Source organism: Myotis myotis, unplaced genomic scaffold (genome assembly GCF_014108235.1).
Source record: "Myotis myotis isolate mMyoMyo1 unplaced genomic scaffold, mMyoMyo1.p scaffold_m19_p_7, whole genome shotgun sequence".
In the NCBI taxonomy this organism is placed as follows: Eukaryota; Metazoa; Chordata; class Mammalia; order Chiroptera; family Vespertilionidae; genus Myotis; species Myotis myotis.
In genome coordinates this window covers 15,024,822-15,169,000 of record NW_023416379.1, presented here as the reverse complement: position 1 = coordinate 15,169,000, position 144,179 = coordinate 15,024,822, and the positions used below count along the sequence as shown (strand labels likewise).

The 144,179-nt window shown below is 38.3% G+C and overlaps 1 protein-coding gene across 1 annotated transcript; it reads right to left on the bottom strand.

Annotated features, from left to right (window-relative positions):
• Positions 1-37,257: 37,257 nt before the first annotated feature.
• On the bottom strand, positions 37,258-98,671 carry CLVS2 (clavesin 2). Its single transcript, XM_036318499.1, has 6 exons — positions 98,102-98,671; positions 96,813-97,706; positions 85,311-85,485; positions 52,256-52,366; positions 46,390-46,610; positions 37,258-39,552 (listed from the first exon to the last, which is right to left on the bottom strand). Exons 2-6 carry the CDS (start codon positions 97,199-97,201, stop codon positions 39,465-39,467), a joined length of 984 nt encoding a protein of 327 aa, XP_036174392.1. The 5' UTR covers positions 97,202-97,706; positions 98,102-98,671; the 3' UTR covers positions 37,258-39,464.
• Between the last annotated feature and the right edge of the window lie 45,508 nt (positions 98,672-144,179).

The window sequence follows — 144,179 nt, the reverse complement described above, 5'->3', positions numbered from 1 at the left end:
TTATAAACACTTTGCTATGACCATTAAGCAATGAAAAAAGTGAGTGGACTAAGTGTTGCTGAGTTAACTCGGGCTCAGCCTCAAACGGCACTAGTCACTCAGTGTAAGGTATGTCACTGAGCTACTAACAATAATAATTAACATCACCACTAGGTATAATAGTTATTGAGGAAGTAAATGTCTAGAGCAGCGGTTCTCAACCTGTGGGTCGCGACCCCTTTGGCGGTTGAACGACCCTTTCACAGGGGTCGCCTAAGACCATCCTGCATATCAGATATTTATATTACGATTCATAACAGTAGCAACATTACAGTTATGAAGTAGCAACGAAAATAATTTTATGGTTGGGTCACAACATGAGGAACTGTATTTAAAGGGCCAGAAGGTTGAGAACCACTGGTCTAGAGCATAGTGCTAAGTATGCTACATATATTATCTCATTGTATCCAAAACTCTGAGAGGAAGCTATTAGCATACCCATTTTAGAGATGAGAAAACTGAGGCCTAGCAAGGTTTTACACTTCCTCAGGGTCCAACGCTTAACGTTTCAAATTTATTTACTTAAGTACAAGTCCTTTGATTTTAAAGTCTCAGTTAATCATTTTTTTCTAGGCCTTAGCTTCCATATTATTAGATAAATAAAAATTAATGGGAGTACACAATCTCTAAGCCCTTCAAGGTTAGAATTTAATTGTTTCCTTTTCATTGTGTCATAAGACAACACAACATCCTTGATCCAAACATTAAATAATATAGAAAATAAATCTCAACCACTTCCTTTTAAGTAATAACACAAAAATGGACTTAAGTTTCCAGGAAGGTTTGATTTTGGATATAGTCAAAATTATGAAGTGTTTCATTCAGTAAACCAGCAGCTTAGACAGATGCTATTTGTAAAAAAGAGCAAGCAATTAATTTAATTTAGAATGTGGAGGGATAAACATTATTTTAATGCATAGACATAGTTAGTACCCTTACAGCTTCCTTGGGGATTGCTTTGAGCTTACTTTGTTTTTAAAATGATGATATTCTCTGTCATTTTTAATTACTTTAGGGGCATATTTTACGGAAAATAAAACAAAGTGTTATACTTTTATTATTCAGCTGGTATTTTTATCCTTGTCTGCCTAAAATATAATGGGATTAATAAGGCTATATATTTTTCCCCACTGTCTATTGTCATTTTATTCAGCTTTACATCTAGAAACTTCCTTACTCTAGAGTTTCATTATTTTACATAGTTTTATGTAGCTTAATTTCTTTATCAAACCTTTGCTCATTGACCACTCTATGCAAGGTACTGTTTTAGATGCTGGGAAACAGCAATCAATAAAACAAAGAAAAAAAATCTGCCTTAATGGAATTTACATTCTCATTCTAAGTAATAAGTGCTCATTTTTAATAATAATAATTAGATATACAATTTATTAACCAGTATTACCTTCTCCATAAAATCTTTCTTGAGAAAACTGGATCATACTTATTTCAATTCTTCTAAACATTCACACATAATTTGAATTGGAATATTTAAATATGCTGGTTTTACATTTTTCTCAGCTATAAGTGTTAACTTCCCAGCCAAATAAACTTCACCGACATCATTAAAGGAATACAAATGTACAGCATTAACGTTCCTGTTATCTATTGTTGCAAAACAAATCACTTCAAGATCAATGACATACAAAACATTCATTTGATTATGGTCAGATCTGTGGGTCAGTGTTTCAGACAGGGTAAGTGAAGTACAGATGGCTGTCCCTGCTCCACAAAGCCATGATCTTCAGCGGCTTTGAGCTAGTAGTGTCTTCATTGTTTGTCTTATACTCGGGATGAACCGACTCAAAGTCTGGGCCTCGCTGAGATTGTTGACTGAGGCACCAAGTTGTTCTCTTTCCGTGTGCTTGGGTCTCTCATAACATGGGAGCCAGGTTCTGAAGGAGAGCACCTGAGTCCTAAGCAAGTGTTCCAAGAGAGACGGGTAGACGCTGCCTTGTCTTTTCTGACCTTGATGCAGAAGCCACAGAGCACGTCTTCCCTTGTACACTGCTGCTCAGACAGCAGCCAGAGCCTGTCCAGATTCCAGAGCAGGAGAAATGTCCTCTCCTACTGAAAGGGAAATGTCAAGTTCACGTTTCACAAAAGCATGTGAGGTGTGCGAATCTGTAGCCATATTTGGAAAATGCAATTTGTCACAATGATATATATTCTCTTTCTTGTCCCAACTATTTCTCACAGATCTTTAGTTGCTCCACCACCATGTTCCTCTTGTAAGAATCTCCTGGGCTCACGCAGTAGGCATGACCTTCCCTTTTTCTTCTAATTGCTTTACTCTTTCTCAGCATCGTACTGTGGAAATCATTTTAACTGCTAAGCCTACGTCATTCTTAGTTTTCTTTACTCTAGAGTTATGAATCCTTTCCCCATGTCTGTTTCAATGTGCAGCATTGAAAACAAACAAAGAACCTAGCTAAAGTAGTGAACATTATCATAGTCACTGATGGGAAAGGAGGAAAGAGGAAGAAGCAGAGTAATCAAAGATCAAATCTTAGACACCAAGAACTTTATGATGGGATTCTATTAGCCAATGGCTGATAAAATCAATGTCTCTCAGTCTTATAGCCTAATAACTTTCATTATCAACAAGAGTTTAAGGACTTCTTGGTGCTACTGAGGTAGTCAGTGCTTATAACTTGCTGACCAAGGAGTGTCCAGACTTTGCCTTAACTGCTTATGAATCTCCAAGTGTCCCTTTCTGACCTTCAGCAGAGGGCTTCTTGAAGCAGAGCATGATCTCTTGGACACTAACCAGGGTCAGGGACTGAACATCTCAGCCAGAGTCACTGACTAACCTGCCATTTGTTAATTCTAAAGCCAGCAACGATGCCTACCTTTCTGCTTTGAATTCCAATAGTAACTTTAAGAGCAGGTACTTACTTGCAAAGTCATACATGGATATTTTTCTGAGCCTATTCATCCTTGCACAAATCAATAATCTGTCATGCCACAGGCCAAATTCAACACTATTATTTATGGAATTCAGTGCAATATTGGTAGTATTTAGCCATTTCCAGTGGTTCTAAAGCCAAATTTTGAATCCCACAGAGAGCAAAGTCCCTGGAGTTGACATTGGCCTGTAAATATGTGTAAAATTCTAAAATTCATCCAAGCAAATCAATATAAACATCCTCTGTTTAATCAGGATTACAGGATTTCAAGGGATGTTGATATTAAGAAGTTGGCTGAATGCAGAAAGGATTAAATTAATTTTTCAACTCATCATGTTAGGAGGAAGTGCTTTGGTCTTATTCAATTTAGTAGACTTACTTACACAGTGCTAGAGAGGTTTGACCCTCCTGATATTACATCTATCCCTCAATAGTGCATTTTCCTGGAACTAACAATTTTCTAGCCTTAGAGTCATTTTCACGATGTCTGAGTCATCATACAAATTTTAGTGTCCATCATTGATCAAATTTAATTAACCTGTGCCCCATTGCACTGATGCTTCCCACTTTCAGGTGTTCATACGAAAATGTGATCTTACCAGAAAAGATAACTTTACTCTGAGGTAAACTGCCTCCTGCATGCCCCACACTGGGGAATGAGCCTGCAACCTGAGCATGGGCCCTGCCAGGAATCGAACAATGACCTCCTGGTTCATAGGTTGTCGCTCAACCAGTGAGCCATGGAATCATTCCTTTTGTGAGAAGTGTGAGTAATAGAGAGCCAAGGAATTGAAGGATAGGAGCTATAACCCATTATGGAAGAAAGGACAGATCCTGCCCTCCATCTCTGCTATGTAAATACAGGAGTGGTGCCCTCTTAGATGTATGATGGTCTTCTCTCCAAAACTGTAGTGTAAAGTTGAAGAATTACAGTGTGTCAATGACAGACTATTTTCAGAGCCAGCCCTAAGCAAAATTGGGAAATAGATCAAGTTATCTTTGCCACTTTCCCCTCCTTGCCCATAATTTAACTCCCTAGCGAGGGCATATTTCTTTCTAGTCCCAGTAGAACAGGTTCTCTTACCTGCAACTAATTGAGAAAGAAGATAGTTCCCCTCAAAATGCCAACTGTTCAATGGTAACATCTCCCAGGAGTATTATATGGATTCTTGCTGACCAAAAGAATCCTCAATTCCCAAAGAAAAACATTTCTAGAAGTGCAAGTTAGCATTATCATGAGTGCTTACATACATATTTTTGAGCAGAGAAACTTTCTTAATATCACTGAACTGATAAAGACAAATCTAACAGTATCATTTTTCATATATTTAGCTTACCTTTCACCCTAAGCAGATAATACACACACACACACACACACACACACACACACACACACACATGTTTTTATGAAACAAAGTAAGAGGCCCATGTCTAGACAAAAAAATACCCTATAAGCAAGCTGCCACTTGCTCTATAAGACCCAGAGATATGTCTGTTTTGCTTCTGAAATGGTGCAAGGTAGCAGATTTGTTTTTCTGGGGATGTCTAGTGTCAAAGGAAGAGGAAACTCTCGGGAGGTTTTCTTGATGTCTTGAGAAGACACGGTGATTGTCCAGGTTTAGATATAAAGGTTATCATCATTATCTTTAACCTACACTTAATTTTTCATCAGAGCTTCTCCTCTGAGTCTTTCTTCTTTTGCTCATGATGCCACATAACTTTTCTCACCTTCAGGAGAAAATAAAAAAAAGTATTTGGGTTTAGTACCTCTAGCTAATTCTTTAGCTAACACTACTTGTTGCATTCACTATTGTCTTCTTCAGAGAAGGCATTCATAGTCATTACAGCCAATTTCAACTTATTCTGAAAACCTTCTTCTACTACCACTCTTCTAAGGTGTTCTTTCAGAAAATTATTAAAAGAGTTTTTCCTGGGGGGTAAACTATGAAACTTACACTATCAGTAGTATCACCTAGAAAGATACACTATAGGAGCAAGAGCATACTAGAAATAGATCAATCTAAAAAAAAAAAAAGCCTAAAACTTAATTAATTTAATCTAAGATTGGGTTAATGATAAATATTTAAAGTTATCAGACACAAACTTTGAAATAAATATGGCTAATATAATTAGGTATCTAGAAGATAAAATGGAAAATTTCATCAGAAACCTGAAATCTATAAAAATATGCAATAAAATTCTAAAAAAATACATATTACATAAAAAGAAGTGAGTACATACATTAAATAGATTGTTAGTCATGGGATAACAAATTGGAAAACAGGACAATTGTAAAATATTCAAACTGAAGCATGCAAAGGAAACAATGAAAATCTGTACAAAAGAGCCTAACAGATATAAGGGATTTCATGAAACTGTCAAAGATACACATTCATGTGTTGGAGAGAGAGAATGGGGCAGATGAATCACTTAAAGAAGTCATGACCTAACGTTTTCCAAAATAGACAGTATTTTTTTAAAAATAAAGGGACCTATACTTGAAAGAATCAGAGTATAACTGCTTAAAAACCAAAGAAAAATATCTTCAATGTAGCCCGAGAAATATCAAATATTTTAAAAAGAAATAATATCAATCACAGTTGCCCTCTCAAGATGAATAATGGGAGACAGGAAATAATGGAAGGAGAAGAGGAAATATATGCAAATCTGGAATTCTAATAAACGCACAAACTAATGAAATTAAGTGAATTTTATATCTGTTTAGAGATGGAAATCGATGAAGAGTTGTAGGTATCCAGCAGGTTTCCTACTTCAATTTTGGAGTGGATGGTGACAGCACTTCTTAAAGTAGAAAGGACAAAAGGAGGGGGGAAATGTAAATAGATCTAAGATGGATCTTGGAACTGTCCATACGCGTGTGGCTATTGAAGTCATGAGACTTGATAGAAAACATGTAAAGTCAAAGGATAACAGGGTCTAGAAATATTTAAAGGGCGAGAGAAGTTCAAAATAATTGGAAAAGAGTAGGTTAAGTAGATGGAACTGATGGCTTTAGTGGAGCAAGGTAGGGACTGTGTTAGGGTTCTCCAGGAAAACAGACACAATAGGATGTGTGTGTGTGTGCATGTGTGTATGCTTACATATACACATACACGTGGGGGGAGAGAGACGAGAGAGAGAGAGAGAGAGAGAGAGAGAGAGAGAGAGAGAGAGAGAGAGAGAGAGAGAGAGAGAGAGAGAGTTTTGATTGATGTAAGGAATTGGCTCATGTAGTTGTGGAGGCTAGCAAGTTAAAAATCCGCCGGGTAAACTGGCAAGCTGGAGATCCAGGAAACAGCTCCAGTTGTGTGTGAAGGCAGTGAGCTTTCAGAATTCCCTTTTTACCCTGGGAGGTCAATCTGTTTTCTATTGAGGCTGTTAACTGATTGGATAAGGCCCACCCATACTATGAAGGATAATTTGCTATATTCAAAGTTTATTGATTTAAATGTTATTCCCATCTAAAAAATATCTTCACAGAAAATAACTAGAATAATATTTTATCATCCATCTGGAAACTATGGCCTATAGCCAAATTGACACATAATATTAACAATCAGAGAGACCAACGTCAGAATGCCTTGGTTTGAGGAATACTGGGGAAGTGAAACCGGAACATTTAAAAGCGTGGCCATGAAAGGAAGGGGAGAGCCAGTCAGAACTAGAGATCCTAAGAGTGGTGTGTTTGCCCTGGCTGGTTGCTCAGTGGTTAGAGCCCCAGGCTGCCAAACAAAGGGTCACGGGTTTGATGCCCAGTCAAGGCCACATACCTGGGTTGCAGGTTTGCTCCTCAGCCCAGATCAGGGCTCGTGTGGGAGGCGACCAATCGATGTGTCTCTCTCAATCAATGTTTCTTTCTCTCTTCCTCCCTTCCACTCTTTCTAAAAATAAATGGAAAAAATATCCTCAGGCGAGGATTGACAACAACCACAAAAAGACTGGAGTGTTCTTAAGGCTAGACATATTTGTAATTTTAGGGGAATATAAAGTAAGGGAAAAGATTAATACTATAGGAGTGAGGGTATGTGTATAGGGGCCAGACCCCTCAGGTAAGGATGAGACACTGAGACTGGCATGAGGATTACTCCATTTTTGAACTGAAAATCCAAACATTTTTTTAATAGCTTAGATTATAGTTTTAATTTTTTTAACATCAACAAAATATATTTAAGTAGTGGCTTGTGCTGGTCTTGTAAATGTTAACTTTGTTGGCTATGTAAGATATTCAAAGATAATCTTATTTTAAAAAAGAATAACAAAGCATAGCACTTTAAGATTACTTTCATACAGGTTATAATCTTGTGTCAGAATTGTATTGAGAAGGTCAGGGTAGGCTTCCTGCAGAAAACATTTCAAATTGTTCTTAAAAAAAAACACAGAGACCTTATCTTAGCAGGGAGAGGGAATGGGAGATATGGAGAAAATGAAATATATCCAGTTCATCAGAATAACAATAATTTTTGAGTCCAGTAAAAGGATTTGCTTCATATATATATATATATATATATATATATATATATATATATATATATTTCAGAGAGGAGAGAGAGATAGAAACATCAATGATGAGAATCATTGATCAGCTGCCTCCTGCATGCCCCCTACTGGGGATCCAGCCTGCAACCCGGGCATGTGCCCCAACCAGGAATGGAACCATGACCTCCTGGTTCATAGGCCGATGCTCTACCACTGAGCCATGCCAGCTGGTCATTTTATTTAACGAAAAACTAGTACCATCAAAATCACAACACAAGTAAATTATTTTCAGAAATAAAGACGTTAAGGTCATGCAGTTGGTATATTTCTCTTCAGAAATAAATTTCAATTCACTTCAGTATAAATATAAGCACATATATTTGTACTACTGCATTATTTAAATCATAAATTTCAAAGACTTTAAATGGAATTTTGTTCAACAATTATTTATTAAGCTTTAATTATGGATATAGAAAATATATTACTTAAAATGTATCTTATATAATGCATAAAGAGTTGAAAGCCCAAGAGAAAAGACAAATCTAAGATGAGACAAAAGACAAATCCTATATAATAAAAGGTTAATATGCAAATTGTCCCCTCAACTGGGAGTTCAACTGGGAGTTTGACCAGGGGCAGGGCCAGCCGGCCAACCACCCACAGCCCCTCCCCCTGGCCGGCCCTGCCCCTGATCGCCCCCCCTCCCCCATCCCGATCAGGGGCAGAGTCAGCCACCCAGACCCCACCCGTACACGAATTCGTGTACTGGGCCTCTAGTATATAAATAATTTTCATACCTGGTAGAGGAGAATAAGAAAATAAAAGCAGTACTAACACAACTCTATGGCATTCAAGGAAAGAAGAAATTATTTCTCAAGGCAAGGGCAGGGGATGGTTTTATAAGAGAGAAAGCAATTTGATATGAACCTCAAGGACTGAGTAGAATATCAGAGGATGGGATGTTGTGGTGAGTGAGGAAGGAATTTCGTCATGCTACCAAGAGCATACAGGATTAGTGAAGGCATGGAGTTAGACAATGTGAACTTAAAAGCTAACACAGAATTGCTCTGGGGCTGAAATTTAGAATCTATATGAAGGAATACTTAGAACTAAAACTGGAAAAAAATAATTTGAACTCATGTTGTCAATAATATCAATATCAAAAAGAGAAAAACTTTTCTTAATTTAGAAAAAAAAATGAGTTAACCTTCAAATAATGTTGATGCCAGGAAGGATGAATTTGAGTAAGAAGAGAGAGAGGCTTATGACTGGCTGGAGGATCTTGTACTAACTAGTTTCAACAGGGAAGAATGTAGTCCTAATTTAGAGTGGTGGAAAAAGAAATAAGAATGACAAAACTGAAAATAATCTACACTAGTGTCTCCAGAATTTGATTTCATAAGCCACTCATAATTATTTTAAAATGGAAGGTTAACATAGGACTATCAACGATCTATTTGTCTAAGAAAGGGCATTTAAAAAGTATATTCTGGCCCGACCAGTGTGGCTCAGTGGTTGAAGATGGACCTATGTGCCAGGAGGTCACAGTTCAATTCCTGGTCAGGGTACATGCCCAGGTTGCTGGCTCAGTCCCCATGGGAGGGCATGCAGGAGGCAGCCGATCACTGATTCTCTCTCATCGATGTTTCCATCCTCTCTCTCCCTCTCTGAACGCAATAAAAATATATTTTTTAAAAAGCATGTTATGATATAACTTCATGACCTGATCTGCAGTTAACATTGTCCACATGTGATATTTAAAAGATCCTTACAGCCAAGGCTAACCTTGAGGTCATTCATTCAGTCCATAAATTGGTATTGTGTATCTACTATGTACACTTCAGTCTTCTAAGCTCCGGAATGCTGCAATAAACAGCATCACTGCTGCTTTGGAGTGTATGTTTTAGCAAAATGAGACAAATACATAAGAAACAAATGTAAAATAGGCTATGGATGAAAGTAAAAGCTTTGGACTTTATTCTGAGTTAGATAGAAAGCCTTTGCATCACTATGGCTAATGTGTACACTTTCCAGCTGAACGAGTAGAAAAAAGAGATGAGCTGAGACAGGTCAGTTATTCTGGGTGAGAGGTAAAGGTGGCACAGGCTGCAGACGTTGCACTGAAACTGGTGAGAAATTTCAGATATATTTTGAAAGCAGAATTGACAAGGTGTACTGAGGAGTTGGATAGGGGACAAGTGGAAGAAAAGGATGAAGGTCGATACTTTAAGCCAGATGATTCTTTGTTGTGGAAGACTGTCCTGAGGATTATAGATGCCAGTAGCATACATCCCCTAGTGGTGACAAGCAAAAATATCTCCAGACATTGTCAAAGATCACCTTAGGGATGAAATTATCCTCAGCTGTAAGCCACTGTTTCAGAATAAAGAGGGAATGCATTTAAAAGGGAATTATTAAGAATTTGTTTTAAGATATGCCAATTTGGGATAATTATTTTATATTCTAAAAATCTGATCCAAAGACCCTGGGGAATTAGTAAATGTCAGATTTTCAAGCCACTGAAACAGCAATGAGGGTCAGATATGAAATCCCATAGAAATAACCTCAGAAACTAGCCGGCTGAGTTTGAGTCCCAAATAGTCAGTTTAGAGCAGCCAAATATATTTTTATTCTATTTTATTATTTTAACTTATCTTTATTGTTGAAAGTATTACAGATATTCCTTTTCCCTCCATGTACCTCCTCCACCTCGCTCCCTTCCCCTCCCTAGGCCAAATATATTTTCTAATCCCCATTGTGAGTGAAGTAGGGCCACTGTAGCTGCTCACTGAGAGCTGGGATGAATAAGACTATACCCCAGGCGATATCATTCAGTTGTAAAAGTTTAACTACCACTTATACTGTATGCATAAATCAGTCCCTATTTGGTTGGCATGAGTATATCATTTTGGAAACCCATTTACCATGTAAAATAATGTCTACCTGTGTTAAAGTCTGCATCTCTTAATTCCAAATCTGCCCTACTTAATGTACTCACTAATATTCTTCGTGGCCTAGTTCTAGTGCAGGATCCCAAGGGGTGAAAATTGAATGGTCATGATCCAGAGAAAAATAAAAAGCAGCAATTTATTTGGTTCTATTTTGCAGTTAGGTTTTTTTTTTTTTTTTGGTGTTTTTTTTTTTGCTTACTTCTACACTTAAAATTTCATTTATAACAGTACACCAGAGAGCAACGTAACAATTTTAATGACTATAAAGATAATGTCTGATGAGGTGATCTGTAAAATAATTTCACAAGTTTTATAATAACACAAATTAGACAACTGTGGAAATAATTTACTCTTCCAGGTTTTAACGGCTTCTGCAGATGAGATCCGCCTTGATGATATTAATACATTTAGAAGGAAGTAATTTACCAAATGCACATTGTTAGCTTGGTTATGCAGTTCAGCTTCATTTGACTGTATTTCTCCCATAAGAATTGTTTATTGAAATGATGCCCTACAGCTATGAAAATTCAGATTATAACATCTTAAAATGCACTTGCTTGTAATCACAAAGTAAAAATTTTCACACTTTTGAACCTTTAGAATACATGCAATGTATAATCTATTGCAATCCTACTCTTGAATTCTTTTGGTGTATTCTTTGCTAAAGGTCAGCAATGTAATACTAATTGGGTCAAATTCCCTTAAGCACATTCTCATCTTCTTCTGATGTCTGACAAAATAAAATAGCTTTCATTCTAGGCACAATAGAAACTCTAAAATGAAGTAAAAACAATACTGGAGATTTATAAAATTCTGGAATAATCTTTCTGCAGGGCTTCTTCTTGTGGCTTTTTTTATTTCTTTGTTCATATGGCTTTATCTGATTATTTAAACTAAGCATTCGTTATATCAAAAGAGGACATAGTCCCAGCCAGTGTGGCTCAGTGGTTGAGCATTGACCCAGGAACCAGGAGGTCATGGTTCCATTTCTGCCTGGATTATAATCTCTATCCTCAGGGGGAGCCATGCAGGAGGCAGTCAGTCAATGTTTCTCTCTCATCAATGATGTTTCAATCTCTCTCTTCTTCATCCTCCCTCTCTGAAATCAATAGAAATATTTTTTCAAAGAGGACATAGGTTTTCCATTTTAAACCTTCATTTTATCATTCTTTAATGAGTTATAAGTTATCTATAATTGTCTGCTTATAAATAACTAGAGGCCCCATGCAGGAAATTCATGCACTAGGCGGGGGGAGGAGGGTGTTCCTTAGCCTGTCCTGTGCCCTCCTGCAGTCTGGGAGCACTTGGGGGATGTCCAAGGGCCTAAGCCGGGAGCCCTTGTGGGAGCGGGCTTAAGCTGGCAGTCGGACATCCTTAGTGCTGCCACAGAGGTGGGAGAGAGTCTCGCCACCACCGCTGCGCTCACCAGCCATGAGCCCGGTTTCTGGCACACTGACCACCAGAGGAGAGCTCCTGCATTGAGTGTTCGCCCCCTGGTGGTCAGTATGCATCATAGCGACTGGTCGTTCTGCCATTTGGTCGATTTGCATATTAGCCTTTTATTATATAGGATGCTAATAACTATTTCTGAAAAAAGTACAATACTAAAATTCAGAACTTAATTTCTCTATCTTGGACATTTGTTTACTAGTGAGCACAAGGTTCTTTAGCCCTTGTGAATATAAAGCAGTTCTTGAAAGCCTGGGGGTGGTAGTGGTGGTGAACTTGGGTTGCAGTAACATGTGAAAGACAACATCCTATATAATAAAAGTCTAATATGTAAATTGACCAAACGGCAGAACGACTGTGGAACAACCGGTCACTATGATGAGCACTGACCACCAGGGGAAGACACTCAATTCAGGAGCTGCCCCCTGGTGATCAGTGCACTCCCACAGGGGGAGTGCCGCTCAGCCAGAAGCTGGGCTCACGGCTGGTGAGCACAGCGGCGGTGGTGGAATCCTTACCTGCCTCCACAGCAGCGCTAAGGAGCAGTGAGCCAAGTGGTAAGGAGCATCAAGCAGGCAGGTGGTAAGGAGCGAGGGCACAGGCCGGGCTGAGGGACCCCCAACTCCAGTGCACAAATTTTGTGCACTGGGCCTCTAGTACAAAATAAACTGGATATGTTTAAAGCGGAGGAGTGGGAGTTTCCATGCACCTACCTGGTGGCTATGTGCCTAGGTAAGCAATGCCAGCCATACTTTTGAATTCTGAGTCTATGGTCCTGTATTATTTTTCTCTCTGAAGATTGGGAATATGTTGGTGACTATGTCAATGAGTCAGTGAGCATTTCCTACATGCCTACTACAGTGTGAGTTCTGAATATGACTCTGAACCCTGATCATTACATGAACTACCAGAAAAGTAAGGCTAACGGCTCACCTCAAATTCTTCTATAAGAAATAAACTGTGTTTATTTCCCCTTGTCTTTGTTTCATCAAAAGGGAAAACTATGCCCCTAACACCAGTTTTAGGCATGGTGGGGTGTGGGTTGAGTGGTTTCTCTGCAGAAACCTTTCAGTAATGAAGCCCTTCTAGCTGGGAACTGCATTCTGTCTGCCTCCCACTTTGAAAACCTTGTTTATCAACTCAGAGATGAATCACTGCAGCATTTATGCTAAGTCGGCAATCCAAGGCTACAGTTATTTTCCACTGCCACAGCTGGCTTTCTCTTCTATTTACATCCAAACCTCAGCCCGCGCCTGTTCAAGAGCAAGCCTGGCCCCCTCCCAGACCTTCCAAACCTGATTATGGAGTCCTCCGAGGGCAGGCCTGATTGGTGTGCACTACCTTGGAGGCCAACTTCAGCCTGGACGGGGCCCTGCTGCTCTCTTCTAATTGGTGTGCTATGGAGAGCTCAGCCACTCTGATCATCGGTAAACGGGACTCGGAATACGAAGTGTCCTGAAAGGATGTGGGGCAAAACAGAGTTGGTCTCCAGCCTCGTTCTCTCTGAGGACTGATAATGTGCAAGGGATTTAGAATATAAAGTTTCACATTGACCTTTATTATGCCTTTTAAAAAAGGCTGTCTTTGTGACACAGCGTGTTGCAATTCTAAAGACCTAGGTTTATGAATTAGAACTGGAATTGCTTCCTCACACATACCAGCTATGCGTCCTTGAGCAAATGATTTGATGTCAAAGTTTCCTCATCTCAGAATTTTGGCTAATATTAGTATTTGCCCTAGAGGGTGGTTTTAAGGATTAAATAAAATCTACACTAATAAAAGACAAAGATACTAATTGACCGTACCATTGCTATGCCCTAAGCCACGCCCACCAGCCAATCAGAGTGACTATATGCAAATTAACCCAACAAAGATGGCAGCTGGAAGCCATGGAGCTGGAGCAAGCAGGAGGCTTGGTTGCCCGGGCGATGGAGGAAGCCAAGCTTCCCACCAGTCCTGAGCTGGCTGTGGCCTCCACTCATGGCAACAAAGTTTCAATTATAGAAGCTAAATAAATCCCAGATACCTGCTTCCAGCCAGCCTCCACTGGGAGCTTGGGTGGCTGGGGCCGTGGCCAGCCTGCAAACAGCCATCAGCCCCTCACCCAGGCTGGCCACACCCTCATGGGGTGAGGGTCCCCGCTGGGGGCTTAGCCAGCCTGCAAACAGCCATCAGCCCCTCACCCAGACTGTCCAGGCACTCCTATATAATAAAAGGGTAATGTGCAAATTGACCCTAACAGCAGAAGGACTGGGAATGACTGGTCACTATGACACACACTGACCACCAGGGGGCAGACACTCAATGCAGGAGCTGCGCCCTGGTGGTCAGTATGCTCCCACAGGGGGAGCTCTGCTCAGCCACAAGCCAGGCTGATGGCTGCCAGTACAGTGGTGGTGGTGGGAGCCTCTCCTGCCTACTCAGCAGCGCTAAGGATGTCCGACTGCAGCTTAGGCCTGCTCCCTGCTGGCAAGTGGACACCCCCCAAGGGCTCCTGGGCTGCCAGAGGAATGTCTGATTGCCAGCAGGTCATCATCCCCCAAGGGGTCCCAGACTGCGAGAGGGCACAGGCCGGGCTGAGGGACACCCCCCTCCCCGAGTGCACAAATTTTTGTGCACTGGTCCTCTAGGACAAGATATAAAAGATAGAACATAGAACCAGGTGCAGGAAAGAGGTTCAAAAATTAGTAGATACTATTTAAGGGTATTATATTCATAGTCTTTTTCCATAATAATCTGATATTCTTTTAGCTGTTGCTACCATTATTCACTTCTCTTTATTTAGTCATTCTCTTGGCTTAAATCTCTTCAGCATCACCCTTTATATCATATCTTTCCTTTCAGCTAAAATAAAAATTCATAAAAAAGAAATAAAGACAAATAATTTATTATGTCTGAGAAAGGGCAGTAATGGATAACACAAATATTACTTTGAAACTCAAACATTAACTTATTTAAAATTAATTGAATCCAAGAGCCTACCTAAAATCTGGTTGTGGTAGTTGCTTGTTCTAGTTTATTCATTTGTATTTTCAATCCTTTGTGATTTCTAAAAATCTGAATAGACTTGAAACTGGGTAGTTGGGCACTGAATCGTAAGAGTATTTATCTGCAGAATTCATAGGGTGTTGTGTTAAAAATAATACAAATACACTGTAAAACTCAGAGCAAAGGAAGCCCTTATTCATACAACAGCTGAAACAAAGTCGATTTCTTCCAGAAGATGGGATTTACACATGGATTTTCAGCCATATTGTCTACTACCTGCTACTTGAATGAGGCCATGGCTTGCTGTGATGCCTCTGAGAGATATCTATCTTAACCAATCCAGCACTGCAACAACTTTTCTGGAGCATCTGTTTGCTGTTCTTTTGGCCACTCGGTTTTATTGATTAAATAACTTTACTACATCTGGTCTTTCAGCTATTTCTGGGCTTTCGATCTCATATCTTCACAGTTGCATTAATTTGGTAGGGCCACCATAACAAAATACCACAGGTTGGATGACTTAAACAACAGAATTTTATTTTCCCACAGTTCTGGAGGCTAGAAGTCTAAGATCAAGATGTTAGTAGGTTTGGCCCTAGCTGGCTTGGCTCAGTAGAGAGAGCATCGACCCAGGGACTGAAGGGCTGAGGGTTTGATTTCAGTCAAGGGCACTTACCTTGGTTGCAGGCTCAATCCCCAGCCCGGTTGGCTGCCTGCAGTAGGCAACCAATTCATGTGCCTCTCTCAGATTGATGTCTCTATCTCTATCTCTCCCCCTCCCTTCCACTGTCTCTAAAAATGAATGGGAAAATATCCTTGGGTGAAAATTGACCAAGAGAAAAAACAGACATTGGTAGATTTAGTTTCTTATAAGGTCTCTCTCCTTGGCTTGCAAACAGCTTCCTTCTCACTGTGTCCTCACGTGGCCTTTTCTCTGGCACTCTTTCCTCTTCTTACAAGGACAACAGTCCTACTGGATCAGGGCCCCAGGCTTACAACTTCACTTATTAACCTCGATTAATTCTTTCAAAGCCCTAGACCCAAATACAGTTATAGTGGAGGTTAAGACTTCAACACAGTGACATTTGGGGAACGCCGTTCAGTCCATTACAGCTTTGCACACTAATCATACGATGAGCATCAATCTCTCTGACCCTGTTTAAGAGAACACTGGGATAGCTACACTTTATTCTACAGGCAGTGTCCAAGGAGTATGATGTTCACCCTAAGGGTGGGGCCTGGGCCAAATGTAATCAAATTACACAGGGCCTGGAAGACACTGAGACCCATTGGCCCTTTGGGCAGGTTAATAAAATACAGCTTTTTCACTGAAATTATTTAATGAACAGACTAATATTTATTTAGTAAATGGGATGAAAAATACTTTTTTTCTTTTTTGCAGTGAACTGTTTCAAACATACAGAAGTTTTTAAATAATAAAATAAATGCATATGTATTTATCCAACTTTATCAAACTTCAAAGAAATTCTTTTAAAATAATTGTTTTAAAAGAAACATAGTTCTTTTTAAAGAAATATAATGCAAGTATACCAGATATATGCAAAGCCCCTGTGAATCCCTGCTTGGTCATATTGCTTTCCTTCCTTCCCCACGGGTAATCATAATTTTTGAATTTTCACTCCCACGTATGATGTTTTTATATTTTGCTTCATATGAATAGGCTATTGTTCTTTTTAATTGTTAAATTTCACATAAGTAGCATTATATTATAGGTAAACCTGGTATTATACAATATTTTTAGTTCTCTCAATTTGTGGGTTATTTAGCATTGTGTTACTTTTAAGTCACATTTCTCTGATCTCTGGAGAGAATCTTTTATGTGTTTATCAACAATTCAGTTTTCTTCCTTTTCTCTTAAATCCATTGTTGAATTTTTTATGGCATTATATGCTTTTTTTTACTGATATTCAGGAGTTATTCATATATTCTATATTCAAGTAATTTGATGAATATATCTTTTCAAATAGGTTTTGCTGGTTCATCATAAATTGGCTTATAGTTTATGGTTAAATAAGTTTATCTTTTGCTATACAGAGAATTTGAATATAATCAAATGTATCTCTCTTTTCTTTAAAATTTTTGAGGGAGGTATTTAAGAAAGCCTTCCCTATCCTGGCATCAAAATCTTCATCTATATTTTCCTCTGAAATTTTAAAGTTGTATTTTCATACCTAACTTCCTAATTCATTTAATGCAAAAAAAAAGTATGTGACTCTAACCATACTGAATAAATAGATTAGTAGGCATGCTTACTTATTTTATAATCTTTATATGATAGTTTTGATATCTGAAATTTTAAGAAAGATGCTATTCTTTCTATCGTTTGTTTTATCTGATGATTTTATCTCATGGCTAACTTGTTCCTTATGGATTTAAAATTTTGTATTATAAACTCACACTCAAGATTGCTGTGCTCGTGGAAGTCCTAGGAAATGTGGATTTGGCATGTTTCTCCAGAATGGCTATGCTTGGGTTCCATCAGGCACTCCAGGCATACTGCTATCTACGACTGCTTTTAGAATGTCATTTCTGAGTATGGTTTTTAGACCTTATAATCCTGACTACACCTACTTAGGAATTCTCAAGACTTACTTTTTTCTACCAGGGTGGGTTTCCCTGATGGTGTAGTTATTCTACTCTTTTTAATGATAGAATAGCCCTTGGGGGATGCCTAGCTTAGTTTAAGATCTTATTTCCAATTCACATTGCTTTCCTGGACCCAAATCCTCATTAAACTTTAAAAGACCAAGCAAAGTCGAATAGCAACCTCCTCCATCAACTTCTCACCACTCCATTCCACAATCCCACCACCCTGTACAATGTAAGTGCTTCAAAACTTTTACACTCTTGTCTTAAATATTTCCCTTATTTTCTTGTTTGCTCAGCTATGCATTAAAAATAATTTAAAATATTGTGAGCATTCTAGTTATTTTTCTGCTTATAAATATGTTATAAATGAATGCCTTGCTTTTCTGTTTATAAATATTATATATCAAATAAAATCGCTTACCGATTCACTTTAATTGGGCAAAGCAGTATTTATAATCTAAAGTATATTAATAAATAACTGTGCTATAGTTTCTATTTCCTTTTCAGCATTTTTTTTCTATTCAGAAATCACTTGGGAAATATAACACACGGTATAAAATTCAGATTAATTTTCCATAAACAGCACTGCATCATAAATTTTTTATTTTCAGAATTTCAACTGACTAACTGGCTGCCAAATTTCTGCTGTCATGTAAATAGAAAAAAGAAAGAAAGAAAGAAAGAAAGAAAGAAAGAAAGAAAGAAAGAAAGAAAGAAAGAAAGAAAGAGAGGAAGAAAGAAAGAAAGAAAGGGAAAAAATGTCCTCAATCTCTCCACTACTTGGAAGAGGAGCAGGATAATTTAAAATTTTCCAATTTGTGCCAATAATGTTTTGGTGTCACATACAGACCATCTCACTTGGCAGTTTCCCAGCTGATCTACTCCTAATATGATCTATCTAGCTGTAGACAGAATTAAATGATTTAGTATATATAATCTCTATGTAATTTTATTTCATTCGAGAGAGAACATCCAGGAAAAAATTAAAAATCAACCAAAATTTATTTTGCATATCTCTATTTTTGCTTCTTTTTCATTTCAAACCCCTCTTTTTATTTGCTGTCGGGAAATTGGTAGATACCATATGGCTAATATATCAGCCAAGTAAAGTTCTGCTTCAATTGTTAGTGTTACCAGAAATATATTCAACATCTTTTTATTTTTTGCTGTGTCATCTCAAAGAATGAGTCATATGGCAGAATCAGACAAATAGAGCCCAGTGTAAGAGAGTTTCTAAAATTAAGGGAGGCTGAGACCGGTTTGGTCAGTGGATGGGGCGTCGGCCTGCGGACTGGGGGGTCCCAGGTTCGATTCCGGTCGGGGGCATGTACCTGGGTTGCGGGCACATCCCCAGTGGGAGATGTGCAGGAGGCAGCTGATCGATGTTTCTCTCTCATCAATGTTTCTAGCTCTCTATCTCTCTCCCTTCCTCTCTGTGAAAAATCAATAAAATATATATTTAAAAAAATAAAATAAAATAAAATTAAGGGAGATAAGAATGAGAGTGAAGCATGTAAGTGCTTCTCAGATTATGCCTTTCTTTTCAGTCAACAGACCTGGCCTGTGAGAGCAAGAGGCCATTCCAGAATCCCTGTTCTCCACTCAGAGGAGTTGATATGTATCTTTTTAAAAATATATATATTTTTATTGACTTCAGAGAGGGAAAGGGAGAGGGAGAGAGATAGAAACATTAGTGATGAGAGAATAGTTGATCAGCTGCCAATTACATGTCCTCCCCACCCACCCACCCCGGAGATTGAACCCACAGCTCCAGAATTGAACCATGACCTCCTGGTTCATAGGTAAACACTCAGCCACTGAGCCATGCTGGCCAGGTGAGTTGATATGTATCTTAGCAAACTCCCTTGTTCATGAAGAGTAACTCATCAGAGAATAGGTTTCCCACATTTTTCATCTTTTAGAAAATGTTTTGCTTCTAAATGAATCTTTAAAAAGCTCTGACATGTGTAACACAATGCTACATTTGTTTTTCAGTTATCAGGAACAGTAGAGCCATTTCTTGATAATCATTTCTAAGAAGCTTGAGATAATATACATGTTTCCAATATGACTACTTTTAAGAATGTCCTTCCTTATTTTCAACCCATATTTTTCACTTAGCTTTGCCTTTGACATAGAAATAGTAATATTTGCTCATCAGAGCTTTCATATCATCAGTCACTAATTGCACTAAGAATATGTCAACATATGCAGATGGTATTGTTTTATGAGGTAGATCTGTGACTTAGATCTTCCTTTTATTGAAACATTTTGCCAATATGTCAATGGTGAAAATCACCTTGCACTAAATAAACGTAACAGAGAAAGTTCTTATTACTATAAAATAACAAGATCAATTTAAATAACAGGTAAACAATTTGTTTGGATCATACAGCACATGTTATATATGACATGCCTGATATGCTGCACATTGTAACACATGTTACACATTTTCTGTTCATTGGAATTATTTGAAAAGCAGAATGTCTTTATTAATTTCTGGTAATGTCAAAATGTCTTTAAGTAGCAGAAAGTGGTAGTAGAAATAACTTTATTGTTAGATAACCACGCTTTAAAATCCTGCTTCTCCCACTTATTACTCTAAAATCATCTTTACAAAATCTTTACTTTCATCAAAATGATGTCTGAGTTAAAAATACCTTCTTTCTGTTAAAAAGTACTGGGCACAAATACAGTCTCTCTTCTTCCATGTTTACTAAGAACATGAAAAAAGTAGAATAAGCTATATATTTAATAATAAGTAAGGTATATAATTCAACTTCTTTAGTGAATTTAATAAGTGATCACTAATCATTTCATCGTTTGTACTGATGATGATAGTGAACATAATGATCAATAGTATTTCAACATTTATCAGTACTTTGAGACTTTCCTGTGTCATTATTTTCAATGTGGCTTAATAACCTTCTCCAAAACTCAAAAGCCTTAGTCTCCTCTGGCTTCTAGTTCAGTTTCATGACACTGCTGTTATTTTCCAGCTCCTCATTTGCCCTTGGTCAGCTTCATTCTCCATTTGTGGGGTGTGAGTCACTTTGCAGTGAGAGCACATAAGGACGGATGGTCTATGAGGCAGAAGTCATTGGTCAAAAGAACTGTAGTACTTTTCCCTTTCTTCAATGAGTACAGAAGGCCCCGAAGAGAGCTACTACACATATAAATATGAAAGATGAAGGAATTTGGAACCAAAGCAGCACCAAGTTTATGACTTCCTGTTATAGATGCTCTTCTTTACTCTAAGATCAATTTATAATGATAATATCCATCAATAAGACATACCAATTATAAACCTTTATGTACATAATATTGGAGTTTCAAAATACATGAGGTAAAAACTGACAGAATTGAAGGAAGAAACAGACAATTCAACAATATTAGTTGAAGTATTTAATATTCCATTTTCAATAATAAAGAGAATAACTAGATAGAAAAATAACAAAATAAAATACATAAATGTTATAAACCTACTACAGTAACACGGAGGAAAGATCATGTGAGAACACAGCAAGAAGGCAGCCATCTGCAAATCAAAGAGAGAGGCTAGCTTCCAGAATGTCAATAAAATAAATTTATGTTATTTAAGCTGCCCGGTCTGTTGTATTTTGTTAAGGCAGCCTTAGCAACCTAATACAAAGGACTTCAACTCAAGAGTCTGGCCAGAGAGGCCACAGTGCTAACCACTAGTCTAAGGTATTGTGGCTTACATGTTTACTCTCATATGTCTTGATTTTTAAATATGTATGAGTCATTCTAATCTATCTATGTGATTAATACCCATTTTCACCCTTTTATTCCAGACAATTATAGACAGCTATTTAGGCATCTAAAACTCACCTTAGGTTCGTTTTGTGTTGGCCCACAAACAATGAATCTCAGCCCACCCCTGGTTCTAGACCACCCATTTTAAAAGGTATAAAATAATTCTGTGAAGAAACTGTTTCAGAGACAACCTGAAGGTTCTGAACACTAAAAAAAAATTAGAGATAGAAAATACCCCACTGGAGTAGTTTGGTTAGCATAATATTTCCTCCATTCATCCCACCAGGATTTCATCTCTGCTATGTGATTACTTAAAGAAACTAGAGGAAATGACAGCCTCCTTATTGAATATGCTGTATATCCATGACCTCAGAAGATCCGGCCCAACATTTTAGAAGAGTGCATAGGCAGCAGGTGAAATCTGAGAGCTTTTTGCCTAGACCAATACAGAAATTAACTGTAAGAGAAAAATAAATGACTAAGCAATTGTGATTTCAAAAAAAAATTCAATTATCAATTCCAACCAATATGAAATATCTTCTTAATGTGCAACAAAAATGTTGAGAGCATTTATTCTTAAGTCAGTAGGTATTTAGCTTCCTACACTCATAAGATTTTCTTTTATTTCTTTTAATTTGCAATAACTGGGACACATTGCATTGAGTCATATGTCGAAAGTGTTGGTGATAAAAAAAACACATCACAGTAGCAAAATTCCTACAATATACATTTCTTAAAAACTAAATTGGGCTTATGATTTCCATGCTTATATTCTGTCAAAGTTCAAAGTGCCTATAATGTCAATCAACTGGAAAGACTTCTGGTACTATTGATATGTCAATCAATTGAAAAGACTTCTGGTAGTATTGACAACTTATGCATCTATAAAGCAAGTAGAAATGTTATATTTAAAAATAATAATAATAATACCAACCTGGCAAGAAAATAAAGGAAATACTTAAATGATAAGTACAAGACAGGTATAAAAAATCCAAAAAAGGATATCAAATATTGATGACAGACATTACTCTGAGTTCTTTTGCTACTCCTGTTTCACCTAAAGATTTGGTTAAAATAGTTACTAAAAGTACAGGAGACAAAGCAGGGCTCTGAAACACAGAGCAGTGAATAAATTCGGGACTACCTAAAACCCAGGTTAGACACTTGGTTGATGGGGGAGGGCAATATTTAATCTCCATCATTCACTACTGCAAACATCAATTCTAGTAGGTCAAGGATTAAATGTCAGAAGCAAAACTGTTAAGTACTTTGGAAAATAAAGGAAAAACGCATTTCCTAAAGAAAAATATTCATAAATTTCACAAATTTTAATGTTGAAAAATAGGAAAGACTTAAAATTAATAGGTTGGAACACAAATTAGGAATTTATATTAATAAAACAAAATCCACAAAATTTAACATGAAGAAAGAGACAAATAAAAAAAAATGAAATTAGTGAAATAGGAAACAAAGGTACAATAGAGTTTCAACTAAGCAATCTATAGAAGGCCTATAGCAATTCTAATAAAAGACATATTAATAATGAGTAGTAGAGAGGAAAGATAACTATGAATTCAACATATGTATTTCAAAAAGTAAAGATTATTATAAAATGTAGGCAAATGAATTTGAAAACTTTATAGAAAATGGTTAATTTTCTAGAAATACATACAATAATAAAACTGATTCAACTAGAAACTGAAAATTGCAATAGACCTCAAATCATTGAGGAATGGAATTAAGAGTTTAAATATTTGCATAAGGAAAATACCAGTCTCAGATAATTTTAATTGAGTTCTACCAAACATTCAAAGAAGAAATAATCTAACCTTACCTGAACTCTTTGGAAGGCTAAACTTTTTTAGAAATATACAGATAAATGATAAATAAAATAAAATATAGATAAAATAAAATTAATAACATATTTTGGATAATTATTTGTAAGCAGGAACCAGAAGGCATTATGTAGAGACATGAATGAGGATTTAATACTATTGATAATGGCTTTTCTTTCCCCTCTCACCATATATCCCCCCTGTACTCTCTTCTACCTCCACTCTTCCTCCCCCCTGCAATCATCACACTGTTGTCCCATCCATGAGTTCTCTCTCTCTCTCTCTCTCTCTCTCTCTCTCTCTCTCTCTCTCTCTCTCTCTCTCCTCAATAATGGTTTTAAATCCTTTTTATCTTAGGCTGAATAGTGAATATATGGGTACTTCTGTTATTCTCTATATATACTCAAAATTCTTAACTATTAGCAATTTCAAAATAGTTTAAGACCAAAATGCTTAACTTTTTTATTTGATTTTTCAATAAATTATACATTAGCACAGTTCAACAATAAAAAAATGTAGAAAGATGAGAAGAGAAAATTTCTTTCCCATCCTTGTTTCAATCCACTCAATTTCTAACTCTCCCAACAACCAATGTATTAATCCCTTTACATTCTTCTGCATGTCCTTATTATACAAGCAAATGTGAACATTTATTTTTAGTTCCTTCCCCATGTTTTTACATTAAGTATAACAATATAACATATTCTGTACAATATTCTATACCTTTTTTCTTTCTGAATATATCTTAGAGATCTTATTATTTCAGTATATAAGTGTTCCCTCATTTTTTTTTAGATTTGTATAGTATTCTAGTTTAAGCAGATTATATCAGATCTTTATAGTATCTTTTCCATGTATATGTCATATTTCATATTTTTTTACATTTTTTTTCCAACTTTTGTTCATGCAATTATCCTTTGAATACCCTTGGAAGTATATTTAAATATATCCTAGGAAATATTTCTCATGTGTGGAAGTACACTTGAAGGATAAGTTTTCAAAAGTGAAGTGACTAGGCTAGGTCAAAGTCCACTTCCTTTTGTAGTTTTGATAGAGTATTATTCTTTGTAGCATTTATATTCTCAGTATGGGTCTAATACAGTGTTTTCACACATTATTTTAAAACCATGAAAAAGCAGTTAAAAAATCAGGTCAAATGATAATGGCTAAGTAACTTCAAAGCCACCCTTGCCCAAATTCAACAAAGTGTCATCTATCTTAAAAGCAATTAAAGGAGCACTATTTCCCTTTTGCATCTTTTCATATTTTTAAAGACACTATATTTTCTTTTCTATGAACCATTTGTTTATATCAGCTGCTCATTTTTCTATTGTTTTTTTCTTTTTCTGTTCAATTTCTAGGAACCTTTTAATGTATTAGAAAATTTGGCTCTAAGTCTGTGATATGAATTTAAAAATTTTCCCTAATTTTTCACTTGTCTTTTGACTTGGCTTATAATTTTTTCCATGCAGAAATTTTTGAATTTTATTTATTCAAATGTAGCTTTTTTTTTCTTTTTTGAATTTAAATCATAGGTATAAAAGCCTCTGCTTCAAAATTATCAAGGCATTCTTTCGTGCTTTCTACTGATGCTTCAATGGTTTACTGATTTTTATTTGAATTTTTAATACATTTGAAATTTATCATAATATATAGTATGATATATGGAGCTATGCTGTTTTTAATCCTAATTTATTTTCTCATAGAGAAATAATATTTAAAGTAGATTACTCTCAATTTAGAATACAATAATACTATTGTTTTAAGACAGTGTGCATTATTTTAAGAGAGTATTATTCTTTGTAACATTTATATTCTCAGTTGGGTCTAATACAGTGTTTTCACACATTATTTTAAAAGCCATGAAAAAGCAGTTAAAAAATCAGGTCAAATGATAATGGCTAAGTAACTTCAAAGCCACCCTTGCCCAAATTCAACAATAGCCATGCTGAGATAGCCTCAGGCATAATCTGAAGCAGTCGGCCCTTTTACTCCCTTCTGGGCTGAATCAAATACTTTTGTTTGCTTAGATTAACTGATTAATATCCATAGTTCTCTACAATATTTTTTTTAAGATTTGAGAAAATTCAATCTGTTAAAGATTCCAGCCCATAACATTCCTATGGTAAATCCTATGAGAAAAGCACGCCATAAGGTAATGCAGTAGGAGAAACACCTGAATGAATGAATGAATGAATGAATTTGTGGGGAAGCTCTCTCCAAAACAGAAGCATAGCACTCCTATTTACCTAGTTGCTTGCCAGCCATTATGATAGCAAAAGTCTCCAATAACCTGGCCTTCTACTTGCCTTCAATCATGGACAAATGTAGGGAAGATAATCAAGAGATAAATTGAGTGGCTATAATGAGCTGCATCCCATCCCATTTTCTGGAAGTCAGGAACATATGCTTCTAAGCACAGATAGTCAACATCACTGAGTGACTATTGTTTTATTTAGACACTAGAGACCCGGTGCACGAATTCATGCACGGGTGGGGTTCCTCAGCCTGGCTGGTGATTGGGGCCTATCAGGGCCATCTCGCCCAGTCCTGATCAGGGCTGATTGGGGCCAGTGGCTGGAAGGAGGGACTGCAGGAGGTTGGCTGGCCGGGGGAGGTTGGCTGTGGGAGCACACTGACCACCAGGGGGCAGCTCCTGCATTAAGTGTCTGCCCCCTGGTGGTCAGTGTGCGTCATAGTGGCCGGTCGTTTGGTTGTTCGGTCACTTAGGCTTTTATATATATAGATAGGCTTGATAAAGTTTCATCTTCCTGCAAGACTGGGCTCATCCATATCTACTGACTGCTAAGATGCTGAAAGAATTGGAATAGTGGATGTGTTCAATCTGTTCCTAATTTGAATGTCCCTGAGTATTGCCCTCTTTGTGTTAGCAGATGTTTACCTAGTATAATACTGGTGGAGAATTCCAACCACAGAAAATGGTGTGGGGAAAATGAAATGGTGTCACATGCAAGTAGAATAGAATTTAAAAGGGTTGGAGAGCAAGGGAGAAGTTATTCAACGCAACAACAAATCACCAGATTGGTTGAACCTTGGTTCTAGTACCAGCATTTCCCTTAATTGGTTGTGTGACTTCTAAGAAGACAGACCTGATGGGTGTCCATTTATATACAAATGAAATGAGCTATTTGGATTACTTAACCTTTAAAGGATATTCTAGCAATAGCATTTATCATTCTCAAGGAAAGAAAAAAAGAGAAGTAGTTTTTTTATTGTGATGAGCGGACCATGCCTGAGGGACAAGAAAACTTTTGGTTTATTTTTACTTATGTGTTATTAATTATCTTTTTGTTAGTTTCCTTTAATCAAATATATTAAATTGCCAAAAATCCTCATAATGATTCCAAGTTAAAATATGTATATTTACATATTTCTAGAATTTTTTTTAAGTCTTAAAGTTTTTCTATAGTTTGTTTTATCATTCTTGAGAAAATTTTGTTAAAACATTTTTACAATTCCCTAATATTAAATGACAAAAGAGCAACTGTGGCAAAATAAGGTTTAAAATCCTTTGCTCCTAAAAATGCTTTCAATACCTTTCCTGAATAAGTTGTGTAAAAATCACTATTTTTTTCCTAGAGACTGGTTAAAATCTTCACTATGTAACCATGGGGGAAATAAATTTATAAGGACTTCATAAACAAAGAATTCACACACAAAAAGGCAATCTGAAGGGCATCTATACTTTCTTGCATCCAGAAACAAGATGCTTTATTATGACTATAATAGATTAGCTATTTTTCTTCATAAATATAATGTATCAATTGGTAGTGGTCTGAAATATTCCTTTATTAAAGTCAGTATGTGAAATTAGAGTTAACTTTTCTGTTCATTACTTAACATGACATCCAATCGGCCCTAAAATAGACACTCTCCTTTTATATGAATAGACATAGGGAAAAATTCATGTTTCCTTTAGATGAAAGTCATTTGCTGGTTGTTGGTGTGTTGTTATTGTTTTTTAATTTCATTAAAGGAACACTTACTGACTCATGGCTTCTTCTAAAGGAGTTATAATCAATAGTTACGGCGTCCTCTACTCTGCCCATACTTTCAGATTTTCCCATGATAAGTTTCTCAAGGTGTTTTTTTTATAATATGATCACTTTTCTAACTTCTCATTAAATTATACATACCAGCAAGAAGTAATCCTTTCAATACTACCTAAATTAGCGCCTCTGGAATCATAATGGTTCAGATATACCAAAACCTCTTCAGGAAAACCATGGTTTTGTGGTTCTGACTGTAGATAAGGGAAAATAACAGATTAAATAGAAAGATTAAATTTTCTATCAGAATTTGTTTATCTTTGGTTCTTCTTTTCTGATGAAAATCAGTGTATATTTTTCAGTTTTAATGAATTAAAGCAGTATAGAATTTACCTTAAAAGGGACAAAATTGGACAGGAGCTGGCCTATTATGAGATTCATTTCCCCTGAGCATCTGCAACCCTGGCAGCCACTGAGCAGAAAGGAAGGAACCAAAGAAGCCTGATAGCCATCCCCATGACAGCACTGATATGAGATTGTATTGCATTTTTCTAAGAAAAGAAAAAGACCAGATTATTAACATCTAGCTCATACTGCTGACACAATCACTGCCCCATTGCACAGACGAGGAAACAGTGCCAGCAGTCATACAAATTAAACTAGTAAGTCTTCATTACACTTAAAACGCCCCCTGGCAGTGTATAACTTTAACTGCTTTTTTTAAATTTTTTTATTTTTTTTGAATTTTATTTTATTTAAAGTATTGCAGATAGTAGTACATATGTCTCCTTTCCCCCCACCCCCATTGACCTTCCCCCGGCCTCCCCTACCCGCCTTCCCTGCACATGCCATCACACGCCCGCCCCCCACCCAGTGTCTTGTGTCCACTGATTATGCTTATGTGCATGCATACAAGTCCTTCAGTTGATCTCTTACCTCCCCTCCCCCGCAACATTCCCCAGCCTTCCCACTGTAATTTGACAGTCTGTTCAATTCAACAAAAGGAAAATAAACAATCCAATCAAAAAATGGGCAAAGGACCTAAATAGAATCTTTTCGAAAGAGGACATTTAACTGCTTTTTGTATGCCTTCTCCACTAGAGTGTGACTTTCAGAAGGGCAGGGGCGTTTACTGCTGTATCCCTCTAGAACGGGCCTGAGGCACAGTAAGTGCTCAATAAATGTTTGTAAATGTTAAAAATGAAATAAATTGAAGTCATCATTGAATCTGCTCCACTGCTTCAAGGGGAAGACTTTATAACTGCATCTCCATTCTACCATTCTATAAGTGAAGAAGTGGCTTTCTCGTGATTTGAACTTATACCAATTTTATCAAATATATTTGATTGAACCAACAATAAATTCCAAATAATATTGCACTATAGACACATGTTTGAAGTCCATTTAAATGCCTTTTATACTTCCAAATACTAACACCAATTTCATATATCTCCATATTTTAATGACACATTTATTCATAGCTACTTGATATGGTATGTCTTCTAATTTTATAGGGATTTGGTTTATATTGAAAAAATTGAAAGGGTATATATGCACATTCACATTTCTGAATTTGAATTTTCATTTAGTGACATTTTATTTAACAGAATTCTATCCATCCTCAGAAATAAAAAAGACATGAAATAATCTTTACTTGAAATGAAACATTAATACTAGTTTTAAGAATATAATAGTGACCTGTAAATTTTCAAAATCCACTTAAAAGGTGAGATCATTAAATTTACCAAGAAACATATTCCTAGAATTCAATCATAACAATAACTTGTGAAAAAAACACAACTCAGTAGAAGAGAACATGCACTATCCTCCGCCCATTGTGTATATTTGATCTTGAACCCTTTTTTTAAAGTGATGCTAAACACAGTCTTGAAGGTTGGTGGAGGCAAATGGCTTCCCCTGTACAGACTGCTGAGGCTCAAATAGTAAGAAACGCAAGAAAAGTCTACCTTTTTCCTGAATAAGAACCATTTAGTCTCACCTCAATAGGTCTTCCAAATTCCTCATTAACCCTGATTGCCATATATGTATATAACTGAAAAGACACAGGAACCATACTGATTACAAATATGCTGCAGAGGACCCATCACAAAGCCACTACAAGACTGGATGTCTTCTGAAAACATTTTCAAACATCTATCCTTATTCTTCTGGTTATAGTTCCTTCTTCAATATCACTGGCCAATATTTTATTTTCAGTGTCCTCAAAATAGAAGGCCTGTTAGATTATAAAACAGAGGCTTGAAATTACAGTGTAGAGAAAGGCACAACAGTGTCTTGGAGAAAAAGGAATAACATAGGTTTTTGTCAAAATGAAAGGATAAATTGCAAACGATAAAAATAAGAAATCCATCACATCAAGAGCCAATATCTAAGATATTTGTTTACTAAAATTATGAAGTCAGTCCAAATAGTAGAGAATATAAGCATAGAGATAGTTAAGGATGATAAATTATGATTGCAAGGTTCATAAAATGATAGCTGCAATTAAAATATAGAAAAGAGGGAGAAAGTTGGAAAACCAGTTAAAATAATGAGTCTGAGCAATCACTGTCATGTGGGGTCAGAACTATAAATTTTAAAAATAAAAAACATGTAAAGATATAAAATATAATATCTTATATCTTAAGGTAAGGTTGATATAGGTTTCTCTTATGGGGTTTTATAGACTAATTGGTTTCAATATCTAGATTTCTAGATCATGGAGAGATCTTAGAAACACCTAAAGGCTTTCTCATTCATCTTCTAATCAAAGAAGATTATAATTTCTTTCCTCATCCTCTTCTTTTCCTTTGCTTTTCCAGTAAAAACAACTATACAGGCATTTTCTCTTAATCTGACTTCCAGTATTGGAAAAATAATGATCTTTTAACTTCCTGCAATTTTTTAGCATTGGCATTAACTAGGGTAATCAATGAAAAACAATTTACTGCCCTAGCTGGTTTGGCTCAGTGGATAGAGCATCAGTCTGCAGACTGAAGGATCTCAGGTTCGATTCCAGTCAAAGGCACATGCCCGGGTTGCGGGCTCAATCCCCAGTGCAGGGTGTGCAGGAGGCAGTCAATCAATGATTCTCTTTCATCATTGATGTTTCTCTCTCTCTTTCTCTCTCTCTCTCTCTCTCATCAATAAAAATACATATTTTTTTAAAAAAAGAAAAACAATTGACTATGGTTTCAAGCTCAAACTAACTTTTCATCGGAAGAATCTTATAGTCTCTCCAAAAGTAAGTATAAACCATGTGTATGATATAGGGTCTAATAATCTTAGAGAAACTTCCAAAGATAAAAAGCATTAATAAGGCCAAAACCGGTTTGGCTCAGTGGATAGAGCATCGGCCTGCGGACTGAAGGGTCCCAGGTTCGGTTCCGGTCAAGGGCATGTACCTGGGTTGCGGGCACATCCCCAGTGGGAGGTGTGCAGGAGGCAGCTGATCAATGCTTCTCTCTCATCGATGTTTCTAACTCTCATCTCTCTCCCTTCCTCTCTGTAAAAAATCAATAAAATATATATTTTTTTAAAAAGGCATTAATAAAAAACTTAGGTTTGGAGGTAGAGATCCAATTTGGGGAAGAGGAGGATATAATTCTTGACTCATGATTATATCATCATCATCGAGAGAGAGAGAAAAATTCCCCCTTTGAAGATAAATAACAAAATGAAGTTCCTTATTAAGAAAAAAATATCTCCTGTAATGCCTAGTACTGGCTACTATATAACTTGCTGAAATAAATTAAGATCTTCGTGCAATCTTTTAGGCTATGCTACTAAATTCCAGGCACTGTTCAAGGCACCGATAACACAATAGTAAACAAGACAAAGATCCCTGCCTGTGTAAAGTTCACGTTCTATTAGGGGAAAATGTATAAAATAAACAAAATAAATAAGTTATGTGGTGTATTAGAAGGTGATAAAAGCTATGGAGGAAAAATAGGACAGAAAAGGAAAATATAAAAACCGATATAGCCATGTATTTTAAATAGGGAAATCTAGAGAGTTCTAAGAAGGTGATATTTGAGCAAAGATCTGAAGGAGATGAAGAAATAAGTCAAGAGGATATCGGGGAAAGAAACAGAAGGAGCAAAAGTTCAAGTTCTGATGTGGAGGGCTGCTCAGTGAGTTCTGGGAATAGCAAGGACGACAGTTTGGCAAGAGAATAAAGGGAAACGTTTTTTAAGAGGTTATCTAAATAGGGTGGTGAAGGCCTGGGGCAGAGGTGGCCTAGAAGGGGTCAAGGAGGGGGAAAGGGGACATATGTAATACTTCCAACAATAAAGATTTTTAAAAAGTGAGATGATTTAAGTAGAGTCAGGGGTGAGAAGGTATATTATTTAGGACTTTAGAAGCAAGACATTAAAGTATTTAATAATTACGTTTGCATTGTACAGGCAAAAGGGCCAACTCGATAAAAAATATGCTATTCTGCTATACTGGTGCTTACTAACTTCCTATCAGCCCTCCTTGTACTCCATTATAAGGGCTCTGGTTGGTACTCTGGCTGCAGGTTTTGAGGAGTGAAATCACCTAAGTTCACTCTTGCTAACATGTTGTAACTTGACTCTAGGGGCCAAGGGCCAAAGCAAGGAGACTAGTTTTCAAATTAAAATATTCCAGATAGAGAATGTTAATGTTGGTCCAGAAGATAGTGTGAAAGAAGTGGTCAGAGTATGAATATACATACTTTGAAGAAGAGCCAACAGGATCAGCTAGTTGATTGGATGTGATTTTGAGATTAGAGAGAAAGAAAGATGACTCCAAAGGTTTAAGCTCTAGACCAGGGGTGGGCAACCCCTGGCACACGTGCCAAACATGGCACGCCAGTAACTTTTGCTGGCACACGAAACCCTCTCTTATAATCTTCCATTTACAATTTTTTTCTTAATATCGACTTTTTTATTTTTCAGATATATTCAGTGTAGGTGCATCTCAGATAAATAAATAATTTTACATAGCAAGTTATCTTAAAGACCATAGACATGGATTGATGAGAGAGGGGAAGAGCAATTTCTATGCCTCTGCCTTAACTCTCCCTGCCTTCCTAGATCCGGCCAGTGTTTTGGTTTCATCCACATACGCTTGTGAATCTTTGTTCTCAGTGATGAATTTTGTTAAGTCTCATAATTGGAGTAGCCTGACAGACGAGCGTAGTAGCTCGTGCATATCTCTGAGGGTCACAAAATATAAACCTGATGTAAAATCTCTGTCATCAGTGATGCAGCAGCAAAAGTCCCACTGATAATATCAAACGAAGTCATAAAGTTTTCTGTCGGACTATCAGTGTACATGTATACATTAAAAAATAAATGTATTTTTCATCACCATATACTGTGTTTTTGTCGCTCGAATGAATTTTATTATTTCTTCAAGGTTCTTCACATACGTACACCTTAACAGATATCAGGTAGGCGTAACATGTTCTCAAAAAATTAGGGTTGGCACACAGAAGAATTTTGAGTCAGAGATTTTGCTGGTTTTGGCACGCACTCACAAAAAGGTTCCCCACCCCAGCCTAGACACTTGAAGGTTAGAGTTGACAGTGAGATGAGATAGCTAAAGAGGAGGGGAAGGAAGAAAAGTTTGGTTTTGTAAGTGTTGAATGTAAAATGTCTATTAGACATCAAAATAAAAATGTTTAGATATATGAATTCAAATAAAAAGGTATTACCAGTGTTTTCTATGACTCCCATATGCACAAAACATTTAATAACTTTCTGGAACCAAATCCTGTCATTATGTATTTTTTTAATTTTTAGGTTAGAATTTATAAATCAGCATGCAAGTATTTTAATACTATTCAACAGAGTGAATTGTGTTTATATGCATATATGATAGTATTTTTTTCTTAAAAGGCAACAAAGTGTTTATGGTTTCTGTCTGGTACCTTTATGATTCCAATTAGAAAAAAAAGGGAAGAAGAGAGCAGGCTTATTTTTATTTTTAGAGAGGCGATGCTCTGAGACAAGGATTTTTCATGATGTTGCTGTGTGAAGACAGACCATCACATCCTCATGGCCTCTTTTCATTGGCCAAGTATTTAACTCTTGATAACAGAAACCCATGGTTTTTAAAAATAATTTTCTATATTTATAATTAATAATACTATTTCAGAGGGGAAGGGTGGAAAGAGATTAACCAAAGAATGTGTACTCATATATGCATAACCCTTGGACACAGACAATAGTGCAGTGAAGTACTGGGAAGGAGGCAGGAGCTGGGTGTAGGGGGTCAATGGAGGAAAAGGGGAATACTTGTAATAAATAAAATAAATTAAAAATATAATACACTCTAATGTCCTTTTTAGTGACAAGAAGTGAAGACCATCTCTCTGGCTTTTCATGCATGCTCTGGTTGTCCTGGGTTTATTTCCCCTCAGGATGCTTATGTAGTCGCTGCTAGAAATGTGGGCTCCTCCTGACATGGCCTTAAGGAAGAGGTGGCAATAACGATTCTTGTTTACTTCAAAAACTTTGTATGGGAAAACCATCTGCGTCTGAGCCAAAGAAAGTGTATTGTAGAGGGTTCCAGTTAAGTGACTCTTTACCCTCGTTAGATTTTATTTTTTCATCCATAGGTAAGATAAATGAGAAAAACAGTAGATATAATTCATACTTATTGAGTGAGCAATTTTTTCTTCCAGTCAGGTGAATATTTTTATTTTACTTAATATTTTGAACTGGGATTATTTTAAATAAGATTTACTGAAACCAATGCTTTCATGTAATTCAAATTTCTGAATGTAGTCACTTGTCTAATCCAATAATTTTATGTGAAGTGTTGAAATAATATTTTGTTTACTGATCATTCTCATTGCTATATGCAACTTAAAAGTTAATTTACTTCCTTTGTCAAATGAGCTTTGAAAGCTTGTCTAGAATACTGAAAATATCATCTTGATAAAATGAACTGTGCTTTCCCCTTTAAGCCCCACGCATTCAAATATTGGAAAATGTAGTGTATCCTCACCTAAAAAGCTATCTACAATTTCTCTCATAACAAAGTTATTGTTGTCCATTTTAGAAATATCCATTTCACAGATGCAGCAGAGCCAGTACTACCAAATTGAGCATTCACCATATGCAAAATAAATGCTTTTTTAAAGCAGATGTGTACTTCTTTAAAACTTATATTACACTAGTTATGATAATGTGTGGAAATAAACATGTTCCTCAAAAGTCAAACATATTTGAGCTAAATAGTACTGTGCTCAGTATTCTTATCTAAGACTTATATAATTACTTCTTAGACATCTTATTTTTTCTGAAAGTTTTAAAAACAAAAACTACTTGATCTTTGGAATTTTGCTTATCTTTTAAACAAATATAAAAATTGAAAAACTGGATTAGAAACAAAGTGCTTTGCACCTCTGTTATTTGTAAACCCATTTTATATAGTTTATTGCAATTTTTCAAAGTAGTTGAGGATTGATTCACTCTTAAAAGTTTTAAAATTTATGTCACTATTCATCTATGTCCCTCTCATTTACCACAAGAAATAATTTTGACAGAATAAATGAATTGAAATCATTAAGGACAAAAATATTTGAATTGAAACTAAGTCAAATACTGACCAAACACCTTCCAAATGTCCTTTATGTACTAGGAAAGTGCATTTTAAGTCCGATACTTATATGGTTCCTAAATATTTTTTTAAATTTCAAAAGTACCACTTGCATTCCTCCTTCTATGAAAAATAGCACAAGTTGGGTGTTTAAATCCACACAACTGCTATTTTGCATTGTTTCCTACAGTCCAGGAGAATAAATTTCTACACTGAACACAGAAGACACTTCATAGTATTATCTCCACATGTGGGATTAATCTATGGATGTTTACAAAATAACTTGATTGCATGAAAGAAAATTATATTTTCTACGTCATTAAGATCATAATATAATAATGTTTCAAGGCCAAACATCCTTTTGTATTTTTACTGATTCACCCGATTTCAAAAAGCAAGTAGTGCTGAATCATTTCAATAACAGATTAGAAAGCAGATTTTTCAACCAAAACCAAATACTTTTCATGAAGATAATTATACACCATGAATATTTAGTCAATTGCCTACTTTTGTTCCAATATATTACCTGCTATTCTTACATGGTCTAATGGTCTCATAAATTTAAAATACACCACCATTTTTAGGCTATATCTCTATTTAGTACATATAACATGGAATATATGCCTATTCTCTTATTGATGTAAACAAATATAAATACCATATCCTAAAGTACAAATACATGCCAGAGCTCTGCTCATTTTATTTTGTGTGTTGAAAATCATTCCGAAGTATCCTCATGTATGATGGCAATTTTTCAAGTAATTACATTAATACACACAAAATAAGAAGCAAAGAGATAAATTATTAACCAGACCAATTAGACATTTAAATCAAACATCAGAAGATTGCATAGTCTCTCAGCAGGTTTTCCTGATTTAACTTTTCTAAAGGCCCATGGACATGTCCATAAACCTTTATGTTGTTTCTAGAAGAAAATGCAGTCTGTCCCTGAAGTCACACTGCCATGAGTCTAAGGGTTTCTTTTTGTGAAGAGAAATATGTTCCCAGATGTCTGAAACAACTTTCCATTTTCTTGATGCATGAGAGACATTTCTGTTCCCTCGGGAATATTACAGATACTTCAAATGTTTAATTTAACAATGTGACCTAGTTTACAATATTGAGAACCTAGATGTTTGGTTTTCCTGCTTATGAATATATGAATTTTCAGTACTGTAAATTAAACAAGCACTTTATATGAAAAGACTTAAGGAATGTCTTTGCCTACAGTTATGCAAACTATGACTGAAATAGAAGAACTAGTGCATGCCCACTTCAAAAACTTGCTTGCAAACTCTATTTAATACTTGTATATTGTTTTAGCATAGTGCCAGGATCGTCAGTAACATGTATTCAAGTTACCATATTGGACTTACACTGTACGGGAATGCTCCCAGCAAGGCCTTAAATATTCTTCTTCAAATGATATCTACGTTTTGCCCTTACCATATTTACTTTTCGGAAGAGAGTACAAATAGAACTCATATTCTAGTATCACTGCTTTATTCCATTTTTAAAGAGGCACTTATTCATATTTCTTAGAGTATCTTTTCATGGTAATTTCTTCCTTTTAAAATGTCAGTCAAAAATGTGTGCAACTATCACTGACAACACAGTGATATTTATTTAAAGGAGCTTTGAAAGTAGCTGCTCCTGAAACATCAGGAGAAAAAAATAAGAGAGATATACAAGAATACAAGATAGAGCAGGTGGGGTAGGAGAAATGAACAACTGGCCTATCCAAATCAAATGTGATAATTCTTTGATGTCTACATATTTTTAGGAAGAAGATACCTAAAAAAGAAAAAAAAAAAGCATAGCTCTCAAAATAGAGACAAATTCATTAGGGCAAATAGTCTAGTGTTTGTGTGTGAGTGGGAGCATAGTACTACCACAATTAAATTGAAATATAGGGTTGCTTCTTTGCTAAGTTATGTAACAACAGACACAACTACAAGACAGAAAATCACATGGCAGGAGAGGGAAAATCCTAAACAATGCTAGTAAGCTGAGGGAAAATTTTATAAAGTTGGCCAAATATCCCATAACTATGCAGCTTCTAACACATTCCTGGAAAATGAGTTACAGACTGAACTAGATCTAGCTAGTTCAAAAGGCATCATTGTTGTAATTTTGTTCATTCATTTAAAAATATACAATCCAGCGAATCCTCAATTGCTCATTTGAAGAAGAGCAGATGAGCAGCCATGCCTCTGCAGAATTTCCAAACATAGGGCAGGGAGACAGTGTGAATGATACTTATAATTAGATAGGTATATACCTAAAAAATATACCTTCTGACTTATTTTCATATGATACCAGTCCAATGATAGGGGAAAGAAGCTGGCTATGCCGATTGACACCCAAAGCTGGTAGAATTCTGCAAATTGGCAATAAGTGAAAAGAGAAATGAATGGGAATGAAAAGTTCACTGCCTTCTGTACTTAGTTTCTACTTTATTCCAATGCATCATGTTGCCTAACCCTTGCTTATCCTATATAATAAAAGGCAAATATGCAAATCAACCAAGTGGCAGAACCACTGGTCACTATGATGTGAATTGACCAGCAGGGGGCAGACACTCCATGCAGGAGCTGCCCCTGGTAGTCAGTGCACTCACTCCCACAGGGGGAGTGCTGCTCAGCCAGAAGCCGGGCTCATGGCTGGCAAGTGCAGTGGCAGTGGCAGGAGCTTCTCCCACCTCCACAGCAGTGCTAAGGATGTCCAACAGACCGACTTGGCCTGCTCCCACGGGGCTAAAGCCATCAGTCAGATATCCCCCGAGGGCTCCCAGACTGTGAGAGGGCACAGGCTGGGCTGAGGGACACCCCCTCCCTAAGTGTATGAATTTCATGCACCGGGCCTCTAGTATAGTATATAAAGTTCAAGGCTGTAAAATGTATGTCAGGTTAGAAAACAGTAAGAACACCAACGTCAGGGTTCTCATAAAGATAAGAGTTGCTGTGGCTTTCATCCCCAGTTCATTCCCATCTCTATGTTATTTATCGGTGGAACAGAGTACCTACTAGTCATTATCCTTCCACACTTGGCTGGAGGTTGGCATTTTTAAGTGATCTTTTGTTTATGTATATTTATGTATGTTTACAAATATTAGACTGTCCACTGGTGATACTGCAGATTGATGTACTGATCTTGATTTTAAGATTATTGACTGTAGAATTATAACTGAAAAATTTTAAGTTCTTAGTGAAAAAGTATGTAAAGGCTGCTACATGACTATATTTCTGTTAGTTTCCAAGAGTTCCTTGAAATATTTTTCTTTCAAAAGGGTATTTTAATGGTGAGTTCTCAATCTCAAAAATTACCACTCTGAAGAGGTGGTAAAATTTTTGCTTTTTTCACACTGGAATTTGAAATTTAAAGTAAGATTTTTAAAATGTGCTATAATTGCAGAATTTTTATGAAATAAAAACGTTCGGTAACATAAGGATTCCAAATCTATATTTAAAGTATAATATGCTATCTCAGATGCCCTCAGATGCTTCCATTATGTCTCCTGGATGCAATGTGTTCTTTCAATCTTTTCTGAAAAGAAAATGTGTACTTATAGGATCATTAGGATAATTAACTTGAAATTGAGAAAAACTGCATGTAGCACTGTTGATCACTTGATACTGCCTACACTAAGTTGAGACCTATTGTTTTGAAAAATACATTTCACTAAAATGGCACAGATTGAAGAGTACATTATAAATCAAGTTAGAATTCCCTTAAATAGGTTCACTGAAAGTCTGTTTCACTAACCTCATTTTCATTAACTTTAGGAGAAGTCGTTTTCCAGAGTTAGCATCTCATGTAATATCTATACCATCTCTAAGACCATTGAGTATAGATGATTTATTTCATAAGCCTGTCACATCAAGGATTTATTAGAGCTCAGTAAAAATATATATATGTATATATGTTTGTGAATATACATTTTTGACCCAGTGCAAAATAATTGAAAATTAGCCCCTTTTCTGTATGTAGGAACTTTTATGTTCAAAATTACCAGTCAAAACACTATGTATGAGTTCTCTTTCTCTTTGTCAAAGAATTTTGAGGAGAAAATGTTCTTAAAATAAATCAGGCAGGGATTCAATGGGGTGGGGTGTGTCTTGAATCAAGGATACATTGTGAAGACAGCATTTTTTTTAAAAGATCCACTCTCAGAATCCCACATCTTACTTTGGGGAACATATTATTTTACAAGACTCCAGGAATTAAACAATATGTAAGAGTTTAAGTGTTCAATTTACCAGATTATCCGCCATTCCTTGTCTCCAAAATGCAAGGCCAGTGATAGTCACTAGAACACATTTTCTGGAAACCGAAAATCACTAGACAGGAAATACATTTTTCATAATAATTTCCTATAGTCATCTAGTTCCTTGTGCCCATTAAAAGTACATTTGAATATGACAGAGTTTCAGATAAAAACAATGAAACATCACGATGAGAGCTGAAATATGGCTTCATAGGAATCAGGGCTTCATTTAATTAGCTTTGATTATGTATGTGTCTTTTATTTTTGTAATAGTTCACATCACTGGCATGAACTCATGGGCCAAACTTTTCCAATTTTAGTTATTACCAAAATTTACAAACTTGACATAAAGATTATATTGTATTTACAAAGAACTTGGCACTTACAGAATAAGTTATTCACTTTTTAATCCAGACTAGGGCCCCCATGGTTCAGGCAAAAGCGAAAGCCTGATGCCTTATCATATAGTATGCTACATAGACAAGAATAAGTTTCCAGCTGGTAATTCCTCCACAGTGCTGTCCCTGTTGCTGAAAACAAGTACCTTTCATTTCTAATCCATGGAGAGTGTAGAGCAGGTATCAGTCCAGAGAGAGCAAAGGCTGCATGTTTTCTTCCTCATTTTTATCCATGCGTTTTAGGACTGTAGGATCCACTACTGATTGGGATCTGGAAATGATAAAGCCAATGTTAGTGAGCTATCACCAAATAATCACCTTCTCTTGTCTGTCTTTTCTCCATGATTGCTGCTCTCACTGAATCAGATTATCTCCCTTTTCATCAAGGGATTTATAAGCTGAGAATGCTGCACATGCAGAGAGAGAGAAAGTTTCTGTGGGGTTTTTGCTTCCGAGGAAACAATCCCCTCTGGTCTCTAAATGGAATATTCAACAGCAAAGGATCCTAAATACACAATAATAGGCTTAAGTTCTTTTTAAAAATATATATTTTTATTGATTTCAGAGAGGAAGGGAGAGGGAGAGAGAGAGACAGAGAGAGAGAGAGAGAGAGAGAGAGAGAGAGAGAGAGAGAGAGAAATATCAATGATAAGACAGAATTATTATTCAGCTGCCTCCTGTATTCTCCTCACTGGGGATTGAGCCCGCAACCCAGGCATGTGCCCTGACCAGGAATCAAACTGGACCTCCTGGTTCATAGGTCAATGCTCAACCTCTGAGCCACACTGGCTGGCCGAGCAATAAGGTTAAGTTCTTTGAGACTGGGACTTTCTACTGTAAGAAAGATGTACTAATATTCCAAATGGGAAATCATTACAGTAAAATTATTGTTATGAGACCTAAACTAAAAATGATAGGAGCCTTGAGTCCTGTCTTAAAGAGTTCTTCGAAACACATTCAACTTAAATGTGCATGTTTGAACCAACACGTTTTATTTTTCATGATCACATTAGGAAAAAAGTCAAAATTTGAATGTGAGTTTTGTTCAGTTTCCCACTAGACTATTTGAATAAAATCAATCTTATTCTTGAAATTTTGTGAAATGTTTTAAGACTTTTAAAAAGTTAAAACCCCGGAGGCTTGGTGAAAATGACGAAGGGATTAGGAAGTACAAACTGGCAGTTAGAACAGAGTCACAGGGATGGGGTGTAAAGTACAGCATTGAAAATATAGTCAATATATAGTCAATAATAGTCAATATATAGTCAATATATGTGGTGTCAGGTGGGTGCAACACTTATCGGGGGGATTGCTTTGTAAGTTATACAAGTGTCTAACTTGCTTATATAGTACATAAAGCATTTAAATTTTTTAAAATTTAAGTTAAAACTCCTCTTGTCTCGGCAGCAGCTCTTTATGGCTAGCAAAGCAAATACTTTGAAAACCCCTTCCACAGGCCTTTGATAGCAGGTGGGAATTATATATTAGGAAACAACATAAAACGGGCAAGGAGGAGAGTTAATGAGACATGCTACTGTTGGGGCAGGAAGCTGCCATAGTAATAGCTCCAGCATTAAGGAAGCAGCTGCCCTTTTACAATTCTCCGCGGTAATGAATTTTCCCCCTGCTGCTGCATTCCAGCCAATTGGCTATTGCCATGCCTCTTGGCAGACCTCATTAACTTTCAAACAGAACGACTATAAGCTAAACTACAACTGCACATGCTAATGAAAAAGAAAAGCAATGGAACTAATTATCAAAGCAAAAATAATTATAGGATTAACTGATAAAGTCAGTCCTTCACTTAAATAAACTTAAATTCCTTTCTAAAGAGAGAATGAAAGGAAGGTGGGAATAGTAACACAGGGAGGTTTTAGTTCATTATTCATTTGTACCGTTTTATCTCAATGCTAGGCATTAGATGCCTAGGTCAGAAAGGAAACTGGCCAAAGTTGAATGTGTGTCTATGGTGAGAGCAGGATAGAAGGGGACCCAGAGAGAGGGAGGGTAACAATAATAATTTATCTTGGAAAAAGTACAATGAAATACATTTTAATATTTAGCAATCAGACCTTTTATACTCTTTTTCTTAGACAACTAAACAATTGGTTTCCCAAGATTACTGCACTAAAGTATTAGCTTGATACTGGTACCCATTGCACTATATATTCCATGAGCAGGGACCTTATCAGTGTCTCTCCTGATGCAAACACAATGTGTTCCACAGGCTGTTACACAGTAGGATCTCAAGGTTTTAACTTCTCAATAAATAGTTTCCATACTGAAAAAATTCAGTATTAAGCATTCAAAATGAATAGCAATTTATCCTGTGGAGAAATTCTTAACAGAAAATGTATTTTTAAATTCTCATAAACTGAAGTCTATTGTTTAAATGTTGAGGTCTAGCTAATAACATTCAAGGAGTACACACCAAAGCTCTTCAGACAGTGCAAAGGACACAACTTAAGCATTTGCCAAAATGTTTTGTGAAAACACACATCACACACACACACACACAATCTTTTAAATCTTTATGGTCGTTGCCTATTTTTTAAAAATATTAGAGGATATGGTGACTTTAATAACATTTGAAATTACAGTGGGCTATACCATCTGGGATTAAGCTCCTAGCTTCCTTTCATCATGCACTACAGATGTAAGAATGGCCCCACGTGTGCAACTATTCCTTAATAAAACAAGCCAGGCAGAAACCATTTCCGATTCAGATGATTAAGATTTTGGGAGTGTTTAATTGCCACAAATGTACTGTTATTTTAATCCAACAAAATTGCTATTGTTATTGTAGTTCTTTTATACAAAACAAAGGGTTATTTGTGCAGGATCATCACAGTTAATGAATTGGTCTGTTTCAGCTGCAATAGAGGGCGTTGTCCATCATGAAGTCATAGGACATCTCAACAGTCTCAACACAGCCTCTACTGTCTTTGCCATAACTTTTATTTTTCACTAAAACAAATAATTTAAATTTAATTATCCAGGTATCACTCATTCATTTATTATGCATCTACTATAGCAATATTATATTATACCTTAGTGTTTAAGAGGCTAGATTTTGAACAGAAGGGATTCCAGTTCTGCTATTTGCTATCTCTGTGACTGTGGGAAAGCTACTTAAACTTCTTAAAAGTTTGTTCTCTTACCTATAAAATGGGGGACATAGCACCTACATCATACAGATGTATTGAGGATCAAATGCAATAATTCAGGCGTAAACCCCAGCACAAATACTGGCAGACAGCACATGGTAGCAGTCAAGGAAATGACGTATGGAATACTATTGCCTGTGTTCCCATATTAGCATCACTACTTTGTAGCTATGTGACATGGGGAAGTTACTTACCTTCTCTGTATTGGGTCTCCTCATTAATAAGTTTGGACTACTACTACCTATTTGTTTAGAGAAGCAAAGGAGTCAATATATATATTAAAAAAAAATTAGTTAGGTTTTGGCATGTAATAGCAATAGATGTTAAATATTATTCAATAAAACTGAAAGTCATATTAGCATAACAGTATTGTTGCTCACTGAAATTGTTATGTGCCAGCCACTATCCTAGGTATTAGAGATATGAGGTCAAAGACACTTGCCCAGTTTAAGGCACCCACAATCTACTGAACTTTGTGTCTTTTCACATGACTATACTATTCCTCCACAATTTTACACAGGGGGACAAGTCTTCTTCCTACACACCTAGCTAAATTCACCCCACGGAAGAATTATCTACAACTCTTTGGTGAAGGAATGATTTTTCTTTCCCTCTCTGAGTATGACATAAATCTGAAAAAGAAAATAGAGAAGTGTGGAATTGCCATTTCCTGAGATGGAGGAGATGAGTCAGTAAAATAACTTTCTTAATCTCATTCTTTCAGAAGTTTTCAAATAGAACAATAAGAGCTTCCTATGATACAAAGCCTATACCAAACAAAGCATGTCTAAAAAACATAAGCAGCCCACTTCAGAAGCAAGAAACTCCAGGGCTGGGAGGTCGATGTGCTGTGAGCCAAGTGTGCAGGGAACAAAATGGCCTAATTAATTGGAGAAAAAAAATCAGGATCCATAGACTTCAAAAGGTGGATAGACTGAGCCAAATCTAACAAGATGGTATAATCGATTAAAGTAATGTGCTTGGAGGAAAAAGCTATACTTAGAAATAGAGAATTATGAGAATTTGGAAAGAGACTTACTAGTTTTGGGCAGTACAATATGAGTCAGCAATGTGCTCTGGCTTCCTGAACAAAGCAACAACAGAAACAGAGGAGGCCAATGAAGTCCACACTGCAAAGCCAGAATTCTGAAACCCCAGTGCAAGTAGTAACAGTGTCAGATGCTACCTGTTCAGTTCTCAACATGGCACTTAAAAGGGGCCACTGACAGACAGTAGAGGACTCCTTCATTTATCAGCCTGTACCTAGTGAGCACCCGTGTGCCATCTATTGCTACTACTCCAGGTACTGGGGATGCAGAAGAGAACAGGGTAGACAAAAACACTGAAGTCTCCATGAAACTTACACTGGGGGGTTGGGTATAAAATAAGGCACTTCACGGACTGGTAAATGCTATGGAAAAAAAAATAAAGGAGGTGACTAGAATGAGAAAGAAGTAGAACTGATTAGGACCTGGTGATTGAGAAAGATCAAAAGACCTCTTCAGCAGATGACCTTTGACTGGGCCAGCCATTGGACAATGTAGGAAAAGAGCATTCCAACCAGAGGTGACAAGTATAAAGACCCTTCGATAGGAACAAGATGCAGAGGCTGAAGGAGGATAAAAAAAGGACGTTGTGTCTGAAAGGTAGGAGAGGAAAGAAAAGGTAAACAAACAGAAAAGAGAGGTAGGCAGGATCAGATCATGTAGCACCATGTCAGCCCCAATATGGAGTTGATTTTATATTGTATAATCAGCAGACATTAAAAAGTTAAAGCAGAGAAGTGAAATGCTCTGATTTTGAGCAGAGTACAGCTAAGGTCTTGGATGTTATCGAGAGAAATGTGCTCAGAGGAGAGGATTACGTTAGTTAATATTTCTTTAAGTCATGGAAGGAAAAGCTTAAAGAAATGAGCATTGCTAGTTGGCCAAAGAAACGACCTATGTCAGTTGTCTTTGAATCTTTATATAGCTCAGTTCTACAGTGAGGGTTCTCTGTGTCATGCTGTCATGGGAGGGAAGACAAAGTTCATGTCAACAACATAGAGGACTTTACACCTCATGGATTGGAACCCCTGTTTCACTGCATATAGACTATGTAACTTTGGAGATACAATTACAATATGTGTTTGACAGGGTTGCAGTGAGGATCAAACGAATGTTACCAAAAAAAAAAAAAGCACCTAGTAAGGGCCTAATTCATGAGAAGTATATAGAAAACAGTAGATTGCAACAACTAATAAGATTATTATTTTAGCCCGGCCAGCGTGGTTCAGTGGTTGAGTGTCGACCTATGAACCAAGAGGTCATTATTTGATTTCCGGTCAGGGCACATGTCCAGGTTGTGGGCTCGATCCCCAGTAGGGGGCGTGTAGGAGGCAGTCAATCAGTGATTCTCCCTCGTCACTGATGTTTCTCTCTCTCCCTTTCTCTCTGAAATTAATAAAAATGTATATTTAAAAAAGATTATCTTATAAGAAGAAACCAGACATTTTGAGGCAATGGCTTTTAAATATTTTTATTTTAGAAAGCTTTTTGGAGAATTTGATGAAATATATACCTTAAAAATGTACTATGTACATATTCACACCTTTTCATACACAGCTTTGAAGACAACTTTTAGTACTTAAACCCCTTCAAGAGCCCATCTGTGAACCCCATTGGTTAGGAGCACATAGAACTCAAATTAAGAAGTCCTGTTTTGAGAAAAGGGAGTTGAGAAGCCTACACTTGGTTTAAACGTAAGCTTTATGCTTAGTGGAGAAATTAAAGCAGGAGATGTCATTGGCCTTTTCATTCTCTCCAAGGAGGGGTAGAGCAGCCTAGGGAGAGGAAGACGTCACACACACACACCCCTACAGTAGTAACAGCGAAAAAAGAGACCAGCTCAGAGAACAGAAATGTCACTGCATGAGTCAGAGCAATGGCAGAAGGACCATAAGGCTTTCATCAGGGAAGGATGCAAGACAGTGTTTGGGATGACATGTAAGATGCTCTTGGGTCCTGCCTGAGCTAGGTGAGGAGAGACTTGTAAGAGCTGTGGTTCCTTTTTTTCTATGATGGGAAATGAACTAATAATCAATAATACTTGTTACATTTTTCACATGAACCCTGGGCTGGTGTGGCCTGGGGAAACCTGGGAATTAGATACCTTCTATGTGCTACAGAATGCAAACTCAGTTATACATCTGTGCATGTCTGGCAACTCCCCCACCCTCCATTGCTAGATGTACATTTTATCCACATTGGATCCAAAACACCTAGGAACATGCCTATTACAGATCATTTGTTCAATATATATGTATTGATTGAAAGAAAATAGTCATGGGAATACTGTGAGAGTCACAGCAGGGAGTCTGATTCAACAGTGAATTTTATAAAGATTAAAGCTGTAAGGAAGTAGAATGTTTTGCCCCAGGAACGGCTAGACCTTTGAACAGAAACCTGACATAAATATTGTAAAGAGAACATAGCTTTGAATATTAGTGTTTGAAGGGTGTGTGTGTGTGTGTGTGTGTGTGTGTGTGTGTGTGTGTGTGTTTGCTATGGATCCCTTTCTTCAAATGAAATCTTACACAGAAGTCTAATAAACTGCTTAGAAAGAAGGAGTCATTTTCATTGCAGTGGAGATGGGCACCATCCCCTCCCCACCTGCCTGGCCTGAGAAACCCAACCAGAACCCTGAAGTGCAATTTGAAAAAAATCACTGGATTTGGTGACTTCTTAGGGCCTTGCTAGGTTATCTGTGAATCTTCAACAACACTGAGTTCAGGTTAGCTCAAACGACTATCTTTGACTCAAAATTCCTAGACATCCAATCATGGGGGCATAAAATGCTTTAAAATCTCACCAAATATTGCCTTCAAAAATATAAAACCTGGAGTTAGACCTGGGCTGACTCTGCCCTGACCCTAGCCAACTTCCCAGGTACCTCCCGCATACCTCTTCATGGACTTGGGGGAGAGCTCCTTTTCTACTTCTTTCACAGGCATGCTGTAGGAATCCACGTTGTATTCACTGTCATCGTCATACTCGTGGTCAAGCAGTGTTCTTGCCCATGTTCCCATGTCATATGGGGGCAGCATTCCTCCAAACTCAGAGGGCAGGATCTCAGGATGAATTAGTTGGTGTAGACTATTTAGGTTGTTACCATGCAAAAATATCTACAAATACAAGAAGAGAGGTGGCGAAAACACACAGAGGAGAATCAATATTACCCAAATGCTATGGGGAGGGAGTTACAATAGCAAGAGCAGAAGCAAGAGTTTTCTATGCCCATTAAAATATTTAAGCCCCTTACCCACTCTGTGAAACAGGCAGGCTGATACTGTCATCCTCATATTTCATATAAAAATTCTGAGGTTAGGGAACTTTAAGTAGCTTCTAGAAGGTCTGCTAGTTATTGGCTGGAACCAGAATTTGGTTTTCTGCTTCATAGCAGGTTCATTAGAAGAATCTAATGTGCATGTTGATCTGTATATCATTCTGATGTTAGTTGTGCAAAGCTGATGATGTGCATAATGAATGCTATTAAAACAGATTCTTCTCAGAAGGGACTCATCAACTGCAAAGCCCATCCAAGTTATTGAGCCCCAAAGCTGTCACTGGTATGGCCTTCTCTTTATCATCCGTAAAATGAGAACACTGTAACCACTAAATTACCACTTTGTAATGCAAAGTATGTGATGTAAATAAAAGTAGATTAGCATCATCATAATGAAAGGTTAAGCGAAGGTTCATGTCCCAAAGGACTTATGTTCTATAGTGTTTTCACCATCTTCTCTACTCAAGATTTCCATGTTTACTGTTCAAATAGAAAATGAAGTAATGGATTCAAAATGTAAAGCTGTATGCATATATTAATTATGGATAATATTGTCTACATAGAGCTTTTTTTGGTTAAACTGAAAAATTATTCAAGCTACAGACTCAAGATCTGTTTCCCCATAAATTGCTACCTCTTTTCTTTCATTCCATCTCAAAACTGCAAATCAGTCTTCTCAGATAAAGCATTGTCATCTCATATAAAGTTATATAATATTTATTTAAGAAGTATAATTTATAAATGACAGAAATGATTTCATACTTCAGGTTCAAGATGAATAGACTAACACATTTGTCTTTGTTTTTCATACTTTTAGAATCTATTGAAGTTAATATGTAGGAAAACAAAGAAAGACTAGTCTATAATATCAACTAAAATAAAAGGATGGGTGTCACCAATCAACAAGTGATTTCAATAGTGAAAGCAGATGAGAGCAAGTCACTGGCCAAAATAGGCAGAAAAAACAGCTGCCTGGAATATGTGATGCGGGACCTACAGAGGTGGAAGATGTCATCTGTCCCAAAGTACATCAAATTAATTGCAAACTTTATACTTTCCCACTCCTATTTGCAGAGCACAACAGCCCAGGAAACACACACACACACACACACACACACACACACACACACACACACACACTGCTAGGTTCTCATAAGAAATTGAAGGAATTTTTCCTTGGAAAGTTAAGCTCTAGCATCTGAAACCCTTATTTTATTAGGTATATAACCTTTAGTTTATCAGATGCATTACTTCATGTAAGAAACCTTCTCTTTCAAGTCATGCAAGATATACGGTAAGAAATCCTTGGGGAAATCAATGTAATCCAGCACACGACTTCCTCCCTTTTCGCTGACACTCTGTTACCTCCTCTCTCAACACTACTTTCAGCTTTGGCCCTGTTTCCTCTTTCACTGAAAAAATAGGGCAACCAGATGATACCCACCCACCAGCATCTGTGCCCATATGCTTTGCTGTTGTTCCTAGTACAATGAAGGATAAACTTTACAAAGGCCAACTTCTCCACCTGTGAACTAGAATTCATCCTTTCTCTTCTACTCAATTATACTTCCTAAGCAATTCTGTCTCTCTCGCATCATCAAATTTCCTCACTCTACTGGCTCTTTCCCATCAGAGAACAAGCATGCCAACTCTTCTATTCCCCTATCTATACAGATACATAAAACTCTCTTGGACCTACTTCAGCCTCCAGTTATTATCCTATTTCTCTCCTTCGTTTATTGCAAAACATATAAAAAAATTGTCTATATTTATTGTTCAAATATTCTCTCATTTTCCCTGAATCCAATGAAAATAGATTTTGCCTTCCAACACAGTAAATTGCTCTTGTCAAGATTCTTTTCACTGCGAAATTCACTGTCCAATTCTCAGGCCTTATTTTTCTTGAACTCTCAGCACTGGGTATAGTAGATGACGCTCCTCATGAAAACATTTGTACTCAGGATCTTTTGATTTTCTCCTACATCGATCGATGTTTTTTTCAGTCTCTTTTGCTGATTCTTCCTCAATTACCCCAACATCTTAATGCCAGAGAGCCCCAGGGTTCCATTCTTGAATTTATTCTCTTCTCTAACTATACTCACTCCTTGGTGATTTTATTCACTCTCATGGCTTTAAATATTGTCCACACACGGAAAGTCCATATATTAAATCCAGACCTCCAACTTTTATTTTACTTTCTTAACCTGTGGCATTAAAGAAAATGTGCTAGGTGACTGAAGTGGAAAGGAGGGTGGAATACTTTTGAAATTTAACAAGGAAGAGAAGAGTGAGTCCACCATATATTTGTCAGAACTAGAAGTGAAACCTGTCTGCTGTCAGCTCTTGGGGAGGGGCAAGACCACAGCCATGGACTAGCTGAAGAGTGCACTCAGGTAGTGGGGCTGAAGCCTAACCATTGGCTGCCAGCTCCAGCAAAGATGCTCTTTTTTTCCGGGAGCATCTTGAGAGCAGAAGGAGGCCTTCATTCAAGAAACTAATACTGGCTCAAACAATGAAGATGTCCGAAGTTGTCATGACAGCTAAGAAGTTTGGTTCTGCATGAAACATTCCTGGTATTGCTGAGAGTTTGAAAAGGGACCCCCTATAACACCTAAGGTGGGTGGTTATTCCTTCCCATCAATAGAGTATGTTGGAGACTCAAAGTCACTTAATTTAATTCAAGAAAATGAAGAACCAGGTGTTTGTGCACTGGTGGGGGGCATCTGAAGTATAAGGTGTTTCGATAATATTGTGATGTTGAATTAGTTGGAGCACTAGCAAGGAATTATAATCATTTTGCATTGTACATTGATGACACAAATAAAAATCAAAGGTGCTTGAACCTATAATTACTTTCTCATATGAAAAATTCCAAGTCATGGACAGTTTTAATTAAAATGCTGAAGTTCAGATATTTCACTTCCATGTGGAATAATGCTAGAAATGCATCTGTACAGGCATTGTTGGAATTGTCAGATTCAATCTAATAACCTCAAAACCTGAAGCTTTCTTGGTTTTCTAGACATGATCCTCTTCAGTCCTTTTCAACAGAACAGAGTCATGTTAAGATCATATCAGAACAACCACCCCTATATTCAAACTCTTCCAAATCCTTCTCATTTCACTCTGACTGAAAGTCTGGATCATTATAGCAGTGTCCAAGGCCCGATATGACCCAGCACACCATAATCCCTCCTACCCAGTCCTCCGCTTCCCTTTCCTCCCAAAATAGTTCATTATGCTCCAGCCCTCCTGGCCTCCTCGCTGTTATATACACCAGGAGTATCTCTACCTAAGGACCTTTGTATTCGCTATTCCCTCTACCTAGAACAGCATTCTGGGCAAACCCACATATTCAACTCTACTACATCCTAGCAGTGATTTAGAGCAACTTGCTTACCCATCTAGCCTAGTTTTTTTCTCTATAAAAGGAGAAAACAATAAGCCTTGCTTTGAAAATTAAATGAGTTAATATATATAAGGAATTTAGAGCAACCTGTGGCAGAGTGACTGCCACAAAAGCCTTCACTAGTATCATTTGCACTGAAAGCTCCAGCAGGTGTTTGGGATCACTGATTATCCTTTCATAACATTTGCAAGTGTTATTTGTGAGACCCATCACTCCATTTTTCTAAATTCTAAAATGTAAATTAATCTGAGACTCAGTGGTAGAAACAATTCCCGATATGCATTATAATTGTTTACTGAATTCCTCCTCCTAAACTACTGAGATATTTTCAACAAATTCATAAACAGAAAATACTCTATCACTGATGTTTGATCCAAACATATATTTAACAACTTTTTCTCATCCCCACTCCTATGACACTGAAGTCACTGAAGTGCCTTTTCGTTCACCAAGGAACATGGAAAATTATCTTCCCAGTGGATTTAGAGCTATATTTTATTATGGAACTAATCATCTGAAAGTTGGTCACAGCACAATGGTAAAAATAGCTCTGACTATGGAGCTATTTTGATTCAAATATTGCTGTACCACTTCACAGCTGTATAAATGACTAAGCTAGTTACTTATCCATCCTAAGACTTACTTTCCTCTGCTCTGAAATAGGACATAATGCTTACTAAGCTTACTTTCAGAGGTGTTTGGAGGATAAAATAAAATAATGTCCATTAAAATGCATTTTTAAAATCAACATTATTAATTAATTAGAGGCCCAGTACATGGATTTGTGCACTGGTGGGGGGCGTGGCCTGCGGGTGTCGGCCCTCTGTGGGAGTGCCACTCATCCCAGTCAGCCAAGTGGTGCACTGACCACCGGGGGGCAGCTCCTGCATTGAGCGCTTGCCCACTGGTGGTCAGTGTGCATCATAACGACTGGTCAACCAGTCGTTCTGGTCATTCCGCTGTTGGGTCGCTGGGCTTTTATATGTATAGAAGACTAGAGGCCCAGTGCATGAATTCATGCAGGGGGGGGCAGGGGAGGGGCAGGGCCAGCTGGGGGAGGGGCCGTGGGCAGTTGGCCGGCCCTGTCCCCTGGTCAAGCTCCTGGTCAAGGGGACAATTTGCATATTAGCCTTTTATTATATAGGATAATAAAATGTGTTCAGCGTTTACCATGTGCCATGCACCGTGCTAAATGCTTTCTATAATTATCTCATTCTCAGAAAAATAATTTTGTTGTATGTACTTTCAATATCCTCATTATTAGATGAAACCAAATCTAAGAACTCAAGTAACTTGTAATTTAAAGGGATATTAGAAATTTGTAGAAATATTCTTTCTGAAGTGTGTGATTGATCGTGACAATTACTGCAAAATCATATTAACTACCACAAAATTCACTATATGCAATGCAATATATATTGTGAAATAACTAACTCCACTTATCAATTTATAAAATTATAGCTTTTTTCTAGGCCTACTTGATATTAACTATACCAATAACTATATAGTAACATGGATTTTTTTTCTTTACTTTTAAACTGAGGCATTAATATATAATGAATGTGCTAAAATGCTCTCCAAATTTGTGGAAAAATAGGAGAGCTGGTTTGAAATATTTCTCTCACAGATAAACTGTTCAGAATTAATCACATGACTTTGAGAATTATAAAATGTCTTGTACAGTGGGGCCTTGACTTACGAGTTTAATTCGTTCCGTGACGGAGCAGATAACTCAAATTACTCACATGTCAAATCAAAAAGTGAACGAGTGAGACACGTGATGCTGGGCTGATGTTGTGGCGTTCACTGTGACGTTCGCTGCGCCAACTAGCGGTGGTGATCGGAAGCTGGCTCGTAACCCAAATTTTAGCTCGCAACTCAAAGCAAAAAATCAGCCGAGAGACGGCTGTTATCTCAAAAAACTCGTTAGTCGGGACACTCGTAAGTCAAGGCCCCACTGTATATTGAAGTTATATGCAATATACAAGCACATTTACGATACTATTATGTACACAGTGTGCAACATAACTCATTAAATGGAGCAGGTGAAATGATATAAAGACAGAAACAAATACCCTTTTCCGCGTCTTCTCCTTCAGGAAAGGCCGGATTACAGTATACAGGGCATGGATATACCACGGCTGGTTGACAAAATGAATTCCTCCGAATCGGGCTGGGAAACTGTCCTACAGGAACATGAGGGAAAGAAAATCCAACATGCTTTAATATCTGGCGAAGGTTTGGGGAAGGTCATATGATAGACAAATTTTTTACTCCACACACTTAAATGAGATTATCTGTAGTTAAGAGAAGAAGGGAAGATATTTGTCGCATTAAACACTAACTTTCATACAAAAACAGAAACAATTTGTAATAAAGCAAATTCTTTGCAAGAATAGATTATTGATAAGAACTTCAGCATGTTTAAGAATGTCATATATTAAGCCTGAAAACTGCCAACAGCCATTATAGGTCAAGAAACATAAATAAAAGACATTAGAAATTTGTCAAATAATGAACCTATGATAGATAAGTGTTTCAATTAAATTATTATATTTATATTAAAGTGTATTTAAATTAAAATGGTTTATTACATTTCACTGCAGTCATCTATAATGTGAACACTGTCAGATATCAAAACTCATTTTATTCTCTTTCTCTTATCAACTTTATAATACACATTCTCCTTTCCTTATTTCAACCGTTAACAAAAGGAAATGCACTTAAGCAAAATAAACACCTAGAATTGTAGTGTAAGGAATTTGGAGATGGATTCTGCCAGATTAAATAAAAGTCAAAACCCTCTGAGCTCGCCTCACAGGTGGAAATGGGGCTCTCATAAGGCCAGCCTCTGCTTTGGCAAGAACTCACCCGGGTAAGGTTTGCACCTGAAGTCCCAAAGCCATTCCACAACAGGAAGGGATAAGTGAATTAACTGCAATATTTGACAGTGCTATGGATTCCACATAAACAGACCTGATTCTTGCTACTAGTTCAGAACGCCACTCTGAATTGACTATTGATGTCTATTTTTAATAAAACTATACCACTACAAATGTCTCTCAAGTGACATCATCGTAATTGGCATTCTTCTGGATTCTCCTTATAGCATTAACAGAAACAAAAGTAAAGAAACTGAAACAATTGAACATGTATTTTGTAAAATTAAATGCTCCTTGAACAAGATTCAAAAGATTAAAAAACATGCATAATATAACCCCATTAATATATGTTGTTTGAGGGGACACTTATGAGCATTAGTAATTAATTAGTGTTTTGCATACTGATTTTTCAGAGCCCATGAGCATTTTTGCAAACTAATCTCTGTCTCTGAGAATAACACACTATAAAAAACCCACATTATTTCAAACAATAAATAAATTAGAATAGCTAAAGGTAGAATGTGATTCCTTTTATGTCAATGTCATTACTTCTTTCATAAATATGTAGTTTCATTCATCAAGAGGTGATTATAATGGAAATGAATGAATCAGGAAGAAATGCAGACAAGTATGTTTCAAACTTATGACACTTTTATATATAAGAAGATAACTACTGTATGTAAAATAAAAAGAATGCCAAGATAAACACCCATGTGCCCTCCGCTCAGCAAATCATTGGTAACCCTGAAGTTCACTGTGTTTAGTCTTTCACCCTCCCCCACATTTTTAAATTCCCCATTAGATTTCAAATATAAGAATTTCCCTGGCTTACATTTTATAAATATTATAAAAACATAAATATTATATTTATTCTATATTTTATGTATTTTAATATTTTCCTACATATATATGTACTCCTAAAACGTACTAAGTACTTAGACTTCATAAAATCATCATCATAGTGGGTGTATTCTTCTGTTGTCATATCACATTGTTTTTGAGGTTCATTGTATTGATGTTTATACATGTTGTGCATAGCTAGAGTTCATTGTCACTGTTGTATAGCATACCATTATATGATACAACGCAGTTCACTTATTTTCTTCTCTCCACGAAAAGAAAATTCTTTTCCAAATGTCTGCCATTACCGGAAATGCTGCCCTGCAGATTCCCTTCAGACTGTCCACCCCACTTCGATCCCTAAAGCAGTATGCTTCTAACACATACTCCTGAACGGGCATCTGATCTCTAGAGCAGAACTGAATGAACACCAGCTCTCAAGTTATTAAGCCAAAAGTCTTAGCTCAGTGGCTTTTAAACTTTGATAATCATGCCCAGGTCATTTTTCTTCTATCCTGAAAAGATGAATATGCGCACATATACACATAATTCACATAAGATGTCATGGGGTCTCCTGACTACATCTTTAGATACAGAACAACATGATCAGATCATATTTGAGATAGGGTGAAAGAGAAGGAAAAACACTGATTTGAAAACAACTACATCTTGGTTAAAATTCGGACTTAATACCACCTCTCAGGCATCAGAGGCCAAAACAAGGACATAATCCTTATTTCCTTCCCCTCACTGTGATACTTCTCATTTCCTTTCTCTCTCTTCTCCTGTGGTATCGCCACATATTTATATTATACCTTTTATAGTTGTCCCACAGCCCTTGGATACTTTCTTCTGAGTTTTTTGTTTGTTTGTTGTTGTTGTGGTTTTTTTTGCATTTTCAGCTTTTATTATCTTTGCTTTTCAGTGTGGGGACGGAGAGAGGTTCCATTGATATACGCTCAAGCTTAGAGAGCCTTTCCTCAGCCATGTCTAGTCGATTAATAAGGCCATCAAAGGCATTCCTCATTTCTGTTACAGTGTTTGTGGTCTCTGGCATTTCTTTTTAGGATTTTCATCTTTGCTTACATTTTCCATCTGTTCTTGCATGCTGTCTTCTTTAGCCAGCAGAGCCCTTGGCATAGTCATCAAGGTTGTTTTGAATTCCTGGCCTGAGAGTTCCAACAGCCCTGCCATGTCTGGTTCTGACATTTTCACTATCTCTTCCAATTGTGTTATTTTGCCTGTTTTTTAGTATGCCTTACAATTTTTTCCTCATTAGCTGGGCATGATGTACCCGGCCTAAAGGAACTGTTGTAAAGAGGCCTTTAGTAAGGTGGTGGGAAGGTGTGGGAAGAAGGGAAAGCATTTGATAGTCTAAGATAGGTCTTACTCTGTTAGTGAACCTGTGCCTCTAGACTTTGAACACACAAGTGTTTCAGATCTTTCTCTCCCCTTAGGTGGAGCAGGTAGCCTGGAGTGAGTATTTCCCTGCCCCCAGATCAGTAAAGCTCTCAAATACCCCGGCAGGTTGGGCTCTGTTAACCAGCTTCTCCTGAGGGCAAACATTAAGAACAGAGTGCGCTAGCGTATTTCAAAATGTTTCCTTTGACTCTTTCCCTGACAGAAATGCGGCAAGATTTGTTTCCTCCGCTATTTACTGTCAGACCATTGTTGGCTCCTGGAGGTGCAGAGGACTCCCCCCCACCCCCCACCCCACTCCTCCATGACCAAGCGCCACCTGGAGCTTTTATCCATCAGCCTCGTTCACAGTGACCCTCCAGCATTGTCAGCTACAGTGCAGGTTGTCCTACCCCAGCACTGGCTCCCACGGATTCCCCTCCTGTATTAGCTTCTCTCTTCCATCTTGATGGCAGTGGTTTGCCCTGCATGCTTACCTCTCTTATGGATCTAGAAAGAGTGGTTGATTTTTCAGTTTGTTCGGTTTTTCACTCATTGTTCGGACAGAGGGGCAGCTTCCAAGCTTCTCACAAGTGGAACTGGAAACTTGAGGCTAATCCCCTCATTTTGATCACATCCAAACTCCTGAAATATTTATGCCCCCACCTCCTAGTGGCTACATATTTTCATATCTACTCTCCATGGTGCCAATGTGACCACAGAAAAACTGCTCTCTTGGTTTGGAGGATGCAACCCTGCAGATGTGACCCAGAGGTCAAGACCCTGCAGCCTCCACCCTATTACTGCTGCTGTCCTAGAGGCCTCTCACCCTCTGGAGTGGCACCGAGACAGTGGAAGATGGGTGCAGACACTGACGCAAACCCCTCCAGAGCTTGCAGCAGGAAGGTGACTGCTGGTGCCCTTTGTCCTTTAAATCTTACTCAAAGGCATCTCATTGACATAACCCTCCTCTTCAGAATCCCAGCTGTAAGATTTGTTTAGTCCTTCATCTTCTGCCCTATTGGGTCATGCATGAGGTGGGTGGAAATGAAGACCAAGGAGCTCAAAGTCTAATAGTGGAGGCTGACAAATAAAGAGATGATTTCAGGGTACTATGGCAACGAGAGTGATGGACTTGGGCACTGTGCTGGGGACGGCAGGCTTTTATGGGAGAGCAGTGGGTTAAAAAGTAGAGAACAGAACAAAAAGAGCTTCCTAGAGATGATACTGCCTGAATAGGTCTTAAGGAATTAGCAAGAGTAGATCAGACAAAAAAAGGAGGGAAGGCCATGATAGGCCTATGGGAGAGAACAAAGCCAACAAACTCTAAGACAGCACAGCACGTGAACATGAGTAAAAGAGAAAGGATGGAGGGAGGTGAGACGGTGCTAAGCAAGGGAATGGAGGTCGTCAGAGTCCTCTCATAACTTTCATTTCTGCCACTCTTACAATAAGGTTTTTAAGCACTCACTCTCTGTGGTAAATCCATTTTTTCTTGAACCAACCATCTTGTGCACCAGATTGTGCCTGACTCGTCTTTACATTCACAGCATTTCAAAAATGTGTGTGTGTGTGTGCATGTGTGTGTACCATGATGAAACTAGATGAGTTTTTATTGACTGGAATGGATTCTGATATTTACTTTTTTAGTAAACTGTTTTCTGCAAGACAATTTCCTTATCTGAAAAGTGGGAACAACATTTAATAGAACTGCTAGAGGTTAACTATAGGGGCTATCATTGAACACACCTCCTAGATACTAGGCTACCATATGAACTATCAACCCCCACTTTACACACCTGGAAATGACCATAGAGGTAAACGTACAATGTGGAGGAATATATTTATATGTATCATATATACATAAGTAAATTATTCATATATATTTCTAACAGAAATATGTTTGCTTCAAAGGTGCAGCTATTCAAGAAGAAAAATTTGAGAATCTTAGTTATTTACACATTATTCAAATGCTTAATTGATTTTGATGAAATATAAAAATTGTGTGTTAAGATAATTGAGATATTGAGAACAAATCAATATAATTTCTGGTGTAATTAGGGCACAGTTTGCAGTCAGAAATGTGAGCAAAGTCGATTTTTCTCTGAGAAGTAAACCCATAACTTTGTCTTATGTCACAGGTTGTCTATAGTTCCTAAACCTATCAATTGTGTTGAGAAGTGTCCTCAGTATGGATATCAGCAATAATTGTGTATAACTAACCCATTCAGATTTAAGTCTATTAGGCTTTTTTTATGTGTTTGTTTTGCTTTGCTCCCTTTTTTGTACTTGTCTTTTGAAGCACCTAGTTTCAACCATTATATGCACTACAGAAAAGTGCATATCTATAATAATAAAAGTGTAATATGCTAATTAGACCAGACAGCCAAATGACCTTCCAGACGTCCTTCTGGACAACCTTCCAGATGAAGCCGGGGCTGTGAGGGCTGAGGCAAGCTGCCACGGCTGCAAGGGCTGAGCCCTGTGCATGAATTTCATGCATTGGGCCTCTGGTAGTAAGAAATTTGGAATTGTAGAAATTATACCTTTAATTCCATAACTCTATCCCTAAAGTTATACTAGTATCAAAATATTGCACCATTCTTTTGATGCTTTTACTATAAATATAAAATATGCTTATTATACAAATCATTGAGTAAGTTATAAAAACTCACTCATAACCTTACCAGCAGAGAAAAAATACTACTCTAAGCATCTTGGAGAGTGCTTCCTTTTTTTCAATTAAATTTTATGTACATGACATGAAAATCTAACAGTCTGGAATTATGATAATGTTTTCTATAATGGCTCATAGCTATACAACATAGTATTGCTTACTCTAAAAGTGTGCGTATGTATAGAAAGTATAAGGTGATTACTGTAACAATTAGTACTACTGGTTCCTTAAATAGCATCAATATTAGTTTCTTTCACATATAAACTTACTAAGATTGGTCTGCTTTGGCATACTAGCCACGCAATGTTTTTCTAAATATGTCTTTTGACAGTATCCTTTCTAGATGGTATAATATTATTTGTATGCCTCATATCCATGTTTATAATGTATTAACTATCTTTATACACCTCCTACTCATCTTCTAAAAGGCTAAGATTCCTAAGGAAGTCATGTTTATCCTGGTTCCAACGCCCTGCTCCCATTCCCGACCACTAACATCCTGTGCAGTTTCTAGTACTGAAAAGAATAAAATTATCATTGTGATCCCATATATTTAGTTTTATCAACAGTGGGCAGGCAGATCCAGGAAAGTCATTCAATCGCTTTCATGAGGGAAACAAAGATTTTACCAACACATTCTAACTGGTGTCCTCTGCCAAATTGAGAGGAAACAGCCAGAAAACTGTTTAATCACCAGCTAATTGGGATGTCTTTTCTGTCCCTGTCTCATAACTGGTAATGAACCATATGTAAATAAATGCAAATAACAGATTGAAAACAAAGGATCTTATTCCTGCTGCAGAGATTTAAATTGGGATTCTACACATGCAGGGAGATGTTTGACCTCCATCCTCTTAACTTCTAACTGCCCATTAAAATGACATGCTGTCCAGGTAGGCCTACAATAAAGAAACTTGGTTCAATGCAAAGAATTGTATAGAAGTAAATTTCATCAAATAAGTAATTGCTCTTTCTTGGCCAGGGCTCAGTTAGTTAAAGCATTATTCCATACATCAACAGGTTGCAGGTTTGATTCCTGGTTAGGGCACATACCTAGGTTGTGGGTTCCATCCTGGTCAGGGCTCATATGGGAGACAACCAATCAATGTTTCTCTCTTTTCTCTCTCTCTCTCTCTCTCTCTCTCTCTCTCTCTCTCTCTCTCTCTCTCTCTCTCTCTCTCTCTCTCTCTCCCCCTTCCTTTCTCACTAAAAAATCAATAAAAACATATACTCCAGTGAAGATTAAAAAAAAGTAATTGCTCTGATATGTAGGAAAATAATAATGATTAACATTTTCTACATCAGTTTGTTTAACACTTGGAAATTTTTTCATCAGAAAAAAAATAGAAAAAAATTAATTATATGATTAAAAATATAGTCAGCCAGTTACTGTTACAGAAAAGAAGTCAGCCTTCAAAGACATATCACATTGTATTTCAAAACATGAATATAGCAAATCTTTCTATTTGATGAGCAATTTCTGAAACAAAATGCATTAAATTACAGATTTAAATTATCATTTTTTCCCACAGAAAACAGTGTCTTAATTTTAATAAGTGTTTAAGAAACCTGGATTAACCACAATAAATCATTTAAAAGAGTGATTATAGAATACATTAATTTCCCATTACTATGCGGCATAGGTAAAATTCTTTATAAAATTTAAAATTTGGAGGACATGAATATATTTTGAAATAATTTTACCCTCCCAAAAGTTAAACTCCTAAATCCAAATATGCACTAAAATATGCATAACTTTTTAGGTTGACTTTTAAAATTTGAAAATTGATTGGCTTAGATTTACATTTGCATATTTTCCAGTGTCTGTTTGTTTTAAGACCTTTAGCAAAATGTCAGCTATTGTTTAAATTCTCTATCATGAACACAAGTGTGTCAACATGTATTTCTCTTAAGGGTGGTCAACAAAATACATTCTACCCAAAGGCAAATGCATATCAGTTCTATTTTTAAAAAACAGCTAGTTTCCTCATTCTATATGCATTAATTAAGGGCTAAGGAAAACTTCATGACACTGTGACTGCTAATAAATCTCTCTTTGCCCTTCACTCTCCATTGGTGAAATCCAGTTCCCGTTACAGGGCTGTGCTAACTTTGCTCTTTTTCCGTTTTTTTTCTGAGGGTGGTCTCTGGTTTTATTTGTTTATGTTAATTGGAAATGATGCCCAAGTACAATGATGTTACCTGATACTCTGTTTAGAGTCCAAAAAAGAAAGCTTAGAGGGGCTTACTGGAGAGCTGTATCTTCTCACGGCAAATTACTAGAAAACTAAGGTATTGCATAATCATGTCCTTTAAATTGCGAATGGACATGTGCAGTAGGGAGAGCAAGTCTCAAACCAACACTTTGAAGGCAGAGGGGTTTGTCTACATTGCTTCTGTGACTCTATCATTAGCATGTAGTGTTTGGATTGACAACTGCCATTCAGAAGACTGGGCGGCATCTTCTTGGGTAACTCAGAACACAGTGGTGGCCAAGGGCTGTCCCAGTGTGCCAAGCTCCAGGCCCAGAGGAAGGCAAGGAGTTACCCACTCCTCCTCCAAGATGGCACGTGACTATCATCTACTCATATGAAAATGAGCGCTTTGTGATGTTATCATTGTCGCAATCTTAATGTAGACCATTTCCAAATTTTTAATTTTGTTTTTAAACCCTAAATAACAGTAGAGTTGGCTTGCTTAAATCTATAAAATGTAATCTAATTTCCTCTTTCACCAAGATTTTATCACTTGTAAATAACACTTATGTACTGATTTAACGGGGGGGGGGGGGGGGGGGTTAGAGGGGAAACATTGTGATTCCTCTTTTCTTTTCCTGCTTTGTTTTGAACACAGGTATTGAAGTAGTCCATAACACTCTTGGCTTCAAGGTTCCCATGATAAATTCACTTATGTATTATGAAGTATCTCTATGCCTCCTCCCAGCCACACACTCAAAATTAATAAGTAGATTTGAGGGTTTATTATGGAGAGCAGGCCTACTAGAGTAGCTATGGCTACATGATAAGGGCTGCTGAAATTTGTGGGTGAGAACTGAGCAATCTATCTCAAAATCTCAGGTATACACTAATTCCAGCCAAATTATGTCCTCATTGGTTTTTGTGAATGCGCCTATGTTGATCACGTGGTGCTGGCTAACTTTGCTTCAAATAAAACCCCCCTATCCTGTGAAGGATCCAGAAACACGATGTTGGTGTGTTAATATGGACAAATCTCCATACCTGGATAAACCAAACCTCTCCAATATTACTGGCGACTCAACTGCATCAACCTTGCGTAGGTAGGGGAATGTCTGAATCTTGAACACAGTAAAATATAGACAACTTAAAGAGGGTTATTACATAAAATATTCCTCCTCAAAAGAGCTCTGCCTAGCTAAAAATATTTCTTCAAATAAAACCAACACTGAAAACTAATACAGGGTGGGGCAAAAGTAGGTTTAGAGTGGTGAGTATGTGAAACACAGACTTTGTTCTTATACTATTTTTTTAATTATTGCATTTTTTCCATGAGAAAAACTGTAAACCTTCTTTTGCCCCACCCTGTATATAATATGTTTAGTCATCATATAACTGGATAGGCAAGAAAATCTCTTCATGAGAAAAATAAGTGTGGTATTCTCCTGGGCTTCTTTTTCTGTCAGGTAAGATTGATAGCAAATCACAGCCAAAGAGCCTCAACGTGAAGGCACAGGCTTATTTAAGTTAGTCGCTGCTGGTGTGTGCCCGGTGCCTATGGGGGGGTGAGAACACAAACCAATCACACAGAGAACATGACACAAAGCTATTCTCACAGCTCTTCACAAGCCATGGAGGACCCATTTCAATCAAGTATATCAGCAGGAGAAAAATCCAAAGTAAAACCTACTATCTTATCAAAATGTTACTTATGCTTCTAAGGCAGGCTCTTTTCTTAAACCTGGATGCATAGCAAGGGTAAAAAATAATGGTGCCATTTCACAGCAAAAGAGAATGTGTACTAATTGTCTATGACTAGTATCTGGAGGCTTATAGCGCCAATCTATATGCCAGCTACATCAGGAAGGCCTGACTGTTAACCCAGCCATTATATCAATAATGGATTAGGTCTCTCACTTGACTTTTAAATGACTTTAGTAACACACATTCAAAAGTGCTGATGTTCTCATGTTCAAAATAGCCAAAGGGGAGTTAAGCAGCAGAACTTCTGCTAGAGGAATTGAGAAAATCAAATTATAAAAAGAATTAGGCAGAAGTTAAGTGGATATTTAAGGACACTCCTGCCTACATCAGGCATGTGAAACTACCTAAGAATGTATTTAATGAAGAAACTCAATGCTGCTAGGCTTTAGCAAGACAGGACCCATCATATGCTATTAAGAAAATATAAGTTGTAAAACATACCTGAAAAGAAACCACTTCTTATGTTCCCTAACACTAATTCTAGAAATCAATTATAAAGAAATTGTCACCCAGCCAGAGTGGCTCAGTGGTTGAGCGTTGACCTATGAACCAGGAGGTCACAGTTCAATTCCCAGTCAGGGCACACGCTGGAGGTTGTGGGCTTGATCCCCAGGGTAGGGCATGCAGGAGGCAGCTGATAAATGATTCTCTCTCATCAATCTCTCTCTCTCCCTCTCCCTTGCTCTCTGAAATCAATAAAAATATACTTTGAAAAATATAAATAAAATAACACAGAGACAACAATATAGCACTGTAAGCGTTGATTAAGTTTAGCAAATATTTACTGAACCTTGGGAAATGTAAGGGGGATGTGAATGACGAAGGAATTTATAATCTGTTAAAAAGAATCATAGCCGAAACCGGTTTGGCTCGGTGGATAGAGCGTCAGCCTGTGGACTGAAAGGTCCCAGGTTCGATTCCGGTCAAGGGCATGTACCTGGGTTGCGGGCATATCCCCAGTGGGAGATGTGCAGGAGGCAACTGATCGATGTTTCTCTCTCATCGATGTTTCTAACTCTCTATCTCTCTCCCTTCCTCTCTGTAAAATATCAAAAAAATATATTTAAAAAAAAAAAAAGAATCATAACATAAAACAAGGAAAGATCATTTCCAAAGGTGTTATGAGGTTTAAAGGAAAGAATAAAAGACTGGAGAGGTTGTAATGATGAGGAAAGAACTCCCAAGCAAGGTAGTATTTAGAGTTAAAACTTGGGGTGTCAATGAGACTCTGGTCGTTGTGGAAGAAGCAAGGAGGTGAGTAGAAGAAAGTGTCCCAGAGAGAACGTGCAATAGGAGCAGAGATGGGAAAACTGGGCCACCTCTAGGATACAATTGCCAAGCCTGTTTGTCCAGAGTTGAAGCTAGGGGTGAGAAAATGCTGGCAGCATGGCTGAGAAGATGATTTGGGAGTCTACCTAGACCATCCACGTCATCTTGTAGAAGAGTCTGTGTGTTCTTAGTACTGGGCATTCTTGAGAAGAGAGTGGCATATTGCAGTTAATCTGGCAGGGTATGTAGTTTATTACAGAAATTTGACATTTTAATATGGGTTTCAGTGCAACCCCTTTAAGGCAGAGACATTTTATTAAAAATAAAAAACAACTAGAGTTTTAGCTTAGTTTTGTTTTTTTAATAACCAGGTAATGTGTGACACAGGTCCTATCATTCTGACCACCCACCACTGGCCAACAGGTCTGAGGTAGTGAAGGTTAAGGATGGGGCAGGATTGAAATCATACTTGGGAATGGATGGAGATAGGATGAAATAAGGATCATAAGTATCTCTGGTGCACATTTCTTGGAGAAAAAACAAGTGATTTTATGTTTTGACCTTACAAAAAGCCTTACAAAATAAAGTGCTACTTTATTTGATTTCAAGTAGGGAGAAAGCAAAGATGGACACATGTGGTTAAAGTTATGAGCACTATGCAGGTAATTAGAGCCTGACTTTGAGTCATATCAAGGTGTTAACTAAAAATGGGAAAAAGCAAACATTTTAGAAATATGAGGAAGATAGAGGCTATATAATTTAATAAATGATTGGATGCAGTGGAGACTTATAAGAAAATAGCAGAAAACAGGGCATTTCACTCATCTTAGTTAGTTGAGAGACCACAAATTATACTAGAAACTGAAATAAGAACGTGAGGGGAAGTATAATATCTCAAATTTCAAGTGTCAGGAGGCTGTGTGGAAATGTCCGCATGTTCAGAAAGCTCAGACTGGAGTAGCTCAGATACAGAAAACAGAAATAGCAAAAATTAAGATTCTTGAATACTTGGAAAGGGCTTTTAAAATGCCTGTACATTTAAAACTAATAATAATACACAGATTTCTCCTTAATTTAAGTTCTTAACCAGGAAGGAGTTGAAGAGAAGATCTGGCTTCAGTGGGAAGTTGGAGATAAGAGATCACTGAAGCCAGAGTGATGTTTTGCAGCCATTTGCCAGAACCCTTTTAGCTCTCCCAACTCCTTCCAAGACTGTGTGGTGTCCATATGGATTGTGGGGCAGCGGATCGTAAAGATAGCTTGAGAAGATCTAAAGATGCCCAGGCACGTGTCCTTTAAAGGAGCACACATGAAGAAAAACACAACTTCAGCTCAGGGTGCAGGCAGCCTCCACCTGACACAGCTAATGAGGGACTCCCGTTCCGTCTCTGAACGTCTCCTGCAAGACGGGGTAAGAAGGCGGATGCCTTGGGTCAGCTAATCTGGGCATATTTACTTTCTCTTGCTTGTTAGTTTGACAACAGGAAGGGAGCAGAGATTCAGCTAGGGATCATCACCCTTCTCCAAAATCTGAAAACACTTAATGTACCTCTGACCACAAACAGAACTTCTAAGTCAATGCTTCAAAGACTTGACTGTGCTTTTCTGATGCTCATTATAAAATCTTATAGCTATTTATTAATTTTGGTTAACGTGGGAAGATTTTAATTAAACCACCAGGAAATTCATGTGGCCTATGTAGGATTCTTCTTCTTTTTTTCTTTATGCCTTGTCACTTTATTGGCAAGAATTAATCACCCGAAGCTATTCCCTAGAAGTTTCCCTTCACGTGGCTGCAAAGTCCTCCTACAAATAAGGCTACTTAGGAAGTCACAGTCAACAAACTGCTGGACCATGATGCCCTTCACTGGAGTAGGGATGTCAATGAGAGCACTTACTGTCTCTCCATGGCATTACTATGCATGCAAGTTCTCTATTCATTCTTAATCTTGCAGTGGAATTGGGGAGTTCATATTAGTCTTTGGTCTGCCAATTTGCATGAGCAAGATATGCAAGCATCCCTATTTTCCAAGAATTCAAATCAGAGCAACCACACACATCTGCAGTCTTTCTTTCCATTATCTCAACCTTGATGTATCAATCAGTAAGTAGAAAATTTCCAGCTCAGCTACATAAAGTTGCATAAAATCCTTAAGGAAGTACAGATTTCCTGAATAAAGAAATACTGTTTTCATCTACTGATGTATGTAAGGATGTGTGATTGTGTGGTTAAGAGAGCTCCCTAGCTTCACCCTCTTCCTTGCAATTGGATATTCCATTCCTCACCCTTCACCTGCCCTTGAAATCTTAGTGAATGCAATTCTGAACCAGTGGCAAAACTGGTAAATATCTGTTTTACATAACATGCATGTCATTTTAAACATTGAAGTATATGAAATATATGTATCTATATAAATTTTTAAACACTCTCAATTCTTTAGACTGTGGCTTAACTGTGAGTTACAATTTAGGTAGATTCGAAAGATTTTGGAGATAAAACACGAGAGCTTTACCTTTTCTCCAAAATCTTTATCTTCAATGCTCTTCCCACTTTCCAGGTGGTGTGCCATTGAATCGGTCTTGACGATCCTCCTTTTGTTCTACCATCCACTTCCCTTTCCTTCATCATGGGTCTTATCTGTGCTTATGTTTATATATGTAAACATGAGTGTGAATGGATGTACTTCTACACCATTGTATCATTTTTGTAGCTTTGTGTAACCATCACCAGATTCAAGACACAGAAATGTTCTATCACCACAGGGCTCCCTCACACTACCCCTTCAGAGTCACACCCAACCCATCTGACCCCAACCCCTAACCTCTGGTTAACCATTAATCTGTTCTCCATCTCTATCATTTTGTTATTTTGAGAATTTAATATAAGGAGACTCACATATTATATAACCTTTTGAGACCAGGTTTTCTATTTAGTGTAATGTCCTTGATATACAGAAAAGTGTTGCATGTATCAACAGTTCGCCCCCCCCCCACCCCCCGTTTAATTGCTAAGTAATATGTCATGGTATGAATGCACCACAATTTTAACCATTCACCTGTTTTAGGACATCGGAGTTGTTTCCAGTTTAGGGGTATTATGCTAAGGATATTCATATATAGGTTTTTGTGTGAACGTATGTTTTCCTTCCTCTGTGAGAACAATTACTGCATTACCTGGCTGCATGTCTCATTTTACAGAAAACTGCCAGAGTGCCTATACCATTTTACATTTCCTTCGGCAAGAGAGATCCAGTTTCTCCTTATATTTGCATCCTTTAGTATTTTCACTTTTTTTATTTTTATTTTAGCCATCCTGTTAGGTATGTGGTGATACTGATTTCACATTGTGGCTTTATTAGCATCTGCCGAATGGCAAAGATGTTGAATGCCTTTTCATTTGCTTATGTATCATCTGAATATCCTTCTTAGTGAAATACCTGTTCAGGAATTTTGTTCATTCTACTATTGAATTTCTTTTCATTATTGAGTTTTTGTTTTTTTATATTTTCCAGATAAAAGTGCTTTCTCAGGTACATGATTTCCAAATATTTTATATCCCACTTTGTAGCTTGTCTTTTCATTCTTTAAAAGGGATGTCTCACAGAGCATTTGGCTTTGTATTTTTATTTTGATGACATTCCATTTATTTATTATATATTTTTTCTTTTATACATTGCACTTTTGGCCCTCGACCCTAAAGATTTTCTTCCTTTTTTTTTTTTTTAAATGTTATAGTTTTGTGTTGGAAATTTAATTCCATAATCCATATTGAGTAAGGTCTAAGCTTTAAGTCAGAGTTCATTTTCTTTTTTGGCCTATTTGTTAAAAAAACAAAAGCAAAACCCATGCTTTCTCCATTGACACACTTTTGTACTTTTTGTCAAAAATAATTTGGGCATATTTGTGTAAGTCTATTTCTGGGTTTTCTGTTCTGTTCCATTGATCTATGTGTCTGTCTATTAGTTCAACATTCTAATATTTATCTCTCTAATGTTGTTGTTTCTAAATAGATTTGACACAAAAAGAAACAAAATGTATTTCTTTTAAGAATACAAATGTAAAATGTTTTTCAGATATAACCCTATGTTACTCTTTGAAAGATAAATAAAAGTTGCTTTTTAAGGAAACAATTTCTTCCCCAGAAAAAAGTTGAGCGATTAACTGTCATTTTAAATCTTTCAATTTCATGAGCCAAATGTCAGTTTAAAGTGTTTCCTTCAAAACAAAACAAAACAAATGATTATTATGTCACCATGAAAAAGATAAAGCACAATCATGAGTCAAAGATACATGTCTGAAAATTGAGAAAAATTAGTAAGAAAAAATACCACTAAGAAATAATTTTTAAACACTCTGACATAAATAAAGAAACAATACACAACAAATAGATGTTTGGTGTTTATAATTTACAGAATTCCCATAACCTCTTGGACAAGCCTGTTAGTACATGATCATAATTTTATAACTAAGAAAATTAAAGCACAGGAAATTTAAAGATTTTTTTTTAAAGTGTTTTTTTTTTAATATATTTTATTGATTTTTTACAGAGAGGAAGGGAGAGAGATAGAGAGTTAGAAACATCGATGAGAGAGAAACATCGATCAGCCGCCTCCTGCACACCTCCTACTGGGGATGTGCCCGCAACCCAGGTACATGCCCTTGACCGGAATCGAAACTGGGACCTTTCAGTCCGCAGGCCGACGCTCTATCCACTGAGCCAAACCGGTTTCGGCGAAATTTAAAGACTTAAACTATTAAAGCTCAGTTCAAGCTATTGTTAGTCAAGCTGAATATGGACTCTACTATAGTTTCAAAGCTACCTCTCAGTCCACTTTGGTGTAACTTTTTTATTCATTACTAAGTGATAAAGAGATCAAATTTTGTATATTAGACAAGAGCTAAGTATCACACTAAGAAAATACTACAATACTCCTACTGCAGTGACACTGCTTCAATCCCTCTACAACCAACATACACCGTGATCACTTTCTTAGTTTTTTAGACACACACAAAATCACATTTCATTGTTGATATATTTACTTAAAAAACATTTGTTAAGCCCCATTTTTTGCCACCCCCTTGGGTGAGTAAAACAACATCCCTGCCTCCCATGGGTTTTGCTAATTAGTTGAAATAAAATTTTTATACTCTGTATTTTACCAGCGAGCACTTCGGTGCCTTACAATGATATGTAAAATTATCTATAAGCAGATGAGTATTTTCTGACTTAAAATGACAGACTGAGCAAATGCAGTTGTCTCCCTTACCCCTCAAGGCTTCATTAAAAATAGTGGGAAATGAATATTTTTTAAAGGAAATGAAATCTAAATAGTAAAAGAAGTGGAGAAAAAAACACCTTCACAGGAGTTATTTTAAAGCATTTTTAGACTAGGCGGAGATAAAAGTCTAATGGATCAAACAGAAGCAATAGATCATGAAAAACAGGGGCAAGAAGTAGAAATATTAAACAAGAGACTAGCAGCGGTTCTCAACCTGTGGGTCGCGAACAATGAAAAAACATCCTGCATCTCAGATATTTACATTATGATTCATAACAGTAGCAAAATTACAGTTATGAAGTAGCAACGAAAATAATTTTATGGTTGGGGATCACCACAACATGAGGAACTGTATTAAAGGGTCACTGCATTAGGAAAGTTGAGAACCACTGGACTATAGATTTAAAATAATCCAGGATGATAGCCATGTTGCAAGACTAGAAAGCAGTTAAACAAATTAAAAAAGAAAGTACTGGGCTAAAGAAAAATGAGCTTCATTTTTTTAATAGAATTAATATCACGAGTAAATACTATAGAAAGATAACTATAAGATACTAACAGTAATTAGTCGGTCTTTTGCTTTCTTTAATATATTTTTATTTATTTCAGAGAGGAAGAAAGAGGGAAAGATAGAAACATCAATGATGAGAGAGAATCATTGATTGGCTGCCTCCCACATGCCCTTCATCAGGAATCGAGCCCATGGGCATGTGCCCTGACCGGGAATCAAACCATGACCTCCTGGGCATGTGCCCTGACCGGGAATCAAACCATGACCTCCTGGTTCATAGATTGACACTCAACCACTGAACCACACTGACCATGCAAGGTCTTTTACTTTTAATTTTAAGCCCTTATATTTTTTTTGAAGAGATAAAAATCTTACTTGATATAATATTTACAAATGGAGCTATAAATAAGGAAAAATAAGACCAAGAGACTCAATAATGAGATTAATACAATAAAAACATGTACTACTAGTGGACTGCAAATAGATCCTTGGGTGTTTTAGCAAAATTTGAAGTTGTACCCTCTGACACTTTCCTGGAAATAGTCACTTAAAAGTTCATCAGATTCTTTAGCAGATATGAGAGCTGGAGTTAGAATTGCCATTCGCTTGTGAAAACAGAGGTGGCCTCATAGAGACACCCAACACAGCATACATTCATATTTCCTCGGCTCTGTGAACTGAACAATAAACCTTTCTGGCAAGATTAAGATGCTCCTTACAAAAGCATTCAACCCCATCCTAATGTGTAGCAAGTAAAATAAGATTTAAGTCCCTAGGACTTACTCCAGGTAGCTTCGCGGAGCAAGTTTTAATCTCCGATATTAAAGAAGAAATAACGGACTGTTATTGGGATCTGCATATCTTGACTCCCCTCCAACATTTATTACCTGGACAACAAAGTCCAGTTTTGAGCTATGAAAAGAGACAAAGGGAAGCAGAGCTGGAGAAAATGTTACTGAAGAGAGGCCTGACCTTTATGCTTAGCCAACAGGGAGTGAGCAATTATCAAGCATTTGTAAAGGAATCTGAACAACACATAGTTTTAGGCGGCAAAAAGCTTGATTTTAAAATGACTCATTCCTGCTTCTGGCTGCTAGATAGCACTGAGAACATTAAAACAGAATATGAGGTAAGGATTTTGGATAACTGAGACTCCCCAGATTAAACATTACACAGTGAATTCAAGAATCCAGTCTCTTATCTGTCTCTTATAATAGCTCCATAGGATTTGAGATAAGATCAAAGATCAGGAAGATAGAACTGAACTACAAAACAACTAAACTTGCACACTTTTTTATTAACAGCCTATTTGGAAGCCTATGTCAAAGAAATAAGGAGAAAATGACATAAAAGGAGACACAGGGATATTATAAGGCAACACTGTGATGGGGATTAACTGTAACTTCCTGCCTTTATGACAGTTGGCATTTGCAAAGTCTGGCAGAGCTTCGACTCTGCTCTCTCTGTAACGGCTTGCTAAACGTCCAGTGTGCAGAGGTCATGAGCATCTCACTAAGCAAGAGCAATGCATCTTCAAGCCTAACAACAGTCTCCATGTGAGATGATTCATGAAAAGTAGTCTCAGAGTGCTTTTGACGAGAGCCACCGCATCAATCTGTGTTTCATTACACAGCTTCCTTGCTACCTATGAATACCATCATCAGGCAGAGGGAAGGAGTGGGTGAAGAGGGGGGAAAATGATGATGGAAGGAGACTTGAATTAAGGTGGTAAACACACAATACAATATACAGATGATGTACTGTAGAATTGTATACCTTAAACCTATATAATCCTATTAAGCAACTAAAGGCCCAGTGCACAAAATTTGTGCACTGGGGGTGGGAGGGAGGTGTCCCTCAGCCCGCCCTGAGCCCCTTCACAGTCCAGGACCCTCACTCCTTACCACTGCTCCTTACCACTTGGCTCGCTGCTTCTTAGCGCTTCTGGCTGAGTGGCACTCCCCCTGTGGGAGCATACTGACCACCAGGGGGCATCTCCTGCATTGAGCATCTGCCCCCTGGTGGTCAGTGTGCATCATAGCGACTGGTCGTTCTGGTCATTCCCCCGTAACAGTCACTCAAGCTTTTATTATATAGCTGTCACCCCAATAAATTCAATTTAAAAAAAAAGAATTATAGTTAATGACATGCTTAAAGTAAACAAACGGCATGTTGCAAGTGTTGCCATGTTTGCCTCTGTCTGATCCATTCTTTGTCACAGAACCACTAGATTCATCTATTAAAATACACTTATCCCGAAAACTTGACTGACCACCTACAGCAAAAACTCCGTTAGAGTGACATCATGGCCTTCTACTATTAGATAACAACTAACTTTTGCAACCTTACTTCCTACTTTATTTCTTTATGAATGTTAAGTATAACTAAATTAATCTATTTGCCAACTCCCAAATGCATCATGTTCATATTCATCTCTGTTTATTTCCCCAAGTATTCCTCAACCTATAATGCTTTTAACAATGCATTTTCCTTCTTTCAAAATCCGCCTATGGTCTTCTATGAATATTTTTTCTTCATCCTTTCCCTAGGTAACATATAATTGCTCTCTCCTTTCTTCTGCTTTGGTATGTTATTTACACTTTTACAGAGCATTTGTAATTTTTAATTAACATCACCTTTGGCTATTTAATAATATCCTTTTCTTATAGTAGGGCATATTTGCCACACTAATAAAACATGCGGAGTATTTTTTTTTAACTTGGGGATAAACTTACAAAATGTTTTGAATTTAGAAGAAGATATCCAAAATGACACACTATTTAGAGAAAGGGATGGGGGGGGGGGCAGCCCATAGGTATTTGGAAAAGAAAGCTATAAAATGAAAAATATCAGAGTGCTTCAATTGTTCAGAGAAACAGATACTCTATGTTTCTGAAATGCTGTTATGTGAAAGACAGTATATTTGGTGGAGTGTCATTAGTCCTATGTTCAACAGTTGGTATAAGGACCAATGGGTGCAAGGGTCATATTTTAGCTGAATTTAAGCAAGATCTTTGCGGCCAAACTCTTAGAGATAATTGGGCTGCCTGATAAAGCATTGCACTGGGAGGCTCTGAATGAGTACGGACAGAAGCTACATAATCATCTCTAAAAACTACCATAGTAATAGTCTTACGTAGGATGTCTTGTATGACTTCTAAGTATCCTTCAAATGCTACAGTTCTGAGTCCAGACATGTATACACTAAGCTTTGCATTACAGCATGTGACATAACATGTGTTCCTGTATTGTGCAGCTGCTAAAACTGATTTAGATCTGTTTGGGGCCAATAACTCAATACAGAATCACATAAAATACCAAGAAATAGCCTCTCTGTTATATTAGAAAGTTCACATTAAGATGCTGTCTGATATTTTAATATACAGTTTTCCATTCGCTTGGACTTGGTTAATAGTCTAAAATCTACAGGAGAAAAAAACAATCAGATATCTGTAACCCTTAAATATTTATAGTATACAAATAATCATTTGTAACTTACCAACATTTGACCATATTTTAGAATAAAATTAATTTCATTAAAACAGAATGGTATGGACCATTCTATCATTTTAGTCCATACACCATAAAACCCTTCTCTGAACTTCTGAATTTCTGTATGTAAAATTTATTTTGTCATTTATTGAATTGATTTTAATAATATAAGGATATAACTGGCAGGTAAAACTAACATGTATTGTTTAAAAACATAATTGTCTTTACAAGATACCAATTTTTGTCCACTTTTTTGTCTTTTACTTAATTCATCCAGGCTGTTTTATTCAGATTTGCATAACAATGTGTTTTTAAATAGGGCTTATTGATGGCTGCCTGGCTGAATTTAACTTCCTTCCGCCTACCAAAAACTGTTTAGTACATGCCAAATATATTAGCATAATATTTTGGATTACATACTTTATTACTGCAAAGCATATTTACATTTCAACTGACTCCGCTTTCCTGTGTCTTGCTGTAAATTTCCTTTGTGGTCCCCAAATGTGACCCATCACAGCAATATGTGTTAGCACTGCATAATTTTCTTAAGATGAGCAGCTGCAGCTGTCAGATTCTATTAATTTTCTCATCAAACTATGTTAATATTATTTTAAAATAGACACTAACATTTATAATGTGGCACATTGTATATTTACTTGTCAAATAATTGGCTTTATGATCTACAGTATAGTATGAATGTTTTAAATAAAGTTTTTTATTATAAAATCTAGAGCTCCAGTGCACAAAATTCGTGCACTCAGGGGGTCCCTCAGCCCACCCAGTCTGGGAGCCCCCAGGTGATGTCTGACTGATGCAGAGGCAGGAGAGGCTCCCGCCACCGCCACTGCACTCGCCAGCCATGAGCCCAGCTTCTGGGCTTCTGGCTGAGCAGTGCTCGCCCTGTGGGAATGCACTGACCACCAAGGGGCAGCTCCTGCATTGAGCGTCTGCCCCCTGGTGGTCAGTGCACGTCATAGCAACCGGTCATTCCACCGTTTGGTCAATTTGCATATTAGCCTTTTATTATATAGGATACCATGTTTCCAAAGGTAAAATGCATACACTGCAAAAAGTAGAAAAAAGAAAATTTCACCATAGTCCAACTGCTCTCATATAATCACTGTTTATATTCCAATGCATCTTCTTCTCATGTTTAACATGTTTTAATGTAAGTGTGGTTATATTTACATTCTTTATATCACACATATTTCACTTAACATTATACATAACCATTGTCCATATTATTACAAACTCTTTGCAAACATTATTCCTAACATTTGAAAGATCATCCATCATAGAAACGATGTGGTGTTGCAGATTCTTCTTCATGGAGATCTATATTTTCCAACAGTTCACGGATTCCGAGGCTGAGAACTGGCCCAGGTCAGGAAACCAAGAATGGTAGTCTAACAGTACTGGGATAGCTGCCTTCATTCCTTTTCATTTTTTTAGGTTGAATACTTGAAGCAATACTTATTGTTTCCCTATCCATCTTCCCCATAGAAACACCATTTAATTATGACATCCATAGCTCCCTGGAAATCAGGTCCATATAACTGTCACTCCTACCTTGCCACTCATTATAATAATTATATTCAACATATTTCTTACCTTTAAATGCCATCATCTGGCCATTATTTCTGAATCATATCATACCCATTGCTCAGGAAGTCTTTTCACTGACTTTTTCTAATGTATCCTCTCTTTCCCATAATCCTTTTTGTAAATTTTATCTTTATCATTGAAAGTATTACATGTGTCCCCCCTTTCCCCCTTTGACCTCCTCCACCACACATCCACACACCCCCAGGCCTACCCCACTATTGTCTGTGTCCATAGGCTATGCATATTTGCATATAAATTCTTTAGTTAATCTGCTCCTATACCCCTTACCCGCTTCCCTCTGAGATCCATCAGTCTATTCCATGCTCCCATGTCTCTGGATCTACTTTGTTCATCAGTTTATTTTGTTCATTAGATTCCACATAAGAGTGAGATCATGTGATACTTGTTTTTCTCCAACTGGCTGTTCCCCTTGAATCTCTCAAGTACCTGAGACACTGCACCCTCCAGTGTATGCTCTCCCAAGAGTACCCATCCTATTTCACCACAGGTGAGAGTTATAAGAATTGCAGTTTTATGATATGCCTATAGTCCACCCAGAACCAATGATAGGATCCTCCTTGCCAGCCAGCTGGTGACTTACTTAGCGGAAGTGAATTGTCCTTGCCATTGAGGAGCTTATTATCTAGTTGAGAACAGTGAGGAGAGATATGTATCTGAATCATGTCATTACAAATCCAGTTTCAACAGAAAATATTTGTGATATTCCAAAGAGTGAAAATCCCAAGCGTCTTATATTCTAGGAATAAACCAATGACTTCTGTATGTTATATAGAACCAATACTTGTTATAACCATATTTAATCACTATCTTACAACCTGGAAGAACAAAGGCAGGGACTACAAACTTCAAGGAGAAAATTGCCTACAGTTTCTCATAATTTACAAAAATTGTGGCGGTAGGTTTTCATCCCACATAACTTCAGTTAGTCAGTTTTGTATGAGCTGCCAAGCTAGGCTGATTAATTACAGTGCATTGTATAATAATCATATTTTTGTCTAAAAGAACTACCTTATTTTGTAAGTTTACTTAGATCCTATTCTTGATCACAGGGCAGGAAAGAAGTGTATGGGAAGGGCTGACTTTAACCAAGTGCTTTCTCTATGTATCATGCCAATCTCTTTCATGTATGTTATCTTGTTTAATCCTCATAATAATGCCAGGTGGAAGGTGTTAATCCCAGTTTTTAGATGTGATGACAAAGAATGGGATCGATTAAGTAATTTATCTAAAATTGAAATCTGGATCTGGCAGATGCAAGCTTCAAGCCCAGGAATGCTTGATTCTAAAATTTGACCTAATCTAGCAATTGTCAAGAGGAAAGATCATTTTTCTTTCAACTATATCCTTTATAATTGTTCTCCATACAACTCTCGATGAAGAAAACAGGTCATCAAGACATTTCTTTCCCAGAAGTTTGCTTGGGCAAAGAAGATGATCTCCTTCCTTACATGGCCTCAAGATACAAATCAATGCCACTTCACTCACCTTAAGAATGTTTTGTGTTTTTAAAATTAGATTATAAGTATCATTTGAAGAAGCTTCCAAGAGGAAAGAAAGGGGAGAAGATAGTTTTAATTCCAATACATGAGCTGCCAGCAAACAATTCCAAAGCAGAAGCTAATAATAGAGAAAAAAAGAAGTCCCAAAAAGAGAACCTTGGGCCACGTGAAAAATGCAACCTTGAGTTAAACACATAAGCTATGGGACTCAGAGATAATGAAGGAAACCTGGACTTCTGTGAGGATAGCGGCCTATTTTAAGAAGTAGAGGGGCTTACTTTAGAGGCTAGAGAAAACCCAAGCTGCAAAGGAGAAAAGACAAACCACTACAATGGAATTTCCGGAGCTCTCCATGGTGCTGCTCAAGTCAGCCAAAGCCTCCTTTGGTAGTTACCACAGCACTGAAGTCATGTTAGCTCTCCTTTGAGTTAAGGTCCTTTCAGATCTAACCACTTATGAAACTAGAAAACAGCCTCTTATTATTTATGAAGGAATGTTTTTTATTCTCCTTACAATGACTAAATTATATCTCTAAGTTCAGCATGTAGCAGTATCCCACTACAATGCTGACCATCTACCCCAGGTTGAAAAAGCAGGCTTCAGTCACCACGGAATGTCTACCAGTTGTAGGAAGCCATTATTGTCCCAGTGGAGTAAAATGTGCTTTCCTTAGCCACCTTAGGAAAGACAATGGGCTGACCAGAGGCATCTCTTTGAGGTCTTCTGAAACCAGGCAATAAAGGTGACCGGATTACTACCCTTTTGCAAATAAACCTGGTTTTCTAATACTTATAGACTTAGGTTATGTCTTCCTACATTGATTTGCAAGAATACTCCCCCTCCTGCACTGTCTTGCTTTGTTGTGTAAAATTTAGCCAGGGTTCTCGTTCTTTCCATGTCTGCTGAAAACAGCTCGATTTGACCTGGAAATATGGCCTCAGTATTTTCCAATAGTGTTTCCGTCAGTATGCAAAGGATATAGGCTTCATTAAGTTGGCCTAAGTGAACGTCCTTAAGTGGGTCATTACCACAGAAACAATGCTAGCTCTCTGTACACTGCAATTATGAGTGTTTTAATGTAAATGAGATAGTGATGTAATTATAGAAATATCCTTATAAAAATTACTATTATATTCTCAGTGAATTCATCTTTAAAATTTGTGGCTTATTTTCCCCCAGGTAGGTAAAAGTATTCATGCTGAATCTATTAAAAAAAAAAAAAAAAAAGACTTATGAGTATATCCAGTAGAACAGCGGTTCTTAACCTGTGGGTCGCGACCCCTTCGGGGGTCAAATGACCCTTTCACAGGGGTCGCCTAAGACCATCGGAAAATACATATATAATTACATATTTTGTGATTAATCACTATGCTTTAATTATGTTCAATTTGTAACAATGAAATTGGGGGTCACCACAACATGAGGAACTGTATTAAAGGGTCATGGCATTAGGAAGGTTGAGAACCACTACATTAGAATTTTGATTGTTGGAAATACATTTTTTCCATATTTCACTCCAGAAAAAAAAATCTCTGGAGATTTAGATTAAAGAACATAATAACAAAGAACTATTACCATATAGGAGCATAAGAATTACTTTCTAGAGTCTCATGTAAAAGTAAAATGATGACTCATGACTTAATTTCTATCTTCATTTCTATTATCCTGTTATCATAAAGTAGATAATGATTGGCTTTAAAATGTTAAGGAGCTTCCAAGTCAATATGGTGGACTGAAAAGGCACAATATCCTCACCTTTCTGCACAAATTTAAGTGACAGTAAACAGTAAAACAATAATAAATTTACAACAGCATTGAAAACTAAATGAGGCAGAGTAACATTACGTCAGATATTTGATAAAATGTTGGGAGATGAAAAATGCATGTGCTTTTGATTTCCACTTCCAACAGGATGACATAGTCTTACTTTCCCCCGTTTTTCTCATTAAGTAGACCTTAAAAACCTGGGCATTATAGTATATAAAACAGACACAAGAAGACTATGAAAGATGAAGAGAAGACAGACCAGGTAAGGACCTTTGAACCCAAAGAATAACATGATGATAAGTTGCCTGAGTTTCATTTTGCCTCATATATCCCAGATTTAGAACTCAGGAAACTGGCAAATGAAAACTCCAATGAGCACAGACCCCAAAAAAGCCTCTACAGAATTCTCTCCTGGGCAAAGAATCAGGAAAGGTGCGTACTAGCAACATACAAAAAGTCTAGGCAATAACTACTACTCTCTGGCTAAATATCACAAGAAAAATAAAAATGTGACTTCAACATCTACCCACACCAGCAAAGAGCAAGAAGTGAGCTGAGAGCCCTAGCCGGTTTGCCTCAGTGGATAGATAGAGCTTTGGCCTGAGGACTGAAGAGTTCTGGGTTTGATTCCTGACAAGGGCATATACCTCAGTTGCAGGCTCTTCCCCAGCCCTGGCCCTGGTCAGGGTGCATGCAGGAGGCAACCAATCGATGTCTCTCTCTCACATTAATGTTTCCCTCTGTGGTCTTTCCCTCTGTCTTCCACTCTCTCTAAAAATCAATGGAAAAACATCCTTGGGTGAGGATTTTTTTTAAAAAAGAAGTGAGCTGAGAGTACCACTCTTACCAGGCTGTAATGTGTGGTGTCAGAGAAGGCCGAGTTGGCAGTCAAGGCTTTTATCATGGTTATAGTAATGTTAACATTATGGTTATAAGATTGTACAATATTTTTACAAAATGTTACCATTGAAGAAAACATATGAGATATCTGTGTTTCATTTCTTACAACTGCATATGAATGTACAATAATCTCAAAGTAAAAATAAAAAGTTTAATGAAAAGTACTTGTGGCCATACAACTTTATGATACACAGAGAATTAAGACCACAAATTACAGAGACCGTGATGTTCTGCTGTGAACAAATGATATATCAAAATGCATTTACATTGTTACTAAAAAGAATGAGAGAGAACTTGAAGTTATTCATCTTTATTTTGTTCTCTAGTTAAGGACATGTCTAAACATAGCCAATAAAATGAAATGCAGAATAGCTCATATTATTCATCAGTTTTTCATTATGGATAATTATTTTCTATCCATTTATCATTATCTCAATGACTATAACCAAAAGATTTTATTTACTTCTTTCCATTTGTTGCTTCAATTACTTAGATACTGGAAGCAAATTGATAACTAGTCTCTTTTTCAGTGGTTGAAAGTGTAGCGGTATGTCATTTTATTGCTAATTACTGATATTCTCTAATTGAGTAAGTATGTGTTAAATAACTCTAGAGCACTCATCTCTTTGTTTACTCAAGGCTGACACCTACTTCCGATAACTAGACATTTTAAACAAATTTAGCATCTAATCAAAGGAAATAAACAGCAATTCTAACATAAGAAAAATAGTGGCATAAACATATATATGTTTCTATATCATACATACATACATACTAGTGTAACCTGTTATCAAAGGTCATATGCCATCTTTAACCTGCTTGGTAAACTGAATATTATAAATAGTTTTTACATACCTATTGTCAGCTTTTAAAACGACTCCCAAATTGCCCTAGCCAGTTTGGCTCAGTGAATAGAGTGTCAGCCTGCAGACCAAAGAGTCCCGGATTCAATCCCAGTCAAGGACACATACCTCAGTTGCAGGCTCCTCCCCTGCCTGGGCCCTGGTCTAGGCTCATGCAGGAGGCAACCAATTGATGTGTTTCTTTCACCCGATGTTTCTCTCTGTCTTTCCCTCTCTCTTCCACTCTCCCTAAAGATCAATGGGAAAAATATCCTTGGGTGAGGATTAACAAAAAGAAATTTTTTTAAAAAGGACTTCCAAAATACCACATTCTCACATTATGAAATAAAGCAATACTCTAGTCTTCACTCATTTTGTTTTAGGTTAAGTAGCAACAGAAAGGAAGCACACTTAACTCAGACAGCTATGCATGTGATGAACAAAATGTCACTTTTTTTACACACTGTCTTTGTCACTGTTTCTCAATATGGTTCTGCCTGTGCACACAAAATGTGGGACTAAAATGCTCCCACTTCCAGGCTGTCTGACTGACTATAGTTCCTGAGTCTGTGTGTTCATTTTCAAAAAGATAGGCTTTGTTTCAACCTTCTCCCACCAGTGCACCATAACGCTGCCCTAAGTTTACCAGGTAGCTTGCATGCAAAACTTTCTACTGTGTACTGTCTAGAGCAATGGTTCTCAACCTGTGGGTCGCGACCCCTTTGAGGGTTGAACTACCCTTTCACAGGGGTCACCTAAGACCATCGGAAAACACATATATAATTACATATTGTTTTTGTGATTAATCACTATGCTTTAATTATGTTCAATTTGTAACAATGAAAATACATCCTGCATATCAGATATTTACATGACGATTCATAACAGTAGCAGCATTACAGTTATGAAGTAGCAACGAAAATAATTTTATGGTTGGGGGTCACCACAACATGAGGAACTGTATGAAAGGGTCATGCTCTAGACCTTGAGAACCACTGGTCTAGAGCATTTTTAAGTCTGGAAACTTGTGGCAGGTTAACGACCATTGCAAAGAACACTGCTGCAGAGCACAGAGTCCTTCTGTTTTATTATGAATCCCTCATTTACTCAATATCTCACACTGTTCTTTTTTAGTATTCTCCCTTAGCCATCCTACACACACACACACACACACACACACGTGCAATTTCAAAGCTGCCAGAGATTATGAGTAGGATTTGGAGGACTGAATGAGCTAATGCTACAGAAGTTAATGAAGCTCCTCACCCGCTAGCCTTGGAGAGTGACGTTCCAAGTCATTAGTCTGTTCTCTGTTTTTGGCAAGATCCCCTAGGCACGACTGAGCTTCCGAACAGTCAGAGCCAGGATTTGTAGCGGCAGCACTTTCTGCCTTCCACATGAATGACCAGAGCGCTCAGATCTAGCAGATTGGGGGCTGCTTGTAACACTGAACCCTTGAGTCAAAGAAAGGACCCCATTAAGTACTGTGAATTAATTACATGTTCTTTGTCCTCTCACAAGTCCTGGTGTTATGAAGGGCCCTTACAGTATCTGGCACAGATTTAGGCAGTTTGTGATGGCCCTACATCTGAGTCTCAATGCAGCAATTCAGAGAGCTATTCAAATCTGTTTCAGCCGAACCCCTTGCCAACAGGCCCACATCTTGACGACATTATGTACCTTTCAGCACATAGAGTTTGGAGATTCCGGTGAGATTGTGAAAGCAAAAGCACAGACAGGCAGGACAGAGCTAAGGGAGAATAACAGTACATATACATATATAGGGCTTGGATAAATTTTTTTTAATTTACAAATAAGAGATCCTGGATTCATAAGAGAGTTCGAGTTTTTCATTATTAAAGGGTTTTAAGGATGGTAATATTTTACAAGAAAAAAAATAAACATAGAGCAACTGTGATCAAAACATATTAAAAGCATATCACTTCTCTGTAAATCCAAAAAGTCTAAGCCTTTCCAGATATTTCCAAACATTTTATGTTTTAATTGGCTTCCCAGGCAAATATCTTAGAGTCCACGAGTTACATCCATTTAATCTTGTATTGATTTTCTAAGATGCTTCCTGTTACTATAACTACCCTAATCAATTAACTTTTTGTAATTAGTGGGACAATTTTCTCTTTCTCTTTTCTTTCCGATGAAGCCTGAATATTTTATTCCACAAAAATGAAGAGGGGAAATGGTTCTGCCACTTAGTGTCAAAAAAAAGTGCAAGGCCAGTTAGCATTGCTTTGTTTATCCCAATAAACAAATTTCACCTGTATTAGAGTTTTGGTGGAGGAAAGTTACTCTAAACCAACCATGTGAAACTCAAAGGCTAACATGGACCAAATAAACAAGTCATGCGGCTTGGGGGCCATGAGTTTGACATGCTTGCTCTAAACTGAGCTTATCACCCAGCCATGGTGGCTCAGTGGTTGAGCGTTGATCTATGAATCAGGAGGCCAGGGTTCAATTCCAGGTCAGGGCATATGCCCGGGTTGCAGGCTCCATCCCCAGTGGGGTGCTTGCAAGCGGCAGCCAATCAATGATTCTCATCATTCTAGCTCTCTCTCCCTCTCCCTTTCTCTCTGAAATCAACAGAAAATATATATTATAAAAATAAACTGAGCTTATCTACTTTTTCTTAAGCACAGCCCTGGAAACAATTGAAACAAGATTCAGGAAAGGCATTGGTCTTTGGATTCAGCCAACCTGGACTCAAGCCTTGATGTCAGTTAAGAAAATTTGGGTGTCAAACTCTCTGAAGTTTCATTTCCTGACCTACAAAATGGAATCCATATAATTACCACCAGGACAGTATGGGAGTTCTCAAATGAGATCTAACCCCTCCCTCTTTTGATACAAGCCCATTCTTCTACCCAAAAGATCTTCCTAAAGCAGAGGAGTGAGCAAGTCACTTTCTTGTCCAAAATCTCCTCGTGTCTGAGAGCACGGGCCAATCCACGTAGCATGCCATCCTCTATCCATGGAGCCAAGGCTCGTGTGCTTTTCCCAGTCATTTCTGGTCATTCACCTCAATTTATTCCTCACTCTAACCAGATCAAAACAGATTTATCATGTACTTTCAATCCCTTGTAGCTGTGTGTTCCTTCAAAAGCACTTCCCAAAAGTTTCCCTGCCCAAAATGCTTTTCCTATCCTAGTCAACTTAGCAAACTCTAGCTCAACTCTCAAGGCCAAGGATATCTTCACAGTCATCACCTTTTCAACTGTGTCTGGAGCTTCTCTGAAAAGAAAGATTAATTTTCACTAGATGAAACCATTTCAATTTTACTTGGCTTTCAACATGAAAAATTATTTTACTTGGCATCTAACATGAACATATCTAGACGCTATTTAACCACACAGTGAAGTAATTTTTTAAAATGCAATCTGTGTATCTACAATCTGAGCATTACAAGCAAAATATGAGATCATTCAGATTCCCAAAGTCAATTAACTTTAGGTCTTCACAGTCTAGGTAGTCACTGAATTGTGAGAAAAGCAGCACATATGCAGAATAATATGGCACCTAAAAAAATTATCTCATGCACAATGATTACTTTGCTCATTGATATCACTTATTGGGTGCAAGATGTATGATTTCTAATATAATACTTTAAATTTGCTATAAATGAATAGACGAAGATTCAAACAAGTTTAGGAATTTACCAAATATTTGATATGTGGCAGGGTTGTCATCCAAACCCAGGTCTGTCTGCCCCTAAAGCCCATTTTATTTTCACCCTTCCACATTGCCTCTGTTGACCTTGTACTGTGATGACAGGTGGATCTTCTAGCAATGGTCTATGTGTCCATATCCAAGGTATCAGGTGCTATCGCTAGCCAAGTCACTCAAAATACTCTTTCACTTAAGGAAAAGGGAATTTGTGTGTGCAGACAGAGAGGTTATGCAGTAACCTCAAGAGAAAGAGAGATGGGACCTCTTCAAAACACAATTACATCCCATTCATAATGCACTTCATTCAAGTAAGTTTCCTCTCTGGCACTAACATCTTTAGCCTTTCTTATTTTGGGTTCAACTTCCTAGAATATATTTTATGTGTGCCTAAGTAAAAGTAACATATTATAGTAGAATTATGACATGGCATAAACCATCACTGAGTTAAGAAAAATATTCTCACATCAAAAAAAGGAAAAATAAATAAAAATATTATCACCTCTCAATTTCCCTGACTGGGTTAATTGGAGGTTATTTATTGTTGTGGTGGTGTTGGTTGTCTTGATGATGGTATTAGTCTTGTTTAGTGACCAAAAATTGTGTATATATATATTTAATTCAAATGTTTTATGGTCTTATGTCAATCTCAAAAATAGTTTATCCATGCTCTGCATGAAGTATATATCAATGGACAATAAAATTTCTCACATGGTAAATGCAAAAAAAACAGACTTGATTAGAAAAGTCAGAAAATGTAACTTCTGTATAAAACTAAGTATGAAATCATGCATGTTACAATGGAACATTTTTAACACATCTTATAATCCTGCTCAGAATTACCACTATAATTTTAGATATAGTACAGAGACAGAGACGCATATAGACATAGAGATAGAGCATTTAAAAAAATCCATTTGAACTGAAGAAAACATTGAGTTTAAAGGTTAATAACATGTCACATTTATTCACAGGAAGAGTTCACTTATTGTAAGTGGCTTCCCAACCAACAACCAGAAAGCACGAGCCCTGTTCCCTCAATCTCAGTCCTGGGAGAAAGAAAAGGAGATGGAAACGTTTATGGGGAACAGAGAGGAGGCAGCCAGCCCAGGCCCTGCAGGCCGAGACCATCTCCCTCTCCAGCACATGCACAGAGGTTCCATCTGACTATAGCTCCTGTCATGCTGACTCTTTGCACTTAAAGAAGTTCTGATAGTGGCCATGGCCAATAGGAAGCTCCCGAACATGTCTGAACTTCCCGTTTTTCTCCTGCAAGGACTTCTCGCCTTACTACTAACTGGCTCCATACAGTGTGTGAGTTGGCAAATAGCAAAGCACTGAGGCTATCTCTGAAGTGGTTTTTTTAAGTTTCATGGGAATGATAGGAGTTCCCCAGTCCCTCATGCAGCGGAAGGCCTACTCTACCTCTAGTGCAAAGAGAAGACGCAGGTTAAACAGTGATAACAAGTCTAAAAAGCTAGGTTGCCATCCTGTGTTAAGTAACATGGTTGGTGGTAACCGATTTTCTTTACAAGATAAAAACCACTTTATACACTGCAGGCAACAGGGCACATTCCACATGTGCCTTAGGGCACATTCTACACATTTCCGAATAGGCATTATCCTGTGCCCTCTCCCAACCTTATTCATTGTCTCTGTGGAGTTTTAAAAAAGAAAAGTACTGTTCAAGGTAAGACAGGAGCAAGGGTGACTCACCAAAAACAAGTCAGGAAACGTGTACCAGAAAAGGCCTATGCAGAGGAAAGGGGCCAGTTTGTCTTATTCACTCCAGACGCAAAACTCAAACTGTGAATTCAAACAGGTTAAGGCTTAAGCTGTTCTGCTGCCTGGAGGAGTGGCTCATTTTTAGGGAGCAATCAGCCATCAGCAAATTATCATATACCACTAAATAATCATTGATTTTTCCATTTCATAATTCCCAATCAGTTAAATGTCATTTACTGGAAGAGGCACCATTCCTATGTAAATTCTATGTGATAGCCCTTGCACACACACAAAAACCCCAATTAAGTCTAGAAAAGTAATTCAAAACAGTGGTTCCATAGCTTAGAGATCAAAAACATGTTGGTTGGCTTTCCAACAGTTTTTAGGCAGCATGCCATCATATTCCAAATTCACCAGCTTAAATGAAATAAGGAAGCAAACCTTTAACTAATTAACTAATATACACAGAAAAGAAAAAAGAAACAAAACAAGCCTAAAGAGTTAATAATTAAAATCCAAAAGATGTTGTTAGTTCTGATTATCAAGTTATCATATTTATGTTTAGGCATAGTGAGGGCTTATGCCAAGTATTACAAATTCTCATCTATTAAAAGGCCCACATCCTTTTTCTTCTAAAATCCTATGTCCAGTTAGTGTTTTAATGTCTGTGCTTGAAAACTATCTAAAAATTGCTTTTATTCCTTACGTAAGACATTTTGCTATTCTAACAAATTAGGTAAGTCAAACATGGGAGACCAAGAAAGGGGAGCATTTGTCAGCCTTTACCTGGAGGCCTTCGATAGCCAATCGCAGCATGCTGGGTGTCAGTTTAGAGGCTTGCTTGAAGGTGAAGTTACTCCAGTCTATGATCAAAACAAATCCATTTACTTGAAGCTCAGGATCTTCAATCATGGCTTCTAAAGACAGCAAGATGGCACGTAAAATGTCCACCAGTGTGTACCTAGAAGCAACAGGAGAGTCCTCATTACATCTGATAACCACTGTGGAAAGATCTCAGCACACTAAAAACTACTCTGAAAATACCTAAGAAATATTAGGGAGATGATTTTGTTCAAAAGTATTATTTTAAGAGCAACTTGTTTTGCGGCACTCAGGTGACATGTTCGAATTTAGCATGTATTCTACCAAAACAAACTATCATATTTTGGGAAATACTACAGTTCTCTTCATGTTCACAGCCATTTACTTTACCTCTAGGCCTTCCTATCATTTTCTAAAGTGGCATTTTAACTACTCTGAGAATTGGGCATGATACCTTTTGAAATAGCTCAGGAATGCTCTCAGTAATACTGACATTTCATATGTGCGTATTTGAAAATTTTCTGAATGAGATTTGAGGAGTCTCAACAATAAACAAGAATAGTATATTTGAACAACTATGGGTAAAATTGTCAGCATATTTTAATTACTTGTATTGAGTTTGCTTCATAAAAATAAAAGAAAGGCCCTGACCGCTTTGGCTCAGTGGATAGAGCGTCAGCCTGCGGACTTAAGGGTCCCAGGTTCGATTCCGGCTAAGGGCATATACCTTGGTTGCGGGCACATCCCCAGTAGGGGGTGTGCAAGAGGCAGCTGATCGATGTTTCTCTCTCTTCGATGTTTCTAACTATCTCTCTCCCTTCCTCTCTGTAAAAAATCAATAAGATATATTTTTTAAAAAAGAAAAGAAAGAGGAAGAGATATATGGACAGAAAGAAAGGAACATCAATGAGTACAAAGGGGGAAATTTAACTGTCTATGATAATACAAGCCTTCTGAATTAGGGGTTGGATCTCTAACTTTTTCTGACTTGCACCTTAGTACTGTGTCTGGCACATTGTAAAAATCCAATAAATGCTCTTTACGTTCCCGTAAAATGGACAAGATTAGAGTGCAAAGACACTACTAGTACTGTGGACTGACGTACGCAGTTGGAGGTAAGGATGGAGATTAGAAGCCAAATTTGAGAAGTATTTTAGAAGTAAACTTGTAAAAATTTGACACTTAATTAAATATGGAGACTAAGATGATGGAAAAGTAAAGGATGACCCACAGATCCTAGCTTCAGAGCCTGAATAAACAATATAATGCAAAAAGAAGATGCAGTTGGGGTTGGCTGAAAATGAAGAGTTTGGAATGGAACCTGTAGTACACTCATCTAATAGCAATTAAGTACCTGAAGAGTAGATTCTAAACTCGAGAGCTCCAGGTTGAAGATCCCAGAAACAAAAACATACAGATCCCTAAACTCAAGAAAGCGAAGGAGGTAATGCAACCAGAGCTGAGAAAAAAAAATGAGATACGGTAATTATTCTAAAAAAAGAATTCTAGCACTTTAAGAGGAAGCAACAAAATTATGGAATTTTGAGCACCCTGCATCTCAAGTTTTGTGTGTGTGTGTATTTCTCTTCAGACATTCAGGTGTTCAATAAAAGTTACAGGAAGAAATCTTGACCTCAGAAGGAGGGGGATGGATTAGAAGTGAAATCACAGGCATTGAGTGGAAGTGATAGGCTGACTTCCACTAAATGTTCCCTCACAGTATGGGACAGTGAGTGCATATGAGGGAATAGTTCCATTTTTACTTCTAAAACATTTGGAGGAGAATGGAGAAAGCATAGTATTGCAGAAAGGAAGGAATAATTGACAACAAAAGATCAGATGGCTTCTCACTTTCTCTGGGCCTCATTCTTTATCTGAAAAATTAGTACCGCAGAATGGAATAGGATCTCTCTGGAAGCCCAGCTTTAAGCCAGCATAGAGCATGGTGTCAGGAGATTTCAAGATGAATTTCTTCCCATTCCCTCATTAGCTGGTGAGCCCGGACGTACTTGGCAGAGTATAATCAGAACTGAAGAATATTTGTTTTAATCTTTTACTTTAAAATTTAATGATGATCTTTAGATAGCTTATTACTATTGTAAAAGGCAAAGATCAACAGGTTTTTTTTAAGTCTCTGGATAGTATATAGGCTATTTATAGTCCTAAGGATATGGCATCCTAAAATACTTTCTAAACATATAAGATAATAATTTTTTGTAGAGTTCTATTACTTATTTGTCTTTAAAACTGTGAAATACGGCCCTAGCCAGTTTGGCTCAGTAGATAAAGCATCAGCCTGTGGACTGAAGGGTCCCGGGTTCGATTCCAATCAAGGGCACATGCCCGGGGTTACAGGCTCAATCCCCAGTGCGGGGCGTGCAGGAGTTAGCCAATCAACAATTCTCTCTCATCATTGATGTTTCTGTCTCTCTCCCCCTCTCCCTTCCTCTCTGAAATCAATAAAAAATATTTTTTAAACTGAAACATGTATGGCTGAATACCTTATCTGTCACTTCATGGTTGGCCTATCTCCTTTTTAAATATAATGACCTAACACAATGTTATAACCAAAAGCCTATGGGAAGTTGGAGCAAGAAAGCTATATTTCTGGTTAAAATGTAGACCCTCCTTTAAACAATATTCATTTTAATTCCTGACATTTATAATAATATCACAGCAATAAAAATTAGAAATTAGAAAAGTTCAACTTAGAAATTTTCTCTCATTGTATTCATTCTTGTGTCACCTATAAAAATACCAAATAGCATTAATACCAAAGTAGCATTAAGTAAAATTTGAATCTAAAGTAAGTTTTGGAAGGATGATGCATTGTACATGGAAAAGAATAAATCATGGCACCAGGAAGGGCTGAAAATAAGAGGCAATTTGTTTTAAGTAACCCACTCTAAATAGGTTCTATAGAACGGTGTCTAAGCCAAGAGAAATTTATATGCATATTATTATTCCAACAGAACTAAAATAAGACAGATCTCAGGATCAGCAATGGAATCAAAGCAGGTTGGCAACGTTTTCAAGAGTAAATCTCACCAAGTTTTAAAATTTGATATCCTGCTCCAAAAAAAAGAATTAAATGGTATTTATATAAATAATATTAATGTATAAGTTTAAGAATCACAAAAAGCATCCTAGCTGACTGCATTCAAAGGGCAGGTCAAAACCCCTCTTGACACTCCAGTCCTCTGTTGTCAGACATGTCACATTGCTGCCATTAGCAGCCCAGCAGGCTATTCCTAAGCAGAGCATTATTAAAAGAGATCTTGCTATAAAGTCTGTAAAAAATTTCCAAAGAAATGGAGCATGTTATGTATTTTATCTCTTCAGGAATCCCACCATAATTCTACTCTTTGAAATTATTTTTTACTGTTACAATTTATACAGTGTCAGTGCAGTAAATAGTCCACATGTTCCTGCGTGGGGTTAACACCCCAATTTGTAGGAGCTGCACCATGGCTATTCTTCCCTTGAATGCTGGGAAAAGGCCATAGATAACAGACTAGCACAGCTACACAGCTCTTGACTCCTGACTGTGCTTCCTAAAACAGCATTAGGGAAAGCCTGAATCTGAAATCAACTCGGAGAGGAAGATGAGTAGCATGGAGTAAGAAATAATGCCACCAGTTGAAGGATTTTACAGGTGGCACACCAGTCTAGGCGGACCATGCTCTTGAAATAGATCAAAGTTGCTATAATATAGAAACATGAGATGGGGACTTGGCCACCCGCTTTTCCTATTTACTACCAGTGCAATCAAGAGCAGGGGGGCTTCTTCTCCTGCCTCCAGCCCTGAAAGGCTTTGGGTGCCTACTGGTCCTGTGCTTCTCTCCTGGGGTTCACAGTGCCTCATCCTCTACCACAGTTTACAATCAGGGCAAAGGGCAACCTAAATCACAAACAGGTCATTTCCTTCCTCCTTCCCAACCCTTTCTTTCAGCCTGACAGGGGGAACTGGCATCTTGGCATCACAACACCAAGCAATTTTCCCTTTGTTACTGAATCAATCAGCCATTATTAAATTCTTCATGAAGGCTGCCCTGCCCATCAGTGTTCATTAAGCCAGATCTGAAGCATTTCCTGTTATAAAGGTGCTAGGGGAGAGACAAAGGAGAAGAATTACCTTTATTAATGCCTCGAGGTGTCATTAGTGCTAAAGTTGAGCCCATCTACATGTTTTATATTACTGAGGGGAAATAATAATAATACCTCTATCCATGTAATAGTTTCAGATTTCCAAAGGAATTTCAAATGTATTATCTTAATCTCAAAATGAGCCCAAAGTCTCAGTACTGGCTTTGATGCTATTATTTTGGAGATGAGGACATAGATGAGGTCTCAGCAAATTATAGAGATGAAAACACAAGTCTCAGAGAATGGAAATAGTTTGCCCAGAATCCCCATGGGAGTAAAACAGCAGCCCAGGTGTGAAGCCAGCTCTTTCTGACACCACAGTTCTCTCCACTCCCTGTGGTGTCTCATGCTAGAACAGAGTGTGATGAATAGCTGTTCTGCTTTTTCATGTGTCAGTGGCATAATGTGTAGGAAAATAGATCAGAAAGTCAATACCATCATGGTGCCATGCCAGGTACCAGGACACATTCCAGCCCGGCCCCAACAGGGGACTTTGGTGGAGGAAGAGCAACCAGACATTCAAAAGAATTGGGATGGGAAGAGGCTAAGTCTACCAACCCTGGAGAAAATATGAACTCTGAAATATTCATGTGTCTGGTTTGTATCACTAAGCAAGAAGATTATCTGTGTGGGCCTTGCTGCTATGGGAATGTAGGTGAGTGAGAACAAAAGATGTTTTGTTGGAAATAAAACATCTAGAGAAAAAATGTCTTTCCTTGAAAAAAGGTTTGAAAAGTATACACTGCTGCCACCAAAATAAAATAAAACAGAATTGTGCTGGAAATATACAAACACATCAGGAAGGCAACTCTCCTTGTCAGGGCAGGACACTCTAGCCAGTGCCTGCTTAGTGCAGTCTTTCCCTCAGAATATTCATTGCAGCAACTTAACTTTCTGTGTCAAGTCACCAATATTATGATAGTTAATCCAGACTTTCTAAACCATAGACGATTTTTAAATGATCAGAGCTGGCCTTTTTGATATAATTGTATCAAATTCTGTGTGTTTATCTAGATTTATGTGGCTGTCTTTACATGCAAAAAAAGTTTGACCAATTCACTGATTATGGGTGAAATACTTAACTGCTCTATGCCTCAGTTTCCTCATCTACAAAATATAAATATTAACAGGACCTACCTTGTATGATTCTATTAAAGATTTTATAAGTAAATGTTTAACTGCTTAAAAGAGTGCCTGATACATGCTATAAAAGTGATTTAAAATGAACAAATAAGTTAATTAATTAATTAATTAAAATGAAATGCTAAAAGGTTGAATTTAGTTAACCAAGTAGGCAATGCTGTCTCTAGAAAACACTCAGTAGCTCACAGCTGCCCCTCTGCCCTGAACTTCTCCACTGGCAGAGTCCCCTCATTAAGCACTTACAACTCTCTGGTGGTTATTTAGCTTTTCATGTATTTTCTTCCCACAGATGTTGTATGTCCCTTGTTAGTACAAATAATGTGTTATGTGTGTTTATTTGCCTCCAGCAACTGCTAAATTTCTGTGTGTAACAAACATTAGACTAAAGTGTTCTTTTTTAAAAATTGATTTGAGTACCATTCGCTCGGTTTGATGTTATGAGGACCCGACATACAAGGACATCCTTTCCCTCGTGTCAGTCGTGTCACTTACTAGGTTAATGAAATATACACCTGTCCTCAGTGATGTAAAAGCACTCAAACTTTTTCCCAGAATGGAGGAAATGTATTCATTTACAAAGGATAACTTATTAATTTCCTAACTTGGCTCACGGTTTAAAATAGCTTTAAACATTTCGAGGCACACTTTCAGTGCACTGTAGTAACCTCAAGTCCTTTGCTTCTCTCCAACTTTGTTTAAAGTTTCATATTTGAAACACGCCTGGCTCAGTCCAGACCCGATCAACTTCCTACTGAAGTTACCCTCGGTCTTTGCTGTTATTTCAGAATTGTTTTACTAAATACTTCATAATTGCTCAGTTTTTGGAGACTGTCCTATTTTTTTTTAGAGAGAGAGATTTGTTCCAACTAACATTTGGAATTCTACTAACATTTTTCAGGACAATTTTTCTCTTTCGCATTTTCCATGCTATGGACCAAGGGCATAGTTTGGAATGAGCTGTCGTTTCCAGAGCTTTGTTAAAAGAGCATCCTTATAAGAAAGCAATGCGGAAACTCTGCTGGAGCAGAAACCCCGCGGAATCCACACCTGCCACTTCTAGCTTTGACCTAATCTCCAAGTCCACCCAGAATAGAGCACAGCGGTGCTCCCAGGATCTTGAAGGTAAACATTCCTGATCCTGTCATGATATATAACACCGTGAAGTAAAAGTAGAGAAATATTTTAAGATTTTAATAAATTGAGCCAAGGTCTTGAAAAATCAAGCCAAAAAAATTATCTTGTGTAGTCCATGGTTACTTTTTAAATTTTAATCCGTCGTCATCATAAATCTTTCAATTTGGAGATTGGTCACATTATTTTAATAAATGGAAGCATAATCATAATTCAGTCTGAAACTGCAAATAGCTAGTCATTTGTATAATATTTTCTTTTGTATGAAAAGCCATACAAAGTAAACAAGCTGACAATAATATGGTTTTTAGGCAAACTCCAGGATCAGTTTCAGGATCATAGCAGTGTCTAACCAGTCAGGCTTCTACCCCTTCCAGAGCTTCAATACTCTAAGTGATTATCAATATCCATTATGACAAGCCAAACAGAGTGCAAGATGGTCAGTGCTTTCGGAATTGCCACTATGTTAAGAATTATTTTCATTTAACTGTATTTAATGGTTTTCCTATCATTATTAACCAGATTCCAGATAAATTATTGTTTGCTGTACTAAAGTATAGAGAACTACTTTATAAGTAATGAGGTAAAGTACAACTTGATGGCTAAAAATTACAGGTCAACTATCAGAATATGTGTCATCATTATATTTCAGGTGACACAATTCACTCATGAATATTCCCAATATATATGACTACTCAGATACCTGCTCTCATGTCCTAGGGCAGTGGTTGGCAAACTGCGGCTCACGAGCCACATGCGGCTCTTTGGCCCCTTGAGTATGGCTCTTCCACAAAATACCATGTGCGGTCGCGCGTACAGTGCGATTGAAACTTCGTGGCCCATGCGCAGAAGTCGGTTTTTGGCCTGGGCGAGTCTATTTTGAAGAAGTACTGTTGATATTTGGCTCTGTTGACTAATGAGTTTGCCAACCATTGTCCTAGGGTGTAGATCATGATCTAGTTTTATTCCAAACTTCCTTTTCTAGCATCCTTTGCAATCTCTTCTAGCTTCATGGTACATCATCCTCACATTCTGTTGTTGAAATCAGGTGGAAATTTGAAGGATCTGTTGAGTCCTAAGCAGGGCACTATCTCTCATGAAAGACATACAGAATGTAATGTATGGAGGGCTACTGCATCTTAGTGATGCAGTGAAATAACCCAATTGTTTTTAAATGTGTAGAATTTACTCTCACTTTCAGAAATTATGTTAGATGATCTGAAAGAAAGGAGATTACATTTTATGAATATTTTCCAAGGACATCCTGCTCAATAAATGTAATAAATCATCTAAGCCTATTCTGTTCTTTTTCAAAAGAACCACAAATCAAACTGAAAGTCACTTTGACATTTCAGTATTTCATTTTTTTAAGATTTATTAGAAGGTGGGTACACTGTAAATATTATTTTACCTCAGTCTTCCTGAAAATTTCATGTCTCTTGTAAAGACTTTGGAAGTGGTCCAAATCAATATGCTGAAACTGACCTGCATTATATTGCAGTAGAAAGAGACACTGTTTTATTTATAGTCATCATCTCACACCTATTTACTATTTCCAGTCTCCTGGGAAGCACAGGAAACTGTCCTACAAATTTAATATAGGAGAAAGTATGTATTAGGTAACTTTCTACTTAGGATTATTTTTTAGATGTATAACCGAATTCAACTAAAGAAATATTTATTGAGCATTAACTCTAGCTCAGGTGCTCTTATAAAATAATAGCATAAGGCTTAGTCTTTTTTATATACAGATTAATTATTTCAGAGGTCTTTACAAAGCTCTTCAAAACTTATTTTAAAAAATCTTCTGTTTCCCTTTGGGAAGTTGAAAATAACCTGTTTTCCAAATAAAAGGGGGGCATTATTTCTAACTGACTTCTGGAATTTCCCTCTGTAACTGTAGACATTCCCACCTATTGTTTCTTTAAAACAATGCTCCTTTCTGTGTAAGGTGTTGAAAGCCAGGTGAATCACTGATCAGCTCAAGGAAGGGGGTCCGAATTGTGTTCAGATGAGCAGTCAGTCTTCTCCAGAGACCCAAGTTGTTTGGGCTGCAGGATCAGAGCAGAAAGGTGAGAACACCAGACATGGCTATCCACCTAACACAGCAACAGTGAGGTAAATATCTAGGGAAGGTGGTAGAAATTTCCATAGGAGCCAAGGCAGATAAGACTTGAGGCTGCAGCACGGAAAAAGAAAGGGGGATCGGGCCAAAGGTAGGAGAAGGGCTGGTGCTGTGCTGGTGCTGCCAGAAATGCAGCTGTCCCGCAGGTTTCTGGGCAGTTATGCACATGTACCAATGATAGTGGTTTACAGAGGATGCCAAGAGAATGGACCTGTTTATCCACTAGTCCTTGTTATTGGGTATATGTAGGTTTGGGAAGGAGGGCAGGTAGGGAGAGGGAAGGAATAACTTTTTTTTTAGAATGTAGAAGGAGGAAACTCAACTGAATTTTGGTGAAACTCTAAATAATTTGTATACCTTTTGACTTTGATGTACTATAACTTCATGATTATGTCTACGCATTTACATCCATAGAAGCAGAATTCACAATTATTAGTCTAGAACCTGATAGGGTATTTTCATAAGACACAGCTTCTCATTTTTAATTTCACATGTACAAATTTTTTAATATTTAAAGTTTTTATGTAGACTTAATAAAAATAGTTTTATATACCAATTAACAAATCTTCTCCCATTGTAGATTTCCAGGGAGATAGATTTTGATTGCTCATAACCTATCCTTTATAGAAAAGTATAAAATAGACAACAAAAATATAGTCTCTTTAGTAATCTGGAATAATCAACTTCCCATATACATAAGAACTGTTAAGTGATGTTCATCTTAATTAGGTTTATACATAAGTGTGAATATTAGCTCACTTATAGATATAAATTAAAATGGGTCTAATGTAAATGCATGTCTCATGCTAAGTGAAATAAGCCAGCCAGAGAAAGACAGATACCATATGACCTCATTTATCTGTGGAATCTAATGAACAAATAATTTAATAAACAAAATAGAAACAGAAGGATAGATACATAGAACAGACCGACAGCTGTCAGAGGGAAGGGAGATTAGGAGGCAGGGTGAAAAAAGGTGGAAGTGGGCAAAGGGGAGGATAAATGGGGATGGAAAGAGACTTTACTTTGGTCAATGAGTGAATAATGCAGGATGCAGATGTTTTATTGAGTTGTACACTTGAAACCTGTATAGTTTTATTTACCAATGTAACCCCAATAAAGTCAATAAAAATTAATATACATTGAATAATAAGAAAGAAAGAAAGAAAGAAAGAAAGAAAGAAAGAAAGAAAGAAAGAAAGAAAGAAAGAAAGAAAGAAAGAAATGCATGTCTCCCTAAATGTGGTCTGCCTAATATCTTTCAGACTTTGAAACATATTTAAATATAAAATTTCCACAACTCCCATTTAACTGTAGCTTAATAAACAAAGTTCTAATCTAATTGACAAAAGGAAGAGTAGGTTTCTTTCTTGAATAAAAGTTTTCCATTTTGATATATACAATCACTGGTTTGCATGACCCTACAATGTACTTGTCAGATTTTTTTTAAATGTTAAAGAAAAATTGTGGTCAAAGAATGGTATTTCATGGTCCTTTAAATTTTGCTACCAATAAAAAGTAAAATATGATCTCTATAACTAACCAAAGTAAGTAACAGGACTCCATTCTCCCTCAATGGCTAACTCTATTAGTTTCTTAGTTTTATGATTTTAAGATTCCTCAGGTAGTAGGTTGTCTTTATATTTGCCTAAAAAATGATTGTAGTAGTTCTCAACCTAGAATTACAGAGAAAAGGTAACCAATTAATGGGTAAAAACCTGTTAAAAGTATTAATTTACATTCTAAGATCCCAAGACTCTGAAAGGCCTATCTAGAAATCTATAAGATATCCCAGCCACTGAAAAAAAGTCTTTGACAATTGAACCAGAGATGGTTTAAACTAACTTGATGCATCAAAAGTCCCCATTCACAGAACTAAAAAAACACACCAATATTTTAACAACCAGCTTCTTATAATTCATGGTTCTGATAACATGTTTAAGTTCCATGAAATACATTTACCTTTGAACTTCATTGAAACTACCTTACACAGGAGTGTTTATAATTTCTTCTATCTGTTAGTCTGAGGAAATAGTTCTGATTGAGGAAGTAGAGGAGTCACTCTCTCCCTTTTTCTATCATCTGTAGATACAATAAAAATATGTCTTCTCCATTGAAAAGCAAGAGAGCTCAAAAAGTCTACCAACTGACATATCTAAACATTTTCCACTTCCTTCCAAGAGATGAAAAATCACATCAGACAGGAAACATCTTTAGATGAGTGACAGGTGTGGAGCGGCACACCAGCCAGCCTTGATTTCAGCGTCCGTAGGCATGCTCAGCACCAGAGGATACAACTCTGCCTTTTCATTGAAGTGACACATCATATTATCCCTTCATCTGCACATCACCAAGCAGAAAAGTTCCCAAGCAATAAAACTACTTGATCTCGGTTGAATGCCAGGCTACCCTTAAAAGATAATGTACTAGAGACAGATGATGATGATGATGATGATGATGATGATGATGATAATGAAGATGGTGATCATGAAAATGATGATGATGAGTCTAGTTTAAGAATTTATTTAGAAAGAAAAATGTATTTAGAAGGAAGGAGAAAAAGTTGTCTCTATCCTCACTAATTTCTCCAGAGAACAGTGAACTTATTTAGGAGGTGAAAAAAAATTAACACATTTATTTAGAAGTTCAATTATTTTGATTGCAGCACAAGAATAGGGTGTGGGAAGCACTTTAAGCTGCAGTAGAAGCTGGTGCTAGAGAAGAGTTACAAAGGTTTCAAACAAGCCCCTCCCACATCCCCAGGGTGCCCACCAAAAACTCATTTTTTAGTTCCATTTTCTCTTTTTTCCCAACCAAATAAACAAAAGCATGAAAGCTGTAAAGTAATGGCTACTCGGGGTAAATTCTGGAAAATGGGAGAATAAAAGAGTCCCTCGTATGAGTTGGGATTTGGGATTTACCTGCTCTGATCCCAGTTGGCAGCAAAAAGGACTAGAATCTTCCTGCCATAGTGGTCCAGATTGGCCAGGCCCCCGGGAAAGCCATCCTTCAGTGCCTGCTTGATGCCAGGGTCCGTGGCCTTGAAGCTTTTGAACATGTCCAGGTTCTGCTGCCGGTACTCAAAGTACTGGGCCAGGAGGCGGAAGGCCTCGAAGTGATGAAACTTCCTGGCCCGCAAGAAGCGTAAGATGAAGGCATCATCTGTGCGCAGAAAGCCGATGTCCGGCCTGGTGATGACCATGTCCCTCACCTCCTGGATGTCCTGGTGGAGGGTGTCCGGGTTCTCATTGAGCTCCAGGCGAGCTTTCTCCAGGGTCTCCGGGGACAGCCCGGCTTGTAAATGAGTCATTGTTTTGCTGGTCCCGAGCCTCCCTGCAGCACACCTGGCCCTGGCCTCCACCACACTCTGGCCTCCAGACCTCGAAGCCGCCTGCTTCCTCTTCTTCACAGGAAATGATTTGTCTTGGTGTCCAATCAAGTACCCTGTTGCTCCCGCCTTCCCGCCGCTTGTCAATGCAGGATATAAACTTCTCTCCCCGCTCGCCTATCAAAGCGCCTCCACTTCGGTCCCCTCTTCCCTTTCCTTTAAAGAGATGCGGACCTCACTCCTCGTCTTGTCCTTTCTCTCACGGAAGACAACACCCCTAAGCGCACCGGCACGGGCGGCGCTGATCTCGGTCCTGCCCTCTGCTCCCCCAAGAGGTGACAAAAACAGCCCCCACGCGCATCGCAGCCTCCGCGCTCCCTGCCTCTGCGGTCCCTGCGAAGGATGCTCCCGCCGGGGATGCCGACGGGGAGGCTGATGGATAAGGAGCTGGCTCTTCCGCGCGGAGCTCCAGGCGGGGGAAGAGCGTCTTTACCAGAAAGAAAAGGAGAGAAAGCGAGAGGAGAGGGGCTTATTTCCCTGTCTGCTTTTCAACGAATCTATTTTTAAAGAGATGTTGGTGGGATTTTTATTTTAACTGATTACGATCCCAATAGGTGGAGACTCTGCAGAGAGCTCACCGTCCCTCCGCCCCCCTCAGAGACACCCGTGATCTCATGAGGCACCAGGAGGGTTTTGGTGGCGTTGGTCCCAGCGGGGGCTCCCCCAACCCCACCCCCAACTTCTGCCTCTTTCTCTGGCCCTTTATGGCAACGGACTTGCCGCGGGGGCCTGGGGGAGCTCTCTGGGAACGTACATTGCAAAGGCTGGGTGGGGTGAGAGGGTGGAGAAGAGGAGCGGAGAATAACAGCAAAATGTCTCTACCTTTCCTATGAAACCCCGGAGCAAGAGAGGAGAGCGAGCAGCCGGCTCCTACCGGCGCACCCGGAGGCCGGCGGGGACGTGGCAATGCGGCACTCCCTGGCACCCAGCAGCCGCGGCTCCGGCGGCGGCCAGAGCAGCATCAACTCCTCGGGGTGGGGTGCATCCAGCAGAGAAGAGGGGCGCGAGCGGGGACCCGGGCCGAAGACGCACAGGGGAGCCGCCGTGGACACATGGCCCGCGAGCCACCCGCCGTCTCTCCCGGCAGGAGGGGGGGTGGGGGTGCGGAGCTCAGGGTCCCCGCTGTCCCGGGCCCTCGCCCGGCCCTGCCATTCCCATTTGCAGACGCGAAGGAGGGGAGCGGGCAGGGATGGCCGGGGGAGAGCAGGCCACGCGGGCGGCCGCCGCCTTTGTGCGTCCGGAGCCGCCTGGGCGGCGGGCGCGGCGGGGCGGCTGCCAGAGGCGCGGGCCTCTCCCCGGGCGCCCCGGGCCGGCGGCGGGAGTCGGGCGCGCCCCTCCGGCCGCTGCTGCGGTGGCTCCAGCTGCCGCTGCTCAAAGGGGGACCTGGTGCAGCCCAACTCCTCTCCAAGGATCCCAGCGCCGATCTCGCGGCGACGTCAGCATTCACTCGGCTCGCGCACGCCCTCCCCGCCTCTGCCTGACTCGTTTGGGTAGGACGGCGATTTTTGTGTTATTCCTACATCCCGAGCCCCAAGTTTAGCCCGTTCCCGGCCCCCGCTCCCCAGCCCGCGACTCCGGCAGGCATCGCCCGGCCAGGCGGGGGGTTGTCCCCTTGCAGCCTCCCCACGCCCCCTCCCACCCTTTGTGTGCAAGACCCTGGAGTGGCCAGGCGGGTAGCTGTTGTAGATGGTAATTCACATGGACACACACATCTGCTCGCTTGTTCCTGTAGGAGGTAATTTTGAGGTGGAAAGAGAACGGAAACATTCTGTACTTTCTGCATTCGTTGTTGCAATGTTTAATTTAGAAAAGAAGACCGGTGTTCCCAAAGCATTGTCAGCCTCCGGTGGAACTTACATGAATAGTGTATTTCAACAGTCAACTCTGGCTGCTGCATTCCCATTGAAGGGGATGAAAATGAGCCGCGGGCGGGGCCGGGGGGGGGGGGCGCGTTGGGCGAGGAGACAGTTCTTAGAGGAAGAGAAAAAAAAATAGACACTCTTTGACTCATTTCTTCTCTCTTAATAAAACTAATATTCCTGGAGACATATCCAATTCTTCACTCAGTTTTATGCGCCTACACACTAGAACCATCATAAAGAACAGGAATCTTTAAGCTTGAAATTATTGTCTACTGCTTTGAGGAAAAGGAAATGTTTTCTATTTTCAAAGCACATGTGTTCCTGAGCGAGAGCAGCTTTTGGCTGACGACATGTATAGAACCGGCTCCTGAGTTCAAGTCCACGCAATGCAAAAATATACACTGACTTCTACTAGGTGCGGGGCACTGTCCTGCATCCTATGGATAAATGATCTTGAAGATAAGAAAATATTGTCATTTTTATGGCAATTGGAACCCTCAGATTACAGGAACACACTTTTTGTTGTTGTTCTCATGGCAATGTGGAAAAAAAATAAGTGGGAAGGCAGACCTACATAATTTTATTAATTAAGTTTACGCAAAGTAATGTAGGAACCAGAATAAGAGAATAAATACACACACACAAATATATACATACGCATATATATATACATATATATGCGTATGTATATATAGTCATTATTCTAAAAAATTTACATTTTAATTGGGGAGGTAAAAATAAGCTTTATAGATATGTGTGTGTGTTATATGCACTATATATATTTAAGTTCCTCCTGGAACTATATGATTATGACTCTCCAACACATTCTGAATGCAGCTGTCAAATAATTTGGTTCCCATTTCAATGTTTTTAAATTCCTTTGGGGCCATATTCTAAACATGAAGAAAATTTGTCTCATGTCTACTGTTTATATAAAGGGGTGTCAGCCATCACCGATGCTGAGAGACAGTTCTCCATGGATCTCTTGTGTTCCCGAGGCACTAGCCGGTCCTTTTCCCAGACTCCTTTCAAGCCTGCGTAGTGAGCAGCCGTGGAAAAGCCTGGGAAGCTAGAGAGAGCATTTCCCTCTGAACAGAGGGAAGGGTAGCGCTTTGGAAGACAGAGCTAGTGTCTCTCTCTCTTGAGAAGGGGCAAGCAGGCTTATTTGAGTTCCCTCAGCTCAGAGCCACGCTCCTGTAACAACACCCACTGCATGGGCAAACATTACCTGGCCCTCTTCGCTTAGGCTTGTGGGAACTGGAGCCCAGGAAACCAGCACAGAATAAGCTGATGCTCATACTGCTTGTTGCACCTGAGTGACATAACTCTAACCCAGGAGTTTTGTATCTTCTACCAGCATCTATGAAACTGGCCTTGTTAGCTTGCAAGTAGGGCCAAATATCTAATTTTTCAAGGTGCTTAAAAACCAACTGCTTAAATTTGGCCTCTGAGATCGACATATTAGGCTATATTTTTAGAAAGAAACAAAATTAAATTAAATTTGTTGTTTCATGGTATGGTGTTACCTATATTTAGTGATGATATTTTTGTTATTAAATTTATTGGATCAGATGGGTTTCAAGTCTACATTTCTATGATACAAGATCTATAGATTGCACTGTGTGCCCGCCACCCAAAGTGAAATCATCTTTCATCCACATATGCTCCCTTCACCCTCAGCCCCTTCCCTCACCCCCTTCCCTCCTCTGGCAACCACCACACTGCTGTTCGTGTCCACTAGTTTCAGTTTTATATCCCACATATGAGTGAAATCATATGGCTCTTACCTTTTTCTGACTGACTAATTCCACTTAGCATAGTAATCTCAAGGTCCATCCATGTTGTTACAATGGCATTATTTCATCTTTTTTTTATGGTTGGGTGGGATTCCATTGCATATATGTACCACATCTTCTTTATCCAATCCTCTATGGAAGGTCACTTTGGTTGTCTCCATGTCTTAGCCACAGTAAAAAATGCTGCAATGAACATAGTGGTGCATATATCATTGGGAATACATGTTTTCGAGCTTTTCAGGTATATACCCAGGAGAAGGATTGCTGAGTCATATAGTACCGCTATTCTCAATGTTTTGAGGAATCACCAGACTGTTTTCCATAGTGACTGTACCAGTTTACATTCCCAACAGCAATGAATGAAACCCTTTTCTCCACACCCTCTCCCATACTTGTTATTACTTGTCTTGTTGATAATAGCCATTCTAACAGGTGTGAGGTGGTATCTCATTGTAGTTTTGATTTGCATTTCCTTAATTCAGGGGTGGGAACGTCCGGCCCTGCAGGCCATATTTTTTGGTCTGGCCCTGCCAAGGAAATTGCAGGCGGGACTCGAAATTCAATAAATCTAGGAGCTTTTTTCATAGCAACATAATATTTAAGTTGATAATTTTATATGGCCCATGAATGATGTTATAAATATCAAATTGGCCCTTGGCAGAAAAATGGCTCCCCACCCCTGCCCGAATTGCTAGTGAGGTTGAACATATTTTCATATATCTGTTGGCCATTGTATGTCTTCTTGGGAGAGGTGTCTGTTTAGGTCCTCTGCCCATTTTTAAATTGGGTTGTTTGTTCGTTTAGTGTTCAGTTTTATGAGTTCTTTATATATTTAGATATTTAACCTTTGTCGGAGCTATTGTTTGCAAATATCACCCATTCAGTCAGCTGCCTCTTTGTTGTTGGTTTCTTTTGCTGTGCAGAAGCTTTATAGTTTGATATAGTCCCATTCATTTATGTTTGCCTTTACTTCCCTTGCCTTTGGGAAGTAAAATGTTCTCTACAACCAAGATCCGTAAGTTTGGTAGCTATAGTTTCTTCTATGTAATTTATTGTTTAAGATCTTATATTTAGGTCTTTAGCCAATTTTGAATTAATTTTTGTACATGGGGACCAACTATAATCTAGTTTCATTCTTTTGCAAGTGGCTTTCCAATTTTCCCAGAACTATTTCTTGAAGAGGCTTGCTTTTCTCCATTGTGTGTTTCTGGCTCCTTTGCCTAAAATTATCTGCCCGTATTCATACGGTTTTATATTTGGGTTCTCAATTCTGTTTCATTGATCTGTGTGTCTGTTTTTCTGCCAATACCATGCTGTTTTGATTATCACAGCTCTGTAGTATAATTTAAAGTCAGGAAGTGTGATACCTCTGGCTTCACTCTTTTTTCTCAGAATTGCTTGGCTATTCAGGGTCTTTCGTGGTTCCATACAAATCTAATGAAATTTCTTTAATCAGATTTCCTAAAATCTGATTCTATTTCTTTAAAAGTGACATTGAGTTTTTTTATGTGAATTGCTTTAAATCTGTATGTTGCTTTGGGTAATATGGCCATTTTAATTATGTTGATTCTTCCAATCAATGAACACAGAATATTTTTCTATTTTATGTCTTTTATGATCTCTTTTAATGATGTTTTGTAGCCTGGCTAGTGTGGCTCAGTTGGTTGAGTGTTTTCCAATGCACCAAGAGGTCACTGGTTCAATTCCAGTCAGGGCACATGCCTCAGTTTCGGGCTCAATCCCCAGTAGAGGATGTGCAGGAGATTTATTTTGGTGGTTTTTTTTCCTCCTTTTTAATTTCTGTATCTAGGTAGTACTACAGATAAGTTAAAAGTTAAAACTAAGGCATTGCCTTTAAAAACATTGTGTTGGCTAGGTGTTACAGATGTGGTTGACAAATTCTCATTTCATCTTAGTCTTGTGATATCACACCTTCACAGACACCAGTAATAGAAAATTGATTCAGTTATTCCCCTGATGATACAAACACTTCCCAGAGACCCTATTAAATATAGTGGAGGTGATTGCATTGTTCTTCTTTCTTTCCGAAAAATAAATGCAATCCTGAAGGTGATTCTATTACATCTTATTAGTCTAACAAGTTTCATTTAAAATCTGAACACATATTATATATAACTTTTTAACATTAAATCATGTCAAAGATCTATATTAATTTTTATTTATTTTATATTACTTTGTTTAATTTTCACAGTTGCATTATACTTTTAATAAAGGCTAAAATTCTTTCCTAAAATGACATAATTTACTATGCTGCCTAATTCCATGTCTCAGTAATTCCAATATAGTTGTGCAGGTGAAACCAGATTAAAATAATCAATAGCCACCCTAAGGAAAAAACACCCCATAAAAGATCTGAGTGTGTGTGTGTGTGTGTGTGTGTGTGTGTGTGTGTGTGTAGGTTAAAAGAGTGATGAAGGTCTGGGTGGATGGATATGAGCCCTAGCTATTTCTAACACAATCAGAAGCCATGCACTCACTCCCTGGGTGGCAGTTTGGTATAAGCAACACTAACTCCTCTAAAATACATCCACAGATTTCTCATAGTAAAGAGTCTATGAGGTTGAAGATATTTTAATAAGTAAATATGTGGGAAACTACTTTCCCTGAATTTCCCCTAGTTGTCATTCCTTAAGTGAGTGCAGTTGTAGCCAGGCTTGTCCATGGCAGTGAACAAGCCTGTGACTAAATGTCACCCTGTTGATGATGTCTCGTCAGTAGATAAGAACAAGTTCAGTTCTGCCTCATTGCTCTTGTGGCGAGGCATATAATTTCCGTCGTAACTTTTTTTCATACCAACCACTTGAACTTGAATCTCTTTCATTTTCTCAAGAGTGATTTTGTTCTCAGAAGTATTGACAATCCTGTTATTGCCTTGTATCTGTTAATAACCATCTAACAGGGACTGGGTTTGTTTTAATGGAGCATAATTGGATCAACTTCACAATAGAAGTACATTTTCTACATCATGAAAACCAAATGCATGTTTGCCTTGCCTTATAGGCCCAGTGCTCAGCACACACATTAAGCACTCAAAAGGCCACTAGTAAAAAGTGGTAGAAAAGTATAACTTGTGAAGTTAAAAAAAAAATCCTGATGTGTCCCATCTATAGGCCAATATTTTAAGTTGAAATAGTCTACATAATATACAAATGGAATATTGTAGATTGTTGGAAGCAGTTGTCTTTGCCATTTTACTCAATGTGTTATGAATTGGTTTTCTATGATAACTTTCACGGGTCAGCTAAGTCACTTTTTGAAAGTGTTTCCCCTATGTTTTCATTGGTTTGCTTTCTCTCAGGCTACCATTACAGACACACATGTGCCTTTCCCAAACTGGTTACCCTCTGACTTACTAAAAATGCCTTGAATCTGCCCAGCTGGTTATGAGGTGATGGATTATTAAGATGGCATTCTTGGTGCTACAAAGAGTGCTTTAAAAATCATTCTAGCAACTCATAGATTGATCCTCACATGAAGTTTGAAGAAAATGTTGTCTAAACATGCAAATGGAGTTTCAGCCCTTTACTAATTCAATTGTTCGCTCACCAAATATTTATTGAGAACCAATTATGATGTAATCCTGTATTAGCCAACTCTCCTGATTGCTTCATTTTTAGCTCACCCCTGCAAAATACACTGTAGATAAATGATCTGAACTGTTAGAATAATTTTGCAAATGCCTCATTTTTAGGGTTATATTGTCAAGGTCACATTTTTTTAGTTTAAGAAGGGAACAGATCTATAAATGTTTAAAAATATATTTGGGATAATAACCGATACCAGTGATACTGTGGCTTTTCATATTGACACTGTAACTAAAAAAGCATTATTTTAGCATCCATTTAGGAGCAGTTCAGTTTTTCTCAACCACCCAAAACAAGTTTCTAAACCAATTTTAGATACTGCCCCATGACCCATAGATAAGACAGGCCTTTGAGTTCTGGGCATTCCCTGGAAAGCTTGCCTTCTCCGATATGCGTCCATTTAAGAAAGAGTGTCAGAAAGGTAGAGTGAGTTATAAGAATGCAACCTGGAATCCTACTCTCAGATATATTTGTGAAGGTAAACAATTCCCCAACATCAGTGCATCAGTGGTAGCAATGAGCTGTAACACACCCACACCTGACTATTACAAAGTGTCTGCTGGCTCTCTGTCATTAAGGGCTCCCAGTCTGGGCTTCATCAATTGAAGTGAAGCCTTGTTGGTTTCTCTGTCTGATGACAGTTTTCTCTCTAGCAATGTCAGCAGCTACCTTACTTTGTCTGCCTCTAATTGACCCAGCTCCTCTCAACGATCCGAAGTAGGCTGCTTCTGAAGATTCCGGCCCTTCTCAGCTCCCCAGATCAATCAAAGTAAAAGGAACATGTCAACCAGAGCTTCCAAATTCAATGTCATCAGGGACCCAGCAGCATGATGTCTTAAAATGGGAAGCAACCTGCCGTGGCCAGGTGGCTCACTTAGTTAGAGCAATGTCCCCTACACCAAAAGGTTGCAGGTTTAATTCCCTATCAGGGCACATACCTACCTAGGTTGTGGGCTCAATCCCTAGTCAGGGTGCATATGGGAAGCAACCTATCGATGATTCTCTCTCACGCCGATATTTCTTTATCTCACTCTCCCTTTCTCTAAAATCAATAAAAACATATCCTCAGGTGAGGATTTTTGAAGCAACTTGTATAAGGCCACAGGGAGTGTTATAACTGTGGCAAACTGGAGATTATACTCAGCAATGTGAAGGCCATCAGAGTATCTGCTGGGCTGCCAGTGTGCGGCCTTTGACGTTGACTAATACTGTATGTTCTGTCCACGCTATTCCTTTATCATGCTGCAAATCTGAGATTTATTTTGGATCCCTACAGCTTCTTGATGCCCAGGCTGTGCTATCCCACTGACCTCCCCTGACCTGTCACTTTGGCTGCCATACTCAATGGAACATGGTGTGCTCAAAGCTGCATCTGTACACTCCCTAAGTCACAGCCTCTCAGGACTCCTTACATTTGACCCACAGCAGACCCAGTCCATAGGACTGAGCTACGAAGCCTGACCCAGGCCCTTACGTGCTTACTGGCCACCTGGCACTCTGCTTTGCTGGTTCTAGCTGCTCTCCTTGTAGCTATAACGTTGCCTGTATTTGTAACCAGGCACCAGACCTCAATAGCAATTTCTCCAGAAGATGACCATGAACACTCTGACTTCACAATGTTCTCCCACCAAGGTGAGGGCGAGAGGCTGCACCTTGACTCCCTGAACGTGCAGCCAGGCCTCAAAACCTACGTACTGCTTCCATAAGATCCTTCAGATTAGCACCCAGAGCCCAACACCATCTCAGAGAGTAGATTTTCTGGCTCCATCTTTCTTACTTTATCCAACAGACATTGTTTCTGAGTCCATCAAAATTACAGTTTAATGGAGAATAAACCTTAAAGAATCCTATAGGCCTTCACTTGGCCACTCATCAGATTATGCCAGTTTCCCTCACATTTTAAAAAATGATGGAGAGTCCTGGCCAATGTTTCCCAGTGGTTAGAGCATTGGACCCGAGTACCTAAGGATCACCTGTTTGATTCCAGGTCAAGGACAAGTACCTGGGTTGCAGGTCTGATCCCCACCCCAGTTGGCTGTGTGAGGGAGGCAACCAATTGATGTGTCTCTCTTACATCCGATGTTCTCTCTCTCTCTCTCTCTCTCTCTCTCTCTCTCTCTCTCTCCCTTTCTCCCTCCCTCCCTCCTTTCTCTCTCTCTAAAAATCAATGAGAAAAATATCCTTGGGTGAGGATTAACAACAACAAAAATGATGGAGAGCTTGGTGTTGGCCGCAAGCTGGAAAAACATCCATAAAATATAGACCAGGATATTCTGCTAAGCTGTCCATTTTTGCACTACTTGATTGTAAAGGTTAAGAAACATACTATAAATATTTTTTACACCTCAGCAACTTTGCAGCATATATCTATCAAATTACTTGGGGAAAATATTAGAACAGCTGTCACAATGAGGCAAAATATAATAAGACAACAACATCATGATAAGAAAAACCTGTTAGTAGCAATTTTCTCCAATTAGAGTTTTCAAATTCTCTATCGCTAGAACACTAATCACTGAAAATAATATCCCACTTCTGCCTTCTGATCCTCTAATCCCCTAAAGCCACAAAACAGGATTCCAAAAATAGTTTCAAGTTTTCTGGAAGTCAAGCTGCAAGTGAATATCAAAAGAATTTGATATGTGTTCATTGTGGAGCAGGAGAAATAAAAAGCTGGTGTTATGATTTCAAAATTAATCAAAGCAAAAAAATTAAAGAATAAGTGACTTCATAAGGTTGTAAAAATTCCTAAAATATAGAAAAAAACTGAGGTAAAAAACCAATTCCCAGCCGAAATCTTCAAAATACCCCCTGCTTTATGCAAATAGGTTCACTCACCACACCCTATAATCATTGTACATGTTTTTCCCATGGCACCCATTACTCCCCTGCCCGCAGCCTCCGAGTGGAGCTCAAGTCCAAGATGTGGTCAGACTTCCCAGCAGAGGGAGCTACAAACTTGCTAGAGCTTTCACATCCAAGGCCCCAAAACAGTAACACAGTGGTCACTTGGGGCTTGGCCAGATGAATGTAGGGTTGCCTAATTAGGGGGGATTGGGGGAGAACCTCCAATAAATTTGAATTTCAGATCAACAACAAATAAAAATGTTGTAGCATAAGTATGTTTCGTGAAATACTTGAGACATACCACAGTTTTTTAAATGCAAATCTAACTAGGCATCCTATATTTTATCTGGCAGGCCTAGTTGAAAAGTCATTGCTCACAGAGGGTAAGAAAGAACTGTGAACAGTAAAAGAAACAGAACCCATTTTATCAATACCAGGGTGGAAGCTGGGAAGAAATAGGGGAAGGAGCTGGAGAGTGAGACCAGCCTCACAGGGTGATGGCACCACCCCGTCAGGTCAGGTGATCAAATGTCTGCCAGGGGGAGCTGGGCTGTGGCGTGGTGGGGACGGGGAATATGAGCAGGGGATTCGGGAAGGACTGCCCTAGAACCCCCAAGGGTGTCGCAGCCTGGGGAGCCCTATCATTTGGTTTATCTGTTCTATCTTATGTGATGGCCTTGACCCTCAGAGGTAGAGCAAAGGCTCCAGAACATTCCTCTGTCTTGCTCAAGGGAACAGGGTGTCCGAGAGTTGAAGTCCAGAGAAACTCAGTGGATGTTTGAGGTACAGGTATCTTCTAGGGAAGCCCCATCTTTGAAACAGAGCAGGTCTGATGCTGATTGCATCTGCAAGTAGAGCCTGGCGGTTCTTGAAGAAAAGGGCTGAGTTTGACTTCCCAACACCTGAGACAAGCCTGTCTCAAAGCAGCTACATGCGTGTGTTGATTTGAAGTTTTGTGGTTATGAGGCTAAAATACTTTTTTCCAAAAGAAAATATGGGGGCCTTTCTGAGCCTCCTAAACTATATTTTTGTTTCAAAAATGGTTAATAAATCAAAATGTAATTCAGTTAATTTTAAAAAGTGGGGAAGTAATCTTGTAAAAATAATGACATCTTTTAATAATATAAAGTTGAAATATTTTACTTTGAACACTGAAAGCCATCTCTGTGAAAGACCAAACATTCCTGGCTTACAGAACATGTCTAGCTATACTCCGTGACATTTTAATGTGGCCACAGTTATAGGAGTGGATGAGAGGAATACCAGGTGAAGGTGCACTGGGTCATGTGTCGCTAGAATAATGCCCCACCTTTTCCTCCTCTCATCTCATGCCTCTAGCCCAGAGCCTTGGCTGGGACTGCCGTGAGACTCACTTTTATAAACAGCACACCCTTCCCACCAAAGGGACACCATAAGCCACAAGGAAGACTGGTGCTTCTGACTAAGAGGATTAACCCCAAACATCATGCTTAGCACAAGATATTCTGAGAATAAGAAATAGCATGAAATTAGGGGCATTAGTCAAAGCAAAAGCTTTAGCTTATTTCATAAGCTTTATCTTTTACTATAATGCCCAGACTGTCTAGGTTACATGAAAATTAACTTAGCTGATGGAGCTTAAATTATCTTCTCAAATTTATTTTACTACACTTGTATGAGAATATATTTTAAATTGTTTTAAAATTGAGCATTTCTTATAGTGTCAAATAATAGATCAACATTATACTAATCCCTGTTAGTTGTCATCTTCCTTGAAAATGACAAAATGGGACTATATTCTTAGAAGAAACATTATCTCTTGCAGGGGACTCACCAAATGTATAGCATTGGGAAGTATTCAGGTGAAAACAGAGAGATACATCAGAGGGATATCATGGAGTTTTTAGGAAATTCGACACAATCTTATTTTTTAGTATGTATGGTAGATATAATGGGTTCCTCATAATATTCTATCTGACTCTATGTCTTAAATGTTTCATAATAGACTTTTAAGAAAGAAGAAGAAATCATGTTGCTTCGATCACATGCATACTTTGATGACCTTTACATATAGGTCAAAGTATGTGATACATATTGTCTTTAGTTATACAATCACTACCTTCTCTGATGTTTCTATATTCATTCAATTACAAATCAAAGAAAAATATTTTGATGTTATCAAAATGGCTTTGGATTTTTAAAATGGTATCACTTGTAGGGTTCTTCAACCTCATAAATCTTTCTACCACCCTCTTTTTTCTTCTCTCCTTTAAATTTTTTGGAAAAGCTGTTTAAAATCACCAACTCTGTCAAAAAGGTACTAGCCTTATTGAGGTGATCACTTTGTAAGATATAAAAATGTGTAATCACTATGCTGTATACCTGAAATTAATACAACATTATATGTCAACTATAATTGAAAAATAAATAATTTTTAATTAAAAATAAAATGTTTACTCCCTGGCCAGAGTGGCTCAGTGGTCAAAGCATCGATCCATGCACTAAAGGGTGATGGGTTTGCCGCCCAGTCAAGGGCATGTACCTGGGTTGCAGGTTTGATCCTGGCCCTGGTCAGGCAGCCAGTTGATGTGACTCTCTCACATCAATGTTTCTCTCTCTCTCAACTCTGTCTCTTCCCCCTCCCTCCCTCCTTCCTTTCCATTCCCTTAAAATACCCTCAGGTGAGGATTAACCAAAAATAAAATAAACTTTTAAAAAATAAATAAGTAGAATCACTATCTTCTCTTAGTCATCCTTCATTCACCCTCTACCACGCTCTCTGACTTGCTCCATTAGAGTTAAAGTTAATATCCCCATCATTTTTGTCTTATTATCCAGTTATCTTTAAGTTTCCGTGACCTGATGTTTGTTGGGCTTCTCTCTTTTGAGCCCACTTTTGAGCCATTTTCCCTTGATGTTTCACTCTAGCCTATTTTCACCCATGTCTAAGATCTTTATGTAGAGATTACTCATTGCAGCAGTACTTGGACTGCTGATTGTATCCGTACAATGGAACACCAGGCAGCTATTTTAAAATATAAAGTAAATCAGTTGCAATCATCTGGAAATATTAAGTTGCACAAAAGTAACCCAATCTTTTTTAAAAAAAGAATTATCAATAGCAATAAATATGCAGAGAGTAGGAAAAGATAGAGGAATATGCACTAATCTTTGCCAAAGGTTGTTTCATGGAATGGATTATATAGCACAGTTAGCTTCTAAATTGTGTATTTATATCACTGTAAATTTTATACAAATGTACATTACTTTGATGGCTGTAAAACATGAAAGAGAAAGTGAGATATAGGAAAATAGACTTCGTTGTGTTGTCAGATTGATTAAATGATATAGCATTTGGCATTGTCTGTGGCAAGCCTACAACAAATGTTAGCTATTGTTATTACCTCACTGCACCTGAGTAGCTTCATTATTCTTCTCCCAATTCCAAAATGGTTGTGTTTCTCAAGGTTGTGGGGCAGGTCTTTCTTATCACTTTATACACCTCCCGCCCCCTCCCATGCCGGTGACTCATGCCTCTCTAGCCAATTACCCTGAGGAGCTCCAGACCCCCTTCCACAGTCTCTAGCATATTTTTACTTGTAGAACCTTCAGGCCAAGAAATGCAACATGAATAAAACTGAAGTCATCATCTTGAGCTTCTATAAGAACTCTGCCTTTGGGCTCCCTATCTCAGGGAGTGGTACCATCATCAAGCCATTGCACAAGCCAGAAACCTGAAGGTCAACCACTGTTATATCACTATTCTTCACTACCGATCTCTGGCCCAGTCATTTCTCCCCCTTTATCTCCTTCATCCCTATCCTTCTAGAGCCCATCCACATCCATCCAACTCCATGCCATTCCCTTGGTCAGGCCCTTTATTACATCTATAACCACCTCGTATTGGTCTCATGGCCCCAGCTTTAGAGCATTCTAACCCATTTATTCAAGAAGCATTTATGGAGAAAGTTTATTACCAGTGGGGAGAAAAATGAGTAAATTTGGAATCACAGCTCTGTTTCCACCATTAACAGCTTTATTATTCTTATTTCATATAATATCATACAAAAGTTATTCACATTCCATTTTTAAGAACATAAGCTTTTTTATGCAATGATGTTATCAGATGATGATGATGATGATATGATAGTGACAGTATAGGGGAGGGGTGGGTCTTGAAGACACATAGTAAATGAAAACCAGCTTAAGTGGGAATGGGTGAGTTTGGGAAGGTTTCCTGGAGAAAGTGACATTTGCGCTTAAAGTATGACTAGGTATTGATTGGACAAAGAGGAAAAGGAGAGGTGTCCTAGGCAGAAAGCACTATTTTTAATGTCCTGGAGACCAGTCTTCTTAGCATGAAACATTCTGCTGCAATGTGGCTGAAATTTGGTATCAGGGTTAAAGAAACAACGGCAGATCTCTGGAAACTGTTTTAAGGTGATCAGACTCTGTACTAAGGAGAATGGAAGCCATTGCATGATTTAAAGCAAGAAAATCACCTAAGATGATTGTCCTGTCCAGTGATGTCAGTCCCTGTCTTTCAATCAGAGTGAACTTTGTATCTCCTTCTTAAGATCTTTCACTAGATCTCTATCTCCCTCAGTTTAAAGTCCAGGTACTATCTGGCACTGGCTTACTTCTCTATTTACTTCTCATATCATTCACTCAGCTTCAGAAAAGTAAATCTCTTAACACATCCTTAAAAGCAAGGATATCATGTAATCTTCTTACTAAGGCTTAGCACCCTCTGTTCCACACTCTGTTCCCTAACCCTGGTAGATTCTTATTCTATCCCTCTTCACTGTAGTGGTAATCACTGCCAATCATTCTGGACTCATCTTGAAATCAACTTCATTATACAACCCACCCACCTCTGTCCAAGACTGATCCATGCTCTGTACTAAAAACACTACATAATAACTTATTGTATTATATATCATATCCCAGTGTAATTTTCTGCTTTCTCCTTTTTTATCTTGCTTCCTAGTGTGCCTAAGTTGTGTAAAGTTAGGGCTTTATCTTGTAGGAATGTGATAAATATATGTTGAATTAATGAATAACAGCATTTAGTTTTCTTGATTAGAGAGTATACCAGGTTTCTCAAGGAATCCAAAAGCTCAAATAAATATATCAAAAAATATTATAATAGCGGCAATCTATAACATGTAAGAAATCACTTTATGAATTACATATTAGAAATTCCATTTGTAGGAGTCAAGAGACAGGATATTAGTCATGTCTTTCTTACATGCTATGCTATTAGGTTAGGCTGTTTTAAATCTTTTAACCATTTTTTCTTTACTTGTAAATATTGTTCAATGATTTCTGATATTTTTTTTAAATTCAACATTCTCTGTTCAGATAATAACATTAAATGTAAATCAAATCTATGTAAAGTACAAATGTTCCCTACACTATTTAACTAGCAATATGGTTTGTTTACTTCTATTCAGTTGTGTAAAATGGAGTAAAGGAAAAAATATATATCTCTATAAGGCATCAGGACTTGACTAAATATCTTTCATACTCTTCTGATAAATTGGTTTGTTTTTGTGATTTTTGCTACCGAATGGAAAATGTAATTCTTAAATAAAATTGAAGTGAAAGACAATTTGTCTTGACTGTAAACTGTGTCTTGCAATTCCCTCAATCTACTCCTTCAATCTACTGTTAGTGATTCAATTCTAATCACTATGATTCAACCTGAGATAGAAATTCACTTATCAATTGAATGGTCTTTTTCTCCGGCTCTGTATGTCTTATTAGTACCATTTCATGCATTACCTTCTTTGTTTAGAACAGTGTGAAAGCTGGCATGGAGGATTTAAAACGTTACTTTTATACTTCTTCCAATGAGTATGATTTAATGTCAGTGCATTGCCATCTGGCTGTAGATCTAAAATTCCCAGTTTCAGATGAACAAGGTACTATCGCCTTTGAGAATCTATCCACAAACTGTCAGGGCCAAATGAAAAGCAATTCATCACCTGAGCATACTGACTGCCTTAGAATGGGCATTGAGTAGGTACCAATTAAAGCAAACATGACTCACACTGAATGGAAATCGATTGACTCTGTCTGTAGAGTAAGCATGATCCTCCCCTTGCCCTCTGGAGAAATGGAGCTATGAGCATGGCTGGGGGGAGTGACGTGCTCCATGTGTCTGACAGCGCTCTATTAGAATTCCGGAAAACTGAGGATGGTCCCAAAGAATGTGTGGCCAAGGAAACTCCAGACACAGGCCTGCGTGCATGTCCCACCCTCCCTCCCCCCTTAGCTAGCAGCTCTCCTGGAGAGGGACCTGGAGAGGGAACACTGCGGTGAGGACCCCAGGGAGTTCCAGGGCTTTTCTGAGGAGGAGGAAGTCGGCCCGAAGGGGAGCACCTGGGTGAGGGGCAGAAAGGCCCCCTCTCCCACTATCGCAAGATGGTGTGTGTTCCTCAGGTAAAGGATTGAACTCCACGCTTTTAAAGTGCTGCGTGTTGGTGTATTCCTCACCATCCCTTCACAACAGTGGGAATTTCACAGCGGGTCCTCCCAACGCTGTTATGATCCACTCAAAGATTCCCCAATAGCATTTTTAAAACAGAAAAAAATAAATGATCAGGTTCTACATGGTGTGTTTCATAGCATTAGAATGATGACAGCAAAGGCCTTACGTCTCGTCAGCTCCATTTATTAGATGCTGTAAAACCTTTTATGGTTTACACAGACAATTGAGTCTTGCAGTGTGATGAAATGAGCAACCACCATGGTGCCTGACAAAGCTCTCTGGGGCATGTGAATTCAGTAAACTTTATCCCAATCATGAAATGGCTGCTTTGACAAAAAGGCTGATTATAATTCTATGCCATTTCCCCACAAAAATTATTGAAGGTATTAAACATAGTACATTTAGAAAAACTGCCAACTATAACCTTATTTTCTCTTATTTTTATTTGTAATTTTTTTCTATTATCAATAATATTACACATATTATCAATCTTCCTTTGAGCTTACTGATAAATAAAAGGGAAAATCTATGTTGATTGTTTTAGACTTGATACTTGTTTCTTTTTTATATTCTTCAGGCTCTTGACACAAATGACAGCCCACTAGTTCAATATTTTGGTTTCTTTCCCACTCATTTTTTCCTCTGTCCTCACTTATTTATCCCTCAAAGTAGCTGTTTTATTCTAAACGCGCCCATTTTAGCATGTTTTTACCTATGACAGGATTGCAAGCTCTTGAAGGGCAGTGCCCATGGCATTTTCATCTTTGCATTCCTCACAGCAACAACAACAACAAAAACTGGTACTCTCCAAAAGACAAAACAATATTTTGTTTCTAATTGAACTGAGTTTAACTTAACCAGTCTAAAATAATCATTTAGGGAAAAACATGATTGTAGTCAATCACTGTGGTTACCATGAATAACCAACCGTCAGCAGGAGTCCATGGAGAAGATCCATGTAGTCTCTGTCGGGCAGCAATGTGTCTTCAACACACAGGCTGTAAACTAGATGCAAAGATCTGACCTTTAACTTAAGCAGTAGTGTGCAAAGCATAGCACTTTTCTTACTATTACTACAAAGTAAAACTATCTGTCAATTATGTGGTGCTCTACTGACAAAAGACTAAAATGTCAAGTGATCTAAAGGTATATTTATAGTCACTACTAGTGGCCCGGTGCACAGATTTGTGCACATTGAAAGGAAATTAACCTCTCTGGTTCTGGGGTGCATCACCCGAGAACCGCTGCTGCCAAGTCACCGCAACTCGGCAGCTCCTGTATTGAGCATCTGCCCCCTGGTGGTCAGTGTGTGTCATATGTACCAGCTGGTCAGACGGTTGGACTATCACTTAGCCTTTCATGTATATAGAGACTAGTGCCCCAATGCACGGATTTGTACCCATTGAAAGGGAATTAATTAGAAGGTGGCCAGCGGGGCAGGACTGGGCAAGATGGGCCAGACACTCCTTGGAGCCACTCTCCATGGTCCCTCCTCAACCAGCCACACCTGGGGCAGCACCGTGGCTCAGAGGGTATCTGCAGAGTGAGCGGGGTCCCTCTGACAGGTGGGGTCCCTCCGCCTGGCCTGTGGGGATCAGGCCAAAACCAGCTCCCCGACATCCCCCGAGGGGTCCCGGATTGGGAGAAGGCAGGTCTTGGGTGACGCACCCCAGAATCAGGCTCCCTCCTCACTGGTCCCTGGGTGCGTCACTCAAGAACCACTGCTGCCAAGTCACCACAACTCAGCAGTTTGGGCATTGAACGTCTGCCCCCTGGTGGTCAGTGCACATCATACCTACCAGCCGGTAGGATGGTCAGATGGTCACTTAGCCTTTTATATATATAGCTAATCCTATTGTTGTTTCTCAATAGCTACTTGCTAATTGCTCAATGTCAGTTGAGCAAAATATTTGGTAAAGTGACTCAAGTTTATATTTGTTACACAATCTTGTACAGATGTCTAAATTCATTTTTTACATGCTTGTCTTTCCATTTAACACATTTATTTGGTGCTTACCATGCTGAAGTCTCAATAAAAGATGCTTTAATACTTTCTATTTGAGGTTTATGAAGGCAATTTGCATTCTTTATATATTGCATCCTTATAGCAACCCAGTGTCACATAATTTAGTTCTCAATAAGTTTTAGTTCCCTCTCTATCCTTGTATACTGAGACCCAGAATTTCTTGCTCCACATACCCTTAAACTTACCAAGGAAAGTTCTTGCTGTTTCTTATGTCTTAAGGTAAAAACAAATAAATTTCACATAGTTCTCAGGAGGAAAAAATATAATTTCCCCACCAGGAAATTTTCTCTTTTGTTCCCAGTAACAAGACTAGTCTAAATCCCTTATTAATTCCCACCCTCACACCCAGTTCCAATTTTTCTATAAAATTTTAAATTTACATGCTTAAATGAACTATTGTTAATGTGTTGTTTAAAAAATGGGGTCTCAAAACACAGGATCCAGAGCTCACAGTTCATGTTTAAAACCAGGAAGAGTGTTCCTCCAGCAAACGCTACAGACTATATATTTTGGCAGTAGTTTTTACATAAAAAAAAACAAAAACAAAAACAAAAAACAAAAAGCAAAAACAAAGGAGAAAGGTACTCACAGAGTAAGCTCTGGACCAGACCACTGGGTTTAAGTCAGCCAAACATTTATAACTGTGTATGAAAAAAACAGTGGGAGACTTGAGGTCCTGCAGATGACCATTTGTAGTTCAAGGAATCAATTGACGCAGTAACTTCTCCCTTGCAAATTGTGATTTAGACCTCCATCTTTTTTTCATATACACCTTGGAGTATCAATCAGATGGACACTAGGTAATAAGCTAGATCAGACTTAAGCTGATACAAGTTTAGTGGTTGATGTCCCCTTGAGAAAGATTTGTGAATTTATGAACTATATCATTTATGTAGTTTGTGGTGTCATTGGATAAATGACACCAATACAAACAGTGTCCATTGTGTAACATAGAGAAGATTTTTAATTATGTGTGTTGTCAGGAAGTGTTTAAACTTCCTCACAGCTACTGACAAATTGTTATTGAAGAGATGGCTAGCTCTAATATAGCTCTACTGTAGATTGTTGCACTCAGAACAGATTACCAAAGACATTTCCCCTCCCAACTTAACACACGTCACTGACCTTCACTTGTGGATTTAGCTTCCTCCAACTTGTTTTCACTTCTCCTACCTACATTTTCTTTTTAAACAAAAGTTACACTACTTTAAGCAGCTCAATGAAGCATGCAGTTTGGGATTACATGTTTTCAAGCAATATTGACCATGTTCCTTTCTAATCCATCAACATCCATAGCTTTTAAAACAGACCAAAACCCCTGTGGAAAAGAAGCATACAAATCTAACACACTCGGTTCTGATTCAATAGGAGATGGAGCTGGCTGCGCCCTATGAATGACTGTGCATTGCTAATAAGGCCCTTTAATAAGTTTAACTCTGTGAGGCTGCTTAATCGTAACTCACAAAGGACTGTGTACTTGTCCTCCATGCAAAAACTGTTTCTGTAATAAATTACTGATTTATATTTGTATCACTTATTTCACTATGCATCATCCCTACTTCTAGATTTCTCATATAAGTATGCCACTTGGGAACAAATGGTTATAATAAGTTAGTAGGTAAATAATTAATATAGCTTAAACAATTTTACATTAGCTTGAGTATTTATTAAATTTTTTTAATTAATTTTTTTAGCACAGGCTAGGTTGGAAAAAAAGTAATAAAGAAATTATAAGCCACAGTTCCTATTTTTAGAATTTAGTTGACAAAAGAGAATAAAAGTTGTAGAGATATATAACATACACGTATGTATTATATAGAGTTATATAGAGCTATAGTTATATATTGTTATATAATTATACATAATTACATAGTATATATAGTTATGCAATTATATATTATTTATATATTATATAACATGCTTTAAATATGCATCTAGTGTACATGTAATTAATATTATATTTACATATATAGGTTTATATATGTAAACATATATATTACATATAGACATTTAATATACAATATGTTGTTTATAATAATACAATTATATGATACAGTACCAAAAGAAGTTGTTTTATTTATCATTCAACAAACATTTTGAAATAGAACAAAGCTGTTTGAAATAAGTTAATATATATATTTAGTTTAATATGTACAAAATGCCAAATTAATATTGAACAGATTGAACTGTCTAAAATAATAGAGCTATACAAAGAAATAATCCAACAGAAGGCAGATAAGCATAAAAAGATAATAAAGATATATTATCTAATAATAGACAAACATGGTAATTGACCATACCTTCACTACACCTCCCATTGGCTAATCAGCGCAATATGCAAATTTACTGCCAACAAAGATGGCAGCTAATTTGCATACTGCAAGAAGGGCAGGCCAACACAAGCCGCCATCCAGCCCCCGTGTGCCGCCTAAGCCCCACCGCCAGCTGGGACCCCTCTGTGCAGCCCTGGGCAGTGGGACCCTGCAGCCGTGATCGTGATCGTGATCGTGATCGGAAAGCCGGGCCACAGGCAAGGTGACACCCCGGGACCCAGGAGCCACCCTGCCTGCAGCCCGTGATCCTGATCATGATCGGAAGGCTGGGCCGCAGGCAAGGCAGCCTCCCAGGACCCAGGAGCTGCCCTGCCTGCAGCCTGTGATCCTGATCATGATCGGAAAGCCGGGCCCCAGGCAAGGTGACACCCCAGGACCCAGGAGCTGCCTTGCTTGCAGCCCATGATCATGATTGGAAAGCCGGACTGCAGGCAAGGCGGCCCCCTGGAACCCAGGAGCCTGTCGGCAAGGTCTGCAGGCAAAGCAGCAATCAAGCTATGAGGAGGAGGGTGGGGGGCAGAAGGAGCTACAGGAGCAGCTCTGGCTGGAGACTGAAGACTCCCACTGGAGCGAGGAGCAAAGACTAAAGGCTCCAGCCTCAGCAAAGACTGTGTCCAGAGCGAAGATTGAAAGCGGTGGCCAGAGTGAAGGTCTGGGTCCCGGGTGCCAGAGGAAAACTGGTGCTGGCAGCCAGGGGAAAGAAGGCCTAATGCACAAATCTTTGTGCAACAGGCCTCTAATTATTTTCATATATATATATATATATATATATATATATATATATATATCCCCTATATAATAATAAAAGCCCAATATGCTAAGTGTCTGGTCATCCGGTCATCTGGTCGTTTGTTCGTCCATTCAACCAATCAAAGCATAATATTCTAATGATATGCTAAGTCCACTCAACTGCTCACTATGATGTGCACTGACCACTAGGGGGCAGACAGTCAACCAGTTGACCAGTCACTATGATGTGCACTGACCACCATGGGGCAGATGCTCCGACTGGTAAGTTAGCTTTGCTGCTGGGGTCCGGCCAATCAGGACTGAGCAAGATGTGCCACACATGCCCTGGAGCCTTTCTGCGGTCCCTCCCCAGATGACCAACCTCCGATCATGCACCTGTGGGTCCCTTGGCCTGACCTGGGCCCTCTTGCAATCCAGGACCCCTCTAGAGATGTCAGAAAGCCGGTTTGGGCCCAATCCCACAGGCCAGGCTGAGGGACTCCACTGGTGACGAATTTGTGCACTGGGCCTCTAGTATATGTATATAAAGTAGAAATCACAAAATAATTTTCAAAAATAAATCCATATCATTAACCATCAATTTTAATCATTATCTTCAATATATGTGAATAGATTAAATCCGCCTATTAGAAAAACAAATTGTTAGGTTAGAATTTTGAAAGAAATACAGCTCTATATTGTTCTTAAGCCTTAGGTTAGGCTTGAGCTAAGAAAAAGAGACAAGAATTAAATTGTAGGTAAAATTAGAATCTTGATTTACACTTGATTTTTCTTTTTAATATCTAAAATTAACTGAAAGGCTTTGAATCTTCTCAAAATTCTGAGAAGGGTTGAGAAAGATTGACCCTGAAGAGTGTGCTCGAGTGGTGGTGTTGTGTGTGTGTGCGTGTGGGGGGGGGGGGGGGGGGGCACTATTTCCTGGTTGCACCCTTCTGAGTTCAATCATGTAAAGAACCAATTAAAATTGATTTCCACGGTCTGGATTATTCATCATCAGCCCAGTCCAGGTCTGCTCACAGTGCTCCATGCAAACCTTTGTTTCATTAGTGCTGCCAAGTTGATATGCGCTCTGAAGGCCTTTCCTGGTAGCTCATATCATGTTTTCAAAGACACATTCTAAACATTTGTCCTCCCCAAAGGAACTGCACTGCAGTCTTCCCAATGCCCAACTTACAAAGTAATGTGATGTAACAGAGAGAAAAATTCACACTTAAACTTTTCTTACTAAGTCAATTCCTTCTTCTTAGGATGGATTATTATCCATAAAAGTGGGCTTCCTTATGATTACCCTACCAGTCAGTTCTCCAGAAATGTCCATATCTGCATGCTTCCTAAATATGAATATAGTTTGAACTCAAGCTGTAATTCCTACTATATCAGTAAAAATCAATACCTCATTAAGTTACTTAAACCGGCAGTTTGTAAATAAAAAAAGTTGTGAGAAAAATAGTTCATGCACACAATGTGACTAAAATTATAATTGGAAATAAGTATTTAAATATATGCACACATATAAAATTATAAATATCTTCTACCACTAAGCTTTATACCATATAGATCATATATAAATATGATTTTTATCCTTATGTGTTTCTGGAAGTGTTGTTTCAATTATTTGACAACCCTTTCAAAAACATCAATAACACCAATACTCTCAAAATGCCAACAACAAATACTTTTTCCATCTTTTACTGATATTTTCTTTTTCTTGTGACTAGCAACCAACACATTTCTTTATTTATAAACCTCCGCACTATAGTTGTATGAGAGGCACTTCAAATCTCATTACAGACACTGGGCTGTCCCAGGTTATACAGAGAGAGACAGAGGCATGAGATTAGCATATAAACTACAAACAGGCTATGTATGGAAATGGATAGACTGCATGGTTAAAAATAATTCCAAAATGAAAACCTATATCTATCTCTTCAGAACACATGCCTGGTGACATCTGTATTATAACAGAAAATCTTGAGTCTTTATTGAATAGTCAGCCTTTGACACTTGATTTTACTGCTCATAGTTGATTCTCACATTGCAAAGAAAACTTTATTTTTCTATCTTTCTACCTACTCAGTTATCATTATTACTAGAGGCCCCAGGCACGGATTCATGCACTGGTGGGGTCCCGCAGCCTGGCCCGTGGGGATTGGGCTGAAACCAGCTCTCCAACATCCCACAAGGAGTCCTGGATTGCGAGAGGGCGGTTATCAGGTGATGCATCCTGGAGTCAGGCTCCCTCTTCTCTGGTTCCAGTTGCGTCACCTGAGAACCGCAGGTGCCAAGTCACCACAGCTTGGCAGCTCCTGCATTGAGCATCCGCCCCCTGGTGGTCATTGCACATCATAGCTACCAGTCAGACAGGCAGACGGTCGGACAGTCTCTTAGACTTTTATATATATAGATACTCACATAATCATCCTCAATAAATGTAAGCACATATGTTTATGTCAGAATGTGCATAATTAGGTATATTTATGTACATGTGCATGTGCAATGCTGTAACAGCTGTACCGGAAAAGACTGTTTTCCAAGTGTGACCTGTAAGGAATAAACAGAAGGAGAAAATTCAGTTTTTTAAAACTCTACTATCAGATAAGACTAAAGTACCATCAGTAAATTATCTTGTTTGATTGCCATTGTCTTTTAAGATTGCTAATATGTCTACTTCTTGCTGATGTGGAAACTAAAATTCAAGTAACTTCCTAAAATGTACACATTAGCTAATTATGAAAATGCAATTCAAGCTGAGATCTAACTCCCAAGCTCCTATTCTTTACACAAAAATTACTCATGTTTGTGCTTGTATTCAACTACAGTATGGGATGTGTGTTTGCCTGAATACATTTTTATTTGAAGACACTGTGAATAGACGTTTGTACCTGCACTGACTATATGATCACAGGCTGAGAACATCAAATAGACTGTCAGAAAACATCTTATCCAGCACCAGGCTTTGTTGACAATTAGGAAAAGATATGACAAGTGAAGTGGCATATCCAGCATTAATACAGCAGAGACCTCGAACTGTCAGGCAGATGCCTGAGTCCATTTCCCCCACTGGGATATGTTGTGGTTCCATGATTATGAGTAACTGAGGGCAAGTTTCATTAAAGGAAACCTGTTGGTTTTGGAGTCTGTGCATGTGTCTATCATGCTGGTCAAGGAGCTCCATTCTGGTTATGTAGCAAGCTTTCTTCAGTGCAGCGCTGGTCCATATACCGCAAATTTGTTTACAATAAACAGACTGAGCAACGAGGTATATGCTTCAAAATGCATTCCTAGGTCAGTAATTAGTACATAACAGCACATGCCATCCCCTCATTTATCTTCTGGCTAGTCAATTCCTTTAGTCAATATTAGAAAGAATATCAGGTTGTAGTCAAAATGACATTAGATGTGTTTAGGAAGGAAATAAGATATAAGGTATATGGCCTCCCTGTTAGCTCTTTTTCTCTGCAGACTCTACTGTGCATACACTGATATAATTTGTACCTGGATCTTAAAAAACATGGAAAGACGGATATATTCATCTGCCTAAAAACAGAGAATGGTTATGATTATCTATATAATGTATGAGGTTTATAGCAAATGAATGCATTTACAAATCACTTTAGGGATTAATAAAGCTCTTTCAGAATTAACACATTAAGTTGCTGGTTACTGTTTCAGTGTATTTGGCACAGACTTCTGAGAGTCTGTCTAGAAAATGCAAACGGCCCTGGAACGGCTCTCAAAAAGATCTCCTTTCTCAGTTATGCCAATTAAAGTTTACTGAGTTTTTAGGTCCTCTCTTTGACCATCAATAATTCACATCAAAACACAAATTAACCCATTAATTTTTATATTTTTTGCTATAGATTAGCAGATTTAATAGAAGAAAAGTGGTAAAATAGATGAACTTTAGGAAAAGAAAGTTCTTAGCAGGTTCTCAGAGGGGGCACAGTGTAAAAACCGTGATCTACTTGGGAATGGAGAAAATTGGGACAATGCCAATACAGAATAGGAAAGAGAAAGAGAACTAGGAGAGCACTCAACACAAATACAGCATCCTTGCCATTTTGACAATGACAAATCCTGATGGGGTCTCCCTGACCACACCACTGAATCAGCATCCCAGCTGTCATATGTTGTTGGTCCTTGCATACATCTTCTCCACTCTGCCTGAATTATTCTTGTCAGCTGATGAGTAATAGCTTTACGAAGTCAATATCTCTGTCTCGAAATAGAGGCATTAAAGTTTCCCTTCAATCCTTTTATCAATTCAGAATTACAGGAAAGACATTATTTGTCTATTAGTAATAAATAATGAGAAAAGTTGGCTTTAGTATAAATGCAGTTTAGACTGGTGTGTATATTGCATCTATAACTGAAAGAGAATGCTCTGCAACGAGAAGGGAGCAATAAGAGTAAATTTAAAAGAACATGAAAATTAAAAATATGATCACTGAAATAAAAATTCAATTGAGAATTAGATGATAAAATGGAGATCATCTCCCAGAAATCAGTGCAATTAAAACAAGTGGGAAATATGAAAGAAAATATAGAAGGTATAAAACTTTAGAAGATCAATTTATGACATCAAACATGCAATTAATAAAAATTTGAGAAAGAGAATGAAGAAATAAGGAGAGAAATTATTATTTAAGCAATAAAACCAAACATCCCAGAGTGTGAAAAAGCCTCTAGATTCAAAGTAAAAGTTACTTTATATTGGAAAGAGGATGGGGGGAAGCAATGCTATTTTTTTATTACCTAAATACCTACCTTTAATTTTATCTAATATAGTTATGGTATTTACTTGTGTAGGTTATGACAATAAAATAAAAGATTTACTTCTTAAAAGTTTGACTTACTAAAAATTTAACATTCAAATGAGTGCCATCGTCCAAGTTATTCACCTGGAAAGGCTGAGCATATAGCAGTGATGCTGCAAATGTTTTTGGAAATCCTTTGAAATGATCTTCCAAGTCAACTGAGGAAACTGTATTTATCATTTTATAGTTTTATATTTTATTTTTAAATCAAAAATTCCACATCTAACAAACATAAAATGAGATGCTGGAAACTGTTGCCACAGTCTTCTAGCATGGAATCAACTGGCAGCTCAGATAACATAGATGAATGTACATCTGACAGATGGAGAGCAATAGGAGGCCACTGTACCTGGAACAGCCCAAGGAACAGATGGTATTTGTCTGTGTTTTTAAACAGGAATGGAGAGACACATTTATCTTATTTGAAATGATCATCCAGAAAGATTTCGAAGGGACAGAAAAGCACCTTAAGAATCACATGGTGAGCAAACAATTTGTAAATTTTATGTGTTACAAAAGGAAAGACCACCTTTTCTTTCTATTAAGAACATTGCCATCTAAGAAAGGTTGATTTAAAGCCCAAATCAAAATTTAGGAAATACATATTTTGAGACACTATAGATCTTAATCTTCTTACTAGCCCAATTACGCAAATGCACATTTATGTCCAACTTCTGGTAGAACCTATTATTTTTCAGAATGCCTTTTGCTTAATATTTGAAAACTCTTTGTCTGTCCTCTCATGCTCCCTGGGTTCCCTAAGTGATACAAATTAATATGATAAACTAATTGGCCAAAGGTGGTAATGATGGATAATGGAGTCTTATTTCTCCTTAAAACCTTCAGAACTAATGGTATAATGATAAGACATCTTTTTTGATACCAAAAAAACTTGTATATATACCTTAAAGTGATCATTTATCAACCAAAGCATTTGTATGCATGCATATAAGCCTAACCAATGGACACAGACACCAAGGGGATGAGGGCATGAATGGGGGCAGGGGGAACAATGGGGGGATAAGGACACATATCTCATACTTTAATCAATAAATAAAAAATATATAAAAAATAAAAATAAAGTGATCATTTAGAATCTCCTTCACCTTGTAAAACTAGGAAGGCTGTCAGTAGTCAACATATTTTTAGAATTTCTCTTACAATTGTCTTTATACAAGTTCTGAGAACAAAACAAAAGAAAAATTATTACCTTCCATTCACATTGTGATTATCATATACATGCCAATCTAATAACATATCTTACTTATCACTTTGGGGTTCAAATAATTTCTGAAAGCCAGTTTAACCCAATTCTCCACCAAACAAAAGGAATGCAGACTTACATAAGAATTTGATGTGGATTCTGAGGACCCAGACCTCAGTTTGATACCTGTCTCTACACTTATAACCATGGAACCTTGGGCAAATATTACTTAAACTCTCCAAGCTTAATTTTCTCATCTATGAAATGATAGTGATAATGTTGCTAATGTTTGAGCCAAAAATCATGATGCCAGAAGGTGGAGGACAAGAAGTAAATTGTATGCATTCTGTGATCCAGAGCCTACTAGCACACGACATATAGTATGCATTCAATAGGTGTTTATTGGCCACATAAATGATGGTTTTATTTAAAAGCTATGGCTACTGGAATAAGAGTTTGAATATTTTATTAAGAGGATTGAGGACAAACAATTTGAGAATTGTTTAAAAAATAAAGGGAGAAGAAATATGTGAAGGGTATAGAAGAGGGTGCTTTAGAGAAATGGAGAGCAGAAAACGTGAACTAAAAAAGAGATGATAGCTAATGCAAGGTCACAAGAACACCTGCATGCATTTATCAACCAGGATACGGTGTAAGATTTTAGAAAAGGAAGAAAAGGGAATCAAGTAGAAAGATTAACATGTCCAGAGTGAAATACAAGTCCAACATTAATTTAGGAGCTCAAGTCTTATACTGAGGACACTGTGTATGGAGAATGTGAATCCAAATGCAGCTGTCCATGCGCACTGAGAAGCAGAGGGAGGCAATCTACAGAAAGCAAAAATAGGTCCAGCTAGTGTGGCTCAGTGGTTGAGTATTGACCAATGAACCAGGAGGTCATGGGTTCGATTCCTAGTCAAGGCACATGCCTGGGTTTCAGGCTCTGTCCCCAGTGTGTGACATGCAGGAGGTGGCTGATCAATGATTCTCTCTCATCATTGGTATTTCTCTCTCTCTCTCTCTCTTTCTCTCTCTCTCTCTCTCTCTCTCTCCCCCCCCCCTTCTCTCCAAAATGAATAAAAATGTATTTTTTAAAAAAGAAGAAAGAAAACAAAAATGAAGCTGATCTGCTTGAGAAGCCACAAGAGAGACCTCACAGCCTTGAGAGATGGAGAGAGAAGCACCAGGTCATGGCTGTCCAGCTCCTGGCCCAGGGCCTCCTGAGGACCACCTGCACCTCTGACTGCTCAGTCCCACAAAGCAGCTCTGAATCCTTCCAATATTTTCCTAGTTTTAGTTCAGCTAATTTTAATGAATTTCTATTCTTTGCAACCAGACTTTCTAGATTGTAACAAAGATTCATAGAGTGCAACTTATCAAAATTTGTAACATATTTGAGTTTTAATCATGGATATACCAGATATAATTTTCCTATGAACAAACCCAAGATAATACTATTTCCCATGGCTCCAGGTAATGAGTCTGGAGAGGTAGACAGACGCCATGTCCTTAAAGACCTAGAGGAGTCACTTAAGGTAAGGACAGAAAGCCCTGCTCTGACTTCAGCAAATAGAGAAAGGGGGGCGGGGGGGGGGGGAGGGAAAGAAGAGAAGAAGAGAAGAATGGAAGGAGGGAGGGAGGGAGGGAGGGAGGAAAGAGAGAAGTAGGTAATGAGTGTCCTTATAAAGAGTTGTTTTGGTCAAAAGTTAAGGGCCTGGTTAATATGATCCTTCGTCTCAAAATATATTATTTTGTATTGTAAAAATGATGTAAGAATAGCATGTATTTGACCCTATTCTTATAGTCATTTTTCTGCCCATGTATTAGTGCATTTTATACCAATCTCCTTTAACATTTAGGTCATGAACATTTGTACTTTCAAAACCACCTATCATTTGAAACTCTTATAAATTTGGGAATTCATATCTTATCAGTCCTAGTGAGAAACAGAGCAATGTCTCTGATGAAGCTGAAAGCTTATCTTCCAGCTTCTTTTGCAGCTGGGGTGTGCCAGATGTGGTCCAGAATTGATCAATCAGATTTACCAAACTTAGACTATGAACATGAGTTGGTGATTCAAAGATGCGGGAACCTTGCAAACTCCATTCTGGTAGCAGGGAACGGCAACAGCAGCAAAAACCTTAGGTTTCCTGAGACAGCCCAGGGGTCTGGTGCCTCGGTAACTGCCATGAGAGTCCGTGTCAGCACCAGCAGCAGCAGCATCCCGGCAGGACGCATCGGGGCACCTATTAGCCTGGTCTCGGCTGATGCCTGGCTTCCTTGTTCTGAGCTTTCCAATCCTACAGTCAGTAATGTTCCCAGGAGCCTCTCAGGAAATCGATTTTCTGCTTAAATCTGTCAGAGTTGTTTTCTGATCCTTGCAACTAACGAACCTTGACGGATACAATTTCGTTTCTTATACTATATTGCATGGGTGGATGTATACTCCACCAACCTGCCTTCTTCTCACAGCACCCTGCGAATAGAGAGAGAAGCGCATGCTCTTATTCTGTATTTATAGGAAGAAGTTAAATTGATAGAAAACATGCAAGATGCTGTGTTTTTTTCTGATTGCTGCTGTAACAAATTACCATGAACTGAGTAACTTAAAACAACACAAATTTATTCTCTTACAGTCGGTAACATTCTGGAAATCAGAAATCCAAAATGAGTCTTACTGGGCCAAAACCAAGGTGTTGAAACACTTTGTTTCTTCTGGAGGCTCCAGGGGGCAAGCCATTCCTTGCCTCTTCTCATTTCTCGAGGCTATCTGCATTCCTTGTCTAAAGGACACACCCCTTAGATATCTGGCTTCCTTTCCTTCTACTGATCTCTTTACAATTACTTTTACGATAATCCAGAATAATCTCATCACCTCTAGATTCTCAACCACATTTTCTAAATCCCTTTTGCCACATAAGGTAACATTTACATTCAAGAGTGAACATCTCTGAGGGGCCATTATTCATTCTACTATAAGCATCTAGGCCACCTATTATTAAGTACACCCTAAATTAAATACTCTCAGATCCTTCGGGGACCTCTGACCTCCTTTAAAATAGAAGTCCTTAGTTTCTCCCAGCCCTCAGCCCACTTCCAGGGATAAAGCAGACTCAAGTTGTATAAAGTTGCTGGCTGCCAAAGTTAAGGAAACAGAGAAAGTGTTCTTGAGAAGACACCTTAGGGAGAAAAAAGTCACACGTGTAGACATATGGAGTGGTGTGGCCTGTCACATTGCCTGGCTAGCTTGGTTGTGACACAAACAATGTACATCACCAACGTATGCTTGCCACATGTCCCAGGCAAAGGGGAACATTCTAGTCAGTCCTCTATCCGCCAGTATATTCTGTATTTGACATCCATAAATATCAGTATAGGACAGCATAGTCATAATATAAGTGCATTACCTTTATTTTCCCTATGAGGATATGTTCTCATCTATATATATATATATATATATATATAGTGACTGTTATGACTGAATGACTGGAACAGCCAGAACGACCGGTTGACTAGTCGCTATGATGCACACTGACCACCAGGGGGCAGATGCTCAACACAGGAGCTGCCCCCTTGTGGTCAGTGCACTCCCACAGCCAACCTCCCACAGCCGACCAACCTCCTGCAGCCCCTCCCCCCAACTGGTCTGCCCCCTGATAGGCCTCAATCGCCGTCCAGGCCAAGGGACCCCACCCATGCACAAATTTGTGCACGGGGCCTCTAATCACATATAATACATGCTTTAAGAAGAGGAAGGAACACCGCCTTATGGCTGCATTGGGTGATCGTGTAATTGCCTCTACATGTTGGGAGACTACTGTATAGCACATCTCTTCTTGTTGAACAAAACTACTTTGCATCGCCAAAGCAGCAGCCCCGCCTCCCTATGATCACTCTGCTCTAGTTGTTAACCTCCTGATTGCTTTTGCTTTCCCTTCAACATCCCAATTAGCTCTGCAGAGCTCCACACAGGTTCTCTTCCTAAAGGTCAAGTATCATTCTGTGAATTTAAGAACTACCGCATATTCGTTCGTTCCAGTGTATCAGAGTATATCTGCCTTTACTTGTGCTGAATTTCATTCCTTTCCTTTCTTTTGGTTGGTCAATTAATGCCTTTGTTTCCTTCCAACTATTAATATGAAGTATCTCCTTGTTTTACATCATTAGATTTCCTCTGCTTTATCTAGAATTGTCACTTGTCTTCAAATATTTAAAGGGTGGTTATGTGATCAAAAAATACAAATTATTAGGGATAGCTCTCAGGGAAGAATTGCAGGAACTAGTCACTAGAAATTATGATGAAATAGATCTTGGTTTATGTTAAGAAAGGCTTTCAAACAGTGCCCTTCAGAGATGGAATAAGCTGCCTTACATAGAATAAATTATTAGAAGTATTTACACAAAGGCCAGGTGGTCATCGATTAGGAACAGCATTATAAATAGAGGAAATTCCATCACTGAACAAATGGTTGGGTCAAATGATCCCCTAGGATTCTTTCATTTCTAAAACCTGCGATTTCAAGTCATATGATATATGTCTTTAAATGTGTTTTTGCTTGTATTTGATACTTACTTAAAATTTACAATACCTCCCTTAGATTCCACATATGAATGAAATCATATGTGTTTCTCTGACTGGCTTATTTAACTTAGCATAATGCTCTCAAAGTCCATCCATGCTGTCGCAAAGGGTAAAATTTCCTTTTTTTTTTTTTTATGGTCAAGTAGTTTCCCATTGTGTAAATGTACCACAGCTTTTTTTATCTGCTCATCTACTGATGGACGCTTGGTCTGCTTTCAAATCTTGGCTATTGTAAATAATGCTGCAATGAACATAGGGGCACATACAGTCTTTCAACGTAGTGTTTCTGGTTTCTTCAGATAAATTCCCAGAAGTTGAATAGCGAGGTCAAAAGGCAGTTCCATTTTTAATTTTTTGAGGTAACTCCATACTGCTTTCCACAGTGGCTGCACCAACCTGTATTTCCAATAGTGCACGAGGTTCCCTTTTCTACGAATCCTAGCCAACACTTGCTGTTTGTTCATTTATTGATCATAGCCATTCTGACAGGTGTGAAGTGATACCTCACTGTGTTTTTTTAATTTGCATTTCTCTGTTGATTAGTAATATTGAGATGTTTTCATATGTCTATTGGCCATCTATATGTCCTCGTTGGAGAAGTGTCTATTCAGGGCCTTTGCCCATTTTTTAATTGGATTGTTTGTTTCTTTGGGTATTGAGTACTGTCATTTTTATTCAGTGTGAGACTGCCTATGCAGATGCCTATGAAATTAGAGTTGCATTAGTTAAAGGATCATGCATATGTAACTAATGTGTGCTAAGATTTTTAAATGACCAATTATCTTGTGACAATACATGTACTACTAGGATCCTGAATAAAATGTGTAATACTTCGGTATTAGCTAGTCTGTCTCTAAGAAAATGTGAGGTACAGCAAGTTGAAACCTTAGCACAAAGAGCTAACTGCAACTAGGGAACTGGAGGGTGAAGGAGCCAAGAGAACAGATGGGCCTAAGAAGCAATAAGGTTAGCAACAATTTCTGCGATGGTGAGGCTTCTGCAAGTGATGCCACCATTAATGCTTGCCACCTAGAAAGGCACGGCATTAGTGTTTATTAAGGTTAGTTCTTGAGGTTATATCATATCACCATAAATGATCTAGTTCTACCATTATTCATTTTACTTGGGATGCTATTCTAGGTGCCTGAATTTACCTTAAGAAATTTAATATTAGGGAACTTTCTAAACTATGAATAGTACTCAGAGAAATGCTTTATTGAGTGAATTATTCGATTGCCCAACGTGCATGCACGTTCTCTATGGGCCTGGCATAAGGAAGAGGAATAGTTCTTGCGGTATTCATTAAAGAGGGTTCAAGGTGTCTAGAAGCGAAACTCCAGGGGGAAAGCCTGCTTTAAGAACTGGCGTCTCTGGCAGAAGTCTCACCATCACAGACATTGTTGTTACCTCCTTGCCTCTTCTGCCCGGCTGTTCTCTTGGCTCCTTCGCCCTCCAATCCTTCGTTGCAGTTGTTTCTTTGTGCTAAGGTTTCCACTTGCTGTACCTCACATTTTCCTAGAGGCAGACTAGCTAATACCGAAGTATTACACATTTTATTCAGGATCCTAGCAGTACATGTATTGTCACAAGATAACTGGTCATTTAAAATTCTTAGCACACAGTTATATATTCATAAGCCTTTTCACTGAGGCAACTCTAATTTCATAGACAGCCTCACATTGAATAAAAATGACAGCACTTGTTTCCTGTCTTCTGATCCTTTGACTTCCATTGAACATACAGTAAAGGCAAAAAAAACCAACCACTTACAAAGCTAGCATGAAAGGGTTTGGTCTCAGAAACCTCTAAAGCTACAGCAGCTCTACCTTCAGACCCTGAAACTATGGTAACCAACCGCCACAGTGAAGACAGCTTCCTGTACCACTGTCTGTTTTCTAGGTCTTCACAGCTGAGACTTGAATCACTGCTGTCCAATCAGCCAGTCCCACCGTCTGCAGTGAGCTCTTGGCCCTTTATGGATACGACTGGCATCATTAGTTTCTAGATAAATGTGCACATGCGGCAACACTGTGGAGAGAAGGGATTAACTTTATGCTGTTCTGTTTTGCTATCATCATTGTGTGACAAACTATGGTAGCACTCTCTATTTTATTATTTTAATTAAATTCCCAGGAGGCAGAGAAAAATGAGATGTAATGACCTGAACGTAAAAACAGATGCTCTCATTTTTTCCTTCTCAATATGACATTTATATTTTTCTCATAAAGGAGTATCCCAGAGATCATCTGCCTCCTGGGCTATAAATAAAATAGCGAGTAGGCTTCAGGATTTGGTATGTAGGTATATGTAGGGGGATTGTGGTAAAAAGCTAGAATAATTCAATCAAATACCATTGAAATGTAGAAGTCAGCTTTATTATGTTGATGCTCTACATTTTTAAATGTGTCATTAAATAAACTACACTAATTTGTATGTAACTCCTTCATTCATAGCACCTGAAATGTTTAAAGAATAGAATGTAGTAGTTTACAGAACAAATTCAGGAGTCAGACTACCTCAGCTGTGCCACCTGGGGCAGGCTGCTGCCAAAACCGGTTTGGCTCAGTGCATAGAGCGTCGGCCTGCGGACTGAAAGGTCCCAGGTTCGATTCCGGTCGGGGGCATGTGCCTGGGTTGCGGGCACATCCCCAGTGGGAGATGTGCAGGAGGCAGCTGATCGATGTTTCTCTCTCATCGATGTTTCTAACTCTCTATCTCTCTCCCTTCCTCTCTGTGAAAAATCAATAAAATATATTAAAAAAAAAAAATTTAAAAAAAAAAAAAAGAACAAATTCAGGAGTCAGACTACCTCAGCTGTGCCACCTGGGGCAGGCTGCTGCTTATCTCCACCATGCCTCAGTTTCATCATCTCTGAAATAGGGGTAGTGGTAGTTTCTATTTATTTAGACACTTACACAGAGGAGAGGAGATTGAATATATAAGTCATAAGTACCTAGAATTGATGTTTCATAAATATTAGCAATTATCAATATAATTATCATGATCATTGTTTCCCTATTATTGAACTATCTGATATAAAATTGGATTTCAAAAATAGAAAGCTAAATAAATAAATACGAGAGAAAATGAAATACGCACACAATTGTTTCAAGTAATTAAGAAACAGAATTGCGGCCTTTGTAACTAGAAAGGGTCTTAGAGACCACTCAGTGCAAAGGCCACATTGGTTGTGCAGCTGCAGACACCAGACACAACAGGAGCACTCGCTAACCCAAGGTCCTGAGCTGGTCTGGGGTATGGAGGCAGGTGGGGAGAGGCCACTGATTCAAACTCCTAGTCCATTTCTATCCCATTACACTAAATGCCTTTATGATTCTTATACTATAGGTCAGTGGTCGACAAACTCATTAGTCAACAGAGCTAAATATCAACAGTACAATGATTGAAATTTCTTTTGAGAGCCAAATTTTTTAAACTTAAACTATATAGGTAGGTACATTGTTATTAACTTAATTAGGGTACTCCTAAGGCTTAGAAAGAGCCACACTCAAGGGGCCAAAGAGCCACATGTGGCTTGCGAGCTGCAGTTTGCCCACCACGGCTATAGGTGAACTATGTAATAGTGATGGCGAACCTATGACACGCGTGTCAGAGGTGACACGCGAACTCATTTTTTTTGGTTGATTTTTCTTTGTTAAATGGCATTTAAATATATAAAATAAATATCAAAAATATAAGTCTTTGTTTTACTATGGTTGCAAAGATCAAAAAATTTCTATATGTGACACGGCACCAGAGTTAAGTTAGGGTTTTTCTAAATGCTGACACGCTGAGCTCAAAAGGTTCGCCATCACTGAACTATGATAAACACAGCTTTCGGGAAATATAACAACTTGTAAAACTAAGAAATCTAGTAAGCAAGGTCTTCCTGTTACTGGGTCTGTTCATGTGTGCGTGCATGCCTAAGTGGAAATGTGCACAAGTGTGTACATTGTGCTCTTTAATAGTGAATATGACAAAATAACTTCTTCTCTTGATCATAGTGTATTATATGTTTCAAAGTTATCAATAGGTGCATTTCAGAGGCTAAGAGCATCGGCTTTGAAATCAGATCGACCAATATTCGAGCCTCAAATCCTGACTCTGCATTTTAATGACTGTGACTCAGTTTTCTTGTTTATAAAATCAGGGCAATAATTAATAACTTCCTCATGGCTTTGCTGTGAGGGTAAAAATGAGATAACATAGATGTAGTCCTTAAAATACTTGGCAATAAACAGTAAATATTAGCTATAATCATTATTGATGCAGAGGGCTTCTGAACACGGACCTGTTACTAAACGATCTTAGTGATTTTCCAATATTTCTATGCACAGCGTGTTTCATTACTAGCTTTTCCACACGATGGGGGCCAAATCAAGAATTCTTGTGAAGTCTAAGGGATTTTGAAAATATTGGACTTTCTGGAGACCTGTTCCCTCCTGAACTTCTCCACAACCAGGTGTCTGCATCAATAGCAGAATGTCCTCCTTGGCTGCATGAAGAATCACCGGGAACTTTTAATTTCCAAGTCCTCCCGCCAGTTACATTGCAATCTCTGAGGTGGGACCCAGGCATCAGGAGTTGGCAAAGCCCCTTGGGTTTCCAATGTGCAGTCAAGGATGAGAACTGTTAGTTGACATTCTGCCAGAAACCATTTACTGTCTTCACTAGCTGAGTATAGACAGAGACCCCCAAAAGCTAGTAACATTTGAAAGCCCTAGCAAAGGTCAGGCCTGTGTACCACCCAGTTAATCTAGGTACTACCCAGTTAATCTAGATAATGATAGCTGAAGCAACCTCCCTACCTTTAATGATGTAAATTGCCTAAGGGTGATGTTATGACCTAATCTGTGTGTCATTGAAACCTCCTTACCCTAGGGCTACCCCAGACCAAATAAAAGGCTGGAGCAGCCAGAGCATCGGAGGAAGTCTCTCTCTCCTTGAGTTGGACTTGCCCGCCTGGCTCCCCGACATTTCCAAATTATCTCGTGTCTTTTTCTCTCATTTGTTGTGCGGCTCCTCTTTCAGATAACGAACCCTACTCCACGCGGGACGTGGAAGGAAACACTCGACACATTCGGTCTGATTACAGGTTCTTTGCACGGCAGGACAGAATACAAATGTGCTCAGGAAGATGGAAAGAAAACCTCTTTTTCACTTACTGCTCCAAAGCCACACAGGGGCTGTCCCCAATGACAGGGTAATAGTAGCCTGGAACTGTAGGAGGTTTACATATGGCAAGCGAGAGAAAACAATTCCTTACTGTAACATTTGTGGGAGATGAAGACTGATTACTTCTCTTATGTTAAAAATTAAATTGATTCGCTGTTTGGTTAGTTTATTTTATTAAACAGATTTGTTCTTTATTCAGGACATCATGAAAGCCTTTTAAAAATACTGTAATGCTGCTCTCAGAATTAAGGGTGGAATAGGAAATAAAAAGCTTCCAAACCAAATATGAATCTTGAGTAGGGCGTAATAGACAGAATTTCAAGATGGCTCTAGGATTCCCAGCCCCTGGCAGTCATGTTTCCCAATTATTCGATCAAACAGGAATGTAAGTACTGCTGTGAAGGGACTTTATAAGATGTAATGCAGATATCAAGTCAGTCAACATTGAGATCAAAAGATTATCACATGGGCCTGATCTAATCATCAGAGCCCTTCAAAAACAGAGCATTCTCTTTGGCAAATGGCAGAGGAAACAGTCAAAGATCCAAAGCACAAAAGGATTTGGCCAGTTTACCATCACTATAGGCGATGAAGGTGACCACTCAGCAAGGCAGGCAGGTGACATTTGGTAGCTCAGAGCAGCCCCTGGCTGACAGCCAGCGTGGAAATGGAATCTCAGTCCTACAGATCAAGGGAACTGAATATTGCGCATGGTTACAAACGAGTTTGGAATGCGATTTCTCTCCAGGGCCTTCAGATGAAACCCTATCTAGTTGACATCTTAGCTTCAGCCTTGTGCCACCCTTGGCAAGAATCCAGCCATGCCACACCAGACTTCTGACCTACAGAACCACGAGCTAATAGATGGGTGCTGTTTTAAGCAATTGAGTTTAGTAATTCATTACACAGCAATAGAAAACTAATACAAGGAGCTTTTCAATATATTGACAAGTGTTCTGTATTATTTTTTCTTAACTTCCTTCTCTTTCCTCTGTGCACCTGGCTCAGGGAGTCCCTTTTTTTTGTGTGTCATATTAATTGGAAGTACAAATTTTATTTATTAGTAAATTTATTTTACCGATGCCAGGAGTGACTCCTAAAAACACAATAGGACTTCCATACACATATCTCCTTGGTCTCCACCATGCCAGCTCCCAGCACTTCCCAACCTGGAACCAAGGGGTATCCATAGTGACTCAGAATCATTAGAAATGTACCCAAGGTAACACAGTAAACAATAGAAGTTGAACTTAAATATCAAGCTAAATTTAAATCCAGCTCTATCCCTAAATCATTGTTTGACCTTGTATAGATTTATAACAGGGATTCTCAGCTGCACATTGGAATAAAAAAAAAAAAAGTTCTGCCCAGGGGCGTGGCTCAGTGGTTGAGCATTGACCTATGAAGCAGAAGGTCATAGTTCGATTCCCAGTCAGGGCACATGCCTGGGTTGCAAGCTGGATCCCCAGTGTGGGGCATGCAGGAGGCAGCCAATCAATGACTCCCTCTCATTGATGTTTCTATCTCTCTCTCCCTCTCCCTTCCTTTCTGAAATCAATAAAAATATATATTTTAAAAAAATAAACAAGTTCTGATAGCCAAATAAAACCCAAGCATTTGTAATCAGAATATCTGGGTATGCGCCCAGACATCAGTAATTTTTAAAATTCCCAGGAACCATTAGTCTGTAAAAGAGAACTCAGATTAGATCAGCGGTTCTCAACCTGTGGGTCGCCAACCTGTGGGTCTCGACCCCTTTGAGGGTCGAACGACTTTTTCACAGGGGTCTCCTAAGACCATTGGAAAACACATATATAATTACATATTGCAGCGGTTCTCAACCTGTGGGTTGCGACCCCTTTGGGGGTCGAACGACCCTTTCACAGGGGTCGCCTAAGACCATCGGAAAACACATATATAATTACATATTGTTTTTGTGATTAATCACTATGCTTTAATTATGTTCAATTTGTAACAATGAAAATACATCCTGCTCATCAGATATTTACATTACGATTCATAACAGTAGCAAAATTACAGTTATGAAGTAGCAATGAAAATAATTTTATGGTTGGGGGTCACCACAACATGAGGAACTGTATTAAAGGGTCGCGGCATTAGGAAGGTTGAGAACCACTGGACTAGATGATATCAAAAGCCTCTTCTAGTTGTAACAGCCTATGAGTTTATGTTTAATAAGTGGAAATAGAAATAAACAAACAATATTTTAATGATGCCGAGGAGAAAGGGGTCAATTAAAGCTAAAAATTACTACAGCTGCTTCTGTCCCTAAGGGAGCTGGCCTAATTTCAATCCAGAGAATGCCTCCATTTTATTATTTTAGCCACCATTTTATTAGGACACCTTAGATGTAAACGCTAATCTTCTATGTATATGACTTTGAGGAGGGTAGAATACATAACAAAAGGGAGGAGACTGTGTATTTGTAATAGTGGAGATGGTGTGTGGGTAGAGGAAAAAGAAAAGCAAAAACATTATGTATGTATACAAAGAGAGAGAGAGACAAAGAGAGGCAGAGAGACTGAAAAGCAGAGAAATAGACAATGACATCTCCCTGATAGTAAATTGAAGGACATTGCAATGCTAAGATGTAATAGTAGCTGTTCATTGTTCCAAACCTTACATAAATGTGACTATTACATAAAGAGCCTGTGGGAATAGGTGTGTTTTAGGCACAAGGCAGAGAGCAGAAAACAGCTCTGTAAAAGGAAATGCTATTGACATTAAGATCTTTGCAAGAAACATAAAATTAGACTAAAAAGTTACCATCAAAAATTAAGCTCTTTGGAATTTCTGGAAATCTTGAGAGGTCATTGGCATCTCCTCTGAATATGGGTTGAGGGATCTAGACTTCGTGTCACTCTTGGTTTCCTAATCTGTAAAATGGATTCAATAATGGGACCCACTTCATGGGGTTTTCTGAAGAGAAAATGATTAAATAGTTAGAAATTACTAAAAATAATAATTGGCACATGGGGTTATACAAATGTTTATTAAATTAGAAAAAATAAACAAGCACAAAAGCTCCCTTCTGATTTTTCTTCCCATTTCTTGGCGGACAGAAGCCATGAAAAGGAAACGCTGAGCTCAAATTGACCTCACTTTTTCCATCACTCAGGCATTGATCAAGCTAAATAATGTACAGGTGTGTGTAGTGAAGTGTATGGATTGTGAGCTCTGAGCCCCCAAGCTACATATTTCAACATAGAGGCCCAATGCACGACATTTGTGCACTGGTTGTGGGGGCGGGGGAGGGGGGGCGTCCTGCAGCTTGGCCTGTGCCCTCTTTTATTATATAGGATTATTAAAGTCCTCAGCTCTTTCCATTGCATTGTCTTGTAGAGTTGCCTTTAACTCTATCTTTAGAATTGGAAAACTACCGTAGACAGAACTAACATCAACACATATGGTTCTGTGTGATATATCCCTGGTCTAGATGTTTTTCGTCTGTTTAATGCTGAGATGTTTTAGCGTGTGCAGTAAACACTCCTTGCACAGCCTAGCTTTTTCTAGTGTAGGGCAGAGTAAGCTGTCAACTGAACAGTTTAAACTGGCCACACGTTTCTGGAGCTACAGGCATTCCGTTAAGCAGGGTTAGTGGTACCCTGAGATCATCTGCCCCACCCAAGCCAAAAGGAGCCTATACATTTCTCAGCCGTGGCACGCGGTAGTAATGGGGAGGAGGGGTGGAGGCTGTCCAGTTAATACATTGGCATGTCTATTAGTAACTCTCTAGGCTGCTACATTGCATTTAGAAAATGACTGCAATATATTCATTGCCAAAGACAACATTATTAACGACACTTTTGGTCAGAAAACCAATCCCAGGAAGAAAGGTTCATTGTGTCACTTTTGAAAGAGTCATATCCTTTCATGCACATGATGAAATCAAGTCAAAGCCCAGCTATTTCCAAGAGCTCCGGGAGGCATCTTGCCTTGTAGGCACTAGGCTCATACTATTGTAAAGAATAAAATCACTGTAGTTTGTCCTAGGGTCAAAGCCTATGAATCTTCGCAGGGTATATATTTCAATCTCCGTACATAGGTTACATTTTAAATTGTACCACTTAATAATTTTCCAGAAATTCTTGAATTTTTGCTGTTTGGCCTGCTTGGTCTCTCTCACCTTTTTCTATCCCAATATTCTCCCACTCTCACCCACGTCATCTGCATTGAATGTCACAATAAACTTAATATGAGTTCCTTTCATTCAGTGCCTGTGAGGCTGGTTTCCAGGTGAGTTCCCTTCTCCTGGCCTCTTCGTGCCCCCTGCTGGACTCCCTCGGGAATGCCACCTGCCCTTAGCCGAGCTGCTTGCATACACTCACAGATAAAACATAGTGTCTAATGCTTCGACCCCAAAGATGGTTTCCTCCTTTCCCTTGGTTCCCAGACAGACATTTTCTGCAGAAGCTTTTTTTCTTTCTCAGTGCAATGGACTGAACGTTTGCGTCCCCCCAAATTCAAATGTTGAAGGCTAATTCCTAGTGTGATGATGTTTGCAAGTGGAGTCTTTGGAACGCGGAGTGGAGTCCTTGTGAATGGACACTTGTAAGAAAACTAAAAAAGGAACTCCCATTTGACCCAGTGATCCCACTTCTAGGAATATAGCCCAAGAAGCTAGAAACACCAATCAGAAAGGATATATGCACCCCTATGTTCATAGCAGCACAATTCATCATAGCTAAGATTTGGAAACAGCCTAAGTGCCCATCAGCAGATGAGTGGATTAAAAAACTGTGGTACATCTACACAATGGAATACTACATGGCAGTAAAAAAAGAAGGAATTCTTACCATTTGCAACAGCATGGATGGAAATGGAGAACATTATGCTAAGTGAAATAAGCCAGTCAGAGAAAGATAAATATCCCATGCTCTCACAAAGTTGTGGAATATAATGAACAACATCCACTGATGAACAAAAACAGATCCAAAGACAGAGAAGCATCGATCAGACTGTCACACCTCAGAGGGAAGGCAGGGGAGGGTGGGGGTAAGGGGAAGAGATCAACCAAAGGACTTGTATGCATGCATATAAGCCCAACCAATGGACACAGACAACAGGGGGGTGAGGGCATGAGTGGGGGGGTTGGGGGGGTAATAGGGGGATGAGGACACATATGTAATACCTTAATCAATAAAGAAATTTTAAAAAAAAGAAAAGAGAGGAAAAGACGATCCCTCTCTTGGCCATGTGAGCACACGGTGAGAAGGTGGCTATCTGCACATCAAGACGTGGGTCCGTCCTCACCACACCGCAGCTCTGCAGGCACTTCGACCTTGGACTTCCTGAACCATGAGAGATAAACGTTTGTTGTTGAAGCCACCCAGTCTGTGGTAATTCTGTGATATCAGCCTGAATTAAGACACCAGTTAACTTGAATGGGTATCAAGGGATTAAAAGCAAGTCTCTGAATGTTAAAGTCCTTCTTGTTTATCTTGCAGTGCACAAACAGGCATGCCTGAATTATGCCTGGGGCACTGTAATAGCAATAACAGGAATTGTAACCCCACCAGGGAACTCCATGGTGACCGGTGGGGGTGAGAGACTGCTCTGTATCTTCTCTAACCCAAGGAGTGGGATGCCCCCAGCTGCCCCTTCCACCTGAGACCCCAGAGTAATCTCTTTGAAGCTGATAGCCTTTATCGTACCCCATCCACTTTCAGTTGCTATTACATTTGCTCTTTTGATTTCTCCTTCTTGTTTCTCCTGCCTCCTCTATTCTTAACCCCCAGCCCAGTTCATGGTGGGTTCTCTTTAGTTTATTAAATAGCTGCTCAGAGGACCTGGTATCATTTATTTTCTGCATATGCTCATGCTGCAGGTTGACTAAATTCCAAAAGATCGTCACCATCATTTATTAAAATTTGTCATGGGAACAATGAAGAGTTGTAAGACGACACTGTACTAAGCACAGGTGGTGTGTCTTGCTCTGTGCTAAGTTCTGTCAGTGGGATTAAACATGCATCGATAGAAGGCCTACTCCATCCTAGATGCTGCAGAGGACTCAAAGAGCATGTAGCAGTAGGTTCTCAAGAATGTATAACTCCAGGGAATGGAAGAAAGAAACTAATACTTATTGAACGTCTAACACATCATCCTCACAATGAACCTACAAAATAGTTATTATTACTCTCACTTTACAAATAAAAAGAAATCTCAGGCGGTCAAAAAGATTAGAAAACTTGCTCCTCACAGACTTCTCATGCCCTTTCAAGGAACTACCTACCTTCCAGGCATAATTGGTGCAGCCATTCAACCCTCTAACACCATAGATTAGTTTTGCTAATGCACCTTTAAATAGAAATAACTCTGTCATTACACAATAATTCCTAAGATATTCTTCAGAGTGTCTGTTTTTCTGAAAGTATTTCATTTTGAATTATCAAGACCTGAAAGATGACTTTCCACCAGAAGATCCAAAGACGGAAAAGCAATGAGGCTGAAAGAAGTCACTGTGTTGGGAGAGCAAGAGCATCATCATTGCGCCATGAAATACCGCATGGCATCCGCCATAAACTCAGAGCTCACTTCCCTTGTGGGTAACCCTGTATCATTTTATTATTATCAAGGAGAAATATAACTTTGCCTTTAGGCATCTTCAAATCTTCTGAGGGAGAAATATATTAAATATATAAACAGACGAGGAATAAACTTTAGCATTGTAATACATTATGAATATATTGGAGGCATAAAGTCTATAATAAATGGATAGAAGCAGTACATTTTATATTTAAAGAGTGCCTGGTAATACTTCATTCTGGCTGCACAATTTATAGATTTGGGACTTATTTTCCTTTTTCTTCACTCAAAGGGTCCATTGATTTTCATGTCTTTTTAAAAAATTGGATGATGAGTTTATCAGCGCCTGTTTCGCTTTCTTTAAAAGTTGGATGATGAATTAATCATATTTCTCTATTATCAATTTTTCTTTTTTCCCCCAAGGCAGAGAATGAGAGAAATAAGCTGATCTGTAAATCTAGAGTCCTCTGATTTATAAACCGTCATTATCCCTTGACAGTTTCTCTCATGAACCATGGACCCTGATAAGCACAGTATGAGAAAAGGGGAGAAAGAAATATTATTGCACATATGTATTAAGCAATTGGGTAGATATGGCACTTTACTGGTAGCTGGTCATCTAATAAAATAAATTTAGTCCTGCCTCCTAGGAACTTAACAGTCAAAATTAAATTATACCAAGCTTTTCTTCTATGGTAAATCCATAGGCAACCACATTTACATTTGTGTAAGAATGGAAGGGAGCAGCCACGCGGATAGTTCTGAATGGTGGATGTTACAAAAGCTTTTCTCATTGAACCTGCTTTTGCCTTAGTTTATATGTGATCCTGTCTGTTACTCTAATAATTAAGTCACAGCACTTCTATCAAAATAACAAAACAATTTTGGAAAGACCTAACTCATCAAGCAGAGAAAGTAACCACCACTTCAAGCAGATCCAACCTCAACTTCTCCCCAAATTATACTTCAGGCTGATATGTGTAGTCACTTCTCTGACAGATAAAAAGCAGACAGCTTCCCTTTCTGTCAAAGCTTTCACTCAGGCAAGGAAAACAATTGCTGTGGCTTCAAATTATTTATTTGATATGGCACAGGAAAGGGTCAATAGGAGAGTAAAGCAAACGGAAAAGGTATCAGTTGATTAGAGTAGTTGCTGATTCTTTTTATTTTTTATTTTTTATTAATTTTTTACAGAGAGGAAGGGAGAGGGATAGAGAGAAACATCGATGAGAGAGAAACATCGATCAGCTGCCTCCTGCACACTCCCCACTGGGGATGCGCCCGCAACCAAGGCACATGCCCTTGACCGGAATCGAGCCCAGGACCCTTGAGTCCGCAGGCCAATGCTCTATCCATTGAGCCAAACCAGTTAGGGCATAGCTGCTGATTCTTAATAGAGCTGGATGCCAAAATTTTAACACAGTTTACCTCAAGACAATATGAAGACTGTCAGGCTTATTTTTAAAATACATTTCTTATCTGAAAGGCCTGGGCAGAGAGGAAAAACACAAAGAGAAAACCCAAAGGATAAAAACAAAGTTTCATCAGAGTGATGATAATCCAAGTTGAGGCAGACCTGATATAATCCCTTCAACGTGTAGCTAAGGCAGTTTTTGCTTTGATCCAGGCATGGTGTCCCCAGGGCTGAAATTTACTACTGGAAAGCAGTGGTTCTCAGTGTGTGGTCCCCAAACCAGCAGCCTCAGCATGACCTGGAAACTTGTTAGAAATGCAATTCTCAGGCTGCTCCCCTATTAGAAATTCCGGGGGTAGAGCCTAGCATCCTCTTTTTTAAAAGCATCCCCAGGGTTCTGATGCGAGCAGAACTTTGAGAACCACTGGTTGAAAGCAGAGGTCAACCAACTTCTGCAAAAAGCCAGAGAGTAGAGGCTTTAGATTTCAAAGTCCTGTTACAACTACTCCAAAAGCTGCCAGAGGCACTATTGGGCATGACGGTGTTCCAATAAAATGTTGTTCCAGAAACTTGTAGCCGGCTGGATTTAGCCGAGGGCCGGTGCTGAGCCCTGCATAGGAAAGTGGCGGGAGGAGAGAGCAGTAGGTCCCTCGCTACTTCTCCCTTCTCTCCGTTACCCGTTTGTTGGTCCTGACACCTAGAGATGAGTCCAGACGGCACCGAAGTGCCTTCCACTTGAGAAGTGGGATGTGTGTGCACATCCCTGCTTCCACTGGAGAGCTGTGCACGGCAAGTGCTCACGCCATTTGGTAGTTAGTGTTAAGGCACAGAAAGGAAAGCAGTAGAAAGGGATGAAAACAAAGCCACCAGTTAGTCAGTAACACCCAGGGCTAAGAAAGAAAGAGTGGTTGGTGGTCTATATTGTGTCATTTGTGTTTCACTTGCCCCAAATATATCCATTTTTAATGCTAAGACAGGTGGAGTCAACACATGGTACAGTGGCCTCTATTCTCTTTCCTGGTTCCACAACAGAAATTAGTAATTAATCATGGCATCCGCTCCCCCTGAGCCTGGCCATGGCCTCGGATTCCTTTTGTACAAGGCCCTTCAGGAGGCTACTATTAATAGACAGGCACTGAGCTTCACAGAAAATCTACTGTGCTTCCTTGGCAAAGCTAGTGATGCTGGGCAGGCTTTATTAACATATAAATATGAAGCTGGGAAGTAGCTTAATGACACCAAGTCATTTTATTTAGTTTGTATCTTCCATAGTAGAACCCCGATAGAACAGGATGTGGAACAATGTAGTTCTCATAAGATGAAGCCAGACAAGGGGAGAAATTATCCAAGGCAGTCGGTGGTAGCTTTACGTTCTAAATGTATATCTCCAATCTGCATCTTTTTCCTGGGCTCCAAACGCATATATCTAATTGCCTGCTTGATATGTTCACTACTTGCATGTTCAAGA

Excerpts from the sequence above, each read along its gene's own strand:
- CLVS2 (XM_036318499.1), bottom strand. The coding sequence starts at position 97,201 with ATGACTCATTTACAAGCCGGGCTGTCCCCGGAGACCCTGGAGAAAGCT. Across the intron at positions 52,367-85,310 it reads TGGCTATCGAAGGCCTCCAG|GACAGTTTCCCAGCCCGATT; the intron begins GTAAAGGCTGAC and ends ATGTTCCTGTAG. Across the intron at positions 39,553-46,389 it reads TCCCCCAAGTCCATGAAGAG|ATCCCAATCAGTAGTGGATC; the intron begins GTATGCGGGAGG and ends TATCATTTCCAG.